Genomic DNA, 142,275 nt, shown 5'->3' on the forward strand with positions numbered 1-142,275 from the left:
TTTTCCTGAGGTGCTCACCCTATCCCAAGTGGTTGTGGCAAGGTAATGCAAATGCCCTCCACTTCTCTGGAAGAAACCACAGTGCCCAGCCATGTTCTAAGCCCACCCATCCTCCCTGGGCTTCTGGCAGCAGGAGTGAAAAGAGAGGAGCAGAGCACTGGGACCCGTTTGACAAAAACCGGCTTCCCACGGGAAAGACTTTCTCCACGGGCAGACATGCTCCCAGGTGCCTGTGGCAAGGGGAAGGAAATGCCATACACTGACCTGGAAGAGACCACAGGGCCCAGGCACAGTCTGAACCCTTCCCTCATCCCGGCGGTTTTGCTAGCAGGAGTTCAACCCCAACGAACACAGCCCGGAGACCCCTGCGGCAAAAACGGCTTCCGACGAACAAGAGGTGCTTGCTGTGGAAAACCTATCCCAAGTGGGGGTAGCCAGGTCAACAAAATGCCACACACCCAGGTGTAAGAAACAACATTGCCCAGGCACGGTCAAAGCCCCTCACCTCGTCCCTGTGCTTTGGGGAGCCGGAGGGACACCCGAGGCCCACGGCCCTGAGACCACTTTGCAAAAAGCCGGCTTCCCACGGAAACAGTTTTCCTGAGGTGAGGACCCTATCCCAAGTGGTAGTGGAAAGGTAATGCAAATGCCCTCCACTTCTCTGGAAGAAACCACAATGCCCAGCCATGTTCTAAGCCCTCCCATCCTCCCTGGGCTTCTGGCAGCAGGAGTGAAAAGAGAGGAGCAGAGCACTGGGACCCGTTTGACAAAAACCGGCTTCCCACGGGAAAGTATTTCCCACGTGCAGACATGCTCCCAGGTGCCTGTGGCAAGGGGAAGGAAATGCCATACACTGACCTGGAAGAGACCACAGGGCCCAGGCACAGTCTGAACCCTTCCCTCATCCCGGCGGTTTTGGTAGCAGGAGTTCACCCCAACGAACACAGCCCGGAGACCCCTGGGGCAAAAACGGCTTCCGACGACGAAGAGGTGCTTGCTGTGGAAAACCTATCCCAAGTGGGAGTAGCCAGGTCAACGAAATGCCACATACCCAGGTTTAAGAAACAACATTGTCCAGGCACGGTCTAAGCCCCTCACCTCGTCCCTGTGCTTTGGGGAGCCGGAGGGACACCCGACCCGCATGGCCCTGAGACCACTTTGCAAAAAGCCGGCTTCCCAAGGAAACAGTTTTCCTGAGGTGCAGACCCTATCCCAAGTGGTTGTGGCAAGGTAAAGCAAATGCCCTCCACTTCTCTGGAAGAAACCACAGTGCCCAGCCATGTTCTAAGCCCTCCCATCCTCCCTGGGCTTCTGGCAGCAGGAGTGAAATGAGAGGAGCAGAGCACTGGGACCCGTTTGACAAAAACCGGCTTCCCACGGGAAAGTCTTTCTCCACGTGCAGATATGCTCCCGGGTGCCTGTGGCAAGGGAAGGAAATGCCATACACTGACCTGGAAGAGACCACAGGGCCCAGGCACAGTCTGAACCCTTCCCTCATCCCGGCGGTTTTGCTATCAGGAGTTCAACCCCAACGAACACAGCCCGGAGAACCCTGGGGCAAAAACGGCATCCGACGAACAAGAGGTGCTTGCTGTGGAAAACCTATCCCAAGTGGGAGTAGCCAGGTCAACAAAATGCCACACACCCAGGTGTAAGAAACAACATTGCCCAGGCACGGTCCAAGCCCCTCACCTCCTCCCTGTGTTTTGGGGAGCCGGAGGGAGAGCCGACCCCCACGGCCCTGAGACCCCTTTGCAAAAAGCCGGCTTCCCACCGAAACAGTTTTCCTGAGGTGCAGACCCTATCCCAAGTGGTAGTGGCAAGGTAATGCAAATGCCCTCCACTTCTCTGGAAGAAACCACAATGCCCAGCCATGCTCTAAGCCCTCCCATCCTCCCTGGGCCTCTGGCAGCAGGAGTGAAAAGAGAGGAGCAGAGCACTGGGACCCGTTTGACAAAAACCGGCTTCCCACGGGAAAGTCTTTCTCCACGTGCAGACATGCTCCCAGGTGCCTGTGGCAAGGGGAAGGAAATGCCATACACTGACCTGGAAGAGACCACAGGGCCCAGGCACAGTCTGAACCCTTCCCTCATCCCGGCAGTTTTGCTAGCAGGAGTTCAACCCAAACGAACACAGCTCGGAGACCCTGAGGCAAAAACGGCTTCCGACGAACAAGAGGTGCTTGCTGTGGAAAACTTATCCCAAGTGGGGGTAGCCAGGTCAACGAAATGCCACACACCCAGGTGTAAGAAACAACATTGCCCAGGCACGGTCTAAGCCCCTCACCTCGTCCCTGTGCTTTGGGGAGCCGGAGGGACACCCGAGGCCCACGGCCCTGAGACCCCTTTGCAAAAAGCCGGCTTCCCACGGAAACAGTTTTCCTGAGGTACAGACCCTCTCGCAAGTGGTTGTGGCAAGGTAAAGCAAATGCCCTCCACTTCTCTGGAAGAAACCACAGTGCCCAGCCGTGTTCTAAGCCCTCCCATCCTCCCTGGGCTTCTGGCAGCAGGAGTGAAAAGAGAGGAGCAGAGCACTGGGACCCGTTTGACAAAAACCGGCTTCCCACGGGAAAGTCTTTCTCCACGTGCAGACATGCTCCCAGGTGCCTGTGGCAAGGGGAAGGAAATGCCATACACTGACCTGGAAGAGACCACAGGGCCCAGGCACAGTCTGAACCCTTCCCTCATCCCGGCGGTTTTGCTAGCAGGAGTTCAACCCCAACGAACACAGCCCGGAGACCCTGAGTCAAAAACGGCTTCCGACGAACAAGAGGTGCTTGCTGTGGAAAACCTATCCCAAGTGGGGGTAGCCAGGTCAACGAAAAGCCACATACCCAGGTTTAAGAAACAACATTGCCCAGGCACGGTCTAAGCCCCTCACCTCGTCCCTGTGCTTTGGGGAGCCGGAGGGACAGCCGACCCCCACGGCCCTGAGACCCCTTTGCAAAAAGCCGGCTTCCCACGGAAACAGTTTTCCTGAGGTACAGACCCTCTCCCAAGTGGTTGTGGCAAGGTAAAGCATATGCCCTCCACTTCTCTGGAAGAAACCACAGTGCCCAGCCATGTTCTAAGCCCTCCCATCCTCCCTGGGATTCTGGCAGCAGGAGTGAAAAGAGAGGAGCAGTGCACTGGGACCCGTTTGACAAAAACCGGCTTCCCACGGGAAAGACTTTCTCCACGTGCAGACATGCTCCCAGGTGCCTGTGGCAAGGGGAAGGAAATGCCATACACTGACCTGGAAGAGACCACAGGGCCCAGGCACAGTCTGAACCCTTCCCTCATCCCGGCAGTTTTGCTAGCAGGAGTTCAACCCAAACGAACACAGCTCGGAGACCCTGAGGCAAAAACGGCTTCCGACGAACAAGAGGTGCTTGCTGTGGAAAACTTATCCCAAGTGGGGGTAGCCAGGTCAACGAAATGCCACACACCCAGGTGTAAGAAACAACATTGCCCAGGCACGGTCTAAGCCCCTCACCTCGTCCCTGTGCTTTGGGGAGCCGGAGGGACACCCGAGGCCCACTGCCCTGAGACCCCTTTGCAAAAAGCCGGCTTCCCACGGAAACAGTTTTCCTGAGGTACAGACCCTCTCGCAAGTGGTTGTGGCAAGGTAAAGCAAATGCCCTCCACTTCTCTGGAAGAAACCACAGTGCCCAGCCGTGTTCTAAGCCCTCCCATCCTCCCTGGTCTTCTAGCAGCAGGAGTGAAAAGAGAGGAGCAGAGCACTGGGACCCGTTTGCCAAAAACCGGCTTCCCACGGGAAAGTCTTTCTCCACGTGCAGACATGCTCCCAGGTGCCTGTGGCAAGGGGAAGGAAATGCCATACACTGACCTGGAAGAGACCACAGGGCCCAGGCACAGTCTGAACCCTTCCCTCATCCCGGCGGTTTTGCTAGCAGGAGTTCAACCCCAACGAACACAGCCCGGAGACCCCTGGGGCAAAAACGGCTTCTGACGAACAAGAGGTGCTTGCTGTGGAAAACCTATCCCAAGTGGGAGTAGCCAGGTCAACGAAAAGCCACATACCCAGGTTTAAGAAACAACATTGCCCAGGCACGGTCTAAGCCCCTCACCTCGTCCCTGTGCTTTGGGGAGCCGGAGGGACAGCCGACCCCCACGGCCCTGAGACCACTTTGCAAAAAGCCGGCTTCCCACGGAAACAGTTTTCCTGAGGTGCGGACCCTATCCTAAGTGGTAGTGGCAAGGTAATGCAAATGCCCTCCACTTCTCTGGAAGAAACCACAATGCCCAGCCATGTTCTAAGCCCTCCCATCCTCCCTGGGCTTCTGGCAGCAGGAGTGAAAAGAGAGGAGCAGAGCACTGGAACCCGTTTGACAAAAACCGGCTTCCCACGGGAAAGTCTTTCTCCACGTGCAGACATGCTCCCAGGTGCCTGTGGCAAGGGGAAGGAAATGCCATACACTGACCTGGAAGAGACCACAGGGCCCAGGCACAGTCTGAACCCTTCCTTCATCCCGGTGGTTTTGCTAGCAGGAGTTCAACCCCAACGAACACAGCCCGGAGACCCCTGGGGCAAAAACGGCTTCCGACGAACAAGAGGTGCTTGCTGTGGAAAACCTATCCCAAGTGGGAGTAGCCAGGTCAACAAAATACCACACACCCAGGTGTAAGAAACAACATTGCCCAGGCACGGTCTAAGCCCCTCACCTCGTCCCTGTGCTTTGGGGAGCCGGAAGGACAGCCGAGGCCCATGGCCCTGAGACCCCTTTGCAAAAAGCCGGCTTCCTACGGAAACAGTTTTCCTGAGGTGCAGACCCTATCCCAAGTGGTTGTGGCAAGGTAAAGCAAATGCCCTCCACTTCTCTGGAAGAAACCACAGTGCCCAGCCATGTTCTAAGCCCTCCCATCCTCCCTGGGCTTCAGGGAGCAGGAGTGAAATGAGAGGAGCAGAGCACTGGGACCCGTTTGACAAAAACCGGCTTCCCACGGGAAAGTCTTTCTCCACGTGCAGATATGCTCCCGGGTGCCTGTGGCAAGGGAAGGAAATGCCATACACTGACATGGAAGAGACCACAGGGCCCAGGCACAGTCTGAACCCTTCCCTCATCCCGGCGGTTTTGCTATCAGGAGTTCAACCCCAACGAACACAGCCCGGAGAACCCTGGGGCAAAAACGGCATCCGACGAACAATAGGTGCTTGCTGTGGAAAACCTATCCCAAGTGGGAGTAGCCAGGTCAACAAAATGCCACACACCCAGGTGTAAGAAACAACATTGCCCAGGCACGGTCCAAGCCCCTCACCTCCTCCCTGTGTTTTGGGGAGCCGGAGGGAGAGCCGACCCCCACGGCCCTGAGACCCCTTTGCAAAAAGCCGGCTTCCCACCGAAACAGTTTTCCTGAGGTGCAGACCCTATCCCAAGTGGTAGTGGCAAGGTAATGCAAATGCCCTCCACTTCTCTGGAAGAAACCACAATGCCCAGCCATGTTCTAAGCCCTCCCATCCTCCCTGGGCTTCTGGCAGCAGGAGTGAAAAGAGAGGAGCAGAGCACTGGAACCCGTTTGACAAAAACCGGCTTCCCACGGGAAAGTCTTTCTCCACGTGCAGACATGCTCCCAGGTGCCTGTGGCAAGGGGAAGGAAATGCCATACACTGACCTGGAAGAGACCACAGGGCCCAGGCACAGGCTGAACCCTTCCCTCATCCCGGCGGTTTTGCTAGCAGGAGTTCACCCCAACGAACACAGCCCGGAGACCCCTGGGGCACAAACGGCTTCCGACGACCAAGAGGTGCTTGCTGTGGAAAACCTATCCCAAGTGGGAGTAGCCAGGTCAACGAAATGCCACATACCCAGGTTTAAGAAACAACATTGTCCAGGCACGGTCTAAGCCCCTCACCTCGTCCCTGTGCTTTGGGGAGCCGGAAGCACAGCCGACCCCCACGGCCCTGAGACCACTTTGCAAAAAGCCGGCTTCCCAAGGAAACAGTTTTCCTGAGGTGCTCACCCTATCCCAAGTGGTTGTGGCAAGGTAATGCAAATGCCCTCCACTTCTCTGGAAGAAACCACAGTGCCCAGCCATGTTCTAAGCCCACCCATCCTCCCTGGGCTTCTGGCAGCAGGAGTGAAAAGAGAGGAGCAGAGCACTGGGACCCGTTTGACAAAAACCGGCTTCCCACGGGAAAGACTTTCTCCACGGGCAGACATGCTCCCAGGTGCCTGTGGCAAGGGGAAGGAAATGCCATACACTGACCTGGAAGAGACCACAGGGCCCAGGCACAGTCTGAACCCTTCCCTCATCACGGCGGTTTTGCTAGCAGGAGTTCAACCCCAACGAACACAGCCCGGAGACCCCTGCGGCAAAAACGGCTTCCGACGAACAAGAGGTGCTTGCTGTGGAAAACCTATCCCAAGTGGGGGTAGCCAGGTCAACAAAATGCCACACACCCAGGTGTAAGAAACAACATTGCCCAGGCACGGTCAAAGCCCCTCACCTCGTCCCTGTGCTTTGGGGAGCCGGAGGGACACCCGAGGCCCACGGCCCTGAGACCACTTTGCAAAAAGCCGGCTTCCCACGGAAACAGTTTTCCTGAGGTGAGGACCCTATCCCAAGTGGTTGTGGCAAGGTAATGCAAATGCCCTCCACTTCTCTGGAAGAAACCACAGTGCCCAGCCATGTTCTAAGCCCTCCCATCCTCCCTGGGCTTCTGGCAGCAGGAGTGAAATGAGAGGAGCAGAGCACTGGGACCCGTTTGACAAAAACCGGCTTCCCACGGGAAAGTCTTTCTCCACGTGCAGACATGCTCCCAGGTGCCTGTGGCAAGGGGAAGGAAATGCCATACACTGCCCTAGAAGAGACCACAGGGCCCAGGCACAGTCTGAACCCTTCCCTCATCCCGGCGGTTTTGCTAGCAGGAGTTCAACCCCAACGAACACAGCCCGGAGACCCCTGGGGCAAAAATGGCTTCCGACGAACAAGAGGTGCTTGCTGTGGAAAACCAATCCCAAGTGGGAGTAGCCAGGTCAACGAAAAGCCACATACCCAGGTTTAAGAAACAACATTGCCCAGGCTCGGTCTAAGCCCCTCACCTCGTCCCTGTGCTTTGGGGAGCCGGAGGGAAAGCCGACCCCCACGGCCCTGAGACCACTTTGCAAAAAGCCGGCTTCCCACGGAAACAGTTTTCCTGAGGTGCACACCCTACCCCAAGTGGTTGTGGCAAGGTAATGCAAATGCCCTCCACTTCTCTGGAAGAAACCACAGTGCCCAGCCATGTTCTAAGCCCTCCCATCCTCCCTGGGCTTCTGGGAGCAGGAGTGAAAAGAGAGGAGCAGAGCACTGGGACCCGTTTGACAAAAACCGGCTGAGCACGCGAAAGTCTTTCTCCACGTGCAGACATGCTCCCAGGTGCCTGTGGCAAGGGGAAGGAAATGCCATACACTCACCTGGAAGAGACCACAGGGCCCAGGCACAGTCTGAACCCTTCCCTCATCCCGGCAGTTTTGCTAGCAGGAGTTCAACCCCAACGAACACAGCCCGGAGACCCTGAGTCAAAAACGGCTTCCGACGAACAAGAGGTGCTTGCTGTGGAAAACCTATCCCAAGTGGTGGTAGCCAGGTCAACGAAATGCCACACACCCAGGTGTAATAAACAACATTGCCCAGGCACGGTCTAAGCCCTTCACCTCGTCCCTGTGCTTTGGGGAGCTGGAGGGACACCCGAGGCCCACGGCCCTGAGACCCCTTTGCAAAAAGCCGGCTTCCCACGGAAACAGTTTTCCTAAGGTGCACACCCTATCCCAAGTGGTTGTGGCAAGGTAAAGCAAATGCCCTCCACTTCTCTGGAAGAAACCACAGTGCCCAGCCATGTTCTAAGCCCTCCCATCCTCCATGGGCTTCTAGCAGCAGGAGTGAAAAGAGAGGAGCAGAGCACTGGGACGCGTTTGACAAAAACAGGCTTCCCACGGGAAAGTCTTTCTCCACGTGCAGACATGCTCCCAGGTGCCTGTGGCAAGGGGAAGGAAATGCCATACACTGACCTGGAAGAGAGCACAGGGCCCAGGCACAGTCTGAACCCTTCCCTCATCCCGGCAGTTTTGCTAGCAGGAGTTCAACCCCAACGAACACAGCCCGGAGACCCCTGGGGCAAAAACGGCTTCCGACGAACAATAGGTGCTTGCTGTGGAAAACCTATCCCAAGTGGGAGTAGCCAGGTCAACGAAATGCCACACACCCAGGTGTAAGAAACAACATTGCCCAGGCACGGTCCAAGCCCCTCACCTCGTCCCTGTGCTTTGGGGAGCCGGAGGGACACCCGAGGCCCACGGCCCTGAGACCCCTTTGCAAAAAGCCGGCTTCCCACCGAAACAGTTTTCCTGAGGTGCAGACCCTATCCCAAGTGGTTGTGGCAAGGTAAAGCAAATGCCCTCCACTCCTGGAAGAAACCACAGTGCCCAGCCATGTTCTAAGCCCTCCCATCCTCCCTGGGCTTCTGGCAGCAGGAGTGAAATGAGAGGAGCAGAGCACTGGGACCCGTTTGACAAAAACCGGCTTCCCACGGGAAAGTCTTTCTCCACGTGCAGACATGCTCCCAGGTGCCTGTGGCAAGGGGAAGGAAATGCCATACACTGACCTGGAAGAGACCACAGGGCCCAGGCACAGTCTGAACCCTTCCTTCATCCCGGTGGTTTTGCTAGCAGGAGTTCAACCCCAACGAACACAGCCCGGAGACCCCTGGGGCAAAAACGGCTTCCGACGAACAAGAGGTGCTTGCTGTGGAAAACCTATCCCAAGTGGGAGTAGCCAGGTCAACAAAATACCACACACCCAGGTGTAAGAAACAACATTGCCCAGGCACGGTCTAAGCCCCTCACCTCGTCCCTGTGCTTTGGGGAGCCGGAAGGACAGCCGAGGCCCATGGCCCTGAGACCCCTTTGCAAAAAGCCGGCTTCCTACGGAAACAGTTTTCCTGAGGTGCAGACCCTATCCCAAGTGGTTGTGGCAAGGTAAAGCAAATGCCCTCCACTTCTCTGGAAGAAACCACAGTGCCCAGCCATGTTCTAAGCCCTCCCATCCTCCCTGGGCTTCTGGCAGCAGGAGTGAAATGAGAGGAGCAGAGCACTGGGACCCGTTTGACAAAAACCGGCTTCCCACGGGAAAGTCTTTCTCCACGTGCAGATATGCTCCCGGGTGCCTGTGGCAAGGGAAGGAAATGCCATACACTGACCTGGAAGAGACCACAGGGCCCAGGCACAGTCTGAACCCTTCCCTCATCCCGGCCGTTTTGCTATCAGGAGTTCAACCCCAACGAACACAGCCCGGAGACCCTGAGTCAAAAACGGCTTCCGACGAACAAGAGGTGCTTGCTGTGGAAAACCTATCCCAAGTGGGGGTAGCCAGGTCAACGAAAAGCCACATACCCAGGTTTAAGAAACAACATTGCCCAGGCACGGTCTAAGCCCCTCACCTCGTCCCTGTGCTTTGGGGAGCCGGAGGGACAGCCGACCCCCACGGCCCTGAGACCCCTTTGCAAAAAGCCGGCTTCCCACGGAAACAGTTTTCCTGAGGTACAGACCCTCTCCCAAGTGGTTGTGGCAAGGTAAAGCATATGCCCTCCACTTCTCTGGAAGAAACCACAGTGCCCAGCCATGTTCTAAGCCCTCCCATCCTCCCTGGGATTCTGGCAGCAGGAGTGAAAAGAGAGGAGCAGTGCACTGGGACCCGTTTGACAAAAACCGGCTTCCCACGGGAAAGACTTTCTCCACGTGCAGACATGCTCCCAGGTGCCTGTGGCAAGGGGAAGGAAATGCCATACACTGACCTGGAAGAGACCAGAGGGCCCAGGCACAGTCTGAACCCTTCCCTCATCCCGGCAGTTTTGCTAGCAGGAGTTCAACCCAAACGAACACAGCTCGGAGACCCTGAGGCAAAAACGGCTTCCGACGAACAAGAGGTGCTTGCTGTGGAAAACTTATCCCAAGTGGGGGTAGCCAGGTCAACGAAATGCCACACACCCAGGTGTAAGAAACAACATTGCCCAGGCACGGTCTAAGCCCCTCACCTCGTCCCTGTGCTTTGGGGAGCCGGAGGGACACCCGAGGCCCACGGCCCTGAGACCCCTTTGCAAAAAGCCGGCTTCCCACGGAAACAGTTTTCCTGAGGTACAGACCCTCTCGCAAGTGGTTGTGGCAAGGTAAAGCAAATGCCCTCCACTTCTCTGGAAGAAACCACAGTGCCCAGCCGTGTTCTAAGCCCTCCCATCCTCCCTGGGCTTCTAGCAGCAGGAGTGAAAAGAGAGGAGCAGAGCACTGGGACCCGTTTGACAAAAACCGGCTTCCCACGGGAAAGTCTTTCTCCACGTGCAGACATGCTCCCAGGTGCCTGTGGCAAGGGGAAGGAAATGCCATACACTGACCTGGAAGAGACCACAGGGCCCAGGCACAGTCTGAACCCTTCCCTCATCCCGGCGGTTTTGCTAGCAGGAGTTCAACCCCAACGAACACAGCCCGGAGACCCCTGGGGCAAAAACGGCTTCTGACGAACAAGAGGTGCTTGCTGTGGAAAACCTATCCCAAGTGGGAGTAGCCAGGTCAACGAAAAGCCACATACCCAGGTTTAAGAAACAACATTGCCCAGGCACGGTCTAAGCCCCTCACCTCGTCCCTGTGCTTTGGGGAGCCGGAGGGACAGCCGACCCCCACGTCCCTGAGACCACTTTGCAAAAAGCCGGCTTCCCACGGAAACAGTTTTCCTGAGGTGCGGACCCTATCCCAAGTGGTAGTGGCAAGGTAATGCAAATGCCCTCCACTTCTCTGGAAGAAACCACAATACCCAGCCATGTTCTAAGCCCTCCCATCCTCCCTGGGCTTCTGGCAGCAGGAGTGAAAAGAGAGGAGCAGAGCACTGGAACCCGTTTGACAAAAACCGGCTTCCCACGGGAAAGTCTTTCTCCACGTGCTGACATGCTCCCAGGTGCCTGTGGCAAGGGGAAGGAAATGCCATACACTGACCTGGAAGAGACCACAGGGCCCAGGCACAGTCTGAACCCTTCCCTCATCCCGGCGGTTTTGCTAGCAGGAGTTCACCCCAACGAACACAGCCCGGAGACCCCTGGGGCAAAAACGGCTTCCGACGACCAAGAGGTGCTTGCTGTGGAAAACCTATCCCAAGTGGGAGTAGCCAGGTCAACGAAATGCCACATACCCAGGTTTAAGAAACAACATTGTCCAGGAACGATCTAAGCCCCTCACCTCGTCCCTGTGCTTTGGGGAGCCGGAAGCACAGCCGACCCCCACGGCCCTGAGACCACTTTGCAAAAAGCCGGCTTCCCACGAAAACAGTTTTCCTGAGGTGCTCACCCTATCCCAAGTGGTTGTGGCAAGGTAATGCAAATGCCCTCCACTTCTCTGGAAGAAACCACAGTGCCCAGCCATGTTCTAAGCCCACCCATCCTCCCTGGGCTTCTGGCAGCAGGAGTGAAAAGAGAGGAGCAGAGCACTGGGACCCGTTTGACAAAAACCGGCTTCCCACGGGAAAGACTTTCTCCACGGGCAGACATGCTCCCGGGTGCCTGTGGCAAGGGGAAGGAAATGCCATACACTGACCTGGAAGAGACCACAGGGCCCAGGCACAGTCTGAACCCTTCCCTCATCACGGCGGTTTTGCTAGCAGGAGTTCAACCCCAACGAACACAGCCCGGAGACCCCTGGGGCAAAAACGGCTTCCGACGAACAAGAGGTGCTTGCTGTGGAAAACCTATCCCAAGTGGGGGTAGCCAGGTCAACAAAATGCCACACACCCAGGTGTAAGAAACAACATTTCCCAGGCACGGTCTAAGCCCCTCACCTCGTCCCTGTGCTTTGGGGAGCCGGAGGGACACCCGAGGCCCACGGCCCTGAGACCCCTTTGCAAAAAGCCGGCTTCCCACGGAAACAGTTTTCCTGAGGTGAGGACCCTATCCCAAGTGGTAGTGGCAAGGTAATGCAAATGCCCTCCACTTCTCTGGAGGAAACCACAATGCCCAGCCATGTTCTAAGCCCTCCCATCCTCCCTGGGCTTCTGGCAGCAGGAGTGAAAAGAGAGGAGCAGAGCACTGGGACCCGTTTGACAAAAACCGGCTTCCCACGGGAAAGTCTTTCCCACGTGCAGACATGCTCCCAGGTGCCTGTGGCAAGGGGAAGGAAATGCCATACACTGACCTGGAAAAGACCACAGGGCCCAGGCACAGTCTGAACCCTTCCCTCATCCCGGCGGTTTTGGTAGCAGGAGTTCACCCCAACGAACACAGCCCGGAGACCCCTGGGGCAAAAACGGCTTCCGAGGACGAAGAGGTGCTTGCTGTGGAAAACCTATCCCAAGTGGGAGTAGCCAGGTCAACGAAATGCCACATACCCAGGTTTAAGAAACAACATTGTCCAGGCACGGTCTAAGCCCCTCACCTCGTCCCTGTGCTTTGGGGAGCCGGAGGGACAGCCGACCCGCACGGCCCTGAGACCACTTTGCAAAAAGCCGGCTTCCCAAGGAAACAGTTTTCCTGAGGTGCACACCCTATCCCAAGTGGTTGTGGCAAGGTAATGCAAATGCCCTCCACTTCTCTGGAAGAAACCACAGTGCCCAGCCATGTTCTAAGCCCTCCCATCCTCCCTGGGCTTCTGGGAGCAGGAGTGAAAAGAGAGGAGCAGAGAACTGGGTCCCGTTTGACAAAAACCGGCTGACCACGCGAAAGTCTTTCTCCACGTGCAGACATGCTCCCAGGTGCCTGTGGCAAGGGGAAGGAAATGCCATACACTCACCTGGAAGAGACCACAGGGCCCAGGCACAGTCTGAACCCTTCCCTCATCCCGGCAGTTTTGCTAGCAGGAGTTCAACCCCAACGAACACAGCCCGGAGACCCTGAGGCAAAAACGGCTTCCGACGAACAAGAGGTGCTTGCTGTGGAAAACCTATCCCAAGTGGGGGTAGCCAGGTCAACAAAATGCCACACGCCCAGGTGCAAGAAACAACATTGCCCAGGCACGGTCCAAGCCCCTCACCTCGTCCCTGTGCTTTGGGGAGCCGGAGGGACACCCGAGGCCCACGGCCCTGAGACCCCTTTGCAAAAAGCCGGCTTCCCACGGAAACAGTTTTCCTGAGGTACAGACCCTCTCCCAAGTGGTTGTGGCAAGGTAAAGCATATGCCCTCCACTTCTCTGGAAGAAACCACAGTGCCCAGCCATGTTCTAAGCCCTCCCATCCTCCCTGGGCTTCTGGCAGCAGGAGTGAAAAGAGAGGAGCAGAGCACTGGGACCCGTTTGACAAAAACCGGCTTCCCACGGGAAAGACTTTCTCCACGTGCAGACATGCTCCCAGGTGCCTGTGGCAAGGGGAAGGAAATGCCATACACTGACCTGGAAGAGACCACAGGGCCCAGTCACAGTCTGAACCCTTCCCTCATCCCGGCAGTTTTGCTAGCAGGAGTTCAACCCAATCGAACACAGCTCGGAGACCCTGAGGCAAAAACGGCTTCCGACGAACAAGAAGTGCTTGCTGTGGAAAACCTATCCCAAGTGGGTGTAGCCAGGTCAACGAAATGCCACACACCCAGGTGTAAGAAACAAGATTGCCCAGGCACGGTCTAAGCCCCTCACCTCGTCCCTGTGCTTTGGGGAGCCGGAGGGACAGCCGACCCCCACGGCCCTGAGACCACTTTGCAAAAAGCCGGCTTCCCACGGAAACAGTTTTCCTGAGGTGCACACCCTATCCCAAGTGGTTGTGGCAAGGTAATGCAAATGCCCTCCACTTCTCTGGAAGAAACCACATTGCCCAGCCATGTTCTATGCCCTCCCATCCTCCCTGGGCTTCTGGCAGCAGGAGTGAAAAGAGAGGAGCAGAGCACTGAGACCCGTTTGACAAAAACCGGCTGACCACGCGAAAGTCTTTCTCCACGTGCAGACATGCTCCCAGGTGCCTGTGGCAAGGGGAAGGAAATGCCATACACTGACCTGGAAGAGACCACAGGGCCCAGGCACAGTCTGAACCCTTCCCTCATCCCGGCGGTTTTGCTAGCAGGAGTTCACCCCAACGAACACAGCCCGGAGACCCCTGGGGCAAAAACGGCTTCCGACGACCAAGAGGTGCTTGCTGAGGAAAACCTATCCCAAGTGGGAGTAGCCAGGTCAACGAAATGACACATACCCAGGTTTAAGAAACAACATTGACCAGGCACGGTCTAAGCCCCTCACCTCGTCCCTGTTCTTTGGGGAGCCGGAGGGACAGCCGACCCCCACTGCCCTGAGACCACTTTGCAAAAAACGGCTTCCCACGGAAACAGTTTTCCTGAGGTGCGGACACTATCCCAAGAGGTTGTGGCAAGGTAATGCAAATGCCCTCCACTTCTCTGGAAGAAACCACAGTGCCCAGCCATGTTCTAAGCCCTCCCATCCTCCATGGGCTTCTGGCAGCAGGAGTGAAAAGAGAGGAGCAGAGCACTGGGACCCGTTTGACAAAAACCGGCTTCCCACGGGAAAGTCTTTCCCACGTGCAGACATGCTCCCAGGTGCCTGTGGCAAGGGGAAGGAAATGCCATACACTGACCTGGAAAAGACCACAGGGCCCAGGCACAGTCTGAACCCTTCCCTCATCCCGGCGGTTTTGGTAGCAGGAGTTCACCCCAACGAACACAGCCCGGAGACCCCTGGGGCAAAAACGGCTTCCGAGGACGAAGAGGTGCTTGCTGTGGAAAACCTATCCCAAGTGGGAGTAGCCAGGTCAACGAAATGCCACATACCCAGGTTTAAGAAACAACATTGTCCAGGCACGGTCTAAGCCCCTCACCTCGTCCCTGTGCTTTGGGGAGCCGGAGGGACAGCCGACCCGCACGGCCCTGAGACCACTTTGCAAAAAGCCGGCTTCCCAAGGAAACAGTTTTCCTGAGGTGCACACCCTATCCCAAGTGGTTGTGGCAAGGTAATGCAAATGCCCTCCACTTCTCTGGAAGAAACCACAGTGCCCAGCCATGTTCTAAGCCCTCCCATCCTCCCTGGGCTTCTGGGAGCAGGAGTGAAAAGAGAGGAGCAGAGAACTGGGTCCCGTTTGACAAAAACCGGCTGACCACGCGAAAGTCTTTCTCCACGTGCAGACATGCTCCCAGGTGCCTGTGGCAAGGGGAAGGAAATGCCATACACTCACCTGGAAGAGACCACAGGGCCCAGGCACAGTCTGAACCCTTCCCTCATCCCGGCAGTTTTGCTAGCAGGAGTTCAACCCCAACGAACACAGCCCGGAGACCCTGAGGCAAAAACGGCTTCCGACGAACAAGAGGTGCTTGCTGTGGAAAACCTATCCCAAGTGGGGGTAGCCAGGTCAACAAAATGCCACACGCCCAGGTGCAAGAAACAACATTGCCCAGGCACGGTCCAAGCCCCTCACCTCGTCCCTGTGCTTTGGGGAGCCGGAGGGACACCCGAGGCCCACGGCCCTGAGACCCCTTTGCAAAAAGCCGGCTTCCCACGGAAACAGTTTTCCTGAGGTACAGACCCTCTCCCAAGTGGTTGTGGCAAGGTAAAGCATATGCCCTCCACTTCTCTGGAAGAAACCACAGTGCCCAGCCATGTTCTAAGCCCTCCCATCCTCCCTGGGCTTCTGGCAGCAGGAGTGAAAAGAGAGGAGCAGAGCACTGGGACCCGTTTGACAAAAACCGGCTTCCCACGGGAAAGACTTTCTCCACGTGCAGACATGCTCCCAGGTGCCTGTGGCAAGGGGAAGGAAATGCCATACACTGACCTGGAAGAGACCACAGGGCCCAGTCACAGTCTGAACCCTTCCCTCATCCCGGCAGTTTTGCTAGCAGGAGTTCAACCCAATCGAACACAGCTCGGAGACCCTGAGGCAAAAACGGCTTCCGACGAACAAGAAGTGCTTGCTGTGGAAAACCTATCCCAAGTGGGGGTAGCCAGGTCAACGAAATGCCACACACCCAGGTGTAAGAAACAAGATTGCCCAGGCACGGTCTAAGCCCCTCACCTCGTCCCTGTGCTTTGGGGAGCCGGAGGGACAGCCGACCCCCACGGCCCTGAGACCACTTTGCAAAAAGCCGGCTTCCCACGGAAACAGTTTTCCTGAGGTGCACACCCTATCCCAAGTGGTTGTGGCAAGGTAATGCAAATGCCCTCCACTTCTCTGGAAGAAACCACATTGCCCAGCCATGTTCTATGCCCTCCCATCCTCCCTGGGCTTCTGGCAGCAGGAGTGAAAAGAGAGGAGCAGAGCACTGAGACCCGTTTGACAAAAACCGGCTGACCACGCGAAAGTCTTTCTCCACGTGCAGACATGCTCCCAGGTGCCTGTGGCAAGGGGAAGGAAATGCCATACACTGACCTGGAAGAGACCACAGGGCCCAGGCACAGTCTGAACCCTTCCCTCATCCCGGCGGTTTTGCTAGCAGGAGTTCACCCCAACGAACACAGCCCGGAGACCCCTGGGGCAAAAACGGCTTCCGACGACCAAGAGGTGCTTGCTGAGGAAAACCTATCCCAAGTGGGAGTAGCCAGGTCAACGAAATGACACATACCCAGGTTTAAGAAACAACATTGACCAGGCACGGTCTAAGCCCCTCACCTCGTCCCTGTTCTTTGGGGAGCCGGAGGGACAGCCGACCCCCACTGCCCTGAGACCACTTTGCAAAAAACGGCTTCCCACGGAAACAGTTTTCCTGAGGTGCGGACACTATCCCAAGAGGTTGTGGCAAGGTAATGCAAATGCCCTCCACTTCTCTGGAAGAAACCACAGTGCCCAGCCATGTTCTAAGCCCTCCCATCCTCCATGGGCTTCTGGCAGCAGGAGTGAAAAGAGAGGAGCAGAGCACTGGGACCCGTTTGACAAAAACCGTCTTCCCACGGGAAAGTCTTTCTCCACGTGCAGACATGCTCCCAGGTGCCTGTGGCAAGGGGAAGGAAATGCCATACACTGACCTGGAAGAGACCACAGGGCCCAGGCACAGTTTGAACCCTTCCCTCATCCCGGCGGTTTTGCTAGCAGGAGTTCACCCCAACGAACACAGCCTGGAGACCCCTGGGGCAAAAACGGCTTCCGACGACCAAGAGGTGCTTGCTGTGGAAAACCTATCCCAAGTGGGAGTAGCCAGGTCAACGAAATGCAACATACCCAGGTTTAAGAAACAACATTGTCCAGGCACGGTCTAAGCCCCTCACCTCGTCCCTGTGCTTTGGGGAGCCGGAGGGACAGCCGACCCCCACGGCCCTGAGACCACTTTGCAAAAAGCCTGCTTCCCACCGAAACAGTTTTCCTGAGGTGCACACCCTATCCCAAGTGGTTGTGGCAAGGTAATGCAAATGCCCTCCACTTCTCTGGAAGAAACCACAGTGCCCAGCCATGTTCTAAGCCCTCCCATCCTCCCTGGACTTCTGGCAGCAGGAGTGAAAAGAGAGGAGCAGAGCACTCGGACACGTTTGACAAAAACCGGCTTCCCACGGGAAAGTCTTTCTCCACGTGCAGACATGCTCCCAGGTGCCTGTGGCAAGGGGAAGGAAATGCCATACACTGACCTGGAAGAGACCACAGGGCCCAGGCACAGTCTGAACCCTTAGCTAATCCCGGCGGTTTTGCTAGCAGGAGTTCAACCCCAACGAACACAGCCCGGAGACCCCTGGGGCAAAAACGGCCACCGACGAACAAGAGGTGCTTGCTGTGGAAAACCTATCCCAAGTGGGTAGCCAGGTCAACAAAACGCCACACACCCAGGTATAAGAAACAACATTGCCCAGGCACGGTCCAAGCCCCTCACCTCGTCCCTGTGCTTTGGGGAGCCGGAGGGACACCCGAGGCCCTCGGCCCTGAGACCCCTTTGCAAAAAGCCGGCTTCCCACCGAAACAGTTTCCTGAGGTGCGGACCCTATCCCAAGCGGTTGTGGCAAGGTAATGCAAATGCCCTCCACTTCTCTGGAAGAAACCACAGTGCCCAGCCATGTTCTAAGCCCACCCATCCTCCCTGGGCTTCTGGCAGCAGGAGTGAAAAGAGAGGAGCAGAGCACTGGGACCCGTTTGACAAAAACCGGCTTCCCACGGGAAAGACTTTCTCCACGTGCAGACATGCTCCCAGGTGCCTGTGGCAAGGGGAAGGAAATGCCATACACTGACCTGGAAGAGACCACAGGGCCCAGGCACAGTCTGAACCCTTCCCTCATCCCGGCAGTTTTGCTAGCAGGAGTTCAACCCCAACGAACACAGCCCGGAGACCCTGAGGCAAAAACGGCTTCCGACGAAGAAGAGGTGCTTGCTGTGGAAAACCTATCCCAAGTGGGGGTAGCCAGGTCAACAAAATGCCACACACCCAGGTGTAAGAAACAACATTGCCCAGGCACGGTCCAAGCCCCTCACCTCGTCCCTGTGCTTTGGGGAGCTGGAGGGACAGCCGAGGCCCACGGCCCTGAGACCCCTTTGCAAAAAGCCGGCTTCCCACGGAAACAGTTTTCCTGAGGTGCGGACCCTCTCCCAAGTGGTAGTGGCAAGGTAATGCAAATGTCCTCCACTTCTCTGGAAGAAACCACAATGCCCAGCCATGTTCTAAGCCCTCCCATCCTCCCTGGGCTTCTGGCAGCAGGAGTGAAAAGAGAGGAGCAGAGCACTGGGACCCGTTTGACAAAAACCGGCTTCCCACGGGAAAGTCTTTCCCACGTGCAGACATGCTCCCAGGTGCCTGTGGCAAGGAGAAGGAAATGCCATACACTGACCTGGAAAAGACCACAGGGCCCAGGCACAGTCTGAACCCTTCCCTCATCCCGGCGGTTTTGGTAGCAGGAGTTCACCCCAACGAACACAGCCCGGAGACCCCTGGGGCAAAAACGGCTTCCGACGACGAAGAGGTGCTTGCTGTGGAAAACCTATCCCAAGTGGGAGTAGCCAGGTCAACGAAATGCCACATACCCAGGTTTAAGAAACAACATTGTCCAGGCACGGTCTAAGCCCCTCACCTCGTCCCTGTGCTTTGGGGAGCCGGAGGGACAGCCGACCCGCACGGCCCTGAGACCACTTTGCAAAAAGCCGGCTTCCCAAGGAAACAGTTTTCCTGAGGTGCACACCCTATCCCAAGTGGTTGTGGCAAGGTAATGCAAATGCCCTCCACTTCTCTGGAAGAAACCACAGTGCCCAGCCATGTTCTAAGCCCTCCCATCCTCCCTGGGCTTTTGGCAGCAGGAGTGAAAAGAGAGGAGCAGAGCACTGGGTCCCGTTTGACAAAAACCGGCTGACCACGCGAAAGTCTTTCTCCACGTGCAGACATGCTCCCAGGTGCCTGTGGCAAGGGGAAGGAAATGCCATACACTCACCTGGAAGAGACCACAGGGCCCAGGCACAGTCTGAACCCTTCCCTCATCCCGGCAGTTTTGCTAGCAGGAGTTCAACCCCAACGAACACAGCCCGGAGACCCTGAGGCAAAAACGGCTTCCGACGAACAAGAGGTGCTTGCTGTGGAAAACCTATCCCAAGTGGGGGTAGCCAGGTCAACAAAATGCCACACGCCCAGGTGCAAGAAACAACATTGCCCAGGCACGGTCCTAGCCCCTCACCTCGTCCCTGTGCTTTGGGGAGCTGGAGGGACAGCCGAGGCCCACGGCCCTGAGACCCCTTTGCAAAAAGCCGGCTTCCCACGGAAACAGTTTTCCTGAGGTGCGGACCCTCTCCCAAGTGGTAGTGGCAAGGTAATGCAAATGTCCTCCACTTCTCTGGAAGAAACCACAATGCCCAGCCATGTTCTAAACCCTCCCATCCTCCCTGGGCTTCTGGCAGCAGGAGTGAAAAGAGAGGAGCAGAGCACTGGGACCCGTTTGACAAAAACCGGCTTCCCACGGGAAAGTCTTTCTCCACGTGCAGACATGCTCCCAGGTGCCTGTGGCAAGGGGAAGGAAATGCCATACACTGACCTGGAAGAGACCACAGGGCCCAGGCACAGTCTGAACCCTTCCCTCATCCCGGCGGTTTTGCTAGCAGGAGTTCACCCCAACGAACACAGCCCGGAGACCCCTGGGGCACAAACGGCTTCCGACGACCAAGAGGTGGTTGCTGTGGAAAACCTATCCCAAGTGGGAGTATCCAGGTCAACGAAATGCCACATACCCAGGTTTAAGAAACAACATTGTCCAGGCACGGTCTAAGCCCCTCACCTCGTCCCTGTGCTTTGGGGAGCCGGAAGCACAGCCGACCCCCACGGCCCTGAGACCACTTTGCAAAAAGCCGGCTTCCCACGGAAACAGTTTTCCTGAGGTGCACACCCTATCCCAAGTGGTTGTGGCAAGGTAATGCAAATGCCCTCCACTTCTCTGGAAGAAACCACAGTGCCCAGCCATGTTCTAAGCCCACCCATCCTCCCTGGGCTTCTGGCAGCAGGAGTGGAAAGAGAGGAGCAGAGCACTGGGACCCGTTTGACAAAAACCGGCTTCCCACGGGAAAGACTTTCTCCACGGGCAGACATGCTCCCAGGTGCCTGTGGCAAGGGGAAGGAAATGCCATACACTGACCTGGAAGAGACCACAGGGCCCAGGCACATTCTGAACCCTTCCCTCATCACGGCGGTTTTGCTAGCAGGAGTTCAACCCCAACGAACACAGCCCGGAGACCCCTGGGGCAAAAACGGCTTCCGACGAACAAGAGGTGCTTGCTGTGGAAAACCTATCCCAAGTGGGGGTAGCCAGGTCAACGAAATGCCACACACCCAGGTGTAATAAACAACATTGCCCAGGCACGGTCTAAGCCCTTCACCTCGTCCCTGTGCTTTGGGGAGCTGGAGGGACACCCGAGGCCCACGGCCCTGAGACCCCTTTGCAAAAAGCCGCCTTCCAACGGAAACAGTTTTCCTGAGGTGCACACCCTATCCCAAGTGGTTGTGGCAAGGTAAAGCAAATGCCCTCCAGTTCTCTGGAAGAAACCACAGTGCCCAGGCATGTTCTAAGCCCTCCCATCCTCCCTGGGCTTCTGGTAGCAGGAGTGAAAAGAGAGGAGCAGAGCACTGGGACGCGTTTGACAAAAACCGGCTTCCCACGGGAAAGTCTTTCTCCACGTGCAGACATGCTCCCAGGTGCCAGTGGCAAGGGGAAGGAAATGCCATACACTGACCTGGAAGAGACCACAGGGCCCAGGCACAGTCTGAACCCTTCCCTCATCCCGGCGGTTTTGCTAGCAGGAGTTCAACCCCAACGAACACAGCCCGGAGACCCTGAGGCAAAAACGGCTTCCGACGAAGAAGAGGTGCTTGCTGTGGAAAACCTATCCCAAGTGGGGGTAGCCAGGTCAACAAAATGCCACACACCCAGGTGTAAGAAACAACATTGCCCAGGCACGGTCCAAGCCCCTCACCTCGTCCCTGTGCTTTGGGGAGCCGGAGGGACAGCCGAGGCCCACGGCCCTGAGTCCCCTTTGCAAAAAGCCGGCTTCCCACGGAAACAGTTTTCCTGAGGTGCGGACCCTATCCCAAGTGGTAGTGGCAAGGTAATGCAAATGCCCTCCACTTCTCTGGAAGAAACCACAATGCCCAGCCATGTTCTAAGCCCTCCCATCCTCCCTGGGCTTCTGGCAGCAGGAGTGAAAAGAGAGGAGCAGAGCACTGGGACGCGTTTGACAAAAACCGGCTTCCCACGGGAAAGTCTTTCCCACGTGCAGACATGCTCCCAGGTGCCTGTGGCAAGGGGAAGGAAATGCCATACACTGACCTGGAAGAGACCACAGGGCCCAGGCACAGTCTGAACCCTTCCCTCATCCCGGCGGTTTTGGTAGCAGGAGTTCACCCCAACGAACACAGCCCGGAGACTCCTGGGGCAAAAACGGCTTCCGACGACGAAGAGGTGCTTGCTGTGGAAAACCTATCCCAAGTGGGAGTAGCCAGGTCAACGAAATGCCACATACCCAGGTTTAAGAAAAAACATTGTCCAGGCACGGTCTAAGCCCCTCACCTCGTCCCTGTGCTTTGGGGAGCCGGAGGGACAGCCGACCCCCACGGCCCTGAGACCACTTTGCAAAAAGCCGGCTTCCCAAGGAAACAGTTTTCCTGAGGTGCACACTCTATCCCAAGTGGTTGTGGTAAGGTAATGCAAATGCCCTCCACTTCTCTGGAAGAAACCACAGTGCCCAGCCATGTTCTAAGCCCTCGCATCCTCCCTGGGCTTCTGGGAGCAGGAATGAAAAGAGAGGAGCAGAGCACTGGGACCCGTTTGACAAAAACCGGCTGACCACGCGAAAGTCTTTCTCCACGTGCAGACATGCTCCCAGGTGCCTGTGGCAAGGGGAAGGAAATGCCATACACTGACCTGGAAGAGACCACAGGGCCCAGGCACAGTCTGAACCCTTCCCTCATCCCGGCAGTTTTGCTAGCAGGAGTTCAACCCCAACGAACACAGCCCGGAGACCCTGAGGCAAAAACGGCTTCCGACGAACAAGAGGTGCTTGCTGTGGAAAACCTATCCCAAGTGGGGGTAGCCAGGTCAACGAAATGCCACACACCCAGGTGTAATAAACAACATTGCCCAGGCACGGTCTAAGCCCTTCACCTCGTCCCTGTGCTTTGGGGAGCCGGAGGGACACCCGACGCCCACGGCCCTGAGACCCCTTTGCAAAAAGCCGGCTTCCCACGGAAACAGTTTTCCTGAGGTGCACACCCTATCCCAAGTGGTTGTGGCAAGGTAAAGCAAATGCCCTCCACTTCTCTGGAAGGAACCACAGTGCCCAGCCATGTTCTAAGCCCTCCCATCCTCCATGGGCTTCTGGGAGCAGGAGTGAAAAGAGAGGAGCAGAGCACTGGGACCCGTTTGACAAAAACCGGCTTCCCACGGGAAAGTCTTTCTCCACGTGCAGACATGCTCCCGGGTGCCTGTGGCAAGGGGAAGGAAATGCCATACACTGACCTGGAAGAGACCACAGGGCCCAGGCACAGTCTGAACCCTTCCCTCATCCCGGCGGTTTTGCTAGCAGGAGTTCAACCCCAACGAACACAGCCCGGAGAACCCTGGGGCAAAAACGGCGTCCGACGAACAATAGGTGCTTGCTGTGGAAAACCTATCCCAAGTGGGAGTAGCCAGGTCAACGAAATGCCACACACCCAGGTGTATGAAACAACATTGCCCAGGCACGGTCCAAGCCCCTCACCTCGTCCCTATGCTTTGGGGAGCCGGAGGGACACCCGAGGCCCACGGCCCTGAGACCCCTTTGCAAAAAGCCGGCTTCCCACCGAAACAGTTTTCCTGAGGTGCAGACCCTATCCCAAGTGTTAGTGGCAAGGAAATGCAAATGCCCTCCACTTCTCTGGAAGAAACGACAATGCCCAGCCATGTTCTAAGCCCTCCCATCCTCCCTGGGCTTCTGGCAGCAGGAGTGAAAAGAGAGGAGCAGAGCACTGGGACCCGTTTGACAAAAACCGGCTTCCCACGGGAAAGTCTTTCTCCACGTGCAGACATGCTCCCAGGTGCCTGTGGCAAGGGGAAGGAAATGCCATACACTGACCTGGAAGAGACCACAGGGCCCAGGCACAGTCGGAACCCTTCCCTCATCCCGGCGGTTTTGCTAGCAGGAGTTGAACCCCAACGAACACAGCCCGGAGACCCCTGGGGCAAAAACGGCTTCCGACGAACAAGAGGTGCTTGCTGTGGAAAACCAATCCCAAGTGGGAGTAGCCAGGTCAACGAAAAGCCACATACCCAGGTTTAAGAAACAACATTGCCCAGGCACGGTCTAAGTCCCTCACCTCGTCCCTGTGCTTTGGGGAGCCGGAGGGACAGCCGACCCCCACGGCCCTGAGACCACTTTGCAAAAAGCCGGCTTCCCACGGAAACACTTTTCCTGAGGTGCACACCCTATCCCAAGTGGTTGTGGCAAGGTAATGCAAATGCCCTCCACTTCTCTGGAAGAAACCACAGTGCCCAGCCATGTTCTAAGCCCTCCCATCCTCCCTGGGCTTCTGGCAGCAGGAGTGAAAAGAGAGGAGCAGAGCACTGAGACCCGTTTGACAAAAACCGGCTGACCACGCGAAAGTCTTTCTCCACGTGCAGACATGCTCCCAGGTGCCTGTGGCAAGGGGAAGGAAATGCCATACACTCACCTGGAAGAGACCACAGGTCCCAGGCACAGTCTGAACCCTTCCCTCATCCCGGCGGTTTTGCTAGCAGGAGTTCAACCCCAACGAACACAGCCCGGAGACCCTGAGGCAAAAACGGCTTCCGACGAACAAGAGGTGCTTGCTGTGGAAAACCTATCCCAAGTCGGGGTAGCCAGGTCAACAAAATGCCACACGCCCAGGTGCAAGAAACAACATTGCCCAGGCACGGTCCAAGCCCCTCACCTCGTCCCTGTGCTTTGGGGAGCCGGAGGGACACCCGAGGCCCACGGCCCTGAGACCCCTTTGCAAAAAGCCGGCTTCCCACAGAAACAGTTTTCCTGAGGTACAGACCCTCTCCCAAGTGGTTGTGGCAAGGTAAAGCCAATGCCCTCCACTTCTCTGGAAGAAACCACAGTGCCCAGCCATGTTCTAAGCCCTCCCATCCTCCCTGGGCTTCTGGCAGCAGGAGTGAATAGAGAGGAGCAGGGCACTGGGACCCGTTTGACAAAAACCGGCTTCCCACGGGAAAGTCTTGTTCCATGTGCAGACATGCTCCCAGGTGCCTGTGGCAAAGGGAAGGAAATGCCATACACTGACCTGGAAGAGACCACAGGGCCCAGGCACAGTCTGAACCCTTCCCTCATCCCGGCGGTTTTGCTAGCAGGAGTTCAACCCCAACGAACACAGCCCGGAGACCCCTGGAGCAATAACGGCTTCCAACGAACAAGAGGTACTTGCTGTGGAAAACCTATCCCAAGTGGGAGTAGCCAGGTCAACGAAATGCCACACACCCAGGTGTAAGAAACAACACTGCCCAGGCACGGTCTAAGCCCCTCACCTCATCCCTGTGCTTTGGGGAGCCGGAAGGACAGCCGAGGCCCATGGCCCTGAGACCCCTTTGCAAAAAGCCGGCTTCCCACGGAAACAGTTTTCCTGAGGTGCAGACACTATCCCAAGTGGTTGTGGCAAGGTAAAGCAAATGCCCTCCACTTCTCTGGAAAAAACCACAGTGCCCAGCCATGTTCTAAGCCCTCCCATCCTCCCTGGGCTTCTGGGAGCAGGAGTGAAAAGAGAGGAGCAGAGCACTGGGACCCGTTTGACAAAAACCGGCTTCCCACGGGAAAGTCTTTCTCCACGTGCAGACATGCTCCCAGGTGCCTGTGGCAAGGGGAAGGAAATGCCATACACTGACCTGGAAGAGACCACAGGGCCCAGGCACAGTCTGAACCCTTCCCATATCCCGGCGGTTTTGCTAGCAGGAGTTCAACCCCAACGAACACAGCCCGGAGAACCCTGGGGCAAAAACGGCGTCCGACGAACAATAGGTGCTTGCTGTGGAAAACCTATCCCAAGTGGGAGTAGCCAGGTCAACGAAATGCCACACACCCAGGTGTAAGAAACAACATTGCCTAGGCACGGTCCAAGTCCCTCACCTCGTCCCTGTGCTTTGGGGAGCCGGAGGGACACCCGAACCCCACGGCCCTGAGACCACTTTGCAAAAAGCCGGCTTCCCACGGAAACAGTTTTCCTGAGGTGCACACCCTATCCCAAGTGGTTGTGGCAAGGTAATGCAAATGCCCTCCACTTCTCTGGAAGAAACCACAGTGCCCAGCCATGTTCTAAGCCCTCCCATCCTCCCTGGGCTTCTGGCAGCAGGAGTGAAAAGAGAGGAGCAGAGCACTGGGACCCGTTTGACAAAAACCGGCCTACCACGCGAAAGTCTTTCTCCACGTGCAGACATGCTCCCAGGTGCCTGTGGCAAGGGGAAGGAAATGCCATACACTGACCTGAAAGAGACCACAGGGCCCAGGCACAGTCTGAACCCTTAGCTAATCCCGGCGGTTTTGCTAGCAGGAGTTCAACCCCAACGAACACAGCCCGGAGACCCCTGGGGCAAAAACGGCCACGGACGAACAAGAGGTGCTTGCTGTGGAAAACCTATCCCAAGTGGGGTAGCCAGGTCAACAAAACGCCACACACCCAGGTATAAGAAACAACATTGCCCAGGCACGGTCCAAGCCCCTCACCTCGTCCCTGTGCTTTGGGGAGCCGGAGGGACACCCGAGGCCCTCGGCCCTGAGACCCCTTTGCAAAAAGCCGGCTTCCCACCGAAACAGTTTCCTGAGGTGCGGACCCTATCCCAAGAGGTTGTGGCAAGGTAATGCAAATGCCCTCCACTTCTCTGGAAGAAACCACAGTGCCCAGCCATGTTCTAAGCCCACCCATCCTCCCTGGGCTTCTGGCAGCAGGAGTGAAAAGAGAGGAGCAGAGCACTGGGACCCGTTTGACAAAAACCGGCTTCCCACGGGAAAGACTTTCTCCACGTGCAGACATGCTCCCAGGTGCCTGTGGCAAGGGGAAGGAAATGCCATACACTGACCTGGAAGAGACCACAGGGCCCAGGCACAGTCTGAACCCTTCCCTCATCCCGGCGGTTTTGCTAGCAGGAGTTCAACCCCAATGAACACAGCCCGGAGACCCCTGGGGCAAAAACGGCTTCCGACGAACAAGAGGTGCTTGCTGTGGAAAACCTATCCCAAGTGGGAGTAGCCAGGTCAATGAAAAGCCACATACCCAGGTTTAAGAAACAACATTGCCCAGGCACGGTCTAAGCCCCTCAGCTCGTTCCTGTGCTTTGGGGAGCCGGAGGGACAGCCGACCCCCACGGCCCTGAGACCACTTTGCAAAAAGCCGGCTTCCCACGGAAACACTTTTCCTGAGGTGCACACCCTATCCCAAGTGGTTGTGGCAAGGTAATGCAAATGCCCTCCACTTCTCTGGAAGAAACCACAGTGCCCAGCCATGTTCTAAGCCCTCCCATCCTCCCTGGGCTTCTGGCAGCAGGAGTGAAAAGAGAGGAGCAGAGCACTGAGACCCGTTTGACAAAAACCGGCTGACCACGCGAAAGTCTTTCTCCACGTGCAGACATGCTCCCAGGTGCCTGTGGCAAGGGGAAGGAAATGCCATACACTCACTTGGAAGAAACCACAGGTCCCAGGCACAGTCTGAACCCTTCCCTCATCCCGGCAGTTTTGCTAGCAGGAGTTCAACCCCAACGAACACAGCCCGGAGAACCCTGGGGCAAAAACGGCTTCCGACGAACAAGAGGTGCTTGCTGTGGAAAACCTATCCCAAGTGGGGGTAGCCAGGTCAACAAAATGCCACACACCCTGGTGCAAGAAACAACATTGCCCAGGCACGGTCCAAGCCCCTCACCTCGTCCCTGTGCTTTGGGGAGCCGGAGGGACACCCGAGGCCCACGGCCCTGAGACCCCTTTGCAAAAAGCCGGCTTCCCACGGAAACAGTTTTCCTGAGGTACAGACCCTCTCCCAAGTGGTTGTGGCAAGGTAAAGCATATGCCCTCCACTTCTCTGGAAGAAAGCACAGTGCCCAGCCATGTTCTAAGCCCTCCCATCCTCCCTGGGCTTCTGGGAGCAGGAGTGAAAAGAGAGGAGCAGAGCACTGGGACCCGTTTGACAAAAACCGGCTTCCCACGGGAAAGACTTTCTCCACGTGCAGACATGCTCCCAGGTGCCTGTGGCAAGGGGAAGGAAATGCCATACACTGACCTGGAAGAGACCACAGGGCCCAGGCACAGTCTGAACATTTCCCTCATCCCGGCAGTTTTCCTAGCAGGAGTTCAACCCAAAGGAACACAGCTCGGAGACCCCTGGGGCAAAAACGGCTTCCGACGAACAAGAGGTGCTTGCTGTGGAAAACATATCCCAAGTGGGGGTAGCTAGGTCAACGAAATGCCACACACCGAGGTGTAAGAAACAACATTGCCCAGGCACGGTCTAAGCCCCTCTCCTCGTCCCTGTGCTTTGGGGAGCCGGAGGGACACCCAAAGCCCACGGCCCTGAGACCCCTTTGCAAAAAGCCGGCTTCCCACCGAAACAGTTTTCCTGAGGTACAGACCCTCTCCCAAGTGGTTGTGGCAAGGTAAAGCAAACGCCCTCCACTTCTCTGGAAGAAACCACAGTGCCCAGCCATGTTCTAAGCCCTCCCATCCTCCCTGGGCTTCTGGCAGCAGGAGTGAAAAGAGAGGAGCAGAGCACTGGGACCCGTTTGACAAAAACCGGCTGACCACGCGAAAGTCTTTCTCCACGTGCAGACATGCTCCCAGGTGCCTGTGGCAAGGGGAAGGAAATGCCATACACTGACCTGGAAGAGACCACAGGGCCCAGGCACAGTCTGAACCCTTCCTTCATCCCGGCGGTTTTGCTAGCAGGAGTTCAACCCCAACGAACACAGCCCGGAGACCCCTGGGGCAAGAACGGCTTCCGATGAACAAGAGGTGCTTGCTGTGGAAAACCTATCCCAAGTGGGGGTAGCCAGGTCAACAAAATGCCACACACCCAGGTGTAAGAAACAACATTGCCCAGGCACGGTCCAAGCCCCTCACCTCGTCCCTGTGCTTTGGGGAATCGGAGGGACAGCCGAGGCCCACGGCCCTGAGACCCCTTTGCAAAAAGCCGGCTTCCCACGGAAACAGTTTTCCTGAGGTGCGGACCCTATCCCAAGTGGTAGTGGCAAGGTAATGCAAATGCCCTCCACTTCTCTGGAAGAAACCACAGTGCCCAGCCATGTTCTAAGCCCTCCCATCCTCCCTAGGCTTCTGGCAGCAGGAGTGAAAAGAGAGGAGCAGAGCACTGGGACCCGTTTGACAAAAACCGGCTGACCACGCGAAAGTCTTTCTCCACGTGCAGACATGCTCCCAGGTGCCTGTGGCAAGGGGAAGGAAATGCCATACACTCACCTGGAAGAGACCACAGGGCCCAGGCACAGTCTGAACCCTTCCCTCATCCCGGCAGTTTTGCTAGCAGGAGTTCAACCCCAACGAACACAGCCCGGAGACCCTGAGGCAAAAACGGCTTCCGACGAACAAGAGGTGCTTGCTGTGGAAAACCTATCCCAAGTGGGGGTAGCCAGGTCAACGAAATGCCACACACCCAGGTGTAATAAACAACATTGCCCAGGCACGGTCTAAGCCCTTCACCTCGTCCCTGTGCTTTGGGGAGCCGGAGGGACACCCGAGGCCCACGGCCCTGAGACCACTTTGCAAAAAGCCGGCTTCCCACGGAAACAGTTTTCCTGAGGTGCAGACCCTATCCCAAGTGGTTGTGGCAAGGTAAAGCAAATGCCCTCCACTTCTCTGGAAGAAACCACAGTGCCCAGCCATGTTCTAAGCCCTCCCATCCTCCATGGGCTTCTGGCAGCAGGAGTGAAAAGAGAGGAGCAGAGCACTGGGACGCGTTTGACAAAAACCGGCTTCCCACGGGAAAGTCTTTCTCCACGTGCAGACATGCTCCCAGGTGCCTGTGGCAAGGGGAAGGAAATGCCATACACTGACCTGGAAGAGACCACAGGGCCCAGGCACAGTCTGAACCCTTCCCTCACCCCGGCGGTTTTGCTAGCAGGAGTTCAACCCCAACGAACACAGCCCGGAGACCCCTGGGGCAAAAACGGCTTCCGACGACCAAGAGGTGCTTCCTGTGGAAAACCTATCCCAAGTGGGAGTAGCCAGGTCAACAAAATGCCACACACCCAGGTGTAAGAAACAACATTGCCCAGGCACGGTCTAAGCCCCTCACCTCGTCCCTGTGCTTTGGGGAGCCGGAGGGACAGCCGAGCCCCACGGCCCTGAGACCCCTTTGCAAAAAGCCGGCTTCTCACGGAAAGAGTTTTCCTGAGGTGAAGACCGTATCCCAAGTGGTTGTGGCAAGGTAAAGCAAATGCCCTCCACTTCTCTGGAAGAAACCACAGTGCCCAGCCATGTTCTAAGCCCTCCCATCCTCCCTGGGCTTCTGGCAGCAGGAGTGAAATGAGAGGAGCAGAGCACTGGGACCCGTTTGACAAAAACCGGCTTCCCACGGGAAAGTCTTTCTCCACGTGCAGACATGCTCCCAGGTGCCTGTGGCAAGGGGAAGGAAATGCCATACACTGCCCTAGAAGAGACCACAGGGCCCAGGCACAGTCTGAACCCTTCAATCATCCCGGCGGTTTTGCTAGCAGGAATTCAACCCCAACGAACACAGCCCGGAGACCCCTGGGGCAAAAACAGCTTCCAATGAACAAGAGGTGCTTTCTGTGGAAAACCTATCCCAAGTGGGAGTAGTCAGGTCAACGAAATGCCACACACCCAGGTGTAAGAAACAACATTGCCCAGGCACGGTCCAAGCCCCTCACCTCGTCCCTGTGCTTTGGGGAGCCGGAGGGACACCCGAGGCCCACGGCCCTGAGACCCCTTTGCAAAAAGCCGGCTTCCCACCGAAACAGTTTTCCTGAGGTGCAGACCCTCTCCCAAGTGGTTGTGGCAAGGTAAAGCAAATGCCCTCCACTTCTCTGGAAGAAACCACAGTGCCCAGCCATGTTCTAAGCCCTCCCATCCTCCCTGGGCTTCTGGGAGCATGAGTGAAAAGAGAGGAGCAGAGCACTGGGACCCGTTTGACAAAAACCGGCTTCCCACGGGAAAGTCTTTCTCCACGTGCAGACATGCTCCCGGGTGCCTGTGGCAAGGGGAAGGAAATGCCATACACTGACCTGGAAGAGACCACAGGGCCCAGGCACAGTCTGAACCCTTCCCTCATCCCGGCGGTTTTGCTAGCAGGAGTTCAACCCCAACGAACACAGCCCGGAGACCCCTGGGGCAAAAACGGCTTCCGACGAACAAGAGGTGCTTGCTGTGGAAAACCTATCCCAAGTGGGAGTAGCCAGGTCAACGAAAAGCCACATACCCAGGTTTAAGAAACAACATTGCCCAGGCACGGTCTAAGCCCCTAACCTCGTCCCTGTGCTTTGGGGAGCCGGAGGGACAGCCGAGCCCCACGGCCCTGAGACCCCTTTGCAAAAAGCCGGCTTCCCACGGAAACAGTTTTCCTGAGGTACAGACCCTCTCCCAAGTGGTTGTGGCAAGGTAAAGCATATGCCCTCCACTTCTCTGGAAGAAACCACAGTGCCCAGCCATGTTCTAAGCCCTCCCATCCTCCCTGGGCTTCTGGCAGCAGGAGTGAAAAGAGAGGAGCAGAGCACTGGGACCCGTTTGACAAAAACCGGCTTCCCACGGGAAAGACTTTCTCCACGTGCAGACATGCTCCCAGGTGCCTGTGGCAAGGGGAAGGAAATGCCATACACTGACCTGGAAGAGACCACAGGGCCCAGTCACAGTCTGAACCCTTCCCTCATCCCGGCAGTTTTGCTAGCAGGAGTTCAACCCAATCGAACACAGCTCGGAGACCCTGAGGCAAAAACGGCTTCCAACGAACAAGAAGTGCTTGCTGTGGAAAACGTATCCCAAGTGGGGGTAGCCAGGTCAACGAAATGCCACACACCCAGGTGTAAGAAACAAGATTGCCCAGGCACGGTCTAAGCCCCTCACCTCGTCCCTGTGCTTTGGGGAGCCGGAGGGACAGCCGACCCCCACGGCCCTGAGACCACTTTGCAAAAAGCCGGCTTCCCACGGACACAGTTTTCCTGAGGTGCACACCCTATCCCAAGTGGTTGTGGCAAGGTAATGCAAATGCCCTCCACTTCTCTGGAAGAAACCACAGTGCCCAGCCATGTTCTAAGCCCTCCCATCCTCCCTGGGCTTCTGGCAGCAGGAGTGAAAAGAGAGGAGCAGAGCACTGAGACCCGTTTGACAAAAACCGGCTGACCACGCGAAAGTCTTTCTCCACGTGCAGACATGCTCCCAGGTGCCTGTGGCAAGGGGAAGGAAATGCCATACACTGACCTGGAAGAGACCACAGGGCCCAGGCACAGTCTGAACCCTTCCCTCATCCCGGCGGTTTTGCTAGCAGGAGTTCACCCCAACGAACACAGCCCGGAGACCCCTGGGGCAAAAACGGCTTCCGACGACCAAGAGGTGCTTGCTGAGGAAAACCTATCCCAAGTGGGAGTAGCCAGGTCAACGAAATGACACATACCCAGGTTTAAGAAACAACATTGACCAGGCACGGTCTAAGCCCCTCACCTCGTCCCTGTTCTTTGGGGAGCCGGAGGGACAGCCGACCCCCACGGCCCTGAGACCACTTTGCAAAAAACGGCTTCCCACGGAAACAGTTTTCCTGAGGTGCGGACACTATCCCAAGAGGTTGTGGCAAGGTAATGCAAATGCCCTCCACTTCTCTGGAAGAAACCACAGTGCCCAGCCATGTTCTAAGCCCTCCCATCCTCCATGGGCTTCTGGCAGCAGGAGTGAAAAGAGAGGAGCAGAGCACTGGGACCCGTTTGACAAAAACCGTCTTCCCACGGGAAAGTCTTTCTCCACGTGCAGACATGCTCCCAGGTGCCTGTGGCAAGGGGAAGGAAATGCCATACACTGACCTGGAAGAGACCACAGGGCCCAGGCACAGTTTGAACCCTTCCCTCATCCCGGCGGTTTTGCTAGCAGGAGTTCACCCCAACGAACACAGCCTGGAGACCCCTGGGGCAAAAACGGCTTCCGACGACCAAGAGGTGCTTGCTGTGGAAAACCTATCCCAAGTGGGAGTAGCCAGGTCAACGAAATGCAACATACCCAGGTTTAAGAAACAACATTGTCCAGGCACGGTCTAAGCCCCTCACCTCGTCCCTGTGCTTTGGGGAGCCGGAGGGACAGCCGACCCCCACGGCCCTGAGACCACTTTGCAAAAAGCCTGCTTCCCACCGAAACAGTTTTCCTGAGGTGCACACCCTATCCCAAGTGGTTGTGGCAAGGTAATGCAAATGCCCTCCACTTCTCTGGAAGAAACCACAGTGCCCAGCCATGTTCTAAGCCCTCCCATCCTCCCTGGACTTCTGGCAGCAGGAGTGAAAAGAGAGGAGCAGAGCACTCGGACACGTTTGACAAAAACCGGCTTCCCACGGGAAAGTCTTTCTCCACGTGCAGACATGCTCCCAGGTGCCTGTGGCAAGGGGAAGGAAATGCCATACACTGACCTGGAAGAGACCACAGGGCCCAGGCACAGTCTGAACCCTTAGCTAATCCCGGCGGTTTTGCTAGCAGGAGTTCAACCCCAACGAACACAGCCCGGAGACCCCTGGGGCAAAAACGGCCACCGACGAACAAGAGGTGCTTGCTGTGGAAAACCTATCCCAAGTGGGTAGCCAGGTCAACAAAACGCCACACACCCAGGTATAAGAAACAACATTGCCCAGGCACGGTCCAAGCCCCTCACCTCGTCCCTGTGCTTTGGGGAGCCGGAGGGACACCCGAGGCCCTCGGCCCTGAGACCCCTTTGCAAAAAGCCGGCTTCCCACCGAAACAGTTTCCTGAGGTGCGGACCCTATCCCAAGAGGTTGTGGCAAGGTAATGCAAATGCCCTCCACTTCTCTGGAAGAAACCACAGTGCCCAGCCATGTTCTAAGCCCACCCATCCTCCCTGGGCTTCTGGCAGCAGGAGTGAAAAGAGAGGAGCAGAGCACTGGGACCCGTTTGACAAAAACCGGCTTCCCACGGGAAAGACTTTCTCCACGTGCAGACATGCTCCCAGGTGCCTGTGGCAAGGGGAAGGAAATGCCATACACTGACCTGGAAGAGACCACAGGGCCCAGGCACAGTCTGAACCCTTCCCTCATCCCGGCAGTTTTGCTAGCAGGAGTTCAACCCCAACGAACACAGCCCGGAGACCCTGAGGCAAAAACGGCTTCCGACGAAGAAGAGGTGCTTGCTGTGGAAAACCTATCCCAAGTGGGGGTAGCCAGGTCAACAAAATGCCACACACCCAGGTGTAAGAAACAACATTGCCCAGGCACGGTCCAAGCCCCTCACCTCGTCCCTGTGCTTTGGGGAGCTGGAGGGACAGCCGAGGCCCACGGCCCTGAGACCCCTTTGCAAAAAGCCGGCTTCCCACGGAAACAGTTTTCCTGAGGTGCGGACCCTCTCCCAAGTGGTAGTGGCAAGGTAATGCAAATGTCCTCCACTTCTCTGGAAGAAACCACAATGCCCAGCCATGTTCTAAGCCCTCCCATCCTCCCTGGGCTTCTGGCAGCAGGAGTGAAAAGAGAGGAGCAGAGCACTGGGACCCGTTTGACAAAAACCGGCTGACCACGCGAAAGTCTTTCTCCACGTGCAGACATGCTCCCAGGTGCCTGTGGCAAGGGGAAGGAAATGCCATACACTGACCTGGAAGAGACCACAGGGCCCAGGCACAGTCTGAACCCTTCCCTCATCCCGGCGGTTTTGCTAGCAGGAGTTCACCCCAACGAACACAGCCCGGAGACCCCTGGGGCACAAACGGCTTCCGACGACCAAGAGGTGGTTGCTGTGGAAAACCTATCCCAAGTGGGAGTATCCAGGTCAACGAAATGCCACATACCCAGGTTTAAGAAACAATATTGTCCAGGCACGGTCTAAGCCCCTCACCTCGTCCCTGTGCTTTGGGGAGCCGGAAGCACAGCCGACCCCCACGGCCCTGAGACCACTTTGCAAAAAGCCGGCTTCCCACGGAAACAGTTTTCCTGAGGTGCACACCCTATCCCAAGTGGTTGTGGCAAGGTAATGCAAATGCCCTCCACTTCTCTGGAAGAAACCACAGTGCCCAGCCATGTTCTAAGCCCACCCATCCTCCCTGGGCTCCTGGCAGCAGGAGTGGAAAGAGAGGAGCAGAGCACTGGGACCCGTTTGACAAAAACCGGCTTCCCACGGGAAAGACTTTCTCCACGTGCAGACATGCTCCCAGGTGCCTGTGGCAAGGGGAAGGAAATGCCATACACTGACCTGGAAGAGACCACAGGGCCCAGACACAGTCTGAACCCTTAGCTAATCCCGGCGGTTTTGCTAGCAGGAGTTCAACCCCAACGAACACAGCCCGGAGACCCCTGGGGCAAAAACGGCCACCGACGAACAAGAGGTGCTTGCTGTGGAAAACCTATCCCAAGTGGGTAGCCAGGTCAACAAAACGCCACACACCCAGGTATAAGAAACAACATTGCCCAGGCACGGTCCAAGCCCCTCACCTCGTCCCTGTGCTTTGGGGAGCCGGAGGGACACCCGAGGCCCTCGGCCCTGAGACCCCTTTGCAAAAAGCCGGCTTCCCACCGAAACAGTTTCCTGAGGTGCGGACCCTATCCCAAGAGGTTGTGGCAAGGTAATGCAAATGCCCTCCACTTCTCTGGAAGAAACCACAGTGCCCAGCCATGTTCTAAGCCCACCCATCCTCCCTGGGCTTCTGGCAGCAGGAGTGAAAAGAGAGGAGCAGAGCACTGGGACCCGTTTGACAAAAACCGGCTTCCCACGGGAAAGACTTTCTCCACGTGCAGACATGCTCCCAGGTACCTGTGGCAAGGGGAAGGAAATGCCATACACTGACCTGGAAGAGACCACAGGGCCCAGGCACAGTCTCAACCCTTCCCTCATCCCGGCAGTTTTGCTAGCAGGAGTTCAACCCCAACGAACACAGCCCGGAGACCCTGAGGCAAAAACGGCTTCCGACGAAGAAGAGGTGCTTGCTGTGGAAAACCTATCCCAAGTGGGGGTAGCCAGGTCAACAAAATGCCACACACCCAGGTGTAAGAAACAACATTGCCCAGGCACGGTCCTAGCCCCTCACCTCGTCCCTGTGCTTTGGGGAGCTGGAGGGACAGCCGAGGCCCACGGCCCTGAGACCCCTTTGCAAAAAGCCGGCTTCCCACGGAAACAGTTTTCCTGAGGTGCGGACCCTCTCCCAAGTGGTAGTGGCAAGGTAATGCAAATGTCCTCCACTTCTCTGGAAGAAACCACAATGCCCAGCCATGTTCTAAGCCCTCCCATCCTCCCTGGGCTTCTGGCAGCAGGAGTGAAAAGAGAGGAGCAGAGCACTGGGACCCGTTTGACAAAAACCGGCTGACCACGCGAAAGTCTTTCTCCACGTGCAGACATGCTCCCAGGTGCCTGTGGCAAGGGGAAGGAAATGCCATACACTGACCTGGAAGAGACCACAGGGCCCAGGCACAGTCTGAACCCTTCCCTCATCCCGGCGGTTTTGCTAGCAGGAGTTCACCCCAACGAACACAGCCCGGAGACCCCTGGGGCACAAACGGCTTCCGACGACCAAGAGGTGGTTGCTGTGGAAAACCTATCCCAAGTGGGAGTATCCAGGTCAACGAAATGCCACATACCCAGGTTTAAGAAACAACATTGTCCAGGCACGGTCTAAGCCCCTCACCTCGTCCCTGTGCTTTGGGGAGCCGGAAGCACAGCCGACCCCCACGGCCCTGAGACCACTTTGCAAAAAGCCGGCTTCCCACGGAAACAGTTTTCCTGAGGTGCACACCCTATCCCAAGTGGTTGTGGCAAGGTAATGCAAATGCCCTCCACTTCTCTGGAAGAAACCACAGTGCCCAGCCATGTTCTAAGCCCACCCATCCTCCCTGGGCTTCTGGCAGCAGGAGTGGAAAGAGAGGAGCAGAGCACTGGGACCCGTTTGACAAAAACCGGCTTCCCACGGGAAAGACTTTCTCCACGGGCAGACATGCTCCCAGGTGCCGGTGGCAAGGGGAAGGAAATGCCATACACTGACCTGGAAGAGACCACAGGGCCCAGACACAGTCTGAACCCTTAGCTAATCCCGGCGGTTTTGCTAGCAGGAGTTCAACCCCAACGAACACAGCCCGGAGACCCCTGGGGCAAAAACGGCTTCCGACGAACAAGAGGTGCTTGCTGTGGAAAACCTATCCCAAGTGGGGGTAGCCAGGTCAACGAAATGCCACACACCCAGGTGTAATAAACAACATTGCCCAGGCACGGTCTAAGCCCTTCACCTCGTCCCTGTGCTTTGGGGAGCTGGAGGGACACCCGAGGCCCACGGCCCTGAGACCCCTTTGCAAAAAGCCGCCTTCCAACGGAAACAGTTTTCCTGAGGTGCACACCCTATCCCAAGTGGTTGTGGCAAGGTAAAGCAAATGCCCTCCAGTTCTCTGGAAGAAACCACAGTGCCCAGGCATGTTCTAAGCCCTCCCATCCTCCCTGGGCTTCTGGTAGCAGGAGTGAAAAGAGAGGAGCAGAGCACTGGGACGCGTTTGACAAAAATCGGCTTCCCACGGGAAAGTCTTTCTCCACGTGCAGACATGCTCCCAGGTGCCAGTGGCAAGGGGAAGGAAATGCCATACACTGACCTGGAAGAGACCACAGGGCCCAGGCACAGTCTGAACCCTTCCCTCATCCCGGCGGTTTTGCTAGCAGGAGTTCAACCCCAACGAACACAGCCCGGAGACCCTGAGGCAAAAACGGCTTCTGACGAAGAAGAGGTGCTTGCTGTGGAAAACCTATCCCAAGTGGGGGTAGCCAGGTCAACAAAATGCCACACACCCAGGTGTAAGAAACAACATTGCCCAGGCACGGTCCAAGCCCCTCACCTCGTCCCTGTGCTTTGGGGAGCCGGAGGGACAGCCGAGGCCCACGGCCCTGAGTCCCCTTTGCAAAAAGCCGGCTTCCCACGGAAACAGTTTTCCTGAGGTGCGGACCCTATCCCAAGTGGTAGTGGCAAGGTAATGCAAATGCCCTCCACTTCTCTGGAAGAAACCACAATGCCCAGCCATGTTCTAAGCCCTCCCATCCTCCCTGGGCTTCTGGCAGCAGGAGTGAAAAGAGAGGAGCAGAGCACTGGGACGCGTTTGACAAAAACCGGCTTCCCACGGGAAAGTCTTTCCCACGTGCAGACATGCTCCCAGGTGCCTGTGGCAAGGGGAAGGAAATGCCATACACTGACCTGGAAGAGACCACAGGGCCCAGGCACAGTCTGAACCCTTCCCTCATCCCGGCGGTTTTGGTAGCAGGAGTTCACCCCAACGAACACAGCCCGGAGACTCCTGGGGCAAAAACGGCTTCCGACGACGAAGAGGTGCTTGCTGTGGAAAACCTATCCCAAGTGGGAGTAGCCAGGTCAACGAAATGCCACATACCCAGGTTTAAGAAAAAACATTGTCCAGGCACGGTCTAAGCCCCTCACCTCGTCCCTGTGCTTTGGGGAGCCGGAGGGACAGCCGACCCCCACGGCCCTGAGACCACTTTGCAAAAAGCCGGCTTCCCAAGGAAACAGTTTTCCTGAGGTGCACACTCTATCCCAAGTGGTTGTGGTAAGGTAATGCAAATGCCCTCCACTTCTCTGGAAGAAACCACAGTGCCCAGCCATGTTCTAAGCCCTCGCATCCTCCCTGGGCTTCTGGGAGCAGGAATGAAAAGAGAGGAGCAGAGCACTGGGACCCGTTTGACAAAAACCGGCTGACCACGCGAAAGTCTTTCTCCACGTGCAGACATGCTCCCAGGTGCCTGTGGCAAGGGGAAGGAAATGCCATACACTGACCTGGAAGAGACCACAGGGCCCAGGCACAGTCTGAACCCTTCCCTCATCCCGGCAGTTTTGCTAGCAGGAGTTCAACCCCAACGAACACAGCCCGGAGACCCTGAGGCAAAAACGGCTTCCGACGAACAAGAGGTGCTTGCTGTGGAAAACCTATCCCAAGTGGGGGTAGCCAGGTCAACGAAATGCCACACACCCAGGTGTAATAAACAACATTGCCCAGGCACGGTCTAAGCCCTTCACCTCGTCCCTGTGCTTTGGGGAGCCGGAGGGACACCCGACGCCCACGGCCCTGAGACCCCTTTGCAAAAAGCCGGCTTCCCACGGAAACAGTTTTCCTGAGGTGCACACCCTATCCCAAGTGGTTGTGGCAAGGTAAAGCAAATGCCCTCCACTTCTCTGGAAGAAACCACAGTGCCCAGCCATGTTCTAAGCCCTCCCATCCTCCATGGGCTTCTGGGAGCAGGAGTGAAAAGAGAGGAGCAGAGCACTGGGACCCGTTTGACAAAAACCGGCTTCCCACGGGAAAGTCTTTCTCCACGTGCAGACATGCTCCCGGGTGCCTGTGGCAAGGGGAAGGAAATGCCATACACTGACCTGGAAGAGACCACAGGGCCCAGGCACAGTCTGAACCCTTCCCTCATCCCGGCGGTTTTGCTAGCAGGAGTTCAACCCCAACGAACACAGCCCGGAGAACCCTGGGGCAAAAACGGCGTCCGACGAACAATAGGTGCTTGCTGTGGAAAACCTATCCCAAGTGGGAGTAGCCAGGTCAACGAAATGCCACACACCCAGGTGTATGAAACAACATTGCCCAGGCACGGTCCAAGCCCCTCACCTCGTCCCTATGCTTTGGGGAGCCGGAGGGACACCCGAGGCCCACGGCCCTGAGACCCCTTTGCAAAAAGCCGGCTTCCCACCGAAACAGTTTTCCTGAGGTGCAGACCCTATCCCAAGTGTTAGTGGCAAGGAAATGCAAATGCCCTCCACTTCTCTGGAAGAAACGACAATGCCCAGCCATGTTCTAAGCCCTCCCATCCTCCCTGGGCTTCTGGCAGCAGGAGTGAAAAGAGAGGAGCAGAGCACTGGGACCCGTTTGACAAAAACCGGCTTCCCACGGGAAAGTCTTTCTCCACGTGCAGACATGCTCCCAGGTGCCTGTGGCAAGGGGAAGGAAATGCCATACACTGACCTGGAAGAGACCACAGGGCCCAGGCACAGTCGGAACCCTTCCCTCATCCCGGCGGTTTTGCTAGCAGGAGTTGAACCCCAACGAACACAGCCCGGAGACCCCTGGGGCAAAAACGGCTTCCGACGAACAAGAGGTGCTTGCTGTGGAAAACCAATCCCAAGTGGGAGTAGCCAGGTCAACGAAAAGCCACATACCCAGGTTTAAGAAACAACATTGCCCAGGCACGGTCTAAGTCCCTCACCTCGTCCCTGTGCTTTGGGGAGCCGGAGGGACAGCCGACCCCCACGGCCCTGAGACCACTTTGCAAAAAGCCGGCTTCCCACGGAAACACTTTTCCTGAGGTGCACACCCTATCCCAAGTGGTTGTGGCAAGGTAATGCAAATGCCCTCCACTTCTCTGGAAGAAACCACAGTGCCCAGCCATGTTCTAAGCCCTCCCATCCTCCCTGGGCTTCTGGCAGCAGGAGTGAAAAGAGAGGAGCAGAGCACTGAGACCCGTTTGACAAAAACCGGCTGACCACGCGAAAGTCTTTCTCCACGTGCAGACATGCTCCCAGGTGCCTGTGGCAAGGGGAAGGAAATGCCATACACTCACCTGGAAGAGACCACAGGTCCCAGGCACAGTCTGAACCCTTCCCTCATCCCGGCGGTTTTGCTAGCAGGAGTTCAACCCCAACGAACACAGCCCGGAGACCCTGAGGCAAAAACGGCTTCCGACGAACAAGAGGTGCTTGCTGTGGAAAACCTATCCCAAGTCGGGGTAGCCAGGTCAACAAAATGCCACACGCCCAGGTGCAAGAAACAACATTGCCCAGGCACGGTCCAAGCCCCTCACCTCGTCCCTGTGCTTTGGGGAGCCGGAGGGACACCCGAGGCCCACGGCCCTGAGACCCCTTTGCAAAAAGCCGGCTTCCCACAGAAACAGTTTTCCTGAGGTACAGACCCTCTCCCAAGTGGTTGTGGCAAGGTAAAGCCAATGCCCTCCACTTCTCTGGAAGAAACCACAGTGCCCAGCCATGTTCTAAGCCCTCCCATCCTCCCTGGGCTTCTGGCAGCAGGAGTGAATAGAGAGGAGCAGGGCACTGGGACCCGTTTGACAAAAACCGGCTTCCCACGGGAAAGTCTTGTTCCATGTGCAGACATGCTCCCAGGTGCCTGTGGCAAAGGGAAGGAAATGCCATGCACTGACCTGGAAGAGACCACAGGGCCCAGGCACAGTCTGAACCCTTCCCTCATCCCGGCGGTTTTGCTAGCAGGAGTTCAACCCCAACGAACACAGCCCGGAGACCCCTGGAGCAATAACGGCTTCCAACGAACAAGAGGTACTTGCTGTGGAAAACCTATCCCAAGTGGGAGTAGCCAGGTCAACGAAATGCCACACACCCAGGTGTAAGAAACAACACTGCCCAGGCACGGTCTAAGCCCCTCACCTCATCCCTGTGCTTTGGGGAGCCGGAAGGACAGCCGAGGCCCATGGCCCTGAGACCCCTTTGCAAAAAGCCGGCTTCCCACCGAAACAGTTTTCCTGAGGTGCAGACACTATCCCAAGTGGTTGTGGCAAGGTAAAGCAAATGCCCTCCACTTCTCTGGAAAAAACCACAGTGCCCAGCCATGTTCTAAGCCCTCCCATCCTCCCTGGGCTTCTGGGAGCAGGAGTGAAAAGAGAGGAGCAGAGCACTGGGACCCGTTTGACAAAAACCGGCTTCCCACGGGAAAGTCTTTCTCCACGTGCAGACATGCTCCCAGGTGCCTGTGGCAAGGGGAAGGAAATGCCATACACTGACCTGGAAGAGACCACAGGGCCCAGGCACAGTCTGAACCCTTCCCATATCCCGGCGGTTTTGCTGGCAGGAGTTCAACCCCAACGAACACAGCCCGGAGAACCCTGGGGCAAAAACGGCGTCCGACGAACAATAGGTGCTTGCTGTGGAAAACCTATCCCAAGTGGGAGTAGCCAGGTCAACGAAATGCCACACACCCAGGTGTAAGAAACAACATTGCCTAGGCACGGTCCAAGTCCCTCACCTCGTCCCTGTGCTTTGGGGAGCCGGAGGGACACCCGAACCCCACGGCCCTGAGACCACTTTGCAAAAAGCCGGCTTCCCACGGAAACAGTTTTCCTGAGGTGCACACCCTATCCCAAGTGCTTGTGGCAAGGTAATGCAAATGCCCTCCACTTCTCTGGAAGAAACCACAGTGCCCAGCCATGTTCTAAGCCCTCCCATCCTCCCTGGGATTCTGGCAGCAGGAGTGAAAAGAGAGGAGCAGAGCACTGGGACCCGTTTGACAAAAACCGGCCTACCACGCGAAAGTCTTTCTCCACGTGCAGACATGCTCCCAGGTGCCTGTGGCAAGGGGAAGGAAATGCCATACACTGACCTGGAAGAGACCACAGGGCCCAGGCACAGTCTGAACCCTTAGCTAATCCCGGCGGTTTTGCTAGCAGGAGTTCAACCCCAACGAACACAGCCCGGAGACCCCTGGGGCAAAAACGGCCACGGACGAACAAGAGGTGCTTGCTGTGGAAAACCTATCCCAAGTGGGGTAGCCAGGTCAACAAAACGCCACACACCCAGGTATAAGAAACAACATTGCCCAGGCACGGTCCAAGCCCCTCACCTCGTCCCTGTGCTTTGGGGAGCCGGAGGGACACCCGAGGCCCTCGGCCCTGAGACCCCTTTGCAAAAAGCCGGCTTCCCACCGAAACAGTTTCCTGAGGTGCGGACCCTATCCCAAGAGGTTGTGGCAAGGTAATGCAAATGCCCTCCACTTCTCTGGAAGAAACCACAGTGCCCAGCCATGTTCTAAGCCCACCCATCCTCCCTGGGCTTCTGGCAGCAGGAGTGAAAAGAGAGGAGCAGAGCACTGGGACCCGTTTGACAAAAACCGGCTTCCCACGGGAAAGACTTTCTCCACGTGCAGACATGCTCCCAGGTGCCTGTGGCAAGGGGAAGGAAATGCCATACACTGACCTGGAAGAGACCACAGGGCCCAGGCACAGTCTGAACCCTTCCCTCATCCCGGCGGTTTTGCTAGCAGGAGTTCAACCCCAATGAACACAGCCCGGAGACCCCTGGGGCAAAAACGGCTTCCGACGAACAAGAGGTGCTTGCTGTGGAAAACCTATCCCAAGTGGGAGTAGCCAGGTCAATGAAAAGCCACATACCCAGGTTTAAGAAACAACATTGCCCAGGCACGGTCTAAGCCCCTCACCTCGTCCCTGTGCTTTGGGGAGCCGGAGGGACAGCCGACCCCCACGGCCCTGAGACCACTTTGCAAAAAGCCGGCTTTCCACGGAAACAGTTTTCCTGAGGTGCACACCCTATCCCAAGTGGTTGTGGCAAGGTAATGCAAATGCCCTCCACTTCTCTGGAAGAAACCACAGTGCCCAGCCATGTTCTAAGCCCTCCCATCCTCCCTGGGCTTCTGGCAGCAGGAGTGAAAAGAGAGGAGCAGAGCACTGAGACCCGTTTGACAAAAACCGGCTGACCACGCGAAAGTCTTTCTCCACGTGCAGACATGCTCCCAGGTGCCTGTGGCAAGGGGAAGGAAATGCCATACACTCACTTGGAAGAGACCACAGGTCCCAGGCACAGTCTGAACCCTTCCCTCATCCCGGCAGTTTTGCTAGCAGGAGTTCAACCCCAACGAACACAGCCCGGAGAACCCTGGGGCAAAAACGGCTTCCGACGAACAAGAGGTGCTTGCTGTGGAAAACCTATCCCAAGTGGGGGTAGCCAGGTCAACAAAATGCCACACACCCTGGTGCAAGAAACAACATTGCCCAGGCACGGTCCAAGCCCCTCACCTCGTCCCTGTGCTTTGGGGAGCCGGAGGGACACCCGAGGCCCACGGCCCTGAGACCCCTTTGCAAAAAGCCGGCTTCCCACGGAAACAGTTTTCCTGAGGTACAGACCCTCTCCCAAGTGGTTGTGGCAAGGTAAAGCATATGCCCTCCACTTCTCTGGAAGAAAGCACAGTGCCCAGCCATGTTCTAAGCCCTCCCATCCTCCCTGGGCTTCTGGGAGCAGGAGTGAAAAGAGAGGAGCAGAGCACTGGGACCCGTTTGACAAAAACCGGCTTCCCACGGGAAAGACTTTCTCCACGTGCAGACATGATCCCAGGTGCCTGTGGCAAGGGGAAGGAAATGCCATACACTGACCTGGAAGAGACCACAGGGCCCAGGCACAGTCTGAACCCTTCCTTCATCCCGGCGGTTTTGCTAGCAGGAGTTCAACCCCAACGAACACAGCCCGGAGACCCCTGGGGCAAGAACGGCTTCCGATGAACAAGAGGTGCTTGCTGTGGAAAACCTATCCCAAGTGGGGGTAGCCAGGTCAACAAAATGCCACACACCCAGGTGTAAGAAACAACATTGCCCAGGCACGGTCCAAGCCCCTCACCTCGTCCCTGTGCTTTGGGGAATCGGAGGGACAGCCGAGGCCCACGGCCCTGAGACCCCTTTGCAAAAAGCCGGCTTCCCACGGAAAGAGTTTTCCTGAGGTGCTGACCCTATCCCAAGTGGTAGTGGCAAGGTAATGCAAATGCCCTCCACTTCTCTGGAAGAAACCACAGTGCCCAGCCATGTTCTAAGCCCTCCCATCCTCCCTAGGCTTCTGGAAGCAGGAGTGAAAAGAGAGGAGCAGAGCACTGGGACCCGTTTGACAAAAACCGGCTGACCACGCGAAAGTCTTTCTCCACGTGCAGACATGCTCCCAGGTGCCTGTGGCAAGGGGAAGGAAATGCCATACACTCACCTGGAAGAGACCACAGGGCCCAGGCACAGTCTGAACCCTTCCCTCATCCCGGCAGTTTTGCTAGCAGGAGTTCAACCCCAACGAACACAGCCCGGAGACCCTGAGGCAAAAACGGCTTCCGACGAACAAGAGGTGCTTGCTGTGGAAAACCTATCCCAAGTGGGGGTAGCCAGGTCAACGAAATGCCACACACCCAGGTGTAATAAACAACATTGCCCAGGCACGGTCTAAGCCCTTCACCTCGTCCCTGTGCTTTGGGGAGCCGGAGGGACACCCGAGGCCCACGGCCCTGAGACCACTTTGCAAAAAGCCGGCTTCCCACGGAAACAGTTTTCCTGAGGTGCAGACCCTATCCCAAGTGGTTGTGGCAAGGTAAAGCAAATGCCCTCCACTTCTCTGGAAGAAACCACAGTGCCCAGCCATGTTCTAAGCCCTCCCATCCTCCATGGGCTTCTGGCAGCAGGAGTGAAAAGAGAGGAGCAGAGCACTGGGACGCGTTTGACAAAAACCGGCTTCCCACGGGAAAGTCTTTCTCCACGTGCAGACATGCTCCCAGGTGCCTGTGGCAAGGGGAAGGAAATGCCATACACTGACCTGGAAGAGACCACAGGGCCCAGGCACAGTCTGAAACCTTCCCTCACCCCGGCGGTTTTGCTAGCAGGAGTTCAACCCCAACGAACACAGCCCGGAGACCCCTGGGGCAAAAACGGCTTCCGATGACCAAGAGGTGCTTCCTGTGGAAAACCTATCCCAAGTGGGAGTAGCCAGGTCAACAAAATGCCACACACCCAGGTGTAAGAAACAACATTGCCCAGGCACGGTCTAAGCCCCTCACCTCGTCCCTGTGCTTTGGGGAGCCGGAGGGACAGCCGAGCCCCACGGCCCTGAGACCCCTTTGCAAAAAGCCGGCTTCTCACGGAAAGAGTTTTCCTGAGGTGAAGACCGTATCCCAAGTGGTTGTGGCAAGGTAAAGCAAATGCCCTCCACTTCTCTGGAAGAAACCACAGTGCCCAGCCATGTTCTAAGCCCTCCCATCCTCCCTGGGCTTCTGGCAGCAGGAGTGAAATGAGAGGAGCAGAGCCCTGGGACCCGTTTGACAAAAACCGGCTTCCCACGGGAAAGTCTTTCTCCACGTGCAGACATGCTCCCAGGTGCCTGTGGCAAGGGGAAGGAAATGCCATACACTGCCCTAGAAGAGACCACAGGGCCCAGGCACAGTCTGAACCCTTCAATCATCCCGGCGGTTTTGCTAGCAGGAATTCAACCCCAACGAACACAGCCCGGAGACCCCTGGGGCAAAAACAGCTTCCAATGAACAAGAGGTGCTTTCTGTGGAAAACCTATCCCAAGTGGGAGTAGTCAGGTCAACGAAATGCCACACACCCAGGTGTAAGAAACAACATTGCCCAGGCACGGTCCAAGCCCCTCACCTCGTCCCTGTGCTTTGGGGAGCCGGAGGGACAGCCGAGGCCCACGGCCCTGAGACCCCTTTGCAAAAAGCCGGCTTCCCACCGAAACAGTTTTCCTGAGGTGCAGACCCTCTCCCAAGTGGTTGTGGCAAGGTAAAGCAAATGCCCTCCACTTCTCTGGAAGAAACCACAGTGCCCAGCCATGTTCTAAGCCCTCCCATCCTCCCTGGGCTTCTGGGAGCATGAGTGAAAAGAGAGGAGCAGAGCACTGGGACCCGTTTGACAAAAACCGGCTTCCCACGGGAAAGTCTTTCTCCACGTGCAGACATGCTCCCGGGTGCCTGTGGCAAGGGGAAGGAAATGCCATACACTGACCTGGAAGAGACCACAGGGCCCAGGCACAGTCTGAACCCTTCCCTCATCCCGGCGGTTTTGCTAGCAGGAGTTCAACCCCAACGAACACAGCCCGGAGACCCCTGGGGCAAAAACGGCTTCCGACGAACAAGAGGTGCTTGCTGTGGAAAACCTATCCCAAGTGGGAGTAGCCAGGTCAACGAAAAGCCACATACCCAGGTTTAAGAAACAACATTGCCCAGGCACGGTCTAAGCCCCTAACCTCGTCCCTGTGCTTTGGGGAGCCGGAGGGACAGCCGAGCCCCACGGCCCTGAGACCACTTTGCAAAAAGCCGGCTTCCCACGGAAACACTTTTCCTGAGGTGCACACCCTATCCCAAGTGGTTGTGGCAAGGTAATGCAAATGCCCTCCACTTCTCTGGAAGAAACCACAGTGCCCAGCCATGTTCTAAGCCCTCCCATCCTCCCTGGGCTTCTGGCAGCAGGAGTGAAAAGAGAGGAGCAGAGCACTGAGACCCGTTTGACAAAAACCGGCTGACCACGCGAAAGTCTTTCTCCACGTGCAGACATGCTCCCAGGTGCCTGTGGCAAGGGGAAGGAAATGCCATACACTCACTTGGAAGAGACCACAGGTCCCAGGCACAGTCTGAACCCTTCCCTCATCCCGGCAGTTTTGCTAGCAGGAGTTCAACCCCAACGAACACAGCCCGGAGAACCCTGGGGCAAAAACGGCTTCCGACGAACAAGAGGTGCTTGCTGTGGAAAACCTATCCCAAGTGGGGGTAGCCAGGTCAACAAAATGCCACACACCCTGGTGCAAGAAACAACATTGCCCAGGCACGGTCCAAGCCCCTCACCTCGTCCCTGTGTTTTGGGGAGCCGGAGGGACACCCGAGGCCCACGGCCCTGAGACCCCTTTGCAAAAAGCCGGCTTCCCACGGAAACAGTTTTCCTGAGGTACAGACCCTCTCCCAAGTGGTTGTGGCAAGGTAAAGCATATGCCCTCCACTTCTCTGGAAGAAAGCACAGTGCCCAGCCATGTTCTAAGCCCTCCCATCCTCCCTGGGCTTCTGGGAGCAGGAGTGAAAAGAGAGGAGCAGAGCACTGGGACCCGTTTGACAAAAACCGGCTTCCCACGGGAAAGACTTTCTCCACGTGCAGACATGATCCCAGGTGCCTGTGGCAAGGGGAAGGAAATGCCATACACTGACCTGGAAGAGACCACAGGGCCCAGGCACAGTCTGAACCCTTCCTTCATCCCGGCGGTTTTGCTAGCAGGAGTTCAACCCCAACGAACACAGCCCGGAGACCCCTGGGGCAAGAACGGCTTCCGATGAACAAGAGGTGCTTGCTGTGGAAAACCTATCCCAAGTGGGGGTAGCCAGGTCAACAAAATGCCACACACCCAGGTGTAAGAAACAACATTGCCCAGGCACGGTCCAAGCCCCTCACCTCGTCCCTGTGCTTTGGGGAATCGGAGGGACAGCCGAGGCCCACGGCCCTGAGACCCCTTTGCAAAAAGCCGGCTTCCCACGGAAACAGTTTTCCTGAGGTGCGGACCCTATCCCAAGTGGTAGTGGCAAGGTAATGCAAATGCCCTCCACTTCTCTGGAAGAAACCACAGTGCCCAGCCATGTTCTAAGCCCTCCCATCCTCCCTAGGCTTCTGGAAGCAGGAGTGAAAAGAGAGGAGCAGAGCACTGGGACCCGTTTGACAAAAACCGGCTGACCACGCGAAAGTCTTTCTCCACGTGCAGACATGCTCCCAGGTGCCTGTGGCAAGGGGAAGGAAATGCCATACACTCACCTGGAAGAGACCACAGGGCCCAGGCACAGTCTGAACCCTTCCCTCATCCCGGCAGTTTTGCTAGCAGGAGTTCAACCCCAACGAACACAGCCCGGAGACCCTGAGGCAAAAACGGCTTCCGACGAACAAGAGGTGCTTGCTGTGGAAAACCTATCCCAAGTGGGGGTAGCCAGGTCAACGAAATGCCACACACCCAGGTGTAATAAACAACATTGCCCAGGCACGGTCTAAGCCCTTCACCTCGTCCCTGTGCTTTGGGGAGCCGGAGGGACACCCGAGGCCCACGGCCCTGAGACCACTTTGCAAAAAGCCGGCTTCCCACGGAAACAGTTTTCCTGAGGTGCAGACCCTATCCCAAGTGGTTGTGGCAAGGTAAAGCAAATGCCCTCCACTTCTCTGGAAGAAACCACAGTGCCCAGCCATGTTCTAAGCCCTCCCATCCTCCATGGGCTTCTGGCAGCAGGAGTGAAAAGAGAGGAGCAGAGCACTGGGACGCGTTTGACAAAAACCGGCTTCCCACGGGAAAGTCTTTCTCCACGTGCAGACATGCTCCCAGGTGCCTGTGGCAAGGGGAAGGAAATGCCATACACTGACCTGGAAGAGACCACAGGGCCCAGGCACAGTCTGAACCCTTCCCTCACCCCGGCGGTTTTGCTAGCAGGAGTTCAACCCCAACGAACACAGCCCGGAGACCCCTGGGGCAAAAACGGCTTCCGATGACCAAGAGGTGCTTCCTGTGGAAAACCTATCCCAAGTGGGAGTAGCCAGGTCAACAAAATGCCACACACCCAGGTGTAAGAAACAACATTGCCCAGGCACGGTCTAAGCCCCTCACCTCGTCCCTGTGCTTTGGGGAGCCGGAGGGACAGCCGAGCCCCACGGCCCTGAGACCCCTTTGCAAAAAGCCGGCTTCTCACGGAAAGAGTTTTCCTGAGGTGAAGACCGTATCCCAAGTGGTTGTGGCAAGGTAAAGCAAATGCCCTCCACTTCTCTGGAAGAAACCACAGTGCCCAGCCATGTTCTAAGCCCTCCCATCCTCCCTGGGCTTCTGGCAGCAGGAGTGAAATGAGAGGAGCAGAGCCCTGGGACCCGTTTGACAAAAACCGGCTTCCCACGGGAAAGTCTTTCTCCACGTGCAGACATGCTCCCAGGTGCCTGTGGCAAGGGGAAGGAAATGCCATACACTGCCCTAGAAGAGACCACAGGGCCCAGGCACAGTCTGAACCCTTCAATCATCCCGGCGGTTTTGCTAGCAGGAATTCAACCCCAACGAACACAGCCCGGAGACCCCTGGGGCAAAAACAGCTTCCAATGAACAAGAGGTGCTTTCTGTGGAAAACCTATCCCAAGTGGGAGTAGTCAGGTCAACGAAATGCCACACACCCAGGTGTAAGAAACAACATTGCCCAGGCACGGTCCAAGCCCCTCACCTCGTCCCTGTGCTTTGGGGAGCCGGAGGGACACCCGAGGCCCACGGCCCTGAGACCCCTTTGCAAAAAGCCGGCTTCCCACCGAAACAGTTTTCCTGAGGTGCAGACCCTCTCCCAAGTGGTTGTGGCAAGGTAAAGCAAATGCCCTCCACTTCTCTGGAAGAAACCACAGTGCCCAGCCATGTTCTAAGCCCTCCCATCCTCCCTGGGCTTCTGGGAGCATGAGTGAAAAGAGAGGAGCAGAGCACTGGGACCCGTTTGACAAAAACCGGCTTCCCACGGGAAAGTCTTTCTCCACGTGCAGACATGCTCCCGGGTGCCTGTGGCAAGGGGAAGGAAATGCCATACACTGACCTGGAAGAGACCACAGGGCCCAGGCACAGTCTGAACCCTTCCCTCATCCCGGCGGTTTTGCTAGCAGGAGTTCAACCCCAACGAACACAGCCCGGAGACCCCTGGGGCAAAAACGGCTTCCGACGAACAAGAGGTGCTTGCTGTGGAAAACCTATCCCAAGTGGGAGTAGCCAGGTCAACGAAAAGCCACATACCCAGGTTTAAGAAACAACATTGCCCAGGCACGGTCTAAGCCCCTAACCTCGTCCCTGTGCTTTGGGGAGCCGGAGGGACAGCCGAGCCCCACGGCCCTGAGACCACTTTGCAAAAAGCCGGCTTCCCACGGAAACACTTTTCCTGAGGTGCACACCCTATCCCAAGTGGTTGTGGCAAGGTAATGCAAATGCCCTCCACTTCTCTGGAAGAAACCACAGTGCCCAGCCATGTTCTAAGCCCTCCCATCCTCCCTGGGCTTCTGGCAGCAGGAGTGAAAAGAGAGGAGCAGAGCACTGAGACCCGTTTGACAAAAACCGGCTGACCACGCGAAAGTCTTTCTCCACGTGCAGACATGCTCCCAGGTGCCTGTGGCAAGGGGAAGGAAATGCCATACACTCACCTGGAAGAGACCACAGGTCCCAGGCACAGTCTGAACCCTTCCCTCATCCCGGCAGTTTTGCTAGCAGGAGTTCAACCCCAACGAACACAGCCCGGAGAACCCTGGGGCAAAAACGGCTTCCGACGAACAAGAGGTGCTTGCTGTGGAAAACCTATCCCAAGTGGGGGTAGCCAGGTCAACAAAATGCCACACACCCAGGTGCAAGAAACAACATTGCCCAGGCACGGTCCAAGCCCCTCACCTCGTCCCTGTGCTTTGGGGAGCCGGAGGGACACCCGAGGCCCACGGCCCTGAGACCCCTTTGCAAAAAGCCGGCTTCCCACGGAAACAGTTTTCCTGAGGTACAGACCCTCTCCCAAGTGGTTGTGGCAAGGTAAAGCATATGCCCTCCACTTCTCTGGAAGAAAGCACAGTGCCCAGCCATGTTCTAAGCCCTCCCATCCTCCCTGGGCTTCTGGGAGCAGGAGTGAAAAGAGAGGAGCAGAGCACTGGGACCCGTTTGACAAAAACCGGCTTCCCACGGGAAAGACTTTCTCCACGTGCAGACATGCTCCCAGGTGCCTGTGGCAATGGGAAGGAAATGCCATACACTGACCTGGAAGAGACCACAGGGCCCAGGCACAGTCTGAACACTTCCCTCATCCCGGCAGTTTTCCTAGCAGGAGTTCAACCCAAAGGAACACAGCTCGGAGACCCCTGGGGCAAAAACGGCTTCCGACGAACAAGAGGTGCTTGCTGTGGAAAACATATCCCAAGTGGGGGTAGCTAGGTCAACGAAATGCCACACACCCAGGTGTAAGAAACAACATTGCCCAGGCACGGTCTAAGCCCCTCACCTCGTCCCTGTGCTTTGGGGAGCCGGAGGGACACCCAAGGCCCACGGCCCTGAGACCCCTTTGCAAAAAGCCGGCTTCCCACCGAAACAGTTTTCCTGAGGTACAGACCCTCTCCCAAGTGGTTGTGGCAAGGTAAAGCAAACGCCCTCCACTTCTCTGGAAGAAACCACAGTGCCCAGCCATGTTCTAAGCCCTCCCATCCTCCCTGGGCTTCTGGCAGCAGGAGTGAAAAGAGAGGAGCAGAGCACTGGGACCCGTTTGACAAAAACCGGCTTCCCACGGGAAAGTCTTTCTCCACGTGCAGACATGCTCCCAGGTGCCTGTGGCAAGGGGAAGGAAATGCCATACACTGACCTGGAAGAGACCACAGGGCCCAGGCACAGTCTGAACCCTTCCCTTATCCCGGCGGTTTTGCTAGCAGGAGTTCAACCCCAACGAACACAGCCCGGAGAACCCTGGGGCAAAAACGGCGTCCGACGAACAATAGGTGCTTCCTGTGGAAAACCTATCCCAAGTGGGAGTAGCCAGGTCAACGAAATGCCACACACCCAGGTGTAAGAAACAACATTGCCCAGGCACGGTCCAAGCCCCTCACCTCCTCCCTGTGCTTTGGGGAGCCGGAGGGAGAGCCGACCCCCACGGCCCTGAGACCCCTTTGCAAAAAGCCGGCTTCCCACCGAAACAGTTTTCCTGAGGTGCAGACCCTATCCCAAGTGGTAGTGGCAAGGTAATGCAAATGCCCTCCACCTCTCTGGAAGAAACCACAATGCCCAACCATGTTCTAAGCCCTCCCATCCTCCCTGGGCTTCTGGCAGCAGGAGTGAAAAGAGAGGAGCAGAGCACTGGGACCCGTTTGACAAAAACCGGCTTCCCACGGGAAAGTCTTTCTCCACGTGCAGACATGCTCCCAGGTGCCTGTGGCAAGGGGAAGGAAATGCCATACACTGACCTGGAAGAGACCACAGGGCCCAGGCACAGTTTGAAAACTTCCCTCATCCCGGCGGTTTTGCTAGCAGGAGTTCAACCCCAACGAACACAGCCCGGAGACCCTGAGGCAAAAACGTCTTCCGACGAACAAGAGCTGCTTGACTGGAAAACCTATCCCAAGTGGGGGTAGCCAGGTTAAGAAAATGCCACACACCCAGGTGTAAGAAACAACATTGCCCAGGCACGGTCTAAGCCCGTCACCTCGTCCCTGTGCTTTGGAAAGCCGAAGGGACAGCCGAGGCCCACGGCCCTGAGACCCCTTAGCAAAAAGCCGGCTTCCCACGGAAACAGTTTTCCTGAGGTGCAGACCCTATCCCAAGTGGTAGTGGCAAGGTAAAGCAAATGCCCTCCACTTCTCTGGAAGAAACCACAGTGCCCAGCCATGTTCTAAGCCCTCCCATCCTCCCTGGGCTTCTGGCAGCAGGAGTGAAAAGAGAGGAGCAGAGCACTGGGACCCGTTTGACAAAAACCGGCTTCCCACGGGAAAGTCTTTCTCCACGTGCAGACATGCTCCCAGGTGCCTGTGGCAAGGGGAAGGAAATGCCATACACTGACCTGGAAGAGACCACAGGGCCCAGGCACAGTCTGAACCCTTCCTTCATCCCGGCGGTTTTGCTAGCAGGAGTTCAACCCCAACGGACACAGCCCGGAGACCCCTGGGGCAAAAACGGCTTCCGACGAACAAGAGGTGCATGCTGTGGAAAACCTATCCCAAGTGGGAGTAGCCAGGTCAACGAAAAGCCACAGACCCAGGTTTAAGAAACAACATTGCCCAGGCACGGTCTAAGCCCCTCACCTCGTCCCTGTGCTTTGGGGAGCCGGAGGGACAGCCGACCCCCACGGCCCTGAGACCACTTTGCAAAAAGCCGGCTTCCCACGGAAACAGTTTTCCTGAGGTGCACACCCTATCCCAAGTGGTTGTGGCAAGGTAATGCAAATACCCTCCACTTCTCTGGAAGAAACCACAGTGCCCAGCCATGTTCTAAGCCCTCCCATCCTCCCTGGGCTTCTGGCAGTAGGAGTGAAAAGAGAGGAGCAGAGCACTGAGACCCGTTTGACAAAAACCGGCTGACCACGCGAAAGTCTTTCTCCACGTGCAGACATGCTCCCAGGTGCCTGTGGCAAGGGGAAGGAAATGCCATACACTCACGAGGAAGAGAACACAGGGCCCAGGCACCGTCTGAACCCTTCCCTCATCCCGGCAGTTTTGCTAGCAGGAGTTCAACCCCAACGAACACAGCCCAGAGACCCCTGGGGCAAAAACGGCTTCCGACGAACAAGAGGTGCTTGCTGTGGAAAACCTATCCCAAGTGGGGGTAGCCAGGTCAACAAAATGCCACACACCCAGGTGTAAGAAACAACATTGCCCAGGCACGGTCCAAGCCCCTCACCTCGTCCCTGTGCTTTGGGGAGCCGGAGGGACACCCGAGGCCCACGGCCCTGAGACCACTTTGCAAAAAGCCGGCTTCCCACGGAAACAGTTTTACTGAGGTGCACACCCTATCCCAAGTGGTTGTGGCAAGGTAATGCAAATGCCCTCCACTTCTCTGGAAGAAACCACAGTGCCCAGCCATGTTCTAAGCCCTCCCATCCTCCCTGGGATTCTGGCAGCAGGAGTGAAAAGAGAGGAGCAGAGCACTGAGACCCGTTTGACAAAAACCGGCTGACCACGCGAAAGTCTTTCTCCACGTGCAGACATGCTCCCAGGTGCCTGTGGCAAGGGGAAGGAAATGCCATACACTCACCTGGAAGAGACCACAGGGCCCAGGCACAGTCTGAACCCTTCCCTCATCCCGGCAGTTTTGCTAGCAGGAGTTCAACCCAAACGAACACAGCTCGGAGACCCTGAGGCAAAAACGGCTTCCGACGAACAAGAGGTGCTTGCTGTGGAAAACTTATCCCAAGTGGGGGTAGCCAGGTCAACGAAATGCCACACACCCAGGTGTAAGAAACAACATTGCCCAGGCACGGTCTAAGCCCCTCACCTCGTCCCTGTGCTTTGGGGAGTCGGAGGGACACCCGAGGCCCACGGCCCTGAGAGCCCTTTGCAAAAAGCCGGCTTCCCACCGAAACAGTTTTCCTGAGGTGCACACCCTATCCCAAGTGGTTGTGGCAAGGTAAAGCAAATGCCCTCCACTTCTCTGGAAGAAACCACAGTGCCCAGCCATGTTCTAAGCCCACCCATCCTCCCTGGGCTTCTGGCAGCAGGAGTGAAAAGAGAGGAGCAGAGCACTGAGACCCGTTTGACAAAAACCGGCTGACCACGCGAAAGTCTTTCTCCACTTGCAGACATGCTCCCAGGTGCCTGTGGCAAGGGGAAGGAAATGCCATACACTCACCTGGAAGAGACCACAGGGCCCAGGCACAGTCTGAACCCTTCCCTCATCCCGGCAGTTTTGCTAGCAGGACTTCAACCCAAACGAACACAGCTCGGAGACCCTGAGGCAAAAACGGCTTCCGACGAAAAAGAGGTGCTTGCTGTGGAAAACTTATCCCAAGTGGTGGTAGCCAGGTCAACGAAAGGCCACACACCCACGTGTAAGAAACAACATTGCCCAGGCACGGTCTAAGCCCCTCACCTCGTCCCTGTGCTTTGGGGAGCCGGAGGGACACCCGAGGCCCACGGCCCTGAGACCCCTTTGCAAAAAGCCGGCTTCCCACCGAAACAGTTTTCCTGAGGTGCACACCCTATCCCAAGTGGTTGTGGCAAGGTAAAGCAAATGCCCTCCACTTCTCTGGAAGAAACCACAGTGCCCAGCCATGTTCTAAGCCCACCCATCCTCCCTGGGCTTCTGGCAGCAGGAGTGAAAAGAGAGGAGCAGAGCACTGGGACCCGTTTGACAAAAACCGGCTTCCCACGCGAAAGTCTTTCTCCACGTGCAGACATGCTCCCAGGTGCCTGTGGCAAGGGGAAGGAAATGCCATACACTGACCTGGAAGAGACCACAGGGCCCAGGCACAGTCTGAACCCTTCCCTCATCCCGGCGGTTTTGCTAGCAGGAGTTCAACCCCAACGAACACAGCCCGGAGACCCCTGGGGCAAAAACGGCTTCCGACGAACAAGAGGTGCTTGCTGTGGAAAACCTATCCCAAGTGGGAGTAGCCAGGTCAACGAAATGCTACACACCCAGGTGTAAGAAACAACTTTGCCCAGGCACGATCTAAGCCCCCCACCTCGTCCCTGAGCTTTGGGGAGCCGGAGGGAGAGCCGAGCCCCACGGCCCTGAGACCCCTTTGCAAAAAGCCGGCTTCCCACGGAAAGAGTTTTCCTGAGGTGATCACCCTATCCCAAGTGGTTGTGGCAAGGTAAAGCAAATGCCCTCCACCTCTCTGGAAAAAAACCACAGTGCCCAGCCATGTTCTAAGCCCTCCCATCCTCCCTGGGATTCTGGCAGCAGGAGTGAAAAGAGAGGAGCAGAGCACTGGGACCCGTCTGACAAAAATCGGCTTCCCACGCGAAAGTCTTTCTCCACGTGCAGACATGCTCCCAGGTGCCTGTGGCAAGGGGAAGGAAATGCCATACACTGACCTGGAAGAGACCACAGGGCCCAGGCACAGTCTGAACCCTTCCCTCATCCCGGCAGTTTTGCTAGCAGGAGTTCAACCCCAACGAACACAGCTCGGAGACCCTGAGGCAAAAACGGCTTCCGACGAACAAGAGGTGCTTGCTGTGGAAAACCTATCCCAAGTGGGGGTAGCCATTTCAACAAAATGCCACACACCCAGGTGTAAGAAACAACATTGCCCAGGCACGGTCGAAGCCCCTCACCTCGTCCCTGTGCTTTGGGTAGCCGGAGGGACACCCGAGGCCCACGGCCCTGAGACCCCTTTGCAAAAAGCCGGCTTCCCACCGAAACAGTTTTCCTGAGGTGCAGACCCTATCCCAAGTGGTAGTGGCAAGGTAATGCAAATGCCCTCCACTTCTCTGGAAGAAACCACAATGCCCAGCCATGTTCTAAGCCCTCCCATCCTCCCTGGGCTTCTGGCAGCAGGAGTGAAAAGAGAGGAGCAGAGCACTGGGACCCGTTTGACAAAAACCGGCTTCCCACGGGAAAGTCCTTCTCCACGTGTAGACATGCTCCCAGGTACCTGTGGCAAGGGGAAGGAAATGCCATACACTGACCTGGAAGAGACCACAAGGCCCAGGCACAGTCTGAACGCTTCCCTCATCTCGGCGGTTTTGCTAGCAGGAGTTCAACCCCAACGAACACAGCCCAGAGACCCCTGGGGCAAAAACGGCTTCCGACGAACAAGAGGTGCTTGCTGTGGAAAACCTATCCCAAGTGGGAGTAGCCAGGTCAACGAAATGCTACACACCCAGGTGTAAGAAACAACTTTGCCCAGGCACGATCTAAGCCCCCCACCTCGTCCCTGAGCTTTGGGGAGCCGGAGGGAGAGCCGAGCCCCACGGCCCTGAGACCCCTTTGCAAAAAGCCGGCTTCCCACGGAAAGAGTTTTCCTGAGGTGATCACCCTATCCCAAGTGGTTGTGGCAAGGTAAAGCAAATGCCCTCCACCTCTCTGGAAAAAAACCACAGTGCCCAGCCATGTTCTAAGCCCTCCCATCCTCCCTGGGATTCTGGCAGCAGGAGTGAAAAGAGAGGAGCAGAGCACTGGGACCCGTCTGACAAAAACCGGCTTCCCACGCGAAAGTCTTTCTCCACGTGCAGACATGCTCCCAGGTGCCTGTGGCAAGGGGAAGGAAATGCCATACACTGACCTGGAAGAGACCACAGGGCCCAGGCACAGTCTGAACCCTTCCCTCATCCCGGCAGTTTTGCTAGCAGGAGTTCAACCCCAACGAACACAGCTCGGAGACCCTGAGGCAAAAACGGCTTCCGACGAACAAGAGGTGCTTGCTGTGGAAAACCTATCCCAAGTGGGGGTAGCCAGGTCAACAAAATGCCACACACCCAGGTGTAAGAAACAACATTGCCCAGGCACGGTCTAAGCCCCTCACCTCGTCCCTGTGCTTTGGGGAGCCGGAGGGACACCCGAGGCCCACGGCCCTGAGACCCCTTTGCAAAAAGCCGGCTTACCACCGAAACAGTTTTGAGGTGCAGACCCTATCCCAAGTGGTTGTGGCAAGGTAAAGCAAATGCCCTCCACTTCTCTGGAAGAAACCACAGTGCCCGCCATGCTCTAAGCCCTCCCATCCTCCCTGGGCTTCTGGCAGCCGGAGTGAAAAGAGAGGAGCAGAGCACTGGGACCCGTTTGACAAAAACCGGCTGACCACGCGAAAGTCTTTCTCCACGTGCAGACATGCTCCCAGGTGCCTGTGGCAAGGGGAAGGAAATGCCATACACTGACCTGGAAGAGACCACAGGGCCCAGGCACAGTCTGAACCCTTCCCTCATCCCGGCGGTTTTGCTAGCAGGAGTTCAACCCCAACGAACACAGCCTGGAGACCCCTGGGGCAAAAACGGCTTCCGACGAACAAGAGGTGCTTGCTGAGGAAAACCTATCCCAAGTGGGAGTAGCCAGGTCAACAAAATACCACACACCCAGGTGTAAGAAACAACATTGCCCAGGCACGGTCTAAGCCCCTCACCTCGTCCCTGTGCTTTGGGGAGCCGGAGGGACACCCGAGGCCCACGGCCCTGAGACCCCTTTGCAAAAAGCCGGCTTCCCACCGAAACAGTTTTCCTGAGGTGCACACCCTATCCCAAGTGGTTGTGGCAAGGTAAAGCAAATGCCCTCCACTTCTCTGGAAGAAACCACAGTGCCCAGCCATGCTCTAAGCCCTCCCATCCTCCCTGGGCTTCTGGCAGCAGGAGTGAAAAGAGAGGAGCAGAGCACTGGGACCCGTTTGACAAAAACCGGCTTCCCACGGGAAAGTCTTTCTCCACGTGCAGACATGCTCCCAGGTGCCTGTGGCAAGGGGAAGGAAATGCCATACACTGACCTGGAAGAGACCACAGGGCCCAGGCACAGTCTGAATGCTTCCCTCATCCCGGCGGTTTTGCTAGCAGGAGTTCAACCCCAACGAACACAGCCCGGAGACCCCTGGGGCAAAAACGGCTTCCGACGAACAAGAGGTGCTTGCTGTGGAAAACCTATCCCAAGTGGGAGTAGCCAGGTCAACGAAATGCTACACACCGAGGTGTAAGAAACAACTTTGCCCAGGCACGATCTAAGCCCCCCACCTCGTCCCTGAGCTTTGGGGAGCCGGAGGGAGAGCCGAGCCCCACGGCCCTGAGACCCCTTTGCAAAAAGCCGGCTTCCCACGGAAAGAGTTTTCCTGAGGTGATCACCCTATCCCAAGTGGTTGTGGCAAGGTAAAGCAAATGCCCTCCACCTCTCTGGAAAAAACCACAGTGCCCAGCCATGTTCTAAGCCCTCCCCTCCTCCCTGGGATTCTGGCAGCAGGAGTGAAAAGAGAGGAGCAGAGCACTGGGACCCGTCTGACAAAAACCGGCTTCCCACGCGAAAGTCTTTCTCCACGTGCAGACATGCTCCCAGGTGCCTGTGGCAAGGGGAAGGAAATGCCATACACTGACCTGGAAGAGACCACAGGGCCCAGGCACAGTCTGAACCCTTCCCTCATCCCGGCGGTTTTGCTAGCAGGAGTTCAACCCCAACGAACACAGCCTGGAGACCCCTGGGGCAAAAACGACTTCCGACGAACAAGAGGTGCTTGCTGTGGAAAACCTATCCCAAGTGGGAGTAGCCAGGTCAACGAAAAGCCACATACCCAAGTTTAAGAAACAACATTGCCCAGGCACGGTCTAAGCCCCTCACCTCGTCCCTGTGCTTTGGGGAGCCGGAGGGACAGCCGACCCCCACGGCCCTGAGACCACTTTTCGAAAAGCCGGCTTCCCACGGAAACAGTTTTCCTGAGGTGCACACCCCATCCCAAGTGGTTGTGGCAAGGTAATGCAAATGCCCTCCACTTCTCTGGAAGAAACCACAGTGCCCAGCCATGTTCTAAGCCCTCCCATCCTCCCTGGGCTTCTGGCAGCAGGAGTGAATAGAGAGGAGCAGGGCACTGGGACCCGTTTGACAAAAACCGGCTTCCCACGGGAAAGTCTTGTTCCATGTGCAGACATGCTCCCAGGTGCCTGTGGCAAAGGGAAGGAAATGCCATACACTGACCTGGAAGAGACCACAGGGCCCAGGCACAGTCTGAACCCTTCCCTCATCCCGGCGGTTTTGCTAGCAGGAGTTCAACCCCAACGAACACAGCCCGGAGACCCCTGGAGCAATAACGGCTTCCAACGAACAAGAGGTACTTGCTGTGGAAAACCTATCCCAAGTGGGAGTAGCCAGGTCAACGAAATGCCACACACCCAGGTGTAAGAAACAACACTGCCCAGGCACGGTCTAAGCCCCTCATCTCATCCCTGTGCTTTGGGGAGCCGGAAGGACAGCCGAGGCCCATGGCCCTGAGACCCCTTTGCAAAAAGCCGGCTTCCCACGGAAACAGTTTTCCTGAGGTGCAGACACTATCCCAAGTGGTTGTGGCAAGGTAAAGCAAATGCCCTCCACTTCTCTGGAAAAAACCACAGTGCCCAGCCATGTTCTAAGCCCTCCCATCCTCCCTGGGCTTCTGGGAGCAGGAGTGAAAAGAGAGGAGCAGAGCACTGGGACCCGTTTGACAAAAACCGGCTTCCCACGGGAAAGTCTTTCTCCACGTGCAGACATGCTCCCAGGTGCCTGTGGCAAGGGGAAGGAAATGCCATACACTGACCTGGAAGAGACCACAGGGCCCAGGCACAGTCTGAACCCTTCCCATATCCCGGCGGTTTTGCTAGCAGGAGTTCAACCCCAACGAACACAGCCCGGAGAACCCTGGGGCAAAAACGGCGTCCGACGAACAATAGGTGCTTGCTGTGGAAAACCTATCCCAAGTGGGAGTAGCCAGGTCAACGAAATGCCACACACCCAGGTGTAAGAAACAACATTGCCTAGGCACGGTCCAAGTCCCTCACCTCGTCCCTGTGCTTTGGGGAGCCGGAGGGACACCCGAACCCCACGGCCCTGAGACCACTTTGCAAAAAGCCGGCTTCCCACGGAAACAGTTTTCCTGAGGTGCACACCCTATCCCAAGTGGTTGTGGTAAGGTAATGCAAATGCCCTCCACTTCTCTGGAAGAAACCACAGTGCCCAGCCATGTTCTAAGCCCTCCCATCCTCCCTGGGCTTCTGGCAGCAGGAGTGAAAAGAGAGGAGCAGAGCACTGGGACCCGTTTGACAAAAACCGGCCTACCACGCGAAAGTCTTTCTCCACGTGCAGACATGCTCCCAGGTGCCTGTGGCAAGGGGAAGGAAATGCCATACACTGACCTGGAAGAGACCACAGGGCCCAGGCACAGTCTGAACCCTTAGCTAATCCCGGCGGTTTTGCTAGCAGGAGTTCAACCCCAACGAACACAGCCCGGAGACCCCTGGGGCAAAAACGGCCACGGACGAACAAGAGGTGCTTGCTGTGGAAAACCTATCCCAAGTGGGGTAGCCAGGTCAACAAAACGCCACACACCCAGGTATAAGAAACAACATTGCCCAGGCACGGTCCAAGCCCCTCACCTCGTCCCTGTGCTTTGGGGAGCCGGAGGGACACCCGAGGCCCTCGGCCCTGAGACCCCTTTGCAAAAAGCCGGCTTCCCACCGAAACAGTTTCCTGAGGTGCGGACCCTATCCCAAGAGGTTGTGGCAAGGTAATGCAAATGCCCTCCACTTCTCTGGAAGAAACCACAGTGCCCAGCCATGTTCTAAGCCCACCCATCCTCCCTGGGCTTCTGGCAGCAGGAGTGAAAAGAGAGGAGCAGAGCACTGGGACCCGTTTGACAAAAACCGGCTTCCCACGGGAAAGACTTTCTCCACGTGCAGACATGCTCCCAGGTGCCTGTGGCAAGGGGAAGGAAATGCCATACACTGACCTGGAAGAGACCACAGGGCCCAGGCACAGTCTGAACCCTTCCCTCATCCCGGCGGTTTTGCTAGCAGGAGTTCAACCCCAACGAACACAGCCCGGAGACCCCTGGGGCAAAAACGGCTTCCGACGAACAAGAGGTGCTTGCTGTGGAAAACCTATCCCAAGTGGGAGTAGCCAGGTCAATGAAAAGCCACATACCCAGGTTTAAGAAACAACATTGCCCAGGCACGGTCTAAGCCCCTCACCTCGTCCCTGTGCTTTGGGGAGCCGGAGGGACAGCCGACCCCCACGGCCCTGAGACCACTTTGCAAAAAGCCGGCTTTCCACGGAAACAGTTTTCCTGAGGTGCACACCCTATCCCAAGTGGTTGTGGCAAGGTAATGCAAATGCCCTCCACTTCTCTGGAAGAAACCACAGTGCCCAGCCATGTTCTAAGCCCTCCCATCCTCCCTGGGCTTCTGGCAGCAGGAGTGAAAAGAGAGGAGCAGAGCACTGAGACCCGTTTGACAAAAACCGGCTGACCACGCGAAAGTCTTTCTCCACGTGCAGACATGCTCCCAGGTGCCTGTGGCAAGGGGAAGGAAATGCCATACACTCACTTGGAAGAGACCACAGGTCCCAGGCACAGTCTGAACCCTTCCCTCATCCCGGCAGTTTTGCTAGCAGGAGTTCAACCCCAACGAACACAGCCCGGAGAACCCTGGGGCAAAAACGGCTTCCGACGAACAAGAGGTGCTTGCTGTGGAAAACCTATCCCAAGTGGGGGTAGCCAGGTCAACAAAATGCCACACACCCTGGTGCAAGAAACAACATTGCCCAGGCACGGTCCAAGCCCCTCACCTCGTCCCTGTGCTTTGGGGAGCCGGAGGGACACCCGAGGCCCACGGCCCTGAGACCCCTTTGCAAAAAGCCGGCTTCCCACGGAAACAGTTTTCCTGAGGTACAGACCCTCTCCCAAGTGGTTGTGGCAAGGTAAAGCATATGCCCTCCACTTCTCTGGAAGAAAGCACAGTGCCCAGCCATGTTCTAAGCCCTCCCATCCTCCCTGGGCTTCTGGGAGCAGGAGTGAAAAGAGAGGAGCAGAGCACTGGGACCCGTTTGACAAAAACCGGCTTCCCACGGGAAAGACTTTCTCCACGTGCAGACATGCTCCCAGGTGCCTGTGGCAAGGGGAAGGAAATGCCATACACTGACCTGGAAGAGACCACAGGGCCCAGGCACAGTCTGAACATTTCCCTCATCCCGGCAGTTTTCCTAGCAGGAGTTCAACCCAAAGGAACACAGCTCGGAGACCCCTGGGGCAAAAACGGCTTCCGACGAACAAGAGGTGCTTGCTGTGGAAAACATATCCCAAGTGGGGGTAGCTAGGTCAACGAAATGCCACACACCGAGGTGTAAGAAACAACATTGCCCAGGCACGGTCTAAGCCCCTCTCCTCGTCCCTGTGCTTTGGGGAGCCGGAGGGACACCCAAAGCCCACGGCCCTGAGACCACTTTGCAAAAAGCCGGCTTCCCACCGAAACAGTTTTCCTGAGGTACAGACCCTCTCCCAAGTGGTTGTGGCAAGGTAAAGCAAACGCCCTCCACTTCTCTGGAAGAAACCACAGTGCCCAGCCATGTTCTAAGCCCTCCCATCCTCCCTGGGCTTCTGGCAGCAGGAGTGAAAAGAGAGGAGCAGAGCACTGGGACCCGTTTGACAAAAACCGGCTTCCCACGGGAAAGTCTTTCTCCACGTGCAGACATGCTCCCAGGTGCCTGTGGCAAGGGGAAGGAAATGCCATACACTGACCTGGAAGAGACCACAGGGCCCAGGCACAGTCTGAACCCTTCCTTCATCCCGGCGGTTTTGCTAGCAGGAGTTCAACCCCAACGAACACAGCCCGGAGACCCCTGGGGCAAGAACGGCTTCCGATGAACAAGAGGTGCTTGCTGTGGAAAACCTATCCCAAGTGGGGGTAGCCAGGTCAACAAAATGCCACACACCCAGGTGTAAGAAACAACATTGCCCAGGCACGGTCCAAGCCCCTCACCTCGTCCCTGTGCTTTGGGGAATCGGAGGGACAGCCGAGGCCCACGGCCCTGAGACCCCTTTGCAAAAAGCCGGCTTCCCACGGAAACAGTTTTCCTGAGGTGCGGACCCTATCCCAAGTGGTAGTGGCAAGGTAATGCAAATGCCCTCCACTTCTCTGGAAGAAACCACAGTGCCCAGCCATGTTCTAAGCCCTCCCATCCTCCCTAGGCTTCTGGCAGCAGGAGTGAAAAGAGAGGAGCAGAGCACTGGGACCCGTTTGACAAAAACCGGCTGACCACGCGAAAGTCTTTCTCCACGTGCAGACATGCTCCCAGGTGCCTGTGGCAAGGGGAAGGAAATGCCATACACTCACCTGGAAGAGACCACAGGGCCCAGGCACAGTCTGAACCCTTCCCTCATCCCGGCAGTTTTGCTAGCAGGAGTTCAACCCCAACGAACACAGCCCGGAGACCCTGAGGCAAAAACGGCTTCCGACGAACAAGAGGTGCTTGCTGTGGAAAACCTATCCCAAGTGGGGGTAGCCAGGTCAACGAAATGCCACACACCCAGGTGTAATAAACAACATTGCCCAGGCACGGTCTAAGCCCTTCACCTCGTCCCTGTGCTTTGGGGAGCCGGAGGGACACCCGAGGCCCACGGCCCTGAGACCACTTTGCAAAAAGCCGGCTTCCCACGGAAACAGTTTTCCTGAGGTGCAGACCCTATCCCAAGTGGTTGTGGCAAGGTAAAGCAAATGCCCTCCACTTCTCTGGAAGAAACCACAGTGCCCAGCCATGTTCTAAGCCCTCCCATCCTCCATGGGCTTCTGGCAGCAGGAGTGAAAAGAGAGGAGCAGAGCACTGGGACGCGTTTGACAAAAACCGGCTTCCCACGGGAAAGTCTTTCTCCACGTGCAGACATGCTCCCAGGTGCCTGTGGCAAGGGGAAGGAAATGCCATACACTGACCTGGAAGAGACCACAGGGCCCAGGCACAGTCTGAACCCTTCCCTCACCCCGGCGGTTTTGCTAGCAGGAGTTCAACCCCAACGAACACAGCCCGGAGACCCCTGGGGCAAAAACGGCTTCCGACGACCAAGAGGTGCTTCCTGTGGAAAACCTATCCCAAGTGGGAGTAGCCAGGTCAACAAAATGCCACACACCCAGGTGTAAGAAACAACATTGCCCAGGCACGGTCTAAGCCCCTCACCTCGTCCCTGTGCTTTGGGGAGCCGGAGGGACAGCCGAGCCCCACGGCCCTGAGACCCCTTTGCAAAAAGCCGGCTTCTCACGGAAAGAGTTTTCCTGAGGTGAAGACCGTATCCCAAGTGGTTGTGGCAAGGTAAAGCAAATGCCCTCCACTTCTCTGGAAGAAACCACAGTGCCCAGCCATGTTCTAAGCCCTCCCATCCTCCCTGGGCTTCTGGCAGCAGGAGTGAAATGAGAGGAGCAGAGCACTGGGACCCGTTTGACAAAAACCGGCTTCCCACGGGAAAGTCTTTCTCCACGTGCAGACATGCTCCCAGGTGCCTGTGGCATGGGGAAGGAAATGCCATACACTGCCCTAGAAGAGACCACAGGGCCCAGGCACAGTCTGAACCCTTCAATCATCCCGGCGGTTTTGCTAGCAGGAATTCAACCCCAACGAACACAGCCCGGAGACCCCTGGGGCAAAAACAGCTTCCAATGAACAAGAGGTGCTTTCTGTGGAAAACCTATCCCAAGTGGGAGTAGTCAGGTCAACGAAATGCCACACACCCAGGTGTAAGAAACAACATTGCCCAGGCACGGTCCAAGCCCCTCACCTCGTCCCTGTGCTTTGGGGAGCCGGAGGGACACCCGAGGCCCACGGCCCTGAGACCCCTTTGCAAAAAGCCGGCTTCCCACCGAAACAGTTTTCCTGAGGTGCAGACCCTCTCCCAAGTGGTTGTGGCAAGGTAAAGCAAATGCCCTCCACTTCTCTGGAAGAAACCACAGTGCCCAGCCATGTTCTAAGCCCTCCCATCCTCCCTGGGCTTCTGGGAGCAGGAGTGAAAAGAGAGGAGCAGAGCACTGGGACCCGTTTGACAAAAACCGGCTTCCCACGGGAAAGTCTTTCTCCACGTGCAGACATGCTCCCGGGTGCCTGTGGCAAGGGGAAGGAAATGCCATACACTGACCTGGAAGAGACCACAGGGCCCAGGCACAGTCTGAACGCTTCCCTCATCCCGGCGGTTTTGCTAGCAGGAGTTCAACCCCAACGAACACAGCCCGGAGACCCCTGGGGCAAAAACGGCTTCCGACGAACAAGAGGTGCTTGCTGTGGAAAACCTATCCCAAGTGGGAGTAGCCAGGTCAACGAAAAGCCACATACCCAGGTTTAAGAAACAACATTGCCCAGGCACGGTCTAAGCCCCTAACCTCGTCCCTGTGCTTTGGGGAGCCGGAGGGACAGCCGAGCCCCACGGCCCTGAGACCACTTTGCAAAAAGCCGGCTTCCCACGGAAACAGTTTTCCTGAGGTGCACACCCTATCCCAAGTGGTTGTGGCAAGGTAATGCAAATGCCCTCCACTTCTCTGGAAGAAACCACAGTGCCCAGCCATGTTCTAAGCCCTCCCATCCTCCCTGGGCTTCTGGCAGCAGGAGTGAAAAGAGAGGAGCAGAGCACTGAGACCCGTTTGACAAAAACCGGCTGACCACGCGAAAGTCTTTCTCCACGTGCAGACATGCTCCCAGGTGCCTGTGGCAAGGGGAAGGAAATGCCATACACTCACTTGGAAGAGACCACAGGTCCCAGGCACAGTCTGAACCCTTCCCTCATCCCGGCAGTTTTGCTAGCAGGAGTTCAACCCCAACGAACACAGCCCGGAGAACCCTGGGGCAAAAACGGCTTCCGACGAACAAGAGGTGCTTGCTGTGGAAAACCTATCCCAAGTGGGGGTAGCCAGGTCAATAAAATGCCACACACCCAGGTGCAAGAAACAACATTGCCCAGGCACGGTCCAAGCCCCTCACCTCGTCCCTGTGCTTTGGGGAGCCGGAGGGACACCCGAGGCCCACGGCCCTGAGACCCCTTTGCAAAAAGCCGGCTTCCCACGGAAACAGTTTTCCTGAGGTACAGACCCTCTCCCAAGTGGTTGTGGCAAGGTAAAGCATATGCCCTCCACTTCTCTGGAAGAAAGCACAGTGCCCAGCCATGTTCTAAGCCCTCCCATCCTCCCTGGGCTTCTGGGAGCAGGAGTGAAAAGAGAGGAGCAGAGCACTGGGACCCGTTTGACAAAAACCGGCTTCCCACGGGAAAGACTTTCTCCACGTGCAGACATGCTCCCAGGTGCCTGTGGCAATGGGAAGGAAATGCCATACACTGACCTGGAAGAGACCACAGGGCCCAGGCACAGTCTGAACACTTCCCTCATCCCGGCAGTTTTCCTAGCAGGAGTTCAACCCAAAGGAACACAGCTCGGAGACCCCTGGGGCAAAAACGGCTTCCGACGAACAAGAGGTGCTTGCTGTGGAAAACATATCCCAAGTGGGGGTAGCTAGGTCAACGAAATGCCACACACCCAGGTGTAAGAAACAACATTGCCCAGGCACGGTCTAAGCCCCTCACCTCGTCCCTGTGCTTTGGGGAGCCGGAGGGACACCCAAGGCCCACGGCCCTGAGACCCCTTTGCAAAAAGCCGGCTTCCCACCGAAACAGTTTTCCTGAGGTACAGACCCTCTCCCAAGTGGTTGTGGCAAGGTAAAGCAAACGCCCTCCACTTCTCTGGAAGAAACCACAGTGCCCAGCCATGTTCTAAGCCCTCCCATCCTCCCTGGGCTTCTGGCAGCAGGAGTGAAAAGAGAGGAGCAGAGCACTGGGACCCGTTTGACAAAAACCGGCTTCCCACGGGAAAGTCTTTCTCCACGTGCAGACATGCTCCCAGGTGCCTGTGGCAAGGGGAAGGAAATGCCATACACTGACCTGGAAGAGACCACAGGGCCCAGGCACAGTCTGAACCCTTCCTTCATCCCGGCGGTTTTGCTAGCAGGAGTTCAACCCCAACGAACACAGCCCGGAGACCCCTGGGGCAAAAACGGCTTCCGACGAACAAGAGGTGCTTGCTGTGGAAAACCTATCCCAAGTGGGAGTAGCCAGGTCAACAAAATACCACACACCCAGGTGGAAGAAACAACATTGCCCAGGCACGGTCTAAGCCCCTCACTTCGTCCCTGTGCTTTGGGGAGCCGGAAGGACAGCCGAGGCCCATGGCCCTGAGACCCCTATGCAAAAAGCCGGCTTCCCACGGAAACAGTTTTCCTGAGGTGCAGACCCTATCCCAAGTGGTTGTGGCAAGGTAAAGCAAATGCCCTCCACTTCTCTGGAAGAAACCACAGTGCCCAGTCATGTTCTAAGCCCTCCCATCCTCCCTGGGCTTCTGGCAGCAGGAGTGAAATGAGAGGAGCAGAGCACTGGGACCCGTTTGACAAAAACCGGCTTCCCACGGGCAAGTCTTTCTCCACGTGCAGATATGCTCCCGGGTGCCTGTGGCAAGGGGAAGGAAATGCCATACACTGACCTGGAAGAGACCACAGGGCCCAGGCACAGTCTGAACCCTTCCCTCATCCCGGCGGTTTTGCTAGCAGGAGTTCAACCCCAACGAACACAGCCCGGAGAACCCTGGGGCAAAAACGGCGTCCGACGAACAATAGGTGCTTCCTGTGGAAAACCTATCCCAAGTGGGAGTAGCCAGGTCAACGAAATGCCACACACCCAGGTGTAAGAAACAACATTGCCCAGGCACTGTCCAAGCCCCTCACCTCCTCCCTGTGCTTTGGGGAGCCGGAGGGAGAGCCGACCCCCATGGCCCTGAGACCCCTTTGCAAAAAGCCGGCTTCCCACCGAAACAGTTTTCCTGAGGTGCAGACCCTATCCCAAGTGGTAGTGGCAAGGTAATGCAAATGCCCTCCACCTCTCTGGAAGAAACCACAATGCCCAACCATGTTCTAAGCCCTCCCATCCTCCCTGGGCTTCTGGCAGCAAGAGTGAAAAGAGAGGAGCAGAGCACTGGGACCCGTTTGACAAAAACCGGCTTCCCACGGGAAAGTCTTTCTCCACGTGCAGACATGCTCCCAGGTGCCTGTGGCAAGGGGAAGGAAATGCCATACACTGACCTGGAAGAGACCACAGGGCCCAGGCACAGTTTGAAACCTTCCCTCATCCCGGCGGTTTTGCTAGCAGGAGTTCAACCCCAACGAACACAGCCCGGAGACCCTGAGGCAAAAACGTCTTCCGACGAACAAGAGGTGCTTGACTGGAAAACCTATCCCAAGTGGGGGTAGCCAGGTTAAGAAAATGCCACACACCCAGGTGTAAGAAACAACATTGCCCAGGCACGGTCTAAGCCCGTCACCTCGTCCCTGTGCTTTGGAAAGCCGAAGGGACAGCCGAGGCCCACGGCCCTGAGACCCCTTAGCAAAAAGCCGGCTTCCCACGGAAACAGTTTTCCTGAGGTGCAGACCCTATCCCAAGTGGTAGTGGCAAGGTAAAGCAAATGCCCTCCACTTCTCTGGAAGAAACCACAGTGCCCAGCCATGTTCTAAGCCCTCCCATCCTCCCTGGGCTTCTGGCAGCAGGAGTGAAAAGAGAGGAGCAGAGCACTGGGACCCGTTTGACAAAAACCGGCTTCCCACGGGAAAGTCTTTCTCCACGTGCAGACATGCTCCCAGGTGCCTGTGGCAAGGGGAAGGAAATGCCATACACTGACCTGGAAGAGACCACAGGGCCCAGGCACAGTCTGAACCCTTCCCTCATCCCGGCGGTTTTGCTAGCAGGAGTTCAACCCCAACGAACACAGCCCGGAGACCCCTGGGTCAAAAACGGCTTCCGACGAACAAGAGGTGCTTGCTGTGGAAAACCTATCCCAAGTGGGAGTAGCCAGGTCAACGAAAAGCCACAGACCCAGGTTTAAGAAACAACATTGCCCAGGCACGGTCTAAGCCCCTCACCTCGTCCCTGTGCTTTGGGGAGCCGGAGGGACAGCCGACCCCCACGGCCCTGAGACCACTTTGCAAAAAGCCGGCTTCCCACGGAAACAGTTTTCCTGAGGTGCACACCCTATCCCAAGTGGTTGTGGCAAGGTAATGCAAATACCCTCCACTTCTCTGGAAGAAACCACAGTGCCCAGCCATGTTCTAAGCCCTCCCATCCTCCCTGGGCTTCTGGCAGCAGGAGTGAAAAGAGAGGAGCAGAGCACTGAGACCCGTTTGACAAAAACCGGCTGACCACGCGAAAGTCTTTCTCCACGTGCAGACATGCTCCCAGGTGGCTGTGGCAAGGGGAAGGAAATGCCATACACTCACGAGGAAGAGACCACAGGGCCCAGGCACCGTCTGAACCCTTCCCTCATCCCGGCAGTTTTGCTAGCAGGAGTTCAACCCCAACGAACACAGCCCGGAGACCCCTGGGGCAAAAACGGCTTCCGACGAACAAGAGGTGCTTGCTGTGGAAAACCTATCCCAAGTGGGGGTAGCCAGGTCAACAAAATGCCACACACCCAGGTGTAAGAAACAACATTGCCCAGGCACGGTCTAAGCCCCTCACCTCGTCCCTGTGCTTTGGGGAGCCGGAGGGACACCCGAGGCCCACGGCCCTGAGACCCCTTTGCAAAAAGCCGGCTTCCCACCGAAACAGTTTTCCTGAGGTACAGACCCTCTCCCAAGTGGTTGTGGCAAGGTAAAGCAAATGCCCTCCACTTCTCTGGAAGAAACCACAGTGCCCAGCCATGTTCTAAGCCCACCCATCCTCCCTGGGCTTCTGGCAGCAGGAGTGAAAAGAGAGGAGCAGAGCACTGGGACCCGTTTGACAAAAACCGGCTTCCCACGGGAAAGTCTTTCTCCACGTGCAGACATGCTCCCAGGTGCCTGTGGCAAGGGGAAGGAAATGCCATACACTGACCTGGAAGAGACCACAGGGCCCAGGCACAGTCTGAACCCTTCCCTCATCCCGGCAGTTTTGCTAGCAGGAGTTCAACCCCAACGAACACAGCCCGGAGACCCTGAGGCAAAAACGGCTTCCGACGAACAAGAGGTGCTTGACTGGAAAACCTATCCCAAGTGGGGGTAGCCAGGTTAAGAAAATGCCACACACCCAGGTGTAAGAAACAACATTGCCCAGGCACGGTCTAAGCCCGTCACCTCGTCCCTGTGCTTTGGAAAGCCGAAGGGACAGCCGAGGCCCACGGCCCTGAGACCCCTTAGCAAAAAGCCGGCTTCCCACGGAAACAGTTTTCCTGAGGTGCAGACCCTATCCCAACTGGTAGTGGCAAGGTAAAGCAAATGCCCTCCACTTCTCTGGAAGAAACCACAGTGCCCAGCCATGTTCTAAGCCCTCCCATCCTCCCTGGGCTTCTGGCAGCAGGAGTGAAAAGAGAGGAGCAGAGCACTGGGACCCGTTTGACAAAAACCGGCTTCCCACGGGAAAGTCTTTCTCCACGTGCAGACATGCTCCCTGGTGCCTGTGGCAAGGGGAAGGAAATGCCATACACTGACCTGGAAGAGACCACAGGGCCCAGGCACAGTCTGAACCCTTCCCTCATCCCGGCGGTTTTGCTGGCAGGAGTTCAACCCCAACGGACACAGCCCGGAGACCCCTGGGGCAAAAACGGCTTCCAACGAACAAGAGGTGCTTGCTGTGGAAAACCTATCCCAAGTGGGAGTAGCCAGGTCAACGAAATGCCACATACCCAGGTTTAAGAAACAATATTGCCCAGGCACGGTCTAAGCCCCTCACCTCGTCCCTGTGCTTTGGGGAGCCGGAGGGACACCCGAGGCCCACGGCCCTGAGACCCCTTTGCAAAAAGCCGGCTTCCCACCGAAACAGTTTTCCTGAGGTACAGACCCTCTCCCAAGTGGTTGTGGCAAGGTAAAGCAAATGCCCTCCACTTCTCTGGAAGAAACCACAGTGCCCAGCCATGTTCTAAGCCCTCCCATCCTTCCTGGGCTTCTGGCAGCAGGAGTGAAAAGAGAGGAGCAGAGCACTGGGACCCGTTTGACAAAAACCGGCTTCCCACGGGAAAGTCTTTCTCCACGTGCAGACATGCTCCCAGGTGCCTGTGGCAAGGGGAAGGAAATGCCATACACTGACCTGGAAGAGACCACAGGGCCCAGGCACAGTCTGAACCCTTCCCTCATCCCGGCGGTTTTGCTAGCAGGAGTTCAACCGCAACGAACACAGCCCGGAGACCCTGAGGCAAAAACGGCTCCCGACGACCAAGAGGTGCTTGACTGGAAAACCTATCCCAAGTGGGGGTAGCCAGGTTAACAAAATGCCACACACCCAGGTGTAAGAAACAACATTACCAGGCACGGTCTCAGCCCGTCACCTCGTCCCTGTGCTTTGGGAAGCCGAAGGGACAGCCGAGGCCCACGGCCCTGAGACCCCTTAGCAAAAAGCCGGCTTCCCACGGAAACAGTTTTCCTGAGGTGCAGACGCTCTCACAAGTGGTTGTGGCAAGGTAAAGCAAATGCCCTCTACTTCTCTGGAAGAAACCACAGTGCCCAGCCATGTTCTAAGCCCTCCCATCCTCCCTGGGCTTCTGGCAGCAGGAGTGAAAAGAGAGGAGCAGAGCACTGGGACCCGTTTGCCAAAAACCGGCTTCCCACGGGAAAGTCTTTCTCCACGTGCAGACATGCTCCCAGGTGCCTGTGGCAAGGGGAAGGAAATGCCATACACTGACCTGGAAGAGACCACAGGGCCCAGGCACAGTCTGAACCCTTCCCTCATCCCGGCGGTTTTGCTAGCAGTAGTTCAACCCCAACGAACACAGCCCGGAGAGCCCTGGGGCAAAAACGGCTACCGACGAACAAGAGGTGCTTGCTGTGGAAAACCTATCCAAAGTGGGAGTAGCCAGGTCAATGAAAAGCCACATACCCAGGTTTAAGAAACAACATTGCCCAGGCACGGTCTAAGCCATTCACCTCGTCCCTGTGCTTTGGGAGCCAGAGGGACAGCCGACCCCACGGCCCTGAGACCACTTTGCAAAAAGCCGGCTTCCCACGGAAACAGTTTTCCTGAGGTGCACACCCTATCCCAAGTGGTTGTGGCAAGGTAATCCAAATGCCCTCCACTTCTCTGGAAGAAACCACTGTGCCCAGCCATGTTCTAAGCCCTCCCATCCTCCCTGGGCTTCTGGCAGCAGGAGTGAAAAGAGAGGAGCAGAGCACTGGGACGCGTTTGACAAAAACCGGCTTCCCACGCGAAAGTCTTTCTCCACGTGCAGACATGCTCCCAGGTGCCTGTGGCAAGGAGAAGGAAATGCCATACACTCACTTGGAAGAGACCACAGGGCCCAGGCACAGTCTGAACCCTTCCCTCATCCCGGCAGTTTTGCTAGCAGGAGTTCAACCCCAACGAACACAGCTCGGAGACCCTGAGGCAAAAACAGCTTCCGACGAACAAGAGGTGCTTGCTGTGGAAAACCTATCCCAAGTGGGGGTAGCCAGGTCAACAAAATGCCACACACCCAGGTGTAAGAAACAACATTGCCCAGGCACGGTCTAAGCCCCTCACCTCGTCCCTGTGCTTTGGGGAGCCGGAGGGACAGCCGAGGCCCACGGCCCTGAGACCCCTTTGCAAAAAGCCGGCTTCCCACGGAAACAGTTTTCCTGAGGTGCACACCCTATCCCAAGTGGTTGTGGCAAGGTAAAGCAAATGCCCTCCACTTCTCTGGAAGAAACCACAGTGCCCAGCCATGTTCTAAGCCCTCCCATCCTCCCTGGGCTTCTGGCAGCAGGAGTGAAAAGAGAGGAGCAGAGCACTGGGACGCGTTTGACAAAAACCGGCTTCCCACGGGAAAGTCTTTCTCCACGTGCAGACATGCTCCCAGGTGCCTGTGGCAAGGGGAAGGAAATGCCATACACTGACCTGGAAGAGACCACAGGGCCCAGGCACAGTCTGAACCCTTCCCTCATCCCGGCGGTTTTGCTAGCAGGAGTTCAACCCCAACGAACACAGCCCGGAGACCCCTGGGGCAAAAACGGCTTCCGACGAACAGAGGTGCTTGCTGTGGAAAACCTATCCCAAGTGGGGGTAGCCAGGTTAACAAAATGCCACACACCCAGGTGTAAGAAACAACATTGCCCAGGCTCGGTCTAAGCCCGTCACCTCGTCCCTGTGGTTTGGGAAGCCGAAGGGACAGCCGAGGCCCACGGCCCTGAGACCCCTTAGCAAAAAGCCGGCTTCCCACGGAAACAGTTTTCCTGAGGTGCAGACCCTCTCACAAGTGGTTGTGGCAAGGTAAAGCAAATGCCCTCCACTTCTCTGGAAGAAACCACAGTGCCCAGCCATGTTCTAAGCCCTCCCATCCTCCCTGGGCTTCTGGCAGCAGGAGTGAAAAGAGAGGAGCAGAGCACTGGGACCCGTTTGACAAAAACCGGCTTCCCACGGGAAAGTCTTTCTCCACGTACAGACATGCTCCCAGGTGCCTGTGGCAAGGGGAAGGAAATGCCATACACTGACCTGGAAGAGACCACAGGGCCCAGGCACAGTCTGAATCCTTCCCTCATCCCGGCGGTTTTGCTAGCAGGAGTTCAACCCCAACGAACACAGCCCAGAGACCCCTGGGGCAAAAAGGGCTTCCGACGAACAAGAGGTGCTTGCTGTGGAAAACCTATCCCAATTGGGAGTAGCCAGGTCAACGAAATGCCACACACCCAGGTGTAAGAAACAACATTGCCCAGGCACGGTCCAAGCCCCTCACCTCGTCCCTGTGCTTTGGGGAGCCGGACGGACAGCCGAGCCCCACGGCCCTGAGACCCCTTTGCAAAAAGCCGGCTTCCCACGGAAAGAGTTTTCCTGAGGTGCAGACCCTCTCACAAGTGGTTGTGGCAATGTAAAGCAAATGCCCTCCACTTCTCTGGAAGAAACCACAGTGCCCAGCCATGTTCTAAGCCCTCCCATCCTCCCTGGGCTTCTGGCAGCAGGAGAGAAAAGAGAGGAGCAGAGCACTGGGACGCGTTTGACAAAAACCGGCTTCCCACGGGAAAGTCTTTCTCCACGTGCAGACATGCTCCCGGGTGCCTGTGGCAAGGGGAAGGAAATGCCATACACTGACCTGGAAGAGACCACAGGGCCCAGGCACAGTCTGAACGCTTCCCTCATCCCGGCGGTTTTGCTAGCAGGAGTTCAACCCCAACGAACACAGCCCACAGACCCTGAGGCAAAAACGGCTTCCGACGAACAAGAGGTGCTTGCTGTGGAAAACCTATCCCAAGTGGGAGTAGCCAGGTCAATGAAATGCCACACACCCAGGTGTAAGAAACAACATTGCCCAGGCACGGTCTAAGCCCGTCACCTCGTCCCTGTGCTTTGGGAAGCCGAAGGGACAGCCGAGGCCCACGGCCTTGAGACCCCTTAGCAAAAAGCCGGCTTCCCACGGAAACAGTTTTCCTGAGGTGCAGACCCTCTCACAAGTGGTTGTGGCAAGGTAAAGCAAATGCCCTCCACTTCTCTGGAAGAAACCACAGTGCCCAGCCATGTTCTAAGCCCTCCCATCCTCCCTGGGCTTCTGGCAGCAGGAGTGAAAAGAGAGGAGCAGAGCACTGGGACCCGTTTGACAAAAACCGGCTTCCCACGGGAAAGTCTTTCTCCACGTGCAGACATGCTCCCAGGTGCCTGTGGCAAGGGGAAGGAAATGCCATACACTGACCTGGAAGAGACCACAGGGCCCAGGCACAGTCTGAACCCTTCCCTCATCCCGGCGGTTTTGCTAGCAGGAGTTCACCCCAACGAACACAGCCCGGAGACCCCTGGGGCAAAAACGGCTTCCGACGACCAAGAGGTGCTTGCTGTGGAAAACCTATCCCAAGTGGGAGTAGCCAGGTCAACGAAATGCCACACACCCAGGTTTAAGAAACAACATTGTCCAGGCACGGTCTAAGCCCCTCACCCCGTCCCTGTGCTTTGGGGAGCCGTAGGGACAGCCGACCCCCACGGCCCTGAGACCACTTTGCTAAAAGCCGGCTTCCCACCGAAACAGTTTTCCTGAGGTGCACACCCTATCCCAAGTGGTTGTGGCAAGGAAATGCAAATGCCCTCCACTTCTCTGGAAGAAACCACAGTGCCCAGCCATGTTCTAAGCCCTCCCATCCTCCCTGGGCTTCTGGCAGCAGGAGTGAAAAGAGAGGAGCAGAGCACTGGGACCCGTTTGACAAAAACCGGCTTCCCACGGGAAAGTCTTTCTCCACGTGGAGACATGCTCCCAGGTGCCTGTGGCAAGGGGAAGGAAATGCCATACACTGACCTGGAAGAGACCACAGGGCCCAGGCACAGTCTGAATCCTTCCCTCATCCCGGCGGTTTTGCTAGCAGGAGTTCAACCCCAATGAACACAGCCCAGAGACCCCTGGGGCAAAAACGGCTTCCAACGAACAAGAGGTGCTTGCTGTGGAAAACCTATCCCAATTGGGAGTAGCCAGGTCAACGAAATGCCACACACCCAGGTGTAAGAAACAACATTGCCCAGGCACGGTCCAAGCCCCTCACCTCGTCCCTGTGCTTTGGGGAGCCGGAGGGAAACCCGAGGCCCACGGCCCTGAGACCCCTTTGCAAAAAGCCGGCTTCCCACCGAAACAGTTTTCCTGAGGTGCAGACCTTATCCCAAGTGGTAGTGGCAAGGTAATGCAAATGCCCTCCAATTCTCTGGAAGAAACCACAATGCCCAGCCATGTTCTAAGCCCTCCCATCCTCCCTGGGCTTCTGGCAGCAGGAGTGAAAAGAGAGGAGCAGAGCACTGGGAACCGTTTGACAAAAACCGGCTTCCCACGGGAAAGTCTTTCTCCACGTGCAGACATGCTCCCAGGTGCCTGTGGCAAGGGGAAGGAAATGCCATACACTGACCTGGAAGAGACCACAGGGCCCAGGCACAGTCTGAACCCTTCCCTCATCCCGGCGGTTTTGCTAGCAGGAGTTCAACCCCAACGAACACAGCCCGGAGACCCCTGGGTCAAAAACGGCTTCCGACGAACAAGAGGTGCTTGCTGTGGAAAACCTATCCCAAGTGGGAGTAGCCAGGTCAACGAAATGCCACATACCCAGGTTTAAGAAACAACATTGTCCAGGCACGGTCTAAGCCCCTCACCTCGTCCCTGTGCTTTGGGGAGCCGGAGGGACAGCCGACCCCCACGGCCCTGAGACCACTTTGCAAAAAGCCGGCTTCCCACGGAAACAGTTTTTCCGAGGTGCACACCCTATCCCAAGTGGTTGTGGCAAGGTAATGCAAATGCCCTCCACTTCTCTGGAAGAAACCACAGTGCCCAGCCATGTTCTAAGCCCTCCCATCCTCCCTGGGCTTCTGGCAGCAGGAGTGAAAAGAGAGGAGCAGAGCACTGGGACCCGTTTGACAAAAACCGGCTGACCACGCGAAAGTCTTTCTCCACGTGCAGACATGCTCCCAGGTGCCTGTGGCAAGGGGAAGGAAATGCCATACACTGACCTGGAAGAGACCACAGGGCCCAGGCACAGTCTGAACCCTTCCCTCATCCCGGCGGTTTTGCTAGCAGGAGTTCAACCCCAACGAACACAGCCCGGAGACCCTGAGGCAAAAACGGCTTCCGACGAACAAGAGGTGCTTGACTGGAAAACGTATCCCAAGTGGGGGTAGCCAGGTTAACAAAATGCCACACACCCAGGTGTAAGAAACAACATTGCCCAGGCACGGTCGAAGCCCCTCACCTTGTCCCTGTGCTTTGGGGAGCCGGAGGGACACCCGAGGCCCACGGCCCTGAGACCCCTTTGCAAAAAGCCGGCTTCCCACCGAAACAGTTTTCCTGAGGTGCAGACCCTATCCCAAGTGGTAGTGGGAAGGTAATGCAAATGCCCTCCACTTCTCTGGAAGAAACCACAATGCCCAGCCATGTTCTAAGCCCTCCCATCCTCCCTGGGCTTCTGGCAGCAGGAGTGAAAAGAGAGGAGCAGAGCACTGGGACCCGTTTGACAAAAACCGGCTTCCCACGGGAAAGTCTTTCTCCACGTGCAGACATGCTCCCAGGTGCCTGTGGCAAGGGGAAGGAAATGCCATACACTGACCTGGAAGAGACCACAGGGCCCAGGCACAGTCTGAACCCTTCCCTCATCCCGGCGGTTTTGCTAGCAGGAGTTCACCCCAACGAACACAGCCCGGAGACGCCTGGGGCAAAAACGGCTTCCGACGACCAAGAGGTGCTTGCTGTGGAAAACCTATCCCAAGTGGGATTAGCCAGGTCAACGAAATGCCACATACCCAGGTTTAAGAAACAACATTGTCCAGGCACGGTCTAAGCCCCTCACCTCGTCCCTGTGCTTTGGGGAGCCGGAGGGACAGCCGACCCCCACGGCCCTGAGACCACTTTGCAAAAAGCCGGCTTCCCACGGAAACAGTTTTCCTGAGGTGCACACCCTATCCCAAGTGGTTGTGGCAAGGTAATGCAAATGCCCTCCACTTCTCTGGAAGAAACCACAGTGCCCAGCCATGTTCTAAGCCCTCCCATCCTCCCTGGGCTTCTGGCAGCAGGAGTGAAAAGAGAGGAGCAGAGCACTGGGACCCGTTTGACAAAAACCGGCTTCCCACGCGAAAGTCTTTCTCCACGTGCAGACATGCTCCCAGGTGCCTGTGGCAAGGGGAAGGAAATGCCATACACTGACCTGGAAGAGACCACAGGGCCCAGGCACAGTCTGAACCCTTCCCTCATCCCGGCGGTGTTGCTAGCAGGAGTTCAACCCCAACGAACACAGCCCGGAGACCCTGAGGCAAAAACGGCTTCCGACGAACAAGAGGTGCTTGCTGTGGAAAACCTATCCCAAGTGGGAGTAGCCAGGTCAACGAAATGCCACACACCCAGGTGTAAGAAACAACATTGCCCAGGCACGGTCTACGCCCGTCACCTCGTCCCGTTGCTTTGGGAAGCCGAAGGGACGGCCGAGGCCCACGGCCTTGAGACCCCTTAGCAAAAAGCCGGCTTCCCACCGAAACAGTTTTCCTGAGGTGCAGACCCTATCCCAAGTGGTAGTGGGAAGGTAATGCAAATGCCCTCCACTTCTCTGGAAGAAACCACAATGCCCAGCCATGTTCTAAGCCCTCCCATCCTCCCTGGGCTTCTGGCAGCAGGAGTGAAAAGAGAGGAGCAGAGCACTGGGATCCGTTTGACAAAAACCGGCTTCCCACGGGAAAGTCTTTCTCCACGAGCAGACATGCTCCCGGGTGCCTGTGGCAAGGGGAAGGAAATGCCATACACTGACCTGGAAGAGACCACAGGGCCCAGGCACAGTCTGAACCCTTCCCTCATCCCGGCGGTTTTGCTAGCAGGAGTTCAACCCCAACGAACACAGCCCAGAGACCCCTGGGGCAAAAACGGCTTCCGACGAACAAGAGGTGCTTGCTGTGGAAAACCTATCCCAAGTGGGAGTAGCCAGGTCAACGAAATGCCACATACCCAGGTTGAAGAAACAACATTGTCCAGGCACGGTCTAAGCCCCTCACCTCGTCCCTGTGCTTTGGGGAGCCGGAGGGACAGCCGACCCCCACGGCCCTGAGACCACTTTGCAAAAAGCCGGCTTCCCACGGAAACAGTTTCCTGAGGTGCACACCCTATCCCAAGTGGTTGTGGCAAGGTAATGCAAATGCCCTCCACTTCTCTGGAAGAAACCACAGTGCCCAGCCATGTTCTAAGCCCTCCCATCCTCCCTGGGATTCTGGCAGCAGGAGTGAAAAGAGAGGAGCAGAGCACTGGGACCCGTTTGACAAAAACCGGCTGACCACGCGAAAGTCTTTCTCCACGTGCAGACATGCTCCCAGGTGCCTGTGGCAAGGGGAAGGAAATGCCATACACTGACCTGGAAGAGACCACAGGGCCCAGGCACAGTCTGAACGCTTCCCTCATCCCGGCGGTTTTGCTAGCAGGAGTTCAACCCCAACGAACACAGCCCGGAGACCCCTGGGGCAAAAACGGCTTCCGACGAACAAGAGGTGCTTGCTGTGGAAAACCTATCCCAAGTGGGAGTAGCCAGGTCAACGAAATGCTACACACCCAGGTGTAAGAAACAACTTTGCCCAGGCACGATCTAAGCCCCCCACCTCGTCCCTGAGCTTTGGGGAGCCGGAGGGAGAGCCGAGCCCCACGGCCCTGAGACCCCTTTGCAAAAAGCCGGCTTCCCACGGAAAGAGTTTTCCTGAGGTGATCACCCTATCCCAAGTGGTTGTGGCAAGGTAAAGCAAATGCCCTCCACCTCTCTGGAAAAAAACCACAGTGCCCAGCCATGTTCTAAGCCCTCCCATCCTCCCTGGGATTCTGGCAGCAGGAGTGAAAAGAGAGGAGCAGAGCACTGGGACCCGTCTGACAAAAACCGGCTTCCCACGCGAAAGTCTTTCTCCACGTGCAGACATGCTCCCGGGTGCCTGTGGCAAGGGGAAGGAAATGCCATACACTGACCTGGAAGAGACCACAGGGCCCAGGCACAGTCTGAACCCTTCCCTCATCCCGGCAGTTTTGCTAGCAGGAGTTCAACCCCAACGAACACAGCTCGGAGACCCTGAGGCAAAAACGGCTTCCGACGAACAAGAGGTGCTTGCTGTGGAAAACCTATCCCAAGTGGGGGTAGCCAGGTCAACAAAATGCCACACACCCAGGTGTAAGAAACAACATTGCCCAGGCACGGTCTAAGCCCCTCACCTCGTCCCTGTGCTTTGGGGAGCCGGAGGGACACCCGAGGCCCACGGCCCTGAGACCCCTTTGCAAAAAGCTGGCTTACCACCGAAACAGTTTTGAGGTGCAGACCCTATCCCAAGTGGTTGTGGCAAGGTAAAGCAAATGCCCTCCACTTCTCTGGAAGAAACCACAGTGCCCAGCCATGCTCTAAGCCCTCCCATCCTCCCTGGGCTTCTGGCATCAGGAGTGAAAAGAGAGGAGCAGAGCACTGGGACCCGTTTGACAAAAACCGGCTGACCACGCGAAAGTCTTTCTCCACGTGCAGACATGCTCCCAGGTGCCTGTGGCAAGGGGAAGGAAATGCCATACACTGACCTGGAAGAGACCACAGGGCCCAGGCACAGTCTGAACCCTTCCCTCATCCCGGCAGTTTTGCTAGCAGGAGTTCAACCCCAACGAACACAGCCTGGAGACCCCTGGGGCAAAAACGGCTTCCGACGAACAAGAGGTGCTTGCTGTGGAAAACCTATCCCAAGTGGGAGTAGCCAGGTCAAAAAAATACCACACACCCAGGTGTAAGAAACAACATTGCCCAGGCACGGTCCAAGCCCCTCACCTCGTCCCTGTGCTTTGGGGAGCCGGAGGGACACCCGAGGCGCACGGCCCTGAGACCCCTTTGCAAAAAGCCGGCTTCCCACCGAAACAGTTTTCCTGAGGTGCAGACCCTATCCCAAGTGGTAGTGGCAAGGTAATGCAAATGCCCTCCACTTCTCTGGAAGAAACCACAATGCCCAGCCATGTTCTAAGCCCTCCCATCCTCCCTGGGCTTCTGGCAGCAGGAGTGAAAAGAGAGGAGCAGAGCACTGGGACCCGTTTGACAAAAACCGGCTTCCCACGGGAAAGTCCTTCTCCACGTGCAGACATGCTCCCAGGTACCTGTGGCAAGGGGAAGGAAATGCCATACACTGACCTGGAAGAGACCACAGGGCCCAGGCACAGTCTGAACCCTTCCCTCATCCCGGCGGTTTTGCTAGCAGGAGTTCAACCCCAACGAACACAGCCCAGAGACCCCTGGGGCAAAAACGGCTTCCGACGAACAAGAGGTGCTTGCTGTGGAAAACCTATCCCAAGTGGGAGTAGCCAGGTCAACGAAAAGCCACATACCCAGGTTTAAGAAACAACATTGCCCAGGCACGGTCTAAGCCCCTCAGCTCGTTCCTGTGCTTTGGGGAGCCGGAGGGTCAGCCGACCCCCACGGCCCTGAGACCACTTTGCAAAAAGCCGGCTTCCCACGGAAACAGTTTTCCTGAGGTGCACACCCTATCCCAAGTGGTTGTGGCAAGGTAATGCAAATGCCCTCCACTTCTCTGGAAGAAACCACAGTGCCCAGCCATGTTCTAAGCCCTCCCATCCTCTCTGGGCTTCTGGCAGCAGGAGTGAAAAGAGAGGAGCAGAGCACTGAGACCCGTTTGACAAAAACCGGCTGACCACGCGAAAGTCTTTCTCCACGTGCAGACATGCTCCCAGGTGCCTGTGGCAAGGGGAAGGAAATGCCATACACTGACCTGGAAGAGACCACAGGGCCCAGGCACAGTCTGAACGCTTCCCTCATCCCGGCGGTTTTGCTAGCAGGAGTTCAACCCCAACGAACACAGCCCGGAGACCCCTGGGGCAAAAACGGCTTCCGACGAACAAGAGGTGCTTGCTGTGGAAAACCTATCCCAAGTGGGAGTAGCCAGGTCAACGAAATGCTACACACCCAGGTGTAAGAAACAACTTTGCCCAGGCACGATCTAAGCCCCCCACCTCATCCCTGAGCTTTGGGGAGCCGGAGGGAGAGCCGAGCCCCACGGCCCTGAGACCCCTTTGCAAAAAGCCGGCTTCCCACCGAAACAGTTTTCCTGAGGTGATCACCCTATCCCAAGTGGTTGTGGCAAGGTAAAGCTAATGCCCTCCACCTCTCTGGAAAAAAACCACAGTGCCCAGCCATGTTCTAAGCCCTCCCATCCTCCCTGGGCTTCTGGCAGCAGGAGTGAAAAGAGAGGAGCAGAGCACTGGGACCCGTTTGACAAAAACCGGCTTCCCACGGGAAAGACTTTCTCCACGTGCAGACATGCTCCCAGGTGCCTGTGGCAAGGGGAAGGAAATGCCATACACTGACCTGGAAGAGACCACAGGGCCCAGTCACAGTCTGAACCCTTCCCTCATCCCGGCAGTTTTGCTAGCAGGAGTTCAACCCAATCGAACACAGCTCGGAGACCCTGAGGCAAAAACGGCTTCCAACGAACAAGAAGTGCTTGCTGTGGAAAACCTATCCCAAGTGGGGGTAGCCAGGTCAACGAAATGCCACACACCCAGGTGTAAGAAACAAGATTGCCCAGGCACGGTCTAAGCCCCTCACCTCGTCCCTGTGCTTTGGGGAGCCGGAGGGACAGCCGACCCCCACGGCCCTGAGACCACTTTGCAAAAAGCCGGCTTCCCACGGACACAGTTTTCCTGAGGTGCACACCCTATCCCAAGTGGTTGTGGCAAGGTAATGCAAATGCCCTCCACTTCTCTGGAAGAAACCACAGTGCCCAGCCATGTTCTAAGCCCTCCCATCCTCCCTGGGCTTCTGGCAGCAGGAGTGAAAAGAGAGGAGCAGAGCACTGAGACCCGTTTGACAAAAACCGGCTTCCCACGGGAAAGTCTTTCTCCACGTGCAGACATGCTCCCAGGTGCCTGTGGCAAGGGGAAGGAAATGCCATACACTGACCTGGAAGAGACCACAGGGCCCAGGCACAGTCTGAACCCTTCCCTCATCCCGGCGGTTTTGCTAGCAGGAGTTCACCCCAACGAACACAGCCCGGAGACCCCTGGGGCAAAAACGGCTTCCGACGACCAAGAGGTGCTTGCTGAGGAAAACCTATCCCAAGTGGGAGTAGCCAGGTCAACGAAATGACACATACCCAGGTTTAAGAAACAACATTGACCAGGCACGGTCTAAGCCCCTCACCTCGTCCCTGTTCTTTGGGGAGCCGGAGGGACAGCCGACCCCCACGGCCCTGAGACCACTTTGCAAAAAACGGCTTCCCACGGAAACAGTTTTCCTGAGGTGCGGACACTATCCCAAGAGGTTGTGGCAAGGTAATGCAAATGCCCTCCACTTCTCTGGAAGAAACCACAGTGCCCAGCCATGTTCTAAGCCCTCCCATCCTCCATGGGCTTCTGGCAGCAGGAGTGAAAAGAGAGGAGCAGAGCACTGGGACCCGTTTGACAAAAACCGTCTTCCCACGGGAAAGTCTTTCTCCACGTGCAGACATGCTCCCAGGTGCCTGTGGCAAGGGGAAGGAAATGCCATACACTGACCTGGAAGAGACCACAGGGCCCAGGCACAGTTTGAACCCTTCCCTCATCCCGGCGGTTTTGCTAGCAGGAGTTCACCCCAACGAACACAGCCTGGAGACCCCTGGGGCAAAAACGGCTTCCGACGACCAAGAGGTGCTTGCTGTGGAAAACCTATCCCAAGTGGGAGTAGCCAGGTCAACGAAATGCAACATACCCAGGTTTAAGAAACAACATTGTCCAGGCACGGTCTAAGCCCCTCACCTCGTCCCTGTGCTTTGGGGAGCCGGAGGGACAGCCGACCCCCACGGCCCTGAGACCACTTTGCAAAAAGCCTGCTTCCCACCGAAACAGTTTTCCTGAGGTGCACACCCTATCCCAAGTGGTTGTGGCAAGGTAATGCAAATGCCCTCCACTTCTCTGGAAGAAACCACAGTGCCCAGCCATGTTCTAAGCCCTCCCATCCTCCCTGGACTTCTGGCAGCAGGAGTGAAAAGAGAGGAGCAGAGCACTCGGACACGTTTGACAAAAACCGGCTTCCCACGGGAAAGTCTTTCTCCACGTGCAGACATGCTCCCAGGTGCCTGTGGCAAGGGGAAGGAAATGCCATACACTGACCTGGAAGAGACCACAGGGCCCAGGCACAGTCTGAACCCTTAGCTAATCCCGGCGGTTTTGCTAGCAGGAGTTCAACCCCAACGAACACAGCCCGGAGACCCCTGGGGCAAAAACGGCCACCGACGAACAAGAGGTGCTTGCTGTGGAAAACCTATCCCAAGTGGGTAGCCAGGTCAACAAAACGCCACACACCCAGGTATAAGAAACAACATTGCCCAGGCACGGTCCAAGCCCCTCACCTCGTCCCTGTGCTTTGGGGAGCCGGAGGGACACCCGAGGCCCTCGGCCCTGAGACCCCTTTGCAAAAAGCCGGCTTCCCACCGAAACAGTTTCCTGAGGTGCGGACCCTATCCCAAGAGGTTGTGGCAAGGTAATGCAAATGCCCTCCACTTCTCTGGAAGAAACCACAGTGCCCAGCCATGTTCTAAGCCCACCCATCCTCCCTGGGCTTCTGGCAGCAGGAGTGAAAAGAGAGGAGCAGAGCACTGGGACCCGTTTGACAAAAACCGGCTTCCCACGGGAAAGACTTTCTCCACGTGCAGACATGCTCCCAGGTGCCTGTGGCAAGGGGAAGGAAATGCCATACACTGACCTGGAAGAGACCACAGGGCCCAGGCACAGTCTGAACCCTTCCCTCATCCCGGCAGTTTTGCTAGCAGGAGTTCAACCCCAACGAACACAGCCCGGAGACCCTGAGGCAAAAACGGCTTCCGACGAAGAAGAGGTGCTTGCTGTGGAAAACCTATCCCAAGTGGGGGTAGCCAGGTCAACAAAATGCCACACACCCAGGTGTAAGAAACAACATTGCCCAGGCACGGTCCAAGCCCCTCACCTCGTCCCTGTGCTTTGGGGAGCTGGAGGGACAGCCGAGGCCCACGGCCCTGAGACCCCTTTGCAAAAAGCCGGCTTCCCACGGAAACAGTTTTCCTGAGGTGCGGACCCTCTCCCAAGTGGTAGTGGCAAGGTAATGCAAATGTCCTCCACTTCTCTGGAAGAAACCACAATGCCCAGCCATGTTCTAAGCCCTCCCATCCTCCCTGGGCTTCTGGCAGCAGGAGTGAAAAGAGAGGAGCAGAGCACTGGGACCCGTTTGACAAAAACCGGCTGACCACGCGAAAGTCTTTCTCCACGTGCAGACATGCTCCCAGGTGCCTGTGGCAAGGGGAAGGAAATGCCATACACTGACCTGGAAGAGACCACAGGGCCCAGGCACAGTCTGAACCCTTCCCTCATCCCGGCGGTTTTGCTAGCAGGAGTTCACCCCAACGAACACAGCCCGGAGACCCCTGGGGCACAAACGGCTTCCGACGACCAAGAGGTGGTTGCTGTGGAAAACCTATCCCAAGTGGGAGTATCCAGGTCAACGAAATGCCACATACCCAGGTTTAAGAAACAATATTGTCCAGGCACGGTCTAAGCCCCTCACCTCGTCCCTGTGCTTTGGGGAGCCGGAAGCACAGCCGACCCCCACGGCCCTGAGACCACTTTGCAAAAAGCCGGCTTCCCACGGAAACAGTTTTCCTGAGGTGCACACCCTATCCCAAGTGGTTGTGGCAAGGTAATGCAAATGCCCTCCACTTCTCTGGAAGAAACCACAGTGCCCAGCCATGTTCTAAGCCCACCCATCCTCCCTGGGCTCCTGGCAGCAGGAGTGGAAAGAGAGGAGCAGAGCACTGGGACCCGTTTGACAAAAACCGGCTTCCCACGGGAAAGACTTTCTCCACGTGCAGACATGCTCCCGGGTGCCTGTGGCAAGGGGAAGGAAATGCCATACACTGACCTGGAAGAGACCACAGGGCCCAGACACAGTCTGAACCCTTAGCTAATCCCGGCGGTTTTGCTAGCAGGAGTTCAACCCCAACGAACACAGCCCGGAGACCCCTGGGGCAAAAACGGCCACCGACGAACAAGAGGTGCTTGCTGTGGAAAACCTATCCCAAGTGGGTAGCCAGGTCAACAAAACGCCACACACCCAGGTATAAGAAACAACATTGCCCAGGCACGGTCCAAGCCCCTCACCTCGTCCCTGTGCTTTGGGGAGCCGGAGGGACACCCGAGGCCCTCGGCCCTGAGACCCCTTTGCAAAAAGCCGGCTTCCCACCGAAACAGTTTCCTGAGGTGCGGACCCTATCCCAAGAGGTTGTGGCAAGGTAATGCAAATGCCCTCCACTTCTCTGGAAGAAACCACAGTGCCCAGCCATGTTCTAAGCCCACCCATCCTCCCTGGGCTTCTGGCAGCAGGAGTGAAAAGAGAGGAGCAGAGCACTGGGACCCGTTTGACAAAAACCGGCTTCCCACGGGAAAGACTTTCTCCACGTGCAGACATGCTCCCAGGTACCTGTGGCAAGGGGAAGGAAATGCCATACACTGACCTGGAAGAGACCACAGGGCCCAGGCACAGTCTGAACCCTTCCCTCATCCCGGCAGTTTTGCTAGCAGGAGTTCAACCCCAACGAACACAGCCCGGAGACCCTGAGGCAAAAACGGCTTCCGACGAAGAAGAGGTGCTTGCTGTGGAAAACCTATCCCAAGTGGGGGTAGCCAGGTCAACAAAATGCCACACACCCAGGTGTAAGAAACAACATTGCCCAGGCACGGTCCTAGCCCCTCACCTCGTCCCTGTGCTTTGGGGAGCTGGAGGGACAGCCGAGGCCCACGGCCCTGAGACCCCTTTGCAAAAAGCCGGCTTCCCACGGAAACAGTTTTCCTGAGGTGCGGACCCTCTCCCAAGTGGTAGTGGCAAGGTAATGCAAATGTCCTCCACTTCTCTGGAAGAAACCACAATGCCCAGCCATGTTCTAAGCCCTCCCATCCTCCCTGGGCTTCTGGCAGCAGGAGTGAAAAGAGAGGAGCAGAGCACTGGGACCCGTTTGACAAAAACCGGCTGACCACGCGAAAGTCTTTCTCCACGTGCAGACATGCTCCCAGGTGCCTGTGGCAAGGGGAAGGAAATGCCATACACTGACCTGGAAGAGACCACAGGGCCCAGGCACAGTCTGAACCCTTCCCTCATCCCGGCGGTTTTGCTAGCAGGAGTTCACCCCAACGAACACAGCCCGGAGACCCCTGGGGCACAAACGGCTTCCGACGACCAAGAGGTGGTTGCTGTGGAAAACCTATCCCAAGTGGGAGTATCCAGGTCAACGAAATGCCACATACCCAGGTTTAAGAAACAACATTGTCCAGGCACGGTCTAAGCCCCTCACCTCGTCCCTGTGCTTTGGGGAGCCGGAAGCACAGCCGACCCCCACGGCCCTGAGACCACTTTGCAAAAAGCCGGCTTCCCACGGAAACAGTTTTCCTGAGGTGCACACCCTATCCCAAGTGGTTGTGGCAAGGTAATGCAAATGCCCTCCACTTCTCTGGAAGAAACCACAGTGCCCAGCCATGTTCTAAGCCCACCCATCCTCCCTGGGCTTCTGGCAGCAGGAGTGGAAAGAGAGGAGCAGAGCACTGGGACCCGTTTGACAAAAACCGGCTTCCCACGGGAAAGACTTTCTCCACGGGCAGACATGCTCCCAGGTGCCGGTGGCAAGGGGAAGGAAATGCCATACACTGACCTGGAAGAGACCACAGGGCCCAGACACAGTCTGAACCCTTAGCTAATCCCGGCGGTTTTGCTAGCAGGAGTTCAACCCCAACGAACACAGCCCGGAGACCCCTGGGGCAAAAACGGCCACCGACGAACAAGAGGTGCTTGCTGTGGAAAACCTATCCCAAGTGGGTAGCCAGGTCAACAAAACGCCACACACCCAGGTATAAGAAACAACATTGCCCAGGCACGGTCCAAGCCCCTCACCTCGTCCCTGTGCTTTGGGGAGCCGGAGGGACACCCGAGGCCCTCGGCCCTGAGACCCTTTTGCAAAAAGCCGGCTTCCCACCGAAACAGTTTCCTGAGGTGCGGACCCTATCCCAAGAGGTTGTGGCAAGGTAATGCAAATGCCCTCCACTTCTCTGGAAGAAACCACAGTGCCCAGCCATGTTCTAAGCCCACCCATCCTCCCTGGGCTTCTGGCAGCAGGAGTGAAAAGAGAGGAGCAGAGCACTGGGACCCGTTTGACAAAAACCGGCTTCCCACGGGAAAGACTTTCTCCACGTGCAGACATGCTCCCAGGTACCTGTGGCAAGGGGAAGGAAATGCCATACACTCACCTGGAAGAGACCACAGGGCCCAGGCACAGTCTCAACCCTTCCCTCATCCCGGCAGTTTTGCTAGCAGGAGTTCAACCCCAACGAACACAGCCCGGAGACCCTGAGGCAAAAACGGCTTCCGACGAAGAAGAGGTGCTTGCTGTGGAAAACCTATCCCAAGTGGGGGTAGCCAGGTCAACAAAATGCCACACACCCAGGTGTAAGAAACAACATTGCCCAGGCACGGTCCTAGCCCCTCACCTCGTCCCTGTGCTTTGGGGAGCTGGAGGGACAGCCGAGGCCCACGGCCCTGAGACCCCTTTGCAAAAAGCCGGCTTCCCACGGAAACAGTTTTCCTGAGGTGCGGACCCTCTCCCAAGTGGTAGTGGCAAGGTAATGCAAATGTCCTCCACTTCTCTGGAAGAAACCACAATGCCCAGCCATGTTCTAAACCCTCCCATCCTCCCTGGGCTTCTGGCAGCAGGAGTGAAAAGAGAGGAGCAGAGCACTGGGACCCGTTTGACAAAAACCGGCTGACCACGCGAAAGTCTTTCTCCACGTGCAGACATGCTCCCAGGTGCCTGTGGCAAGGGGAAGGAAATGCCATACACTGACCTGGAAGAGACCACAGGGCCCAGGCACAGTCTGAACCCTTCCCTCATCCCGGCGGTTTTGCTAGCAGGAGTTCACCCCAACGAACACAGCCCGGAGACCCCTGGGGCACAAACGGCTTCCGACGACCAAGAGGTGGTTGCTGTGGAAAACCTATCCCAAGTGGGAGTATCCAGGTCAACGAAATGCCACATACCCAGGTTTAAGAAACAACATTGTCCAGGCACGGTCTAAGCCCCTCACCTCGTCCCTGTGCTTTGGGGAGCCGGAAGCACAGCCGACCCCCACGGCCCTGAGACCACTTTGCAAAAAGCCGGCTTCCCACGGAAACAGTTTTCCTGAGGTGCACACCCTATCCCAAGTGGTTGTGGCAAGGTAATGCAAATGCCCTCCACTTCTCTGGAAGAAACCACAGTGCCCAGCCATGTTCTAAGCCCACCCATCCTCCCTGGGCTTCTGGCAGCAGGAGTGGAAAGAGAGGAGCAGAGCACTGGGACCCGTTTGACAAAAACCGGCTTCCCACGGGAAAGACTTTCTCCACGGGCAGACATGCTCCCAGGTGCCTGTGGCAAGCGGAAGGAAATGCCATACACTGACCTGGAAGAGACCACAGGGCCCAGGCACATTCTGAACCCTTCCCTCATCACGGCGGTTTTGCTAGCAGGAGTTCAACCCCAACGAACACAGCCCGGAGACCCCTGGGGCAAAAACGGCTTCCGACGAACAAGAGGTGCTTGCTGTGGAAAACCTATCCCAAGTGGGGGTAGCCAGGTCAACGAAATGCCACACACCCAGGTGTAATAAACAACATTGCCCAGGCACGGTCTAAGCCCTTCACCTCGTCCCTGTGCTTTGGGGAGCTGGAGGGACACCCGAGGCCCACGGCCCTGAGACCCCTTTGCAAAAAGCCGCCTTCCAACGGAAACAGTTTTCCTGAGGTGCACACCCTATCCCAAGTGGTTGTGGCAAGGTAAAGCAAATGCCCTCCAGTTCTCTGGAAGAAACCACAGTGCCCAGGCATGTTCTAAGCCCTCCCATCCTCCCTGGGCTTCTGGTAGCAGGAGTGAAAAGAGAGGAGCAGAGCACTGGGACGCGTTTGACAAAAATCGGCTTCCCACGGGAAAGTCTTTCTCCACGTGCAGACATGCTCCCAGGTGCCAGTGGCAAGGGGAAGGAAATGCCATACACTGACCTGGAAGAGACCACAGGGCCCAGGCACAGTCTGAACCCTTCCCTCATCCCGGCGGTTTTGCTAGCAGGAGTTCAACCCCAACGAACACAGCCCGGAGACCCTGAGGCAAAAACGGCTTCCGACGAAGAAGAGGTGCTTGCTGTGGAAAACCTATCCCAAGTGGGGGTAGCCAGGTCAACAAAATGCCACACACCCAGGTGTAAGAAACAACATTGCCCAGGCACGGTCCAAGCCCCTCACCTCGTCCCTGTGCTTTGGGGAGCCGGAGGGACAGCCGAGGCCCACGGCCCTGAGTCCCCTTTGCAAAAAGCCGGCTTCCCACGGAAACAGTTTTCCTGAGGTGCGGACCCTATCCCAAGTGGTAGTGGCAAGGTAATGCAAATGCCCTCCACTTCTCTGGAAGAAACCACAATGCCCAGCCATGTTCTAAGCCCTCCCATCCTCCCTGGGCTTCTGGCAGCAGGAGTGAAAAGAGAGGAGCAGAGCACTGGGACGCGTTTGACAAAAACCGGCTTCCCACGGGAAAGTCTTTCCCACGTGCAGACATGCTCCCAGGTGCCTGTGGCAAGGGGAAGGAAATGCCATACACTGACCTGGAAGAGACCACAGGGCCCAGGCACAGTCTGAACCCTTCCCTCATCCCGGCGGTTTTGGTAGCAGGAGTTCACCCCAACGAACACAGCCCGGAGACTCCTGGGGCAAAAACGGCTTCCGACGACGAAGAGGTGCTTGCTGTGGAAAACCTATCCCAAGTGGGAGTAGCCAGGTCAACGAAATGCCACATACCCAGGTTTAAGAAAAAACATTGTCCAGGCACGGTCTAAGCCCCTCACCTCGTCCCTGTGCTTTGGGGAGCCGGAGGGACAGCCGACCCCCACGGCCCTGAGACCACTTTGCAAAAAGCCGGCTTCCCAAGGAAACAGTTTTCCTGAGGTGCACACTCTATCCCAAGTGGTTGTGGTAAGGTAATGCAAATGCCCTCCACTTCTCTGGAAGAAACCACAGTGCCCAGCCATGTTCTAAGCCCTCGCATCCTCCCTGGGCTTCTGGGAGCAGGAATGAAAAGAGAGGAGCAGAGCACTGGGACCCGTTTGACAAAAACCGGCTGACCACGCGAAAGTCTTTCTCCACGTGCAGACATGCTCCCAGGTGCCTGTGGCAAGGGGAAGGAAATGCCATACACTGACCTGGAAGAGACCACAGGGCCCAGGCACAGTCTGAACCCTTCCCTCATCCCGGCAGTTTTGCTAGCAGGAGTTCAACCCCAACGAACACAGCCCGGAGACCCTGAGGCAAAAACGGCTTCCGACGAACAAGAGGTGCTTGCTGTGGAAAACCTATCCCAAGTGGGGGTAGCCAGGTCAACGAAATGCCACACACCCAGGTGTAATAAACAACATTGCCCAGGCACGGTCTAAGCCCTTCACCTCGTCCCTGTGCTTTGGGGAGCCGGAGGGACACCCGACGCCCACGGCCCTGAGACCCCTTTGCAAAAAGCCGGCTTCCCACGGAAACAGTTTTCCTGAGGTGCACACCCTATCCCAAGTGGTTGTGGCAAGGTAAAGCAAATGCCCTCCACTTCTCTGGAAGAAACCACAGTGCCCAGCCATGTTCTAAGCCCTCCCATCCTCCATGGGCTTCTGGGAGCAGGAGTGAAAAGAGAGGAGCAGAGCACTGGGACCCGTTTGACAAAAACCGGCTTCCCACGGGAAAGTCTTTCTCCACGTGCAGACATGCTCCCGGGTGCCTGTGGCAAGGGGAAGGAAATGCCATACACTGACCTGGAAGAGACCACAGGGCCCAGGCACAGTCTGAACCCTTCCCTCATCCCGGCGGTTTTGCTAGCAGGAGTTCAACCCCAACGAACACAGCCCGGAGAACCCTGGGGCAAAAACGGCGTCCGACGAACAATAGGTGCTTGCTGTGGAAAACCTATCCCAAGTGGGAGTAGCCAGGTCAACGAAATGCCACACACCCAGGTGTATGAAACAACATTGCCCAGGCACGGTCCAAGCCCCTCACCTCGTCCCTATGCTTTGGGGAGCCGGAGGGACACCCGAGGCCCACGGCCCTGAGACCCCTTTGCAAAAAGCCGGCTTCCCACCGAAACAGTTTTCCTGAGGTGCAGACCCTATCCCAAGTGTTAGTGGCAAGGAAATGCAAATGCCCTCCACTTCTCTGGAAGAAACGACAATGCCCAGCCATGTTCTAAGCCCTCCCATCCTCCCTGGGCTTCTGGCAGCAGGAGTGAAAAGAGAGGAGCAGAGCACTGGGACCCGTTTGACAAAAACCGGCTTCCCACGGGAAAGTCTTTCTCCACGTGCAGACATGCTCCCAGGTGCCTGTGGCAAGGGGAAGGAAATGCCATACACTGACCTGGAAGAGACCACAGGGCCCAGGCACAGTCGGAACCCTTCCCTCATCCCGGCGGTTTTGCTAGCAGGAGTTGAACCCCAACGAACACAGCCCGGAGACCCCTGGGGCAAAAACGGCTTCCGACGAACAAGAGGTGCTTGCTGTGGAAAACCAATCCCAAGTGGGAGTAGCCAGGTCAACGAAAAGCCACATACCCAGGTTTAAGAAACAACATTGCCCAGGCACGGTCTAAGTCCCTCACCTCGTCCCTGTGCTTTGGGGAGCCGGAGGGACAGCCGACCCCCACGGCCCTGAGACCACTTTGCAAAAAGCCGGCTTCCCACGGAAACACTTTTCCTGAGGTGCACACCCTATCCCAAGTGGTTGTGGCAAGGTAATGCAAATGCCCTCCACTTCTCTGGAAGAAACCACAGTGCCCAGCCATGTTCTAAGCCCTCCCATCCTCCCTGGGCTTCTGGCAGCAGGAGTGAAAAGAGAGGAGCAGAGCACTGAGACCCGTTTGACAAAAACCGGCTGACCACGCGAAAGTCTTTCTCCACGTGCAGACATGCTCCCAGGTGCCTGTGGCAAGGGGAAGGAAATGCCATACACTCACCTGGAAGAGACCACAGGTCCCAGGCACAGTCTGAACCCTTCCCTCATCCCGGCGGTTTTGCTAGCAGGAGTTCAACCCCAACGAACACAGCCCGGAGACCCTGAGGCAAAAACGGCTTCCGACGAACAAGAGGTGCTTGCTGTGGAAAACCTATCCCAAGTCGGGGTAGCCAGGTCAACAAAATGCCACACGCCCAGGTGCAAGAAACAACATTGCCCAGGCACGGTCCAAGCCCCTCACCTCGTCCCTGTGCTTTGGGGAGCCGGAGGGACACCCGAGGCCCACGGCCCTGAGACCCCTTTGCAAAAAGCCGGCTTCCCACAGAAACAGTTTTCCTGAGGTACAGACCCTCTCCCAAGTGGTTGTGGCAAGGTAAAGCCAATGCCCTCCACTTCTCTGGAAGAAACCACAGTGCCCAGCCATGTTCTAAGCCCTCCCATCCTCCCTGGGCTTCTGGCAGCAGGAGTGAATAGAGAGGAGCAGGGCACTGGGACCCGTTTGACAAAAACCGGCTTCCCACGGGAAAGTCTTGTTCCATGTGCAGACATGCTCCCAGGTGCCTGTGGCAAAGGGAAGGAAATGCCATGCACTGACCTGGAAGAGACCACAGGGCCCAGGCACAGTCTGAACCCTTCCCTCATCCCGGCGGTTTTGCTAGCAGGAGTTCAACCCCAACGAACACAGCCCGGAGACCCCTGGAGCAATAACGGCTTCCAACGAACAAGAGGTACTTGCTGTGGAAAACCTATCCCAAGTGGGAGTAGCCAGGTCAACGAAATGCCACACACCCAGGTGTAAGAAACAACACTGCCCAGGCACGGTCTAAGCCCCTCACCTCATCCCTGTGCTTTGGGGAGCCGGAAGGACAGCCGAGGCCCATGGCCCTGAGACCCCTTTGCAAAAAGCCGGCTTCCCACGGAAACAGTTTTCCTGAGGTGCAGACACTATCCCAAGTGGTTGTGGCAAGGTAAAGCAAATGCCCTCCACTTCTCTGGAAAAAACCACAGTGCCCAGCCATGTTCTAAGCCCTCCCATCCTCCCTGGGCTTCTGGGAGCAGGAGTGAAAAGAGAGGAGCAGAGCACTGGGACCCGTTTGACAAAAACCGGCTTCCCACGGGAAAGTCTTTCTCCACGTGCAGACATGCTCCCAGGTGCCTGTGGCAAGGGGAAGGAAATGCCATACACTGACCTGGAAGAGACCACAGGGCCCAGGCACAGTCTGAACCCTTCCCATATCCCGGCGGTTTTGCTGGCAGGAGTTCAACCCCAACGAACACAGCCCGGAGAACCCTGGGGCAAAAACGGCGTCCGACGAACAATAGGTGCTTGCTGTGGAAAACCTATCCCAAGTGGGAGTAGCCAGGTCAACGAAATGCCACACACCCAGGTGTAAGAAACAACATTGCCTAGGCACGGTCCAAGTCCCTCACCTCGTCCCTGTGCTTTGGGGAGCCGGAGGGACACCCGAACCCCACGGCCCTGAGACCACTTTGCAAAAAGCCGGCTTCCCACGGAAACAGTTTTCCTGAGGTGCACACCCTATCCCAAGTGCTTGTGGCAAGGTAATGCAAATGCCCTCCACTTCTCTGGAAGAAACCACAGTGCCCAGCCATGTTCTAAGCCCTCCCATCCTCCCTGGGCTTCTGGCAGCAGGAGTGAAAAGAGAGGAGCAGAGCACTGGGACCCGTTTGACAAAAACCGGCCTACCACGCGAAAGTCTTTCTCCACGTGCAGACATGCTCCCAGGTGCCTGTGGCAAGGGGAAGGAAATGCCATACACTGACCTGGAAGAGACCACAGGGCCCAGGCACAGTCTGAACCCTTAGCTAATCCCGGCGGTTTTGCTAGCAGGAGTTCAACCCCAACGAACACAGCCCGGAGACCCCTGGGGCAAAAACGGCCACGGACGAACAAGAGGTGCTTGCTGTGGAAAACCTATCCCAAGTGGGGTAGCCAGGTCAACAAAACGCCACACACCCAGGTATAAGAAACAACATTGCCCAGGCACGGTCCAAGCCCCTCACCTCGTCCCTGTGCTTTGGGGAGCCGGAGGGACACCCGAGGCCCTCGGCCCTGAGACCCCTTTGCAAAAAGCCGGCTTCCCACCGAAACAGTTTCCTGAGGTGCGGACCCTATCCCAAGAGGTTGTGGCAAGGTAATGCAAATGCCCTCCACTTCTCTGGAAGAAACCACAGTGCCCAGCCATGTTCTAAGCCCACCCAGCCTCCCTGGGCTTCTGGCAGCAGGAGTGAAAAGAGAGGAGCAGAGCACTGGGACCCGTTTGACAAAAACCGGCTTCCCACGGGAAAGACTTTCTCCACGTGCAGACATGCTCCCAGGTGCCTGTGGCAAGGGGAAGGAAATGCCATACACTGACCTGGAAGAGACCACAGGGCCCAGGCACAGTCTGAACCCTTCCCTCATCCCGGCGGTTTTGCTAGCAGGAGTTCAACCCCAATGAACACAGCCCGGAGACCCCTGGGGCAAAAACGGCTTCCGACGAACAAGAGGTGCTTGCTGTGGAAAACCTATCCCAAGTGGGAGTAGCCAGGTCAATGAAAAGCCACATACCCAGGTTTAAGAAACAACATTGCCCAGGCACGGTCTAAGCCCCTCACCTCGTCCCTGTGCTTTGGGGAGCCGGAGGGACAGCCGACCCCCACGGCCCTGAGACCACTTTGCAAAAAGCCGGCTTTCCACGGAAACAGTTTTCCTGAGGTGCACACCCTATCCCAAGTGGTTGTGGCAAGGTAATGCAAATGCCCTCCACTTCTCTGGAAGAAACCACAGTGCCCAGCCATGTTCTAAGCCCTCCCATCCTCCCTGGGCTTCTGGCAGCAGGAGTGAAAAGAGAGGAGCAGAGCACTGAGACCCGTTTGACAAAAACCGGCTGACCACGCGAAAGTCTTTCTCCACGTGCAGACATGCTCCCAGGTGCCTGTGGCAAGGGGAAGGAAATGCCATACACTCACTTGGAAGAGACCACAGGTCCCAGGCACAGTCTGAACCCTTCCCTCATCCCGGCAGTTTTGCTAGCAGGAGTTCAACCCCAACGAACACAGCCCGGAGAACCCTGGGGCAAAAACGGCTTCCGACGAACAAGAGGTGCTTGCTGTGGAAAACCTATCCCAAGTGGGGGTAGCCAGGTCAACAAAATGCCACACACCCTGGTGCAAGAAACAACATTGCCCAGGCACGGTCCAAGCCCCTCACCTCGTCCCTGTGCTTTGGGGAGCCGGAGGGACACCCGAGGCCCACGGCCCTGAGACCCCTTTGCAAAAAGCCGGCTTCCCACGGAAACAGTTTTCCTGAGGTACAGACCCTCTCCCAAGTGGTTGTGGCAAGGTAAAGCATATGCCCTCCACTTCTCTGGAAGAAAGCACAGTGCCCAGCCATGTTCTAAGCCCTCCCATCCTCCCTGGGCTTCTGGGAGCAGGAGTGAAAAGAGAGGAGCAGAGCACTGGGACCCGTTTGACAAAAACCGGCTTCCCACGGGAAAGACTTTCTCCACGTGCAGACATGATCCCAGGTGCCTGTGGCAAGGGGAAGGAAATGCCATACACTGACCTGGAAGAGACCACAGGGCCCAGGCACAGTCTGAACCCTTCCTTCATCCCGGCGGTTTTGCTAGCAGGAGTTCAACCCCAACGAACACAGCCCGGAGACCCCTGGGGCAAGAACGGCTTCCGATGAACAAGAGGTGCTTGCTGTGGAAAACCTATCCCAAGTGGGGGTAGCCAGGTCAACAAAATGCCACACACCCAGGTGTAAGAAACAACATTGCCCAGGCACGGTCCAAGCCCCTCACCTCGTCCCTGTGCTTTGGGGAATCGGAGGGACAGCCGAGGCCCACGGCCCTGAGACCCCTTTGCAAAAAGCCGGCTTCCCACGGAAACAGTTTTCCTGAGGTGCGGACCCTATCCCAAGTGGTAGTGGCAAGGTAATGCAAATGCCCTCCACTTCTCTGGAAGAAACCACAGTGCCCAGCCATGTTCTAAGCCCTCCCATCCTCCCTAGGCTTCTGGAAGCAGGAGTGAAAAGAGAGGAGCAGAGCACTGGGACCCGTTTGACAAAAACCGGCTGACCACGCGAAAGTCTTTCTCCACGTGCAGACATGCTCCCAGGTGCCTGTGGCAAGGGGAAGGAAATGCCATACACTCACCTGGAAGAGACCACAGGGCCCAGGCACAGTCTGAACCCTTCCCTCATCCCGGCAGTTTTGCTAGCAGGAGTTCAACCCCAACGAACACAGCCCGGAGACCCTGAGGCAAAAACGGCTTCCGACGAACAAGAGGTGCTTGCTGTGGAAAACCTATCCCAAGTGGGGGTAGCCAGGTCAACGAAATGCCACACACCCAGGTGTAATAAACAACATTGCCCAGGCACGGTCTAAGCCCTTCACCTCGTCCCTGTGCTTTGGGGAGCCGGAGGGACACCCGAGGCCCACGGCCCTGAGACCACTTTGCAAAAAGCCGGCTTCCCACGGAAACAGTTTTCCTGAGGTGCAGACCCTATCCCAAGTGGTTGTGGCAAGGTAAAGCAAATGCCCTCCACTTCTCTGGAAGAAACCACAGTGCCCAGCCATGTTCTAAGCCCTCCCATCCTCCATGGGCTTCTGGCAGCAGGAGTGAAAAGAGAGGAGCAGAGCACTGGGACGCGTTTGACAAAAACCGGCTTCCCACGGGAAAGTCTTTCTCCACGTGCAGACATGCTCCCAGGTGCCTGTGGCAAGGGGAAGGAAATGCCATACACTGACCTGGAAGAGACCACAGGGCCCAGGCACAGTCTGAACCCTTCCCTCACCCCGGCGGTTTTGCTAGCAGGAGTTCAACCCCAACGAACACAGCCCGGAGACCCCTGGGGCAAAAACGGCTTCCGATGACCAAGAGGTGCTTCCTGTGGAAAACCTATCCCAAGTGGGAGTAGCCAGGTCAACAAAATGCCACACACCCAGGTGTAAGAAACAACATTGCCCAGGCACGGTCTAAGCCCCTCACCTCGTCCCTGTGCTTTGGGGAGCCGGAGGGACAGCCGAGCCCCACGGCCCTGAGACCCCTTTGCAAAAAGCCGGCTTCTCACGGAAAGAGTTTTCCTGAGGTGAAGACCGTATCCCAAGTGGTTGTGGCAAGGTAAAGCAAATGCCCTCCACTTCTCTGGAAGAAACCACAGTGCCCAGCCATGTTCTAAGCCCTCCCATCCTCCCTGGGCTTCTGGCAGCAGGAGTGAAATGAGAGGAGCAGAGCCCTGGGACCCGTTTGACAAAAACCGGCTTCCCACGGGAAAGTCTTTCTCCACGTGCAGACATGCTCCCAGGTGCCTGTGGCAAGGGGAAGGAAATGCCATACACTGCCCTAGAAGAGACCACAGGGCCCAGGCACAGTCTGAACCCTTCAATCATCCCGGCGGTTTTGCTAGCAGGAATTCAACCCCAACGAACACAGCCCGGAGACCCCTGGGGCAAAAACAGCTTCCAATGAACAAGAGGTGCTTTCTGTGGAAAACCTATCCCAAGTGGGAGTAGTCAGGTCAACGAAATGCCACACACCCAGGTGTAAGAAACAACATTGCCCAGGCACGGTCCAAGCCCCTCACCTCGTCCCTGTGCTTTGGGGAGCCGGAGGGACACCCGAGGCCCACGGCCCTGAGACCCCTTTGCAAAAAGCCGGCTTCCCACCGAAACAGTTTTCCTGAGGTGCAGACCCTCTCCCAAGTGGTTGTGGCAAGGTAAAGCAAATGCCCTCCACTTCTCTGGAAGAAACCACAGTGCCCAGCCATGTTCTAAGCCCTCCCATCCTCCCTGGGCTTCTGGCAGCAGGAGTGAAAAGAGAGGAGCAGAGCACTGGGACCCGTTTGACAAAAACCGGCCTACCACACGAAAGTCTTTCTCCACGTGCAGACATGCTCCCAGGTGCCTGTGGCAAGGGGAAGGAAATGCCATACACTGACCTGGAAGAGACCACAGGGCCCAGGCACAGTCTGAACCCTTAGCTAATCCCGGCGGTTTTGCTAGCAGGAGTTCAACCCCAACGAACACAGCCCGGAGACCCCTGGGGCAAAAACGGCCACGGACGAACAAGAGGTGCTTGCTGTGGAAAACCTATCCCAAGTGGGGTAGCCAGGTCAACAAAACGCCACACACCCAGGTATAAGAAACAACATTGCCCAGGCACGGTCCAAGCCCCTCACCTCGTCCCTGTGCTTTGGGGAGCCGGAGGGACACCCGAGGCCCTCGGCCCTGAGACCCCTTTGCAAAAAGCCGGCTTCCCACCGAAACAGTTTCCTGAGGTGCGGACCCTATCCCAAGAGGTTGTGGCAAGGTAATGCAAATGCCCTCCACTTCTCTGGAAGAAACCACAGTGCCCAGCCATGTTCTAAGCCCACCCATCCTCCCTGGGCTTCTGGCAGCAGGAGTGAAAAGAGAGGAGCAGAGCACTGGGACCCGTTTGACAAAAACCGGCTTCCCACGGGAAAGACTTTCTCCACGTGCAGACATGCTCCCAGGTGCCTGTGGCAAGGGGAAGGAAATGCCATACACTGACCTGGAAGAGACCACAGGGCCCAGGCACAGTCTGAACCCTTCCCTCATCCCGGCGGTTTTGCTAGCAGGAGTTCAACCCCAACGAACACAGCCCGGAGACCCCTGGGGCAAAAACGGCTTCCGACGAACAAGAGGTGCTTGCTGTGGAAAACCTATCCCAAGTGGGAGTAGCCAGGTCAATGAAAAGCCACATACCCAGGTTTAAGAAACAACATTGCCCAGGCACGGTCTAAGCCCCTCACCTCGTCCCTGTGCTTTGGGGAGCCGGAGGGACAGCCGACCCCCACGGCCCTGAGACCACTTTGCAAAAAGCCGGCTTTCCACGGAAACAGTTTTCCTGAGGTGCACACCCTATCCCAAGTGGTTGTGGCAAGGTAATGCAAATGCCCTCCACTTCTCTGGAAGAAACCACAGTGCCCAGCCATGTTCTAAGCCCTCCCATCCTCCCTGGGCTTCTGGCAGCAGGAGTGAAAAGAGAGGAGCAGAGCACTGAGACCCGTTTGACAAAAACCGGCTGACCACGCGAAAGTCTTTCTCCACGTGCAGACATGCTCCCAGGTGCCTGTGGCAAGGGGAAGGAAATGCCATACACTCACTTGGAAGAGACCACAGGTCCCAGGCACAGTCTGAACCCTTCCCTCATCCCGGCAGTTTTGCTAGCAGGAGTTCAACCCCAACGAACACAGCCCGGAGAACCCTGGGGCAAAAACGGCTTCCGACGAACAAGAGGTGCTTGCTGTGGAAAACCTATCCCAAGTGGGGGTAGCCAGGTCAACAAAATGCCACACACCCTGGTGCAAGAAACAACATTGCCCAGGCACGGTCCAAGCCCCTCACCTCGTCCCTGTGCTTTGGGGAGCCGGAGGGACACCCGAGGCCCACGGCCCTGAGACCCCTTTGCAAAAAGCCGGCTTCCCACGGAAACAGTTTTCCTGAGGTACAGACCCTCTCCCAAGTGGTTGTGGCAAGGTAAAGCATATGCCCTCCACTTCTCTGGAAGAAAGCACAGTGCCCAGCCATGTTCTAAGCCCTCCCATCCTCCCTGGGCTTCTGGGAGCAGGAGTGAAAAGAGAGGAGCAGAGCACTGGGACCCGTTTGACAAAAACCGGCTTCCCACGGGAAAGACTTTCTCCACGTGCAGACATGCTCCCAGGTGCCTGTGGCAAGGGGAAGGAAATGCCATACACTGACCTGGAAGAGACCACAGGGCCCAGGCACAGTCTGAACATTTCCCTCATCCCGGCAGTTTTCCTAGCAGGAGTTCAACCCAAAGGAACACAGCTCGGAGACCCCTGGGGCAAAAACGGCTTCCGACGAACAAGAGGTGCTTGCTGTGGAAAACATATCCCAAGTGGGGGTAGCTAGGTCAACGAAATGCCACACACCGAGGTGTAAGAAACAACATTGCCCAGGCACGGTCTAAGCCCCTCTCCTCGTCCCTGTGCTTTGGGGAGCCGGAGGGACACCCAAAGCCCACGGCCCTGAGACCACTTTGCAAAAAGCCGGCTTCCCACCGAAACAGTTTTCCTGAGGTACAGACCCTCTCCCAAGTGGTTGTGGCAAGGTAAAGCAAACGCCCTCCACTTCTCTGGAAGAAACCACAGTGCCCAGCCATGTTCTAAGCCCTCCCATCCTCCCTGGGCTTCTGGCAGCAGGAGTGAAAAGAGAGGAGCAGAGCACTGGGACCCGTTTGACAAAAACCGGCTTCCCACGGGAAAGTCTTTCTCCACGTGCAGACATGCTCCCAGGTGCCTGTGGCAAGGGGAAGGAAATGCCATACACTGACCTGGAAGAGACCACAGGGCCCAGGCACAGTCTGAACCCTTCCTTCATCCCGGCGGTTTTGCTAGCAGGAGTTCAACCCCAACGAACACAGCCCGGAGACCCCTGGGGCAAGAACGGCTTCCGATGAACAAGAGGTGCTTGCTGTGGAAAACCTATCCCAAGTGGGGGTAGCCAGGTCAACAAAATGCCACACACCCAGGTGTAAGAAACAACATTGCCCAGGCACGGTCCAAGCCCCTCACCTCGTCCCTGTGCTTTGGGGAATCGGAGGGACAGCCGAGGCCCACGGCCCTGAGACCCCTTTGCAAAAAGCCGGCTTCCCACGGAAACAGTTTTCCTGAGGTGCGGACCCTATCCCAAGTGGTAGTGGCAAGGTAATGCAAATGCCCTCCACTTCTCTGGAAGAAACCACAGTGCCCAGCCATGTTCTAAGCCCTCCCATCCTCCCTAGGCTTCTGGCAGCAGGAGTGAAAAGAGAGGAGCAGAGCACTGGGACCCGTTTGACAAAAACCGGCTGACCACGCGAAAGTCTTTCTCCACGTGCAGACATGCTCCCAGGTGCCTGTGGCAAGGGGAAGGAAATGCCATACACTCACCTGGAAGAGACCACAGGGCCCAGGCACAGTCTGAACCCTTCCCTCATCCCGGCAGTTTTGCTAGCAGGAGTTCAACCCCAACGAACACAGCCCGGAGACCCTGAGGCAAAAACGGCTTCCGACGAACAAGAGGTGCTTGCTGTGGAAAACCTATCCCAAGTGGGGGTAGCCAGGTCAACGAAATGCCACACACCCAGGTGTAATAAACAACATTGCCCAGGCACGGTCTAAGCCCTTCACCTCGTCCCTGTGCTTTGGGGAGCCGGAGGGACACCCGAGGCCCACGGCCCTGAGACCCCTTTGCAAAAAGCCGGCTTCCCACGGAAACAGTTTTCCTGAGGTGCAGACCCTATCCCAAGTGGTTGTGGCAAGGTAAAGCAAATGCCCTCCACTTCTCTGGAAGAAACCACAGTGCCCAGCCATGTTCTAAGCCCTCCCATCCTCCATGGGCTTCTGGCAGCAGGAGTGAAAAGAGAGGAGCAGAGCACTGGGACGCGTTTGACAAAAACCGGCTTCCCACGGGAAAGTCTTTCTCCACGTGCAGACATGCTCCCAGGTGCCTGTGGCAAGGGGAAGGAAATGCCATACACTGACCTGGAAGAGACCACAGGGCCCAGGCACAGTCTGAACCCTTCCCTCACCCCGGCGGTTTTGCTAGCAGGAGTTCAACCCCAACGAACACAGCCCGGAGACCCCTGGGGCAAAAACGGCTTCCGACGACCAAGAGGTGCTTCCTGTGGAAAACCTATCCCAAGTGGGAGTAGCCAGGTCAACAAAATGCCACACACCCAGGTGTAAGAAACAACATTGCCCAGGCACGGTCTAAGCCCCTCACCTCGTCCCTGTGCTTTGGGGAGCCGGAGGGACAGCCGAGCCCCACGGCCCTGAGACCCCTTTGCAAAAAGCCGGCTTCTCACGGAAAGAGTTTTCCTGAGGTGAAGACCGTATCCCAAGTGGTTGTGGCAAGGTAAAGCAAATGCCCTCCACTTCTCTGGAAGAAACCACAGTGCCCAGCCATGTTCTAAGCCCTCCCATCCTCCCTGGGCTTCTGGCAGCAGGAGTGAAATGAGAGGAGCAGAGCACTGGGACCCGTTTGACAAAAACCGGCTTCCCACGGGAAAGTCTTTCTCCACGTGCAGACATGCTCCCAGGTGCCTGTGGCAAGGGGAAGGAAATGCCATACACTGCCCTAGAAGAGACCACAGGGCCCAGGCACAGTCTGAACCCTTCAATCATCCCGGCGGTTTTGCTAGCAGGAATTCAACCCCAACGAACACAGCCCGGAGACCCCTGGGGCAAAAACAGCTTCCAATGAACAAGAGGTGCTTTCTGTGGAAAACCTATCCCAAGTGGGAGTAGTCAGGTCAACGAAATGCCACACACCCAGGTGTAAGAAACAACATTGCCCAGGCACGGTCCAAGCCCCTCACCTCGTCCCTGTGCTTTGGGGAGCCGGAGGGACACCCGAGGCCCACGGCCCTGAGACCCCTTTGCAAAAAGCCGGCTTCCCACCGAAACAGTTTTCCTGAGGTGCAGACCCTCTCCCAAGTGGTTGTGGCAAGGTAAAGCAAATGCCCTCCACTTCTCTGGAAGAAACCACAGTGCCCAGCCATGTTCTAAGCCCTCCCATCCTCCCTGGGCTTCTGGGAGCAGGAGTGAAAAGAGAGGAGCAGAGCACTGGGACCCGTTTGACAAAAACCGGCTTCCCACGGGAAAGTCTTTCTCCACGTGCAGACATGCTCCCGGGTGCCTGTGGCAAGGGGAAGGAAATGCCATACACTGACCTGGAAGAGACCACAGGGCCCAGGCACAGTCTGAACGCTTCCCTCATCCCGGCGGTTTTGCTAGCAGGAGTTCAACCCCAACGAACACAGCCCGGAGACCCCTGGGGCAAAAACGGCTTCCGACGAACAAGAGGTGCTTGCTGTGGAAAACCTATCCCAAGTGGGAGTAGCCAGGTCAACGAAAAGCCACATACCCAGGTTTAAGAAACAACATTGCCCAGGCACGGTCTAAGCCCCTAACCTCGTCCCTGTGCTTTGGGGAGCCGGAGGGACAGCCGAGCCCCACGGCCCTGAGACCACTTTGCAAAAAGCCGGCTTCCCACGGAAACAGTTTTCCTGAGGTGCACACCCTATCCCAAGTGGTTGTGGCAAGGTAATGCAAATGCCCTCCACTTCTCTGGAAGAAACCACAGTGCCCAGCCATGTTCTAAGCCCTCCCATCCTCCCTGGGCTTCTGGCAGCAGGAGTGAAAAGAGAGGAGCAGAGCACTGAGACCCGTTTGACAAAAACCGGCTGACCACGCGAAAGTCTTTCTCCACGTGCAGACATGCTCCCAGGTGCCTGTGGCAAGGGGAAGGAAATGCCATACACTCACTTGGAAGAGACCACAGGTCCCAGGCACAGTCTGAACCCTTCCCTCATCCCGGCAGTTTTGCTAGCAGGAGTTCAACCCCAACGAACACAGCCCGGAGAACCCTGGGGCAAAAACGGCTTCCGACGAACAAGAGGTGCTTGCTGTGGAAAACCTATCCCAAGTGGGGGTAGCCAGGTCAACAAAATGCCACACACCCAGGTGCAAGAAACAACATTGCCCAGGCACGGTCCAAGCCCCTCACCTCGTCCCTGTGCTTTGGGGAGCCGGAGGGACACCCGAGGCCCACGGCCCTGAGACCCCTTTGCAAAAAGCCGGCTTCCCACGGAAACAGTTTTCCTGAGGTACAGACCCTCTCCCAAGTGGTTGTGGCAAGGTAAAGCATATGCCCTCCACTTCTCTGGAAGAAAGCACAGTGCCCAGCCATGTTCTAAGCCCTCCCATCCTCCCTGGGCTTCTGGGAGCAGGAGTGAAAAGAGAGGAGCAGAGCACTGGGACCCGTTTGACAAAAACCGGCTTCCCACGGGAAAGACTTTCTCCACGTGCAGACATGCTCCCAGGTGCCTGTGGCAATGGGAAGGAAATGCCATACACTGACCTGGAAGAGACCACAGGGCCCAGGCACAGTCTGAACACTTCCCTCATCCCGGCAGTTTTCCTAGCAGGAGTTCAACCCAAAGGAACACAGCTCGGAGACCCCTGGGGCAAAAACGGCTTCCGACGAACAAGAGGTGCTTGCTGTGGAAAACATATCCCAAGTGGGGGTAGCTAGGTCAACGAAATGCCACACACCCAGGTGTAAGAAACAACATTGCCCAGGCACGGTCTAAGCCCCTCACCTCGTCCCTGTGCTTTGGGGAGCCGGAGGGACACCCAAGGCCCACGGCCCTGAGACCCCTTTGCAAAAAGCCGGCTTCCCACCGAAACAGTTTTCCTGAGGTACAGACCCTCTCCCAAGTGGTTGTGGCAAGGTAAAGCAAACGCCCTCCACTTCTCTGGAAGAAACCACAGTGCCCAGCCATGTTCTAAGCCCTCCCATCCTCCCTGGGCTTCTGGCAGCAGGAGTGAAAAGAGAGGAGCAGAGCACTGGGACCCGTTTGACAAAAACCGGCTTCCCACGGGAAAGTCTTTCTCCACGTGCAGACATGCTCCCAGGTGCCTGTGGCAAGGGGAAGGAAATGCCATACACTGACCTGGAAGAGACCACAGGGCCCAGGCACAGTCTGAACCCTTCCTTCATCCCGGCGGTTTTGCTAGCAGGAGTTCAACCCCAACGAACACAGCCCGGAGACCCCTGGGGCAAAAACGGCTTCCGACGAACAAGAGGTGCTTGCTGTGGAAAACCTATCCCAAGTGGGAGTAGCCAGGTCAACAAAATACCACACACCCAGGTGGAAGAAACAACATTGCCCAGGCACGGTCTAAGCCCCTCACTTCGTCCCTGTGCTTTGGGGAGCCGGAAGGACAGCCGAGGCCCATGGCCCTGAGACCCCTATGCAAAAAGCCGGCTTCCCACGGAAACAGTTTTCCTGAGGTGCAGACCCTATCCCAAGTGGTTGTGGCAAGGTAAAGCAAATGCCCTCCACTTCTCTGGAAGAAACCACAGTGCCCAGTCATGTTCTAAGCCCTCCCATCCTCCCTGGGCTTCTGGCAGCAGGAGTGAAATGAGAGGAGCAGAGCACTGGGACCCGTTTGACAAAAACCGGCTTCCCACGGGCAAGTCTTTCTCCACGTGCAGATATGCTCCCGGGTGCCTGTGGCAAGGGGAAGGAAATGCCATACACTGACCTGGAAGAGACCACAGGGCCCAGGCACAGTCTGAACCCTTCCCTCATCCCGGCGGTTTTGCTAGCAGGAGTTCAACCCCAACGAACACAGCCCGGAGAACCCTGGGGCAAAAACGGCGTCCGACGAACAATAGGTGCTTCCTGTGGAAAACCTATCCCAAGTGGGAGTAGCCAGGTCAACGAAATGCCACACACCCAGGTGTAAGAAACAACATTGCCCAGGCACTGTCCAAGCCCCTCACCTCCTCCCTGTGCTTTGGGGAGCCGGAGGGAGAGCCGACCCCCATGGCCCTGAGACCCCTTTGCAAAAAGCCGGCTTCCCACCGAAACAGTTTTCCTGAGGTGCAGACCCTATCCCAAGTGGTAGTGGCAAGGTAATGCAAATGCCCTCCACCTCTCTGGAAGAAACCACAATGCCCAACCATGTTCTAAGCCCTCCCATCCTCCCTGGGCTTCTGGCAGCAAGAGTGAAAAGAGAGGAGCAGAGCACTGGGACCCGTTTGACAAAAACCGGCTTCCCACGGGAAAGTCTTTCTCCACGTGCAGACATGCTCCCAGGTGCCTGTGGCAAGGGGAAGGAAATGCCATACACTGACCTGGAAGAGACCACAGGGCCCAGGCACAGTTTGAAACCTTCCCTCATCCCGGCGGTTTTGCTAGCAGGAGTTCAACCCCAACGAACACAGCCCGGAGACCCTGAGGCAAAAACGTCTTCCGACGAACAAGAGGTGCTTGACTGGAAAACCTATCCCAAGTGGGGGTAGCCAGGTTAAGAAAATGCCACACACCCAGGTGTAAGAAACAACATTGCCCAGGCACGGTCTAAGCCCGTCACCTCGTCCCTGTGCTTTGGAAAGCCGAAGGGACAGCCGAGGCCCACGGCCCTGAGACCCCTTAGCAAAAAGCCGGCTTCCCACGGAAACAGTTTTCCTGAGGTGCAGACCCTATCCCAAGTGGTAGTGGCAAGGTAAAGCAAATGCCCTCCACTTCTCTGGAAGAAACCACAGTGCCCAGCCATGTTCTAAGCCCTCCCATCCTCCCTGGGCTTCTGGCAGCAGGAGTGAAAAGAGAGGAGCAGAGCACTGGGACCCGTTTGACAAAAACCGGCTTCCCACGGGAAAGTCTTTCTCCACGTGCAGACATGCTCCCAGGTGCCTGTGGCAAGGGGAAGGAAATGCCATACACTGACCTGGAAGAGACCACAGGGCCCAGGCACAGTCTGAACCCTTCCCTCATCCCGGCGGTTTTGCTAGCAGGAGTTCAACCCCAACGAACACAGCCCGGAGACCCCTGGGTCAAAAACGGCTTCCGACGAACAAGAGGTGCTTGCTGTGGAAAACCTATCCCAAGTGGGAGTAGCCAGGTCAACGAAAAGCCACAGACCCAGGTTTAAGAAACAACATTGCCCAGGCACGGTCTAAGCCCCTCACCTCGTCCCTGTGCTTTGGGGAGCCGGAGGGACAGCCGACCCCCACGGCCCTGAGACCACTTTGCAAAAAGCCGGCTTCCCACGGAAACAGTTTTCCTGAGGTGCACACCCTATCCCAAGTGGTTGTGGCAAGGTAATGCAAATACCCTCCACTTCTCTGGAAGAAACCACAGTGCCCAGCCATGTTCTAAGCCTTCCCATCCTCCCTGGGCTTCTGGCAGCAGGAGTGAAAAGAGAGGAGCAGAGCACTGAGACCCGTTTGACAAAAACCGGCTGACCACGCGAAAGTCTTTCTCCACGTGCAGACATGCTCCCAGGTGGCTGTGGCAAGGGGAAGGAAATTCCATACACTCACGAGGAAGAGACCACAGGGCCCAGGCACCGTCTGAACCCTTCCCTCATCCCGGCAGTTTTGCTAGCAGGAGTTCAACCCCAACGAACACAGCCCGGAGACCCCTGGGGCAAAAACGGCTTCCGACGAACAAGAGGTGCTTGCTGTGGAAAACCTATCCCAAGTGGGGGTAGCCAGGTCAACAAAATGCCACACACCCAGGTGTAAGAAACAACATTGCCCAGGCACGGTCTAAGCCCCTCACCTCGTCCCTGTGCTTTGGGGAGCCGGAGGGACACCCGAGGCCCACGGCCCTGAGACCCCTTTGCAAAAAGCCGGCTTCCCACCGAAACAGTTTTCCTGAGGTACAGACCCTCTCCCAAGTGGTTGTGGCAAGGTAAAGCAAATGCCCTCCACTTCTCTGGAAGAAACCACAGTGCCCAGCCATGTTCTAAGCCCACCCATCCTCCCTGGGCTTCTGGCAGCAGGAGTGAAAAGAGAGGAGCAGAGCACTGGGACCCGTTTGACAAAAACCGGCTTCCCACGGGAAAGTCTTTCTCCACGTGCAGACATGCTCCCAGGTGCCTGTGGCAAGGGGAAGGAAATGCCATACACTGACCTGGAAGAGACCACAGGGCCCAGGCACAGTCTGAACCCTTCCCTCATCCCGGCAGTTTTGCTAGCAGGAGTTCAACCCCAACGAACACAGCCCGGAGACCCTGAGGCAAAAACGGCTTCCGACGAACAAGAGGTGCTTGACTGGAAAACCTATCCCAAGTGGGGGTAGCCAGGTTAAGAAAATGCCACACACCCAGGTGTAAGAAACAACATTGCCCAGGCACGGTCTAAGCCCGTCACCTCGTCCCTGTGCTTTGGAAAGCCGAAGGGACAGCCGAGGCCCACGGCCCTGAGACCCCTTAGCAAAAAGCCGGCTTCCCACGGAAACAGTTTTCCTGAGGTGCAGACCCTATCCCAACTGGTAGTGGCAAGGTAAAGCAAATGCCCTCCACTTCTCTGGAAGAAACCACAGTGCCCAGCCATGTTTTAAGCCCTCCCATCCTCCCTGGGCTTCTGGCAGCAGGAGTGAAAAGAGAGGAGCAGAGCACTGGGACCCGTTTGACAAAAACCGGCTTCCCACGGGAAAGTCTTTCTCCACGTGCAGACATACTCCCTGGTGCCTGTGGCAAGGGGAAGGAAATGCCATACACTGACCTGGAAGAGACCACAGGGCCCAGGCACAGTCTGAACCCTTCCCTCATCCCGGCGGTTTTGCTGGCAGGAGTTCAACCCCAACGGACACAGCCCGGAGACCCCTGGGGCAAAAACGGCTTCCGACGAACAAGAGGTGCTTGCTGTGGAAAACCTATCCCAAGTGGGAGTAGCCAGGTCAACGAAATGCCACATACCCAGGTTTAAGAAACAATATTGCCCAGGCACGGTCTAAGCCCCTCACCTCGTCCCTGTGCTTTGTGGAGCCGGAGGGACACCCGAGGCCCACGGCCCTGAGACCCCTTTGCAAAAAGCCGGCTTCCCACCGAAACAGTTTTCCTGAGGTACAGACCCTCTCCCAAGTGGTTGTGGCAAGGTAAAGCAAATGCCCTCCACTTCTCTGGAAGAAACCACAGTGCCCAGCCATGTTCTAAGCCCTCCCATCCTTCCTGGGCTTCTGGCAGCAGGAGTGAAAAGAGAGGAGCAGAGCACTGGGACCCGTTTGACAAAAACCGGCTTCCCACGGGAAAGTCTTTCTCCACGTGCAGACATGCTCCCAGGTGCCTGTGGCAAGGGGAAGGAAATGCCATACACTGACCTGGAAGAGACCACAGGGCCCAGGCACAGTCTGAACCCTTCCCTCATCCCGGCGGTTTTGCTAGCAGGAGTTCAACCGCAACGAACACAGCCCGGAGACCCTGAGGCAAAAACGGCTCCCGACGACCAAGAGGTGCTTGACTGGAAAACCTATCCCAAGTGGGGGTAGCCAGGTTAACAAAATGCCACACACCCAGGTGTAAGAAACAACATTACCAGGCACGGTCTCAGCCCGTCACCTCGTCCCTGTGCTTTGGGAAGCCGAAGGGACAGCCGAGGCCCACGGCCCTGAGACCCCTTAGCAAAAAGCCGGCTTCCCACGGAAACAGTTTTCCTGAGGTGCAGACGCTCTCACAAGTGGTTGTGGCAAGGTAAAGCAAATGCCCTCTACTTCTCTGGAAGAAACCACAGTGCCCAGCCATGTTCTAAGCCCTCCCATCCTCCCTGGGCTTCTGGCAGCAGGAGTGAAAAGAGAGGAGCAGAGCACTGGGACCCGTTTGCCAAAAACCGGCTTCCCACGGGAAAGTCTTTCTCCACGTGCAGACATGCTCCCAGGTGCCTGTGGCAAGGGGAAGGAAATGCCATACACTGACCTGGAAGAGACCACAGGGCCCAGGCACAGTCTGAACCCTTCCCTCATCCCGGCGGTTTTGCTAGCAGTAGTTCAACCCCAACGAACACAGCCCGGAGAGCCCTGGGGCAAAAACGGCTACCGACGAACAAGAGGTGCTTGCTGTGGAAAACCTATCCAAAGTGGGAGTAGCCAGGTCAATGAAAAGCCACATACCCAGGTTTAAGAAACAACATTGCCCAGGCACGGTCTTAGCCATTCACCTCGTCCCTGTGCTTTGGGAGCCAGAGGGACAGCCGACCCCACGGCCCTGAGACCACTTTGCAAAAAGCCGGCTTCCCACGGAAACAGTTTTCCTGAGGTGCACACCCTATCCCAAGTGGTTGTGGCAAGGTAATCCAAATGCCCTCCACTTCTCTGGAAGAAACCACTGTGCCCAGCCATGTTCTAAGCCCTCCCATCCTCCCTGGGCTTCTGGCAGCAGGAGTGAAAAGAGAGGAGCAGAGCACTGGGACGCGTTTGACAAAAACCGGCTTCCCACGCGAAAGTCTTTCTCCACGTGCAGACATGCTCCCAGGTGCCTGTGGCAAGGGGAAGGAAATGCCATACACTCACTTGGAAGAGACCACAGGGCCCAGGCACAGTCTGAACCCTTCCCTCATCCCGGCAGTTTTGCTAGCAGGAGTTCAACCCCAACGAACACAGCTCGGAGACCCTGAGGCAAAAACAGCTTCCGACGAACAAGAGGTGCTTGCTGTGGAAAACCTATCCCAAGTGGGGGTAGCCAGGTCAACAAAATGCCACACACCCAGGTGTAAGAAACAACATTGCCCAGGCACGGTCTAAGCCCCTCACCTCGTCCCTGTGCTTTGGGGAGCCGGAGGGACAGCCGAGGCCCACGGCCCTGAGACCCCTTTGCAAAAAGCCGGCTTCCCACGGAAACAGTTTTCCTGAGGTGCACACCCTATCCCAAGTGGTTGTGGCAAGGTAAAGCAAATGCCCTCCACTTCTCTGGAAGAAACCACAGTGCCCAGCCATGTTCTAAGCCCTCCCATCCTCCCTGGGCTTCTGGCAGCAGGAGTGAAAAGAGAGGAGCAGAGCACTGGGACACGTTTGACAAAAACCGGCTTCCCACGGGAAAGTCTTTCTCCACGTGCAGACATGCTCCCAGGTGCCTGTGGCAAGGGGAAGGAAATGCCATACACTGACCTGGAAGAGACCACAGGGCCCAGGCACAGTCTGAACCCTTCCCTCATCCCGGCGGTTTTGCTAGCAGGAGTTCAACCCCAACGAACACAGCCCAGAGACCCCTGGGGCAAAAACGGCTTCCGACGAACAGAGGTGCTTGCTGTGGAAAACCTATCCCAAGTGGGGGTAGCCAGGTTAACAAAATGCCACACACCCAGGTGTAAGAAACAACATTGCCCAGGCTCGGTCTAAGCCCGTCACCTCGTCCCTGTGCTTTGGGAAGCCGAAGGGACAGCCGAGGCCCACGGCCCTGAGACCCCTTAGCAAAAAGCCGGCTTCCCACGGAAACAGTTTTCCTGAGGTGCAGACCCTCTCACAAGTGGTTGTGGCAAGGTAAAGCAAATGCCCTCCACTTCTCTGGAAGAAACCACAGTGCCCAGCCATGTTCTAAGCCCTCCCATCCTCCCTGGGCTTCTGGCAGCAGGAGTGAAAAGAGAGGAGCAGAGCACTGGGACCCGTTTGACAAAAACCGGCTTCCCACGGGAAAGTCTTTCTCCACGTACAGACATGCTCCCAGGTGCCTGTGGCAAGGGGAAGGAAATGCCATACACTGACCTGGAAGAGACCACAGGGCCCAGGCACAGTCTGAATCCTTCCCTCATCCCGGCGGTTTTGCTAGCAGGAGTTCAACCCCAACGAACACAGCCCAGAGACCCCTGGGGCAAAAAGGGCTTCCGACGAACAAGAGGTGCTTGCTGTGGAAAACCTATCCCAATTGGGAGTAGCCAGGTCAACGAAATGCCACACACCCAGGTGTAAGAAACAACATTGCCCAGGCACGGTCCAAGCCCCTCACCTCGTCCCTGTGCTTTGGGGAGCCGGACGGACAGCCGAGCCCCACGGCCCTGAGACCCCTTTGCAAAAAGCCGGCTTCCCACGGAAAGAGTTTTCCTGAGGTGCAGACCCTCTCACAAGTGGTTGTGGCAATGTAAAGCAAATGCCCTCCACTTCTCTGGAAGAAACCACAGTGCCCAGCCATGTTCTAAGCCCTCCCATCCTCCCTGGGCTTCTGGCAGCAGGAGAGAAAAGAGAGGAGCAGAGCACTGGGACGCGTTTGACAAAAACCGGCTTCCCACGGGAAAGTCTTTCTCCACGTGCAGACATGCTCCCGGGTGCCTGTGGCAAGGGGAAGGAAATGCCATACACTGACCTGGAAGAGACCACAGGGCCCAGGCACAGTCTGAACGCTTCCCTCATCCCGGCGGTTTTGGTAGCAGGAGTTCAACCCCAACGAACACAGCCCACAGACCCTGAGGCAAAAACGGCTTCCGACGAACAAGAGGTGCTTGCTGTGGAAAACCTATCCCAAGTGGGAGTAGCCAGGTCAATGAAATGCCACACACCCAGGTGTAAGAAACAACATTGCCCAGGCACGGTCTAAGCCCGTCACCTCGTCCCTGTGCTTTGGGAAGCCGAAGGGACAGCCGAGGCCCACGGCCTTGAGACCCCTTAGCAAAAAGCCGGCTTCCCACGGAAACAGTTTTCCTGAGGTGCAGACCCTCTCACAAGTGGTTGTGGCAAGGTAAAGCAAATGCCCTCCACTTCTCTGGAAGAAACCACAGTGCCCAGCCATGTTCTAAGCCCTCCCATCCTCCCTGGGCTTCTGGCAGCAGGAGTGAAAAGAGAGGAGCAGAGCACTGGGACCCGTTTGACAAAAACCGGCTTCCCACGGGAAAGTCTTTCTCCACGTGCAGACATGCTCCCAGGTGCCTGTGGCAAGGGGAAGGAAATGCCATACACTGACCTGGAAGAGACCACAGGGCCCAGGCACAGTCTGAACCCTTCCCTCATCCCGGCGGTTTTGCTAGCAGGAGTTCACCCCAACGAACACAGCCCGGAGACCCCTGGGGCAAAAACGGCTTCCGACGACCAAGAGGTGCTTGCTGTGGAAAACCTATCCCAAGTGGGAGTAGCCAGGTCAACAAAATGCCACACACCCAGGTTTAAGAAACAACATTGTCCAGGCACGGTCTAAGCCCCTCACCCCGTCCCTGTGCTTTGGGGAGCCGTAGGGACAGCCGACCCCCACGGCCCTGAGACCACTTTGCTAAAAGCCGGCTTCCCACCGAAACAGTTTTCCTGAGGTGCACACCCTATCCCAAGTGGTTGTGGCAAGGAAATGCAAATGCCCTCCACTTCTCTGGAAGAAACCACAGTGCCCAGCCATGTTCTAAGCCCTCCCATCCTCCCTGGGCTTCTGGCAGCAGGAGTGAAAAGAGAGGAGCAGAGCACTGGGACCCGTTTGACAAAAACCGGCTTCCCACGGGAAAGTCTTTCTCCACGTGGAGACATGCTCCCAGGTGCCTGTGGCAAGGGGAAGGAAATGCCATACACTGACCTGGAAGAGAGCACAGGGCCCAGGCACAGTCTGAATCCTTCCCTCATCCCGGCGGTTTTGCTAGCAGGAGTTCAACCCCAATGAACACAGCCCAGAGACCCCTGGGGCAAAAACGGCTTCCAACGAACAAGAGGTGCTTGCTGTGGAAAACCTATCCCAATTGGGAGTAGCCAGGTCAACGAAATGCCACACACCCAGGTGTAAGAAACAACATTGCCCAGGCACGGTCCAAGCCCCTCACCTCGTCCCTGTGCTTTGGGGAGCCGGAGGGAAACCCGAGGCCCACGGCCCTGAGACCCCTTTGCAAAAAGCCGGCTTCCCACCGAAACAGTTTTCCTGAGGTGCAGACCTTATCCCAAGTGGTAGTGGCAAGGTAATGCAAATGCCCTCCAATTCTCTGGAAGAAACCACAATGCCCAGCCATGTTCTAAGCCCTCCCATCCTCCCTGGGCTTCTGGCAGCAGGAGTGAAAAGAGAGGAGCAGAGCACTGGGAACCGTTTGACAAAAACCGGCTTCCCACGGGAAAGTCTTTCTCCACGTGCAGACATGCTCCCAGGTGCCTGTGGCAAGGGGAAGGAAATGCCATACACTGACCTGGAAGAGACCACAGGGCCCAGGCACAGTCTGAACCCTTCCCTCATCCCGGCGGTTTTGCTAGCAGGAGTTCAACCCCAACGAACACAGCCCGGAGACCCCTGGGTCAAAAACGGCTTCCGACGAACAAGAGGTGCTTGCTGTGGAAAACCTATCCCAAGTGGGAGTAGCCAGGTCAACGAAATGCCACATACCCAGGTTTAAGAAACAACATTGTCCAGGCACGGTCTAAGCCCCTCACCTCGTCCCTGTGCTTTGGGGAGCCGGAGGGACAGCCGACCCCCACGGCCCTGAGACCACTTTGCAAAAAGCCGGCTTCCCACGGAAACAGTTTTTCCGAGGTGCACACCCTATCCCAAGTGGTTGTGGCAAGGTAATGCAAATGCCCTCCACTTCTCTGGAAGAAACCACAGTGCCCAGCCATGTTCTAAGCCCTCCCATCCTCCCTGGGCTTCTGGCAGCAGGAGTGAAAAGAGAGGAGCAGAGCACTGGGACCCGTTTGACAAAAACCGGCTGACCACGCGAAAGTCTTTCTCCACGTGCAGACATGCTCCCAGGTGCCTGTGGCAAGGGGAAGGAAATGCCATACACTGACCTGGAAGAGACCACAGGGCCCAGGCACAGTCTGAACCCTTCCCTCATCCCGGCGGTTTTGCTAGCAGGAGTTCAACCCCAACGAACACAGCCCGGAGACCCTGAGGCAAAAACGGCTTCCGACGAACAAGAGGTGCTTGACTGGAAAACGTATCCCAAGTGGGGGTAGCCAGGTTAACAAAATGCCACACACCCAGGTGTAAGAAACAACATTGCCCAGGCACGGTCGAAGCCCCTCACCTTGTCCCTGTGCTTTGGGGAGCCGGAGGGACACCCGAGGCCCACGGCCCTGAGACCCCTTTGCAAAAAGCCGGCTTCCCACCGAAACAGTTTTCCTGAGGTGCAGACCCTATCCCAAGTGGTAGTGGGAAGGTAATGCAAATGCCCTCCACTTCTCTGGAAGAAACCACAATGCCCAGCCATGTTCTAAGCCCTCCCATCCTCCCTGGGCTTCTGGCAGCAGGAGTGAAAAGAGAGGAGCAGAGCACTGGGACCCGTTTGACAAAAACCGGCTTCCCACGGGAAAGTCTTTCTCCACGTGCAGACATGCTCCCAGGTGCCTGTGGCAAGGGGAAGGAAATGCCATACACTGACCTGGAAGAGACCACAGGGCCCAGGCACAGTCTGAACCCTTCCCTCATCCCGGCGGTTTTGCTAGCAGGAGTTCACCCCAACGAACACAGCCCGGAGACGCCTGGGGCAAAAACGGCTTCCGACGACCAAGAGGTGCTTGCTGTGGAAAACCTATCCCAAGTGGGATTAGCCAGGTCAACGAAATGCCACATACCCAGGTTTAAGAAACAACATTGTCCAGGCACGGTCTAAGCCCCTCACCTCGTCCCTGTGCTTTGGGGAGCCGGAGGGACAGCCGACCCCCACGGCCCTGAGACCACTTTGCAAAAAGCCGGCTTCCCACGGAAACAGTTTTCCTGAGGTGCACACCCTATCCCAAGTGGTTGTGGCAAGGTAATGCAAATGCCCTCCACTTCTCTGGAAGAAACCACAGTGCCCAGCCATGTTCTAAGCCCTCCCATCCTCCCTGGGCTTCTGGCAGCAGGAGTGAAAAGAGAGGAGCAGAGCACTGGGACCCGTTTGACAAAAACCGGCTTCCCACGCGAAAGTCTTTCTCCACGTGCAGACATGCTCCCAGGTGCCTGTGGCAAGGGGAAGGAAATGCCATACACTGACCTGGAAGAGACCACAGGGCCCAGGCACAGTCTGAACCCTTCCCTCATCCCGGCGGTGTTGCTAGCAGGAGTTCAACCCCAACGAACACAGCCCGGAGACCCTGAGGCAAAAACGGCTTCCGACGAACAAGAGGTGCTTGCTGTGGAAAACCTATCCCAAGTGGGAGTAGCCAGGTCAACGAAATGCCACACACCCAGGTGTAAGAAACAACATTGCCCAGGCACGGTCTACGCCCGTCACCTCGTCCCGTTGCTTTGGGAAGCCGAAGGGACGGCCGAGGCCCACGGCCTTGAGACCCCTTAGCAAAAAGCCGGCTTCCCACCGAAACAGTTTTCCTGAGGTGCAGACCCTATCCCAAGTGGTAGTGGGAAGGTAATGCAAATGCCCTCCACTTCTCTGGAAGAAACCACAATGCCCAGCCATGTTCTAAGCCCTCCCATCCTCCCTGGGCTTCTGGCAGCAGGAGTGAAAAGAGAGGAGCAGAGCACTGGGATCCGTTTGACAAAAACCGGCTTCCCACGGGAAAGTCTTTCTCCACGAGCAGACATGCTCCCGGGTGCCTGTGGCAAGGGGAAGGAAATGCCATACACTGACCTGGAAGAGACCACAGGGCCCAGGCACAGTCTGAACCCTTCCCTCATCCCGGCGGTTTTGCTAGCAGGAGTTCAACCCCAACGAACACAGCCCAGAGACCCCTGGGGCAAAAACGGCTTCCGACGAACAAGAGGTGCTTGCTGTGGAAAACCTATCCCAAGTGGGAGTAGCCAGGTCAACGAAATGCCACATACCCAGGTTGAAGAAACAACATTGTCCAGGCACGGTCTAAGCCCCTCACCTCGTCCCTGTGCTTTGGGGAGCCGGAGGGACAGCCGACCCCCACGGCCCTGAGACCACTTTGCAAAAAGCCGGCTTCCCACGGAAACAGTTTCCTGAGGTGCACACCCTATCCCAAGTGGTTGTGGCAAGGTAATGCAAATGCCCTCCACTTCTCTGGAAGAAACCACAGTGCCCAGCCATGTTCTAAGCCCTCCCATCCTCCCTGGGATTCTGGCAGCAGGAGTGAAAAGAGAGGAGCAGAGCACTGGGACCCGTTTGACAAAAACCGGCTGACCACGCGAAAGTCTTTCTCCACGTGCAGACATGCTCCCAGGTGCCTGTGGCAAGGGGAAGGAAATGCCATACACTGACCTGGAAGAGACCACAGGGCCCAGGCACAGTCTGAACGCTTCCCTCATCCCGGCGGTTTTGCTAGCAGGAGTTCAACCCCAACGAACACAGCCCGGAGACCCCTGGGGCAAAAACGGCTTCCGACGAACAAGAGGTGCTTGCTGTGGAAAACCTATCCCAAGTGGGAGTAGCCAGGTCAACGAAATGCTACACACCCAGGTGTAAGAAACAACTTTGCCCAGGCACGATCTAAGCCCCCCACCTCGTCCCTGAGCTTTGGGGAGCCGGAGGGAGAGCCGAGCCCCACGGCCCTGAGACCCCTTTGCAAAAAGCCGGCTTCCCACGGAAAGAGTTTTCCTGAGGTGATCACCCTATCCCAAGTGGTTGTGGCAAGGTAAAGCAAATGCCCTCCACCTCTCTGGAAAAAAACCACAGTGCCCAGCCATGTTCTAAGCCCTCCCATCCTCCCTGGGATTCTGGCAGCAGGAGTGAAAAGAGAGGAGCAGAGCACTGGGACCCGTCTGACAAAAACCGGCTTCCCACGCGAAAGTCTTTCTCCACGTGCAGACATGCTCCCGGGTGCCTGTGGCAAGGGGAAGGAAATGCCATACACTGACCTGGAAGAGACCACAGGGCCCAGGCACAGTCTGAACCCTTCCCTCATCCCGGCAGTTTTGCTAGCAGGAGTTCAACCCCAACGAACACAGCTCGGAGACCCTGAGGCAAAAACGGCTTCCGACGAACAAGAGGTGCTTGCTGTGGAAAACCTATCCCAAGTGGGGGTAGCCAGGTCAACAAAATGCCACACACCCAGGTGTAAGAAACAACATTGCCCAGGCACGGTCTAAGCCCCTCACCTCGTCCCTGTGCTTTGGGGAGCCGGAGGGACACCCGAGGCCCACGGCCCTGAGACCCCTTTGCAAAAAGCTGGCTTACCACCGAAACAGTTTTGAGGTGCAGACCCTATCCCAAGTGGTTGTGGCAAGGTAAAGCAAATGCCCTCCACTTCTCTGGAAGAAACCACAGTGCCCAGCCATGCTCTAAGCCCTCCCATCCTCCCTGGGCTTCTGGCATCAGGAGTGAAAAGAGAGGAGCAGAGCACTGGGACCCGTTTGACAAAAACCGGCTGACCACGCGAAAGTCTTTCTCCACGTGCAGACATGCTCCCAGGTGCCTGTGGCAAGGGGAAGGAAATGCCATACACTGACCTGGAAGAGACCACAGGGCCCAGGCACAGTCTGAACCCTTCCCTCATCCCGGCAGTTTTGCTAGCAGGAGTTCAACCCCAACGAACACAGCCTGGAGACCCCTGGGGCAAAAACGGCTTCCGACGAACAAGAGGTGCTTGCTGTGGAAAACCTATCCCAAGTGGGAGTAGCCAGGTCAAAAAAATACCACACACCCAGGTGTAAGAAACAACATTGCCCAGGCACGGTCCAAGCCCCTCACCTCGTCCCTGTGCTTTGGGGAGCCGGAGGGACACCCGAGGCGCACGGCCCTGAGACCCCTTTGCAAAAAGCCGGCTTCCCACCGAAACAGTTTTCCTGAGGTGCAGACCCTATCCCAAGTGGTAGTGGCAAGGTAATGCAAATGCCCTCCACTTCTCTGGAAGAAACCACAATGCCCAGCCATGTTCTAAGCCCTCCCATCCTCCCTGGGCTTCTGGCAGCAGGAGTGAAAAGAGAGGAGCAGAGCACTGGGACCCGTTTGACAAAAACCGGCTTCCCACGGGAAAGTCCTTCTCCACGTGCAGACATGCTCCCAGGTACCTGTGGCAAGGGGAAGGAAATGCCATACACTGACCTGGAAGAGACCACAGGGCCCAGGCACAGTCTGAACCCTTCCCTCATCCCGGCGGTTTTGCTAGCAGGAGTTCAACCCCAACGAACACAGCCCAGAGACCCCTGGGGCAAAAACGGCTTCCGACGAACAAGAGGTGCTTGCTGTGGAAAACCTATCCCAAGTGGGAGTAGCCAGGTCAACGAAAAGCCACATACCCAGGTTTAAGAAACAACATTGCCCAGGCACGGTCTAAGCCCCTCAGCTCGTTCCTGTGCTTTGGGGAGCCGGAGGGTCAGCCGACCCCCACGGCCCTGAGACCACTTTGCAAAAAGCCGGCTTCCCACGGAAACAGTTTTCCTGAGGTGCACACCCTATCCCAAGTGGTTGTGGCAAGGTAATGCAAATGCCCTCCACTTCTCTGGAAGAAACCACAGTGCCCAGCCATGTTCTAAGCCCTCCCATCCTCTCTGGGCTTCTGGCAGCAGGAGTGAAAAGAGAGGAGCAGAGCACTGAGACCCGTTTGACAAAAACCGGCTGACCACGCGAAAGTCTTTCTCCACATGCAGACATGCTCCCAGGTGCCTGTGGCAAGGGGAAGGAAATGCCATACACTGACCTGGAAGAGACCACAGGGCCCAGGCACAGTCTGAACGCTTCCCTCATCCCGGCGGTTTTGCTAGCAGGAGTTCAACCCCAACGAACACAGCCCGGAGACCCCTGGGGCAAAAACGGCTTCCGACGAACAAGAGGTGCTTGCTGTGGAAAACCTATCCCAAGTGGGAGTAGCCAGGTCAACGAAATGCTACACACCCAGGTGTAAGAAACAACTTTGCCCAGGCACGATCTAAGCCCCCCACCTCATCCCTGAGCTTTGGGGAGCCGGAGGGAGAGCCGAGGCCCACGGCCCTGAGACCCCTTTGCAAAAAGCTGGCTTACCACCGAAACAGTTTTGAGGTGCAGACCCTATCCCAAGTGGTTGTGGCAAGGTAAAGCAAATGCCCTCCACTTCTCTGGAAGAAACCACAGTGCCCAGCCATGCTCTAAGCCCTCCCATCCTCCCTGGGCTTCTGGCATCAGGAGTGAAAAGAGAGGAGCAGAGCACTGGGACCCGTTTGACAAAAACCGGCTGACCACGCGAAAGTCTTTCTCCACGTGCAGACATGCTCCCAGGTGCCTGTGGCAAGGGGAAGGAAATGCCATACACTGACCTGGAAGAGACCACAGGGCCCAGGCACAGTCTGAACCCTTCCCTCATCCCGGCGGTTTTGCTAGCAGGAGTTCAACCCCAACGAACACAGCCTGGAGACCCCTGGGGCAAAAACGGCTTCCGACGAACAAGAGGTGCTTGCTGTGGAAAACCTATCCCAAGTGGGAGTAGCCAGGTCAAAAAAATACCACACACCCAGGTGTAAGAAACAACATTGCCCAGGCACGGTCCAAGCCCCTCACCTCGTCCCTGTGCTTTGGGGAGCCGGAGGGACACCCGAGGCGCACGGCCCTGAGACCCCTTTGCAAAAAGCCGGCTTCCCACCGAAACAGTTTTCCTGAGGTGCAGACCCTATCCCAAGTGGTAGTGGCAAGGTAATGCAAATGCCCTCCACTTCTCTGGAAGAAACCACAATGCCCAGCCATGTTCTAAGCCCTCCCATCCTCCCTGGGCTTCTGGCAGCAGGAGTGAAAAGAGAGGAGCAGAGCACTGGGACCCGTTTGACAAAAACCGGCTTCCCACGGGAAAGTCCTTCTCCACGTGCAGACATGCTCCCAGATACCTGTGGCAAGGGGAAGGAAATGCCATACACTGACCTGGAAGAGACCACAGGGCCCAGGCACAGTCTGAACCCTTCCCTCATCCCGGCGGTTTTGCTAGCAGGAGTTCAACCCCAACGAACACAGCCCAGAGACCCCTGGGGCAAAAACGGCTTCCGACGAACAAGAGGTGCTTGCTGTGGAAAACCTATCCCAAGTGGGAGTAGCCAGGTCAACGAAAAGCCACATACCCAGGTTTAAGAAACAACATTGCCCAGGCACGGTCTAAGCCCCTCAGCTCGTTCCTGTGCTTTGGGGAGCCGGAGGGTCAGCCGACCCCCACGGCCCTGAGACCACTTTGCAAAAAGCCGGCTTCCCACGGAAACAGTTTTCCTGAGGTGCACACCCTATCCCAAGTGGTTGTGGCAAGGTAATGCAAATGCCCTCCACTTCTCTGGAAGAAACCACAGTGCCCAGCCATGTTCTAAGCCCTCCCATCCTCTCTGGGCTTCTGGCAGCAGGAGTGAAAAGAGAGGAGCAGAGCACTGAGACCCGTTTGACAAAAACCGGCTGACCACGCGAAAGTCTTTCTCCACGTGCAGACATGCTCCCAGGTGCCTGTGGCAAGGGGAAGGAAATGCCATACACTGACCTGGAAGAGACCACAGGGCCCAGGCACAGTCTGAACGCTTCCCTCATCCCGGCGGTTTTGCTAGCAGGAGTTCAACCCCAACGAACACAGCCCGGAGACCCCTGGGGCAAAAACGGCTTCCGACGAACAAGAGGTGCTTGCTGTGGAAAACCTATCCCAAGTGGGAGTAGCCAGGTCAACGAAATGCTACACACCCAGGTGTAAGAAACAACTTTGCCCAGGCACGATCTAAGCCCCCCACCTCATCCCTGAGCTTTGGGGAGCCGGAGGGAGAGCCGAGCCCCACGGCCCTGAGACCCCTTTGCAAAAAGCCGGCTTCCCACGGAAAGAGTTTTCCTGAGGTGATCACCCTATCCCAAGTGGTTGTGGCAAGGTAAAGCTAATGCCCTCCACCTCTCTGGAAAAAAACCACAGTGCCCAGCCATGTTCTAAGCCCTCCCATCCTCCCTGGGATTCTGGCAGCAGGAGTGAAAAGAGAGGAGCAGAGCACTGGGACCCGTCTGACAAAAACCGGCTTCCCACGCGAAAGTCTTTCTCCACGTGCAGACATGCTCCCAGGTGCCTGTGGCAAGGGGAAAGAAATGCCATACACTCACCTGGAAGAGACCACAGGGCCCAGGCACAGTCTGAACCCTTCCCTCATCCCGGCAGTTTTGCTAGCAGGAGTTCAACCCCAACGAACACAGCTCGGAGACCCTGAGGCAAAAACGGCTTCCGACGAACAAGAGGTGCTTGCTGTGGAAAACATATCCCAAGTGGGGGTAGCCAGGTCAACAAAATGCCACACACCCAGGTGTAAGAAACAACATTGCCCAGGCACGGTCTAAGCCCCTCACCTCGTCCCTGTGCTTTGGGGAGCCGGAGGGACACCCGAGGCGCACGGCCCTGAGACCCCTTTGCAAAAAGCCGGCTTCCCACCGAAACAGTTTTCCTGAGGTGCAGACCCTATCCCAAGTGGTAGTGGCAAGGTAATGCAAATGCCCTCCACTTCTCTGGAAGAAACCACAATGCCCAGCCATGTTCTAAGCCCTCCCATCCTCCCTGGGCTTCTGGGAGCATGAGTGAAAAGAGAGGAGCAGAGCACTGGGACCCGTTTGACAAAAACCGGCTTCCCACGGGAAAGTCTTTCTCCACGTGCAGACATGCTCCCGGGTGCCTGTGGCAAGGGGAAGGAAATGCCATACACTGACCTGGAAGAGACCACAGGGCCCAGGCACAGTCTGAACCCTTCCCTCATCCCGGCAGTTTTGCTAGCAGGAGTTCAACCCCAACGAACACAGCTCGGAGACCCTGAGGCAAAAACGGCTTCCGACGAACAAGAGGTGCTTGCTGTGGAAAACCTATCCCAAGTGGGGGTAGCCATTTCAACAAAATGCCACACACCCAGGTGTAAGAAACAACATTGCCCAGGCACGGTCGAAGCCCCTCACCTTGTCCCTGTGCTTTGGGGAGCCGGAGGGACACCCGAGGCCCACGGCCCTGAGACCCCTTTGCAAAAAGCCGGCTTCCCACCGAAACAGTTTTCCTGAGGTGCAGACCCTATCCCAAGTGGTAGTGGCAAGGTAATGCAAATGCCCTCGACTTCTCTGGAAGAAACCACAATGCCCAGCCATGTTCTAAGCCCTCCCATCCTCCCTGGGCTTCTGGCAGCAGGAGTGAAAAGAGAGGAGCAGAGCACTGGGACCCGTTTGACAAAAACCGGCTTCCCACGGGAAAGTCCTTCTCCACGTGCAGACATGCTCCCAGGTACCTGTGGCAAGGGGAAGGAAATGCCATACACTGACCTGGAAGAGACCACAAGGCCCAGGCACAGTCTGAACGCTTCCCTCATCTCGGCGGTTTTGCTAGCAGGAGTTCAACCCCAACGAACACAGCCCAGAGACCCCTGGGGCAAAAACGGCTTCCGACGAACAAGAGGTGCTTGCTGTGGAAAACCTATCCCAAGTGGGAGTAGCCAGGTCAACGAAATGCTACACACCCAGGTGTAAGAAACAACTTTGCCCAGGCACGATCTAAGCCCCCCACCTCGTCCCTGAGCTTTGGGGAGCCGGAGGGAGAGCCGAGCCCCACGGCCCTGAGACCCCTTTGCAAAAAGCCGGCTTCCCACGGAAAGAGTTTTCCTGAGGTGATCACCCTATCCCAAGTGGTTGTGGCAAGGTAAAGCAAATGCCCTCCACCTCTCTGGAAAAAAACCACAGTGCCCAGCCATGTTCTAAGCCCTCCCATCCTCCCTGGGATTCTGGCAGCAGGAGTGAAAAGAGAGGAGCAGAGCACTGGGACCCGTCTGACAAAAACCGGCTTCCCACGCGAAAGTCTTTCTCCACGTGCAGACATGCTCCCAGGTGCCTGTGGCAAGGGGAAGGAAATGCCATACACTGACCTGGAAGAGACCACAGGGCCCAGGCACAGTCTGAACCCTTCCTTCATCCCGGCAGTTTTGCTAGCAGGAGTTCAACCCCAACGAACACAGCTCGGAGACCCTGAGGCAAAAACGGCTTCCGACGAACAAGAGGTGCTTGCTGTGGAAAACCTATCCCAAGTGGGGGTAGCCAGGTCAACAAAATGCCACACACCCAGGTGTAAGAAACAACATTGCCCAGGCACGGTCTAAGCCCCTCACCTCGTCCCTGTGCTTTGGGGAGCCGGAGGGACACCCGAGGCCCACGGCCCTGAGACCCCTTTGCAAAAAGCCGGCTTACCACCGAAACAGTTTTGAGGTGCAGACCCTATCCCAAGTGGTTGTGGCAAGGTAAAGCAAATGCCCTCCACTTCTCTGGAAGAAACCACAGTGCCCGCCATGCTCTAAGCCCTCCCATCCTCCCTGGGCTTCTGGCAGCCGGAGTGAAAAGAGAGGAGCAGAGCACTGGGACCCGTTTGACAAAAACCGGCTGACCACGCGAAAGTCTTTCTCCACGTGCAGACATGCTCCCAGGTGCCTGTGGCAAGGGGAAGGAAATGCCATACACTGACCTGGAAGAGACCACAGGGCCCAGGCACAGTCTGAACCCTTCCCTCATCCCGGCGGTTTTGCTAGCAGGAGTTCAACCCCAACGAACACAGCCTGGAGACCCCTGGGGCAAAAACGGCTTCCGACGAACAAGAGGTGCTTGCTGAGGAAAACCTATCCCAAGTGGGAGTAGCCAGGTCAACAAAATACCACACACCCAGGTGTAAGAAACAACATTGCCCAGGCACGGTCTAAGCCCCTCACCTCGTCCCTGTGCTTTGGGGAGCCGGAGGGACACCCGAGGCCCACGGCCCTGAGACCCCTTTGCAAAAAGCCGGCTTCCCACTGAAACAGTTTTCCTGAGGTGCACACCCTATCCCAAGTGGTTGTGGCAAGGTAAAGCAAATGCCCTCCACTTCTCTGGAAGAAACCACAGTGCCCAGCCATGTTCTAAGCGCACCCATCCTCCCTGGGCTTCTAGCAGCAGGAGTGAAAAGAGAGGAGCAGAGCACTGGGACCCGTTTGACAAAAACCGGCTTCCCACGGGAAAGTCTTTCTCCACGTGCAGACATGCTCCCAGGTGCCTGTGGCAAGGGGAAGGAAATGCCATACACTGACTTGGAAGAGACCACAGGGCCCAGGCACAGTCTGAACGCTTCCCTCATCCCGGCGGTTTTGCTAGCAGGAGTTCAACCCCAACGAACACAGCCCGGAGACCCCTGGGGCAAAAACGGCTTCCGACGAACAAGAGGTGCTTGCTGTGGAAAACCTATCCCAAGTGGGAGTAGCCAGGTCAACGAAATGCTACACACCGAGGTGTAAGAAACAACTTTACCCAGGCACGATCTAAGCCCCCCACCTCGTCCCTGAGCTTTGGGGAGCCGGAGGGAGAGCCGAGCCCCACGGCCCTGAGACCCCTTTGCAAAAAGCCGGCTTCCCACGGAAAGAGTTTTCCTGAGGTGATCACCCTATCCCAAGTGGTTGTTGCAAGGTAAAGCAAATGCCCTCCACCTCTCTGGAAAAAACCACAGTGCCCAGCCATGTTCTAAGCCCTCCCATCCTCCCTGGGATTCTGGCAGCAGGAGTGAAAAGAGAGGAGCAGAGCACTGGGACCCGTCTGACAAAAACCGGCTTCCCACGCGAAAGTCTTTCTCCACGTGCAGACATGCTCCCAGGTGCCTGTGGCAAGGGGAAGGAAATGCCATACACTGACCTGGAAGAGACCACAGGGCCCAGGCACAGTCTGAACCCTTCCCTCATCCCGGCGGTTTTGCTAGCAGGAGTTCAACCCCAACGAACACAGCCTGGAGACCCCTGGGGCAAAAACGGCTTCCGACGAACAAGAGGTGCTTGCTGTGGATAACCTATCCCAAGTGGGAGTAGCCAGGTCAACGAAAAGCCACATACCCAAGTTTAAGAAACAACATTGCCCAGGCACGGTCTAAGCCCCTCACCTCGTCCCTGTGCTTTGGGGAGCCGGAGGGACACCCGAGGCCCACGGCCCTGAGACCCCTTTGCAAAAAGCCGTCTTACCACCGAAACAGTTTTGAGGTGCAGACCCTCTCCCAAGTGGTTGTGGCAAGGTAAAGCAAATGCCCTCCACTTCTCTGGAAGAAACCACAGTGCCCAGCCATGCTCTAAGCCCTCCCATCCTCCATGGGCTTCTGGCAGCCGGAGTGAAAAGAGAGGAGCAGAGCACTGGGACCCGTTTGACAAAAACCGGCTGACCACGCGAAAGTCTTTCTCCACGTGCAGACATGCTCCCAGGTGCCTGTGGCAAGGGGAAGGAAATGCCATACACTGACCTGGAAGAGACCACAGGGCCCAGGCACAGTCTGAACCATTCCCTCATCCCGGCGGTTTTGCTAGCAGGAGTTCAACCCCAACGAACACAGCCTGGAGACCCCTGGGGCAAAAACGGCTTCCGACGAACAAGAGGTGCTTGCTAAGGAAAACCTATCCCAAGTGGGAGTAGCCAGGTCAACAAAATACCACACACCCAGGTGTAAGAAACAACATTGCCCAGGCACGGTCTAAGCCCCTCACCTCGTCCCTGTGCTTTGGGGAGCCGGAGGGACACCCGAGGCCCACGGCCCTGAGACCACTTTGCAAAAAGCCGGCTTCCCACCGAAACAGTTTTCCTGAGGTGCACACCCTATCCCAAGTGGTTGTGGCAAGGTAAAGCAAATGCCCTCCACTTCTCTGGAAGAAACCACAGTGCCCAGCCATGTTCTAAGCCCACCCATCCTCCCTGGGCTTCTGGCAGCAGGAGTGAAAAGAGAGGAGCAGAGCACTGGGACCCGTTTGACAAAAACCGGCTTCCCACGGGAAAGTCTTTCTCCACGTGCAGACATGCTCCCAGGTGCCTGTGGCAAGGGGAAGGAAATGCCATACACTGACCTGGAAGAGACCACAGGGCCCAGGCACAGTCTGAACGCTTCCCTCATCCCGGCGGTTTTGCTAGCAGGAGTTCAACCCCAACGAACACAGCCCGGAGACCCCTGGGGCAAAAACGGCTTCCGACGAACAAGAGGTGCTTGCTGTGGAAAACCTATCCCAAGTGGGAGTAGCCAGGTCAACGAAATGCTACACACCGAGGTGTAAGAAACAACTTTGCCCAGGCACGATCTAAGCCCCCCACCTCGTCCCTGAGCTTTGGGGAGCCGGAGGGAGAGCCGAGCCCCACGGCCCTGAGACCCCTTTGCAAAAAGCCGGCTTCCCACGGAAAGAGTTTTCCTGAGGTGATCACCCTATCCCAAGTGGTTGTGGCAAGGTAAAGCAAATGCCCTCCACCTCTCTGGAAAAAACCACAGTGCCCAGCCATGTTCTAAGCCCTCCCCTCCTCCCTGGGATTCTGGCAGCAGGAGTGAAAAGAGAGGAGCAGAGCACTGGGACCCGTCTGACAAAAACCGGCTTCCCACGCGAAAGTCTTTCTCCACGTGCAGACATGCTCCCAGGTGCCTGTGGCAAGGGGAAGGAAATGCCATACACTGACCTGGAAGAGACCACAGGGCCCAGGCACAGTCTGAACCCTTCCCTCATCCCGGCGGTTTTGCTAGCAGGAGTTCAACCCCAACGAACACAGCCTGGAGACCCCTGGGGCAAAAACGGCTTCCGACGAACAAGAGGTGCTTGCTGTGGAAAACCTATCCCAAGTGGGAGTAGCCAGGTCAACGAAAAGCCACATACCCAAGTTTAAGAAACAACATTGCCCAGGCACGGTCTAAGCCCCTCACCTCGTCCCTGTGCTTTGGGGAGCCGGAGGGACAGCCGACCCCCACGGCCCTGAGACCACTTTTCAAAAAGCCGGCTTCCCACGGAAACAGTTTTCCTGAGGTGCACACCCCATCCCAAGTGGTTGTGGCAAGGTAATGCAAATGCCCTCCACTTCTCTGGAAGAAACCACAGTCCCCAGCCATATTCTAAGCCCTCCCATCCTCCCTGGGCTTCTGGGAGCAGGAGTGAAAAGAGAGGAGCAGAGCACTGGGAACCGTTTGACAAAAACCGGCTTCCCACGGGAAAGTCTTTCTCCACGTGCAGACATGCTCCCGGGTGCCTGTGGCAAGGGGAAGGAAATGCCATACACTGACCTGGAAGAGACCACAGGCCCCAGGCACAGTCTGAACCCTTCCCTCATCCCGGCGGTTTTGCTAGCAGGAGTTCAACCCCAACGAACACAGCCCGGAGAACCCTGGGGCAAAAACGGCGTCCGACGAACAATAGGTGCTTGCTGTGGAAAACCTATCCCAAGTGGGAGTAGCCAGGTCAACGAAATGCCACACACCCAGGTGTAAGAAACAACATTGCCCAGGCACGGTCCAACCCCCTCACCTCGTCCCTGTGCTTTGGGGAGCCGGAGGGACACCCGAGGCCCACGGCCCTGAGACCCCTTTGCAAAAAGCCGGCTTCCCACCGAAACAGTTTTCCTGAGGTGCAGACCCTATCCCAAGTGGTAGTGGCAAGGTAATGCAAATGCCCTCCACTTCTCTGGAAGAAACCACAATGCCCAGCCATGTTCTAAGCCCTCCCATCCTCCCTGGGCTTCTGGCAGCAGGAGTGAAAAGAGAGGAGCAGAGCACTGGGACCCGTTTGACAAAAACCGGCTTCCCACGGGAAAGTCTTTCTCCACGTGTAGACATGCTCCCAGGTGCCTGTGGCAAGGGGAAGGAAATGCCATACACTGACCTGGAAGAGACCACAGGGCCCAGGCACAGTCTGAACCCTTCCCTCATCCCGGCGGTTTTGCTAGCAGGAGTTCAACCCCAACGAACACAGCCCGGAGACACCTGGCGCAAAAACGGCTTCCGACGAACAAGAGGTGCTTGCTGTGGAAAACCTATCCCAAGTGGGAGTAGCCAGGTCAACGAAAAGGAACATACCCAGGTTTAAGAAACAACATTGCCCAGGCACGGTCTAAGCCCCTCACCTCGTCCCTGTGCTTTGGGGAGCCGGAGGGACAGCCGACCCCCACGGCCCTGAGACCACTTTGCAAAAAGCCGGCTTCCCACGGAAACAGTTTTCCTGAGGTGCACACCCTATCCCAAGTGGTTGTGGCAAGGTAAAGCAAATGCCGTCCACTTCTCTGGAAGAAACCACAGTGCCCAGCCATGTTCTAAGCCCTCCCATCCTCCCTGGGCTTCTGGCAGCAGGAGTGAAAAGAGAGGAGCAGAGCACTGAGACCCGTTTGACAAAAACCGGCTTCCCACGCGAAAGTCTTTCTCCACGTGCAGACATGCTCCCAGGTGCCTGTGGCAAGGGGAAGGAAATGCCATACACTGACCTGGAAGAGACCACAGGGCCCAGGCACAGTGTGAACCCTTCCCTCATCCCGGCAGTTTTGCTAGCAGGAGTTCAACCCCAACGAACACAGCCCGGAGACCCTGAGGCAAAAACGGCTTCCGACGAACAAGAAGTGCTTGCTGTGGAAAACCTATCCCAAGTGGGGGTAGCCAGGTCAACAAAATGCCACACACCCAGGTGCAAGAAACAACATTGCCCAGGCACGGTCCAAGCCCCTCACCTCGTCCCTGTGCTTTGGGGAGCCGGAGGGACACCCAAGGCCCACGGCCCTGAGACCTCTTTGCAAAAAGCCGGCTTCCCACGGAAACAGTTTTCCTGAGGTACAGACCCTCTCCCAAGTGGTTGTGGCAAGGTAAAGCATATGCCCTCCACTTCTCTGGAAGAAACCACAGTGCCCAGCCATGTTCTAAGCCCTCCCATCCTCCCTGGGCTTCTGGGAGCAGGAGTGAAAAGAGAGGAGCAGAGCACTGGGACCCGTTTGACAAAAACCGGCTTCCCACGGGAAAGTCTTTCTCCACGTGCAGACATGCTCCCGGGTGCCAGTGGCAAGGGGAAGGAAATGCCATTCACTGACCTGGAAGAGACCACAGGGCCCAGGCACAGTCTGAACCCTTCCCTCATCCCGGCGGTTTTGCTAGCAGGAGTTCAACCCCAACGAACACAGCCCGGAGAACCCTGGGGCAAAAACGGCGTCCGACGAACAATAGGTGCTTGCTGTGGAAAACCTATCCCAAGTGGGAGTAGCCAGGTCAACGAAATGCCACACACCCAGGTGTAAGAAACAACATTGCCCAGGCACGGTCCAAGCCCTTCACCTCGTCCCTGTGCTTTGGGGAGCCGGAGGGACAGCTGAGGCCCACGGCCCTGAGACCCCTTTGCAAAAAGCCGGCTTCCCACCGAAACAGTTTTCCTGAGGTGCAGACCCTATCCCAAGTGGTAGTGGCAAGGTAATGCAAATGCCCTCCACTTCTCTGGAAGAAACCACAATGCCCAGCCATGTTCTAAGCCCTCCCATCCTCCCTGGGCATCTGGCAGCAGGAGTGAAAAGAGAGGAGCAGAGCACTGGGACCCGTTTGACAAAAACCGGCTTCCCACGGGAAAGTCTTTCTCCACGTGCAGACATGCTCCCAGGTGCCTGTGGCAAGGGGAAGGAAATGCCATACACTGACCTGGAAGAGACCACAGGGCCCAGGCACAGTCTGAACCCTTCCCTCAGCCCGGCGGTTTTGCTAGCAGGAGTTCAACCCCAACGAACACAGCCCGGAGACCCCTGGGGCAAAAACGGCTTCCGACGAACAAGAGGTGCTTGCTGTGGAAAACCTATCCCAAGTGGGAGTAGCCAGGTCAACGAAAAGGAACATACCCAGGTTTAAGAAACAACATTGCCCAGGCACGGTCTAAGCCCCTCACCTCGTCCCTGTGCTTTGGGGAGCCGGAGGGACAGCCGACCCCCACGGCCCTGAGACCACTTTGCAAAAAGCCGGCTTCCCACGGAAACAGTTTTCCTGAGGTGCACACCCTATCCCAAGTGGTTGTGGCAAGGTAATGCAAATGCCGTCCACTTCTCTGGAAGAAACCACAGTGCCCAGCCATGTTCTAAGCCCTCCCATCCTCCCTGGGCTTCTGGCAGCAGGAGTGAAAAGAGAGGAGCAGAGCACTGAGACCCGTTTGACAAAAACCGGCTTCCCACGCGAAAGTCTTTCTCCACGTGCAGACATGCTCCCAGGTGCCTGTGGCAAGGGGAAGGAAATGCCATACACTGACCTGGAAGAGACCACAGGGCCCAGGCACAGTGTGAACCCTTCCCTCATCCCGGCAGTTTTGCTAGCAGGAGTTCAACCCCAACGAACACAGCCCGGAGACCCTGAGGCAAAAACGGCTTCCGACGAACAAGAAGTGCTTGCTGTGGAAAACCTATCCCAAGTGGGGGTAGCCAGGTCAACAAAATGCCACACACCCAGGTGCAAGAAACAACATTGCCCAGGCACGGTCCAAGCCCCTCACCTCGTCCCTGTGCTTTGGGGAGCCGGAGGGACACCCAAGGCCCACGGCCCTGAGACCTCTTTGCAAAAAGCCGGCTTCCCACGGAAACAGTTTTCCTGAGGTACAGACCCTCTCCCAAGTGGTTGTGGCAAGGTAAAGCATATGCCCTCCACTTCTCTGGAAGAAACCACAGTGCCCAGCCATGTTCTAAGCCCTCCCATCCTCCCTGGGCTTCTGGGAGCAGGAGTGAAAAGAGAGGAGCAGAGCACTGGGACCCGTTTGACAAAAACCGGCTTCCCACGGGAAAGTCTTTCTCCACGTGCAGACATGCTCCCGGGTGCCAGTGGCAAGGGGAAGGAAATGCCATTCACTGACCTGGAAGAGACCACAGGGCCCAGGCACAGTCTGAACCCTTCCCTCATCCCGGCGGTTTTGCTAGCAGGAGTTCAACCCCAACGAACACAGCCCGGAGAACCCTGGGGCAAAAACGGCGTCCGACGAACAATAGGTGCTTGCTGTGGAAAACCTATCCCAAGTGGGAGTAGCCAGGTCAACGAAATGCCACACACCCAGGTGTAAGAAACAACATTGCCCAGGCACGGTCCAAGCCCTTCACCTCGTCCCTGTGCTTTGGGGAGCCGGAGGGACAGCCGAGGCCCACGGCCCTGAGACCCCTTTGCAAAAAGCCGGCTTCCCACCGAAACAGTTTTCCTGAGGTGCAGACCCTATCCCAAGTGGTAGTGGCAAGGTAATGCAAATGCCCTCCACTTCTCTGGAAGAAACCACAGTGCCCAGCCATGTTCTAAGCCCTCCCATCCTCCCTGGGATTCTGGCAGCAGGAGTGAAAAGAGAGGAGCAGAGCACTGGGACCCGTTTGACAAAAACCGGCTTCCCACGGGAAAGTCTTTCTCCACGTGCAGACATGCTCCCAGGTGCCTGTGGCAAGGGGAAGGAAATGCCATACACTGACCTGGAAGAGACCACAGGGCCCAGGCACAGTCTGAACCCTTCCCTCAGCCCGGCGGTTTTGCTAGCAGGAGTTCAACCCCAACGAACACAGCCCGGAGACCCCTGGGGCAAAAACGGCTTCCGACGAACAAGAGGTGCTTGCTGTGGAAAACCTATCCCAAGTGGGAGTAGCCAGGTCAACGAAAAGGAACATACCCAGGTTTAAGAAACAACATTGCCCAGGCACGGTCTAAGCCCCTCACCTCGTCCCTGTGCTTTGGGGAGCCGGAGGGACAGCCGACCCCCACGGCCCTGAGACCACTTTGCAAAAAGCCGGCTTCCCACGGAAACAGTTTTCCTGAGGTGCACACCCTATCCCAAGTGGTTGTGGCAAGGTAATGCAAATGCCGTCCACTTCTCTGGAAGAAACCACAGTGCCCAGCCATGTTCTAAGCCCTCCCATCCTCCCTGGGCTTCTGGCAGCAGGAGTGAAAAGAGAGGAGCAGAGCACTGAGACCCGTTTGACAAAAACCGGCTTCCCACGCGAAAGTCTTTCTCCACGTGCAGACATGCTCCCAGGTGCCTGTGGCAAGGGGAAGGAAATGCCATACACTGACCTGGAAGAGACCACAGGGCCCAGGCACAGTGTGAACCCTTCCCTCATCCCGGCAGTTTTGCTAGCAGGAGTTCAACCCCAACGAACACAGCCCGGAGACCCTGAGGCAAAAACGGCTTCCGACCAACAAGAGGTGCTTGCTGTGGAAAACCTATCCCTAGTGGGGGTAGCCAGGTCAACAAAATGCCACACACCCAGGTGCAAGAAACAACATTGCCCAGGCACGGTCCAAGCCCCTCACCTCGTCCCTGTGCTTTGGGGAGCCGGAGGGACACCCGAGGCCCACGGCCCTGAGACCTCTTTGCAAAAAGCCGGCTTCCCACGGAAACAGTTTTCCTGAGGTACAGACCCTCTCCCAAGTGCTTGTGGCAAGGTAAAGCATATGCCCTCCACTTCTCTGGAAGAAACCACAGTGCCCAGCCATGTTCTAAGCCCTCCCATCCTCCCTGGGCTTCTGGCAGCAGGAGTGAAAAGAGAGGAGCAGTGCACTGGGACCCGTTTGACAAAAACCGGCTTCCCACGGGAAAGTCTTTCTCCACGTGCAGACAAGCTCCCGGGTGTCTGTGGCAAGGGGAAGGAAATGCCATACACTGACCTGGAAGAGACCACAGGGCCCAGGCACAGTCTGAACCCTTCCCTCATCCCAGCGGTTTTGCTAGCAGGAGTTCAACCCCAACGAACACAGCCCGGAGAACCCTGGGGCAAAAACGGCGTCCGACGAACAATAGGTGCTTGCTGTGGAAAACCTATCCCAAGTGGCAGTAGCCAGGTCAACGAAATGCCACACACCCAGGTGTAAGAAACAACATTGCCCAGGCACGGTCCAAGCACCTCACCTCGTCCCTGTGCTTTGGGGAGCCGGACGGACAGCCGAGGCCAACGGCCCTGAGACCCCTTTGCAAAAAGCCGGCTTCCCACCGAAACAGTTTTCCTGAGGTGCAGACCCTATCCCAAGTGGTAGTGGCAAGGTAATGCAAATGCCCTCCACTTCTCTGGAAGAAACCACAATGCCCAGCCATGTTCTAAGCCCTCCCATCCTCCCTGGGCTTCTGGCAGCAGGAGTGAAAAGAGAGGAGCAGAGCACTGGGACCCGTTTGACAAAAACCGGCTTCCCACGGGAAAGTCTTTCTCCACGTGCAGACATGCTCCCAGGTGCCTGTGGCAAGGGGAAGGAAATGCCATACACTGACCTGGAAGAGACCACAGGGCCCAGGCACAGTCTGAACCCTTCCCTCTTCCCGGCGGTTTTGCTAGCAGGAGTTCAACCCCAACGAACACAGCCCGGAGACCCCTGGGGCAAAAACGGCTTCCGACGAACAAGAGGTGCTTGCTGTGGAAAACCTATCCCAAGTGGGAGTAGCCAGGTCAACGAAAAGCCACATACCCAGGTTTAAGAAACAACATTGCCCAGGCACGGTCTAAGCCCCTCACCTCGTCCCTGTGCTTTGGGGAGCCGGAGGGACAGCCGACCCCCACGGCCCTGAGACCACTTTGCAAAAAGCCGGCTTCCCACGGAAACAGTTTTCCTGAGGTGCACACCCTATCCCAAGTGGTTGTGGCAAGGTAAAGCATATGCCCTCCACTTCTCTGGAAGAAACCACAGTGCCCAGCCATGTTCTAAGCCCTCCCATCCTCCCTGGGCTTCTGGCAGCAGGAGTGAAAAGAGAGGAGCAGTGCACTGGGACCCGTTTGACAAAAACCGGCTTTCCACGGGAAAGACTTTCTCCACGTGCAGACATGCTCCCAGGTGCCTGTGGCAAGGGGAAGGAAATGCCATACACTGACCTGGAAGAGACCACAGGGCCCAGGCACAGTCTGAACCCTTCCCTCATCCCGGCAGTTTTGCTAGCAGGAGTTCAACCCAAACGAACACAGCTCGGAGACCCTGAGGCAAAAACGGCTTCCGACGAACAAGAGGTGCTTGCTGTGGAAAACTTATCCCAAGTGGGGGTAGCCAGGTCAACGAAATGCCACACACCCAGGTGTAAGAAACAACATTGCCCAGGCACGGTCTAAGCCCCTCACCTCGTCCCTGTGCTTTGGGGAGCCGGAGGGACAGCCGACCCCCACGGCCCTGAGACCCCTTTGCAAAAAGCCGGCTTCCCACAGAAACAGTTTTCCTGAGGTACAGACCCTCTCCCAAGTGGTTGTGGCAAGGTAAAGCAAATGCCCTCCTCTTCTCTGGAAGAAACCACAGTGCCCAGCCATGTTCTAAGCCCTCCCATCCTCCCTGGGCTTCTGGCAGCAGGAGTGAAAAGAGAGGAGCAGAGCACTGGGACCCGTTTGACAAAAACCGGCTTCCCACGGGAAAGTCTTTCTCCACGTGCAGACATGCTCCCAGGTGCCTGTGGCAAGGGGAAGGAAATGCCATACACTGACCTGGAAGAGACCACAGGGCCCAGGCACAGTCTGAACCCTTCCTTCATCCCGGCGGTTTTGCTAGCAGGAGTTCAACCCCAACGAACACACCCCGGAGACCCCTGGGGCAAAAACGGCTTCCGACGAACAAGAGGTGCTTGCTGTGGAAAACCTATCCCAAGTGGGAGTAGCCAGGTCAACAAAATACCACACACCCAGGTGTAAGAAACACCATGGCCCAGGCACGGTCTAAGCCCCTCACCTCGTCCCTGTGCTTTGGGGAGCCGGAGGGACAGCCGAGCCCCACGGCCCTGAGACCCCTTTGCAAAAAGCCGGCTTCCCACGGAAAGAGTTTTCCTGAGGTGATCACCCTATCCCAAGTGGTTGTGGCAAGGTAAAGCAAATGCCCTCCACCTCTCTGGAAAAAACCACAGTGCCCAGCCATGTTCTAAGCCCTCCCATCCTCCCTGGGATTCTGGCAGCAGGAGTGAAAAGAGAGGAGCAGAGCACTGGGACCCGTCTGACAAAAACCGGCTTCCCACGCGAAAGTCTTTCTCCACGTGCAGACATGCTCCCAGGTGCCTGTGGCAAGGGGAAGGAAATGCCATACACTGACCTGGAAGAGACCACAGGGCCCAGGCACAGTCTGAACCCTTCCCTCATCCCGGCGGTTTTGCTAGCAGGAGTTCAACCCCAACGAACACAGCCTGGAGACCCCTGGGGCAAAAACAGCTTCCGACGAACAGGAGGTGCTTGCTGTGGAAAACCTATCCCAAGTGGGAGTAGCCAGGTCAACGAAAAGCCACATACGCAAGTTTAAGAAACAACATTGCCCAGGCACGGTCTAAGCCCCTCACCTCGTCCCTGTGCTTTGGGGAGCCGGAGGGACAGCCGACCCCCACGGCCCTGAGACCACTTTGCAAAAAGCCGGCTTCCCACGGAAACAGTTTTCCTGAGGTGCACACCCCATCCCAAGTGGTTGTGGCAAGGTAATGCAAATGCCCTCCACTTCTCTGGAAGAAACCACAGTGCCCAGCCATGTTCTAAGCCCTCCCATCCTCTCTGGGCTTCTGGCAGCAGGAGTGAAAAGAGAGGAGCAGAGCACTGGGACCCGTTTGACAAAAACCGGCTTCCCACGGGAAAGTCTTTCTCCACGTGCAGACATGCTCCCAGGTGCCTGTGGCAAGGGGAAGGAAATGCCATACACTGACCTGGAAGAGACCACAGGGCCCAGGCACAGTCTGAACCCTTCCCTCATCCCGGCAGTTTTGCTAGCAGGAGTTCAACCCCAACGAACACAGCTCGGAGACCCTGAGGCAAAAACGGCTTCCGACGAACAAGAGGTGCTTGCTGTGGAAAACCTATCCCAAGTGGGGGTAGCCAGGTCAACAAAATGCCACACACCCAGGTGTAAGAAACAACATTGCCCAGGCACGGTCTAAGCCCCTCACCTCGTCCCTGTGCTTTGGGGAGCCGGAAGGACAGCCGAGGCCCATGGCCCTGAGACCCCTTTGCAAAAAGCCGGCTTCCCACGGAAACAGTTTTCCTGAGGTACAGACCCTCTCCCAAGTGGTTGTGGCAAGGTAAAGCATATGCCCTCCACTTCTCTGGAAGAAACCACAGTGCCCAGCCATGTTCTAAGCCCTCCCATCCTCCCTGGGCTTCTGGGAGCAGGAGTGAAAAGAGAGGAGCAGAGCACTGGGACCCGTTTGACAAAAACCGGCTTCCCACGGGAAAGTCTTTCTCCACGTGCAGACATGCTCCCGGGTACAGTGGCAAGGGGAAGGAAATGCCATACACTGACCTGGAAGAGACCACAGGGCCCAGGCACAGTCTGAACCCTTCCCTCATCCCGGCGGTTTTGCTAGCAGGAGTTCAACCCCAACGAACACAGCCCGGAGAACCCTGGGGCAAAAACGGCGTCCGACGAACAATAGGTGCTTGCTGTGGAAAACCTATCCCAAGTGGGAGTAGCCAGGTCAACGAAATGCCACACACCCAGGTGTAAGAAACAACATTGCCCAGGCACGGTCCAAGCCCTTCACCTCGTCCCTGTGCTTTGGGGAGCCGGAGGGACAGCCGAGGCCCACGGCCCTGAGACCCCTTTGCAAAAAGCCGGCTTCCCACCGAAACAGTTTTCCTGAGGTGCAGACCCTATCCCAAGTGGTAGTGGCAAGGTAATGCAAATGCCCTCCACTTGTCTGGAAGAAACCACAATGCCCAGCCATGTTCTAAGCCCTCCCATCCTCCCTGGGCTTCTGGCAGCAGGAGTGAAAAGAGAGGAGCAGAGCACTGGGACCCGTTTGACAAAAACCGGCTTCCCACGGGAAAGTCTTTCTCCACGTGCAGACATGCTCCCAGGTGCCTGTGGCAAGGGGAAGGAAATGCCATACACTGACCTGGAAGAGACCACAGGGCCCAGGCACAGTCTGAACCCTTCCCTCAGCCCGGCGGTTTTGCTAGCAGGAGTTCAACCCCAACGAACACAGCCCGGAGACCCCTGGGGCAAAAACGGCTTCCGACGAACAAGAGGTGCTTGCTGTGGAAAACCTATCCCAAGTGGGAGTAGCCAGGTCAACGAAAAGGAACATACCCAGGTTTAAGAAACAACATTGCCCAGGCACGGTCTAAGCCCCTCACCTCGTCCCTGTGCTTTGGGGAGCCGGAGGGACAGCCGACCCCCACGGCCCTGAGACCACTTTGCAAAAAGCCGGCTTCCCACGGAAACAGTTTTCCTGAGGTGCACACCCTATCCCAAGTGGTTGTGGCAAGGTAATGCAAATGCCCTCCACTTCTCTGGAAGAAACCACAGTGCCCAGCCATGTTCTAAGCCCTCCCATCCTCCCTGGGCTTCTGGCAGCAGGAGTGAAAAGAGAGGAGCAGAGCACTGAGACCCGTTTGACAAAAACCGGCTTCCCACGCGAAAGTCTTTCTCCACGTGCAGACATGCTCCCAGGTGCCTGTGGCAAGGGGAAGGAAATGCCATACACTGACCTGGAAGAGACCACAGGGCCCAGGCACAGTGTGAACCCTTCCCTCATCCCGGCAGTTTTGCTAGCAGGAGTTCAACCCCAACGAACACAGCCCGGAGACCCTGAGGCAAAAACGGCTTCCGACCAACAAGAGGTGCTTGCTGTGGAAAACCTATCCCTAGTGGGGGTAGCCAGGTCAACAAAATGCCACACACCCAGGTGCAAGAAACAACATTGCCCAGGCACGGTCCAAGCCCCTCACCTCGTCCCTGTGCTTTGGGGAGCCGGAGGGACACCCGAGGCCCACGGCCCTGAGACCTCTTTGCAAAAAGCCGGCTTCCCACGGAAACAGTTTTCCTGAGGTACAGACCCTCTCCCAAGTGCTTGTGGCAAGGTAAAGCATATGCCCTCCACTTCTCTGGAAGAAACCACAGTGCCCAGCCATGTTCTAAGCCCTCCCATCCTCCCTGGGCTTCTGGCAGCAGGAGTGAAAAGAGAGGAGCAGTGCACTGGGACCCGTTTGACAAAAACCGGCTTCCCACGGGAAAGTCTTACTCCACGTGCAGACATGCTCCCGGGTGTCTGTGGCAAGGGGAAGGAAATGCCATACACTGACCTGGAAGAGACCACAGGGCCCAGGCACAGTCTGAAGCCTTCCCTCATCCCGGCGGTTTTGCTAGCAGGAGTTCAACCCCAACGAACACAGCCCGGAGAACCCTGGGGCAAAAACGGCGTCCGACGAACAATAGGTGCTTGCTGTGGAAAACCTATCCCAAGTGGCAGTAGCCAGGTCAACGAAATGCCACACACCCAGGTGTAAGAAACAACATTGCCCAGGCACGGTCCAAGCACCTCACCTCGTCCCTGTGCTTTGGGGAGCCGGACGGACAGCCGAGGCCAACGGCCCTGAGACCCCTTTGCAAAAAGCCGGCTTCCCACCGAAACAGTTTTCCTGAGGTGCAGACCCTATCCCAAGTGGTAGTGGCAAGGTAATGCAAATGCCCTCCACTTCTCTGGAAGAAACCACAATGCCCAGCCATGTTCTAAGCCCTCCCATCCTCCCTGGGCTTCTGGCAGCAGGAGTGAAAAGAGAGGAGCAGAGCACTGGGACCCGTTTGACAAAAACCGGCTTCCCACGGGAAAGTCTTTCTCCACGTGCAGACATGCTCCCAGGTGCCTGTGGCAAGGGGAAGGAAATGCCATACACTGACCTGGAAGAGACCACAGGGCCCAGGCACAGTCTGAACCCTTCCCTCTTCCCGGCGGTTTTGCTAGCAGGAGTTCAACCCCAACGAACACAGCCCGGAGACCCCTGGGGCAAAAACGGCTTCCGACGAACAAGAGGTGCTTGCTGTGGAAAACCTATCCCAAGTGGGAGTAGCCAGGTCAACGAAAAGCCACATACCCAGGTTTAAGAAACAACATTGCCCAGGCACGGTCTAAGCCCCTCACCTCGTCCCTGTGCTTTGGGGAGCCGGAGGGACAGCCGACCCCCACGGCCCTGAGACCACTTTGCAAAAAGCCGGCTTCCCACGGAAACAGTTTTCCTGAGGTGCACACCCTATCCCAAGTGGTTGTGGCAAGGTAATGCAAATGCCCTCCACTTCTCTGGAAGAAACCACAGTGCCCAGCCATGTTCTAAGCCCTCCCATCCTCCCTGGGCTTCTGGCAGCAGGAGTGAAAAGAGAGGAGCAGTGCACTGGGACCCGTTTGACAAAAACCGGCTTTCCACGGGAAAGACTTTCTCCACGTGCAGACATGCTCCCAGGTGCCTGTGGCAAGGGGAAGGAAATGCCATACACTGACCTGGAAGAGACCACAGGGCCCAGGCACAGTCTGAACCCTTCCCTCATCCCGGCAGTTTTGCTAGCAGGAGTTCAACCCAAACGAACACAGCTCGGAGACCCTGAGGCAAAAACGGCTTCCGACGAACAAGAGGTGCTTGCTGTGGAAAACTTATCCCAAGTGGGGGTAGCCAGGTCAACGAAATGCCACACACCCAGGTGTAAGAAACAACATTGCCCAGGCACGGTCTAAGCCCCTCACCTCGTCCCTGTGCTTTGGGGAGCCGGAGGGACAGCCGACCCCCACGGCCCTGAGACCCCTTTGCAAAAAGCCGGCTTCCCACAGAAACAGTTTTCCTGAGGTACAGACCCTCTCCCAAGTGGTTGTGGCAAGGTAAAGCAAATGCCCTCCTCTTCTCTGGAAGAAACCACAGTGCCCAGCCATGTTCTAAGCCCTCCCATCCTCCCTGGGCTTCTGGCAGCAGGAGTGAAAAGAGAGGAGCAGAGCACTGGGACCCGTTTGACAAAAACCGGCTTCCCACGGGAAAGTCTTTCTCCACGTGCAGACATGCTCCCAGGTGCCTGTGGCAAGGGGAAGGAAATGCCATACACTGACCTGGAAGAGACCACAGGGCCCAGGCACAGTCTGAACCCTTCCTTCATCCCGGCGGTTTTGCTAGTAGGAGTTCAACCCCAACGAACACACCCCGGAGACCCCTGGGGCAAAAACGGCTTCCGACGAACAAGAGGTGCTTGCTGTGGAAAACCTATCCCAAGTGGGAGTAGCCAGGTCAACAAAATACCACACACCCAGGTGTAAGAAACACCATGGCCCAGGCACGGTCTAAGCCCCTCACCTCGTCCCTGTGCTTTGGGGAGCCGGAGGGACAGCCGAGCCCCACGGCCCTGAGACCCCTTTGCAAAAAGCCGGCTTCCCACGGAAAGAGTTTTCCTGAGGTGAAGACCGTATCCCAAGTGGTTGTGGCAAGGTAAAGCAAATGCCCTCCACTTCTCTGGAAGAAACCACAGTGCCCAGCCATGTTCTAAGCCCTCCCATCCTCCCTGGGCTTCTGGGAGCAAGAGTGAAAAGAGAGGAGCAGAGCACTGGGACCCGTTTGACAAAAACCGGCTTCCCACGGGAAAGTCTTTCTCCACGTGCAGACATGCTCCCGGGTGCCTGTGGCAAGGGGAAGGAAATGCCATACACTGACCTGGAAGAGACCACAGGGCCCAGGCACAGTCTGAACCCTTCCCTCATCCCGGCGGTTTTGCTAGCAGGAGTTCAACCCCAACGAACACAGCCCGGAGACCCCTGGGGCAAAAACGGCTTCCGACGAACAAGAGGTGCTTGCTGAGGAAAACCTATCCCAAGTGGGAGTAGCCAGGTCAACAAAATACCACACACCTAGGTGTAAGAAACAACATTGCCCAGGCACGGTCCAAGCCCCTCACCTCGTCCCTGTGCTTTGGGGAGCCGGAGGGACACCCGAGGCGCACGGCCCTGAGACCCCTTTGCAAAAAGCCGGCTTCCCACCGAAACAGTTTTCCTGAGGTGCAGACCCTATCCCAAGTGGTAGTGGCAAGGTAATGCAAATGCCCTCCACTTCTCTGGAAGAAACCACAATGCCCAGCCATGTTCTAAGCCCTCCCATCCTCCCTGGGCTTCTGGCAGCAGGAGTGAAAAGAGAGGAGCAGAGCACTGGGACCCGTTTGACAAAAACCGGCTTCCCACGGGAAAGTCCTTCTCCACGTGCAGACATGCTCCCAGGTACCTGTGGCAAGGGGAAGGAAATGCCATACACTGACCTGGAAGAGACCACAGGGCCCAGGCACAGTCTGAACCCTTCCCTCATCCCGGCGGTTTTGCTAGCAGGAGTTCAACCCCAACGAACACAGCCTGGAGACCCCTGGGGCAAAAACGGCTTCCAACGAACAAGAGGTGCTTGCTGTGGAAAACTTATCCCAAGTGGGGGTAGCCAGGTCAACGAAATGCCACACACCCAGGTGTAAGAAACAACATTGCCCAGGCACGGTCTAAGCCCCTCACCTCGTCCCTGTGCTTTGGGGAGCCGGAGGGACACCCGAGGCCCACGGCCCTGAGACCCCTTTGCAAAAAGCCGGCTTCCCACCGAAACAGTTTTCCTGAGGTGCACACCCTATCCCAAGTGGTTGTGGCAAGGTAAAGCAAATGCCCTCCACTTCTCTGGAAGAAACCACAGTGCCGAGCCATGTTCTAAGCCCACCCATCCTCCCTGGGCTTCTGGCAGCAGGAGTGAAAAGAGAGGAGCAGAGCACTGGGACCCGTTTGACAAAAACCGGCTTCCCACGGGAAAGTCCTTCTCCACGTGCAGACATGCTCCCAGGTACCTGTGGCAAGGGGAAGGAAATGCCATACACTGACCTGGAAGAGACCACAGGGCCCAGGCACAGTCTGAACCCTTCCCTCATCCCGGCGGTTTTGCTAGCAGGAGTTCAACCCCAACGAACACAGCCTGGAGACCCCTGGGGCAAAAACGGCTTCCAACGAACAAGAGGTGCTTGCTGTGGAAAACTTATCCCAAGTGGGGGTAGCCAGGTCAACGAAATGCCACACACCCAGGTGTAAGAAACAACATTGCCCAGGCACGGTCTAAGCCCCTCACCTCGTCCCTGTGCTTTGGGGAGCCGGAGGGACACCCGAGGCCCACGGCCCTGAGACCCCTTTGCAAAAAGCCGGCTTCCCACCGAAACAGTTTTCCTGAGGTGCACACCCTATCCCAAGTGGTTGTGGCAAGGTAAAGCAAATGCCCTCCACTTCTCTGGAAGAAACCACAGTGCCGAGCCATGTTCTAAGCCCACCCATCCTCCCTGGGCTTCTGGCAGCAGGAGTGAAAAGAGAGGAGCAGAGCACTGGGACCCGTTTGACAAAAACCGGCTTCCCACGGGAAAGTCTTTCTCCACGTGCAGACATGCTCCCAGGTGCCTGTGGCA

Source organism: Ursus americanus, chromosome 3 (assembly GCF_024610735.1).
Source record: "Ursus americanus isolate L20-20 chromosome 3, mUrsAme1.1.p, whole genome shotgun sequence".
NCBI classification, from domain to species: domain Eukaryota; kingdom Metazoa; phylum Chordata; class Mammalia; order Carnivora; family Ursidae; genus Ursus; species Ursus americanus.